This window comes from Marmota flaviventris, chromosome 14 (assembly GCF_047511675.1).
Source record: "Marmota flaviventris isolate mMarFla1 chromosome 14, mMarFla1.hap1, whole genome shotgun sequence".
Classification (NCBI taxonomy): Eukaryota; Metazoa; Chordata; class Mammalia; order Rodentia; family Sciuridae; genus Marmota; species Marmota flaviventris.
In genome coordinates this window covers 89,377,087-89,500,474 of record NC_092511.1, presented here as the reverse complement: position 1 = coordinate 89,500,474, position 123,388 = coordinate 89,377,087, and the positions used below count along the sequence as shown (strand labels likewise).

The 123,388-nt window shown below is 53.9% G+C and overlaps 3 protein-coding genes across 10 annotated transcripts; 2 read left to right on the top strand and 1 right to left on the bottom strand.

Moving 5' to 3' along the window:
- The first annotated feature begins 7,348 nt into the window (after positions 1 to 7,348).
- Kcnip3 (potassium voltage-gated channel interacting protein 3) lies at positions 7,349 to 82,839 on the top strand. Of its 3 annotated transcripts, XM_027919799.2 has the most exons (9): positions 7,349 to 7,451; positions 18,477 to 18,642; positions 73,072 to 73,192; positions 73,561 to 73,630; positions 73,882 to 73,952; positions 78,676 to 78,783; positions 79,433 to 79,537; positions 80,199 to 80,261; positions 80,993 to 82,839. In XM_027919799.2, exons 1-9 carry the CDS (start codon positions 7,349 to 7,351, stop codon positions 81,038 to 81,040), a joined length of 855 nt encoding a protein of 284 aa, XP_027775600.1. In that variant the 3' UTR covers positions 81,041 to 82,839. The 3 variants fall into 3 exon arrangements, with proteins under 3 accessions (XP_027775600.1, XP_071457999.1, XP_027775603.1); XM_071601898.1 differs by lacking the exons at positions 7,349 to 7,451; positions 18,477 to 18,642 and adding an exon at positions 49,328 to 49,913 and having other exon boundaries at positions 73,068 to 73,192; positions 73,861 to 73,952; XM_027919802.2 differs by lacking the exons at positions 7,349 to 7,451; positions 18,477 to 18,642 and adding an exon at positions 49,333 to 49,913 and having other exon boundaries at positions 73,068 to 73,192.
- Positions 82,840 to 91,644: 8,805 nt separating this feature from the next.
- Positions 91,645 to 99,607, top strand: LOC114078736 (fumarylacetoacetate hydrolase domain-containing protein 2). 4 transcript variants are annotated; one of them, XM_027919797.2, is made up of 9 exons: positions 91,645 to 91,805; positions 93,248 to 93,440; positions 94,075 to 94,322; positions 95,272 to 95,488; positions 97,341 to 97,400; positions 97,657 to 97,819; positions 99,007 to 99,115; positions 99,211 to 99,298; positions 99,426 to 99,607. In XM_027919797.2, exons 3-9 carry the CDS (start codon positions 94,081 to 94,083, stop codon positions 99,486 to 99,488), a joined length of 942 nt encoding a protein of 313 aa, XP_027775598.1. In that variant the 5' UTR covers positions 91,645 to 91,805; positions 93,248 to 93,440; positions 94,075 to 94,080; the 3' UTR covers positions 99,489 to 99,607. The 4 variants fall into 4 exon arrangements, with proteins under 4 accessions (XP_027775598.1, XP_071457997.1, XP_027775599.1 ...); XM_071601896.1 differs by lacking the exon at positions 93,248 to 93,440 and having other exon boundaries at positions 99,383 to 99,607; XM_027919798.3 differs by lacking the exons at positions 93,248 to 93,440; positions 99,426 to 99,607 and adding an exon at positions 99,374 to 99,397.
- A 263-nt stretch (positions 99,608 to 99,870) lies between these two features.
- On the bottom strand, positions 99,871 to 109,704 carry LOC114078751 (glycerol-3-phosphate acyltransferase 2, mitochondrial). Of its 3 annotated transcripts, XM_027919816.2 has the most exons (21): positions 109,642 to 109,704; positions 109,394 to 109,507; positions 108,442 to 108,515; positions 107,929 to 108,033; positions 107,588 to 107,716; positions 105,319 to 105,418; positions 104,829 to 104,962; positions 104,423 to 104,522; positions 104,111 to 104,323; positions 103,612 to 103,734; positions 103,379 to 103,461; positions 102,920 to 103,038; positions 102,244 to 102,314; positions 101,921 to 102,179; positions 101,690 to 101,838; positions 101,453 to 101,530; positions 101,024 to 101,155; positions 100,822 to 100,942; positions 100,676 to 100,741; positions 100,373 to 100,428; positions 99,871 to 100,015 (listed from the first exon to the last, which is right to left on the bottom strand). In XM_027919816.2, the coding sequence occupies exons 1-21, from the start codon at positions 109,702 to 109,704 to the stop codon at positions 99,899 to 99,901; spliced, it is 2,406 nt and encodes an 801-aa protein (XP_027775617.2). In that variant the 3' UTR covers positions 99,871 to 99,898. The 3 variants fall into 3 exon arrangements, with proteins under 3 accessions (XP_027775617.2, XP_027775619.2, XP_027775618.2); XM_027919818.2 differs by lacking the exon at positions 104,111 to 104,323; XM_027919817.3 differs by lacking the exon at positions 99,871 to 100,015 and having other exon boundaries at positions 100,326 to 100,428; positions 101,034 to 101,155.
- Positions 109,705 to 123,388: the final 13,684 nt, after the last annotated feature.

Below are 123,388 nucleotides of genomic sequence, written 5' to 3'. Positions count from 1 at the left end.
CTCTGCTCATAACCCCCTTCATTCACCTCCCAAATCATACAGCACCTGCAGGTTCCTCCAGGTGTCTCGCCCTTATCCTCCTTGCTGCAATACATCAGCACCAAGGAGCACCTGTTCTTCACCTATTGGAACCCCTTCCCCAGCCCCTTGGGTGGGACAGAAGCCCTGCCCAGCCCTGCCCTGTCCCCACCCGGGGCCCCCTCTGTTCCTCTCCAAGCTCCTCTTGTCCTCACCTCCCATCAGCCCCAGATTCCCTCCTGCTCCCTTCCCAGCCCTCTCCTTCCTCCTCCAGGGAAGTCCTTCTCTCCCTTCATCCCCTCTTTATCTTGTCCCCACTATTATCTTGCTGGCCCCAGGGACTCCTCTGCTCAACCAAACTAATCAGGTAAACCACCAGACAAAGGCCACCACGGCCCAGGTCTGGGCTTGGGCTCTGCCTGGTGGCCCCTGAGCCCTCCACTGCCCTGGGCCCCTGCCTGGACTTAAGGGACCTCAGTGGGGCGAGCGGCCTCTAAGGCCTGAGCCTGGCCTGCACCGGGTTAGGAGTCCTTGTGTCGGCCCCACCCCTCCCTGCGTCCCCTCCCTGCGTCCCCTCCCTGCGTCCCTCCCTGCGTCCCCTCCCTGCGTCCCCTCCCTGCGTCCCTCCCTGCGTCCCCTCCCTGCGTCCCCTCCCTGCGTCCCCTCCCTGCGTCCCCTCCCTGCGTCGGCTTCTCAGGAGGCAGAGTCTTCCCCAGCAGCTTTCCCAGGAGGGCCCTGGTGGCCGGGATTGGCACTGCCCCTTCTCCCCTGTGTACATGGCTCAGGCCACCCCAGCCGGTCCCCGTCATCACGGCCCTGCTGAACGGAGTTTCACAAGGGAGAGGAGAAGAGAGGTCAGCTCTCCGTTCCCTGGAAGCCTCGGCTTGGGGTCCCAGAAGCCAGGTCTCTCCGGCTGGGTCCCTGAACACAGCTGGGGTTTAACGAGGTGGTGGAGACAAGAGTTCCGAGGCCTCTTCTGACTTCAGGCATCCAGGGACGACCCAGCCACCAGCAAATGGGAGCAGCACCCCTCTGGGAGCCTGCTCAGGAGCAGCCAGACCTGGCCCCCAGCCTGGCTCTGGTGCTGGCTGGCTGGGCACCGTGAACACGCACTGCAGGTCCCTCACCTTGGTGTCTCCTTTCATGGCATAGAGGCACCGTAGCCCCATGGAGGGTTGTGACAATTAAACGTGATTTGTGGAATGCCCTTGGCCGAGGGCTGCTGTCTTCCATCACGACTTAACTGGACCAAAGGCAGAGCCAGGGTCTGGGTGCGCACAAGGGAAAGGGGAGATGGGTCCGTATTCGAAGGCCAAAGCCCATGACAGCGGTGGTCTCCTGAATTTCAGGGAGTGTCTGTGTTTAATTGCATCTTACAAACCAGCAAAAGATTTTCCACTGGGAATCAGGGTGGTGCCTATGTGACATCTCCAACAAGCATCCTCAGATTCAGCACAGTCGCTCTTCTTGGCTTTCCCCAGAGGGTTTTATTTGTTGGTTTTGATGTTTGCTCACAGGCCGGCTTGTGCAGAGGAAGTGGCACCCTGCATATTAAAAATGCAATGGGCGACATTGAAACAAATAAAGTGGAGCTGAGTGCCATGGCACACACCTGTACTCCCAGCAACTCAGGAGGCTGAGGAAGGAGGGTCACAAGTTCAAGGCCAGCCTCAGCAACTTAGTGAGACCCTAAGCAATTTAGCAAGACTCTGTCTCCAAATAAAAATAGAAAAGGTCTGGGGATGTAGCTCAGTGGTAGAGCTCTCCAGTACCATAAAATAATAATAATAATAATGAAGTAGAAATAATGTAAAAGACATGTCCAGTTCTCTATTATAATTGCCTCTTATCATCAATATATTTAAGCATAGTTTTGACTTTTTGTTTTGTTTGTGGTGAGAGGGATTGAGCACAGGGCCTCGTGCTCGCTAGGCAGGCTCTCCACCGCTGAGCTACATCCCCAGCAGCAGAGCTATTTTAAAGTTGAGCAATTCCCTTGTATGGAGACCCATGGGTCTGTTTCTAGTGGCTGTTTTTCCCCTGGGTTTTGTTCGATTTCTCGTATCCCTCTTTGGGTACTTGGTGGATTTTGACTGAGTTGGGTACTCACTGTATCTGAAACCAGTAGGAGGCCTGGGATGAAGTTCTCTTCCTCCGGGAAACCTATGTTTACATCTGCAGGTGTCTGAGGACCTGGCAAACCAGGTCGCTTGAGTCCACTTGTGGGAAAGAGATGATTTTTCCGTCCCTGGGCGTAATTCTTCATTTCCACTTGACTCATTCCTAGCAGGAGGGTCTCTGGGGTCCCAGCCTGGTTTGTCGCCCCAGAAGTTGTTCAAAACTCTGCACCTTTGTGGTATCTTCTCTAGGGAGAAAGTAGCCCCGGTGCTGGGCACGGGTCTCTGGATGTCCTTCTTTCCCAGGTCTTGGCACTATGATCTGTGGCTGTCTGGTTTGCTTCCTGGTGCCCTCAATCACCCTTAAATAGACCTACATAAGTATACATTGTAAATATTAAATGTATACATTATGCATATTAAATAAATCAGTAGGTTAAAAAGCTGCCGGCTGCTGTGCAGGTGCTTCTGTGTGCACGGGTGTGTGTGTGCACATGTATACATGCAGTCATCTGAGCAACTTTTAAAGTTGTCCTCCGCTGGGAATTTGGAACAAATCACCTTTCCACCATTATCAGAAGTCATGGTCCTAAAAGTCGATTTTGATATTCCTCCTGAGAACTGGCCTGTGGCTGCCACACTTCAAATCTAGTATCCAGAAGTCCAGCCCAGCCCCGCTGAATGCTGGGTTTGCACCAGAGCTTGTTCAGAGAGCACCAGTCGTTCAGGGCTGGGCGCGGCACTCAGCAGTTGACAAAGAGGTGGAAATGATGTGGGAAAGTCGCCTCATGACCTGGTTTTAGAATGTTGGGATTCTGCAAGGCAAATTCTACTTCATATGTGAAACAAAGTCCCCGTGGTCACAGTCTCGTCTGTCATTCCAACAGGAGCAGATGTCAGGGGTCCTGAAGGGGGCAGTTGTCATATGTGCTTGAGCAGATGAAGCTCCATGATGTCACTGTCTGGTTCAAGTTCACATAAGTTGGACTCGGGTTCTCTGGAGCTGAGCCTGGGGGTTTCCTGTTGGATGAGCCCCTGTTTCCATTCCCTGCGGGAGCACGGGAAGGAGGCTGTGTCTCCAGGGAGATCTGAATCAGATGTCCTTGATGTCCCTGTGGCGGAAGAGATGACAGATTGGGGGCCCTGGGAGTTCTGCCAGGTGCTCAACCTGGCTGCCCAGCACAAAGCCCTGTGGCAGATTTTGCCAAAGAAACGCCACATGGGCCAGGACATCTGAGGTCCCTAGCAGTGGCTGGGTATGCAGAAGAAGGGCCATGTGATGGGGCTGGGACAATGTGACTTCACCTGTATTCACTGAGCTGAGTATCCATCAGGGAGTGTGCTGCACACTTACCTGAACTAATGACCAGGTAGCCAGCGCTACTCGGCTACTTGGTTGAGAAAACCAGAGCGTGGACACTAAACAGGGGCTGAATACCAAGGGCGCCACCTACCCAAAGGGACCCACGGTGATGGCGGCCTTCTGAATCCTCCACGCCCAGCCTGACAGTCTGTGGCCCTGCTCAGAATGACAGTGTCCCTGTTCCCACGTGCTAGAGCCAAGGCCCTCTGCTTAGAGCCTAGGGCCTGCCTCTCCCTGGGCCCTGCCTCTCCAGGCTGGAATGCCAGGGACTGACCCGGGAGGCTGGTGGCCAGCCTGCTCCCCACACCATGTGCTGCTGGTACCAAGCCCCTTCAGAGGTCCCCAGTCCTCCCTTGACTGTCCTGGAGTGCCATCCTGGAGCACCTTACAGTCCTCCGTCTTACACATGGTGACTGAGTTTCAGAGCCCTGGGTGAGGAGGGAGGTGGGGTATGCCCAGGGAGAAGACCCCCACCCAGCCTTGACCTGCGCCTGAGTGACACACGTGGTAGGGGATATGGGGAGGGTCATGGGCTCCTGCCCACACGGAGGGGGCTGGCAACCAGGGGCTGGGGTTAGAGGAGGGGGACTAGAGGATGTGAACTGGGCCCTAGGGGGACGGTGAGGAGTGCCCTTCAAGCCACAAGGAAGGTGGGCCCAAGAGCCTGAGATCGTGTCACGGGCCCCGTGCAGTTTAACAAATCCAGTGGCTGATGTGTCAAGGCCCTTCCCCTGCGCAGTCCAGCAGGTGAGAGATGAGCTGGTGGCTGGTGGCAGAGCTACGGAAAGGACAGGTGGCCTCCATGAAGGCCCTTTTGACAGTCGGCATGGGGTCTTTTAGCTCAGTCCCAGGAAGCCACCTGGAGAAGGGACAGAACTTAGCCAAGAGAAGGCAAGTGTGCCACTGGGCACCGCGGGTTCCTTGGTCCCCTGAGAATCCAGACAGGGGGGCCAGGCTCTGGAGACCCTTGGATGTGCCCCAAAGAGAAAGAGGTGGAGTCTTCGACCTCGCCAAGCTGAGGTCAGCTGGAGGTGAGCACAGCCCTGCGGGCAGCGCACCTCCCACCACTCCCACCTTGGACAGGAGAGTGGACCGGAGGGGCCAAGCTGTGTGATGTGACGCAAGAGACAGCCATTTGTATTTCCCTACCAAGAAGTGCCCTTGGCCTCAACTGTCCCTAGGGCTCTGGGAGGGCAGTGGGCAGAGGAGGTATCAAGGAGATACCGCTAAGGTGCTTCTGGTAGGTTCCAAAGCCACAGCTGTACCAACTCAAGTCATGTGACACTCCTGAGTTTGCAGCGCCCAGACAGGGGCCTTTGGGGGCCTCAGACATTCTCAGTCTCCTGTGAAGAGGGGCTCCATGTGCATGGTGAGCTCCCCTCCAGCCCCTGGGCCTTGCTGACAGGCAGGGGCTTCCGGGGGAGGAGCAGCCCACTCTGACCCAGCACTTCTCTCTTTCCTCCATCTCCTCGGCCAGAGCCCAGCAGAAGCAAAGGTTGAGGAAAGGACAGGGGCAGGGGGCTCCACAGATCAGGGGTCCTGGGGAGGAGGGACTTGAACTTGGGCCTAAGGCAGAGGGGTTATGGACAGACATTGAGGAAGGGCCAGAAGACCCCAAGACTTGTGGGCGGGGGTAGGGAAGTCCCTCACCTAGACAGGGCTGATGCGGCCACTCTGAGAGTCTTGGGGGGAGTCTGTGGGGCCCAGGTGGGGAGCCCCACTTTGGTCATTTCTCATTCTTATTCCCCAGAGGCCCAGCAGAGAGACCCGGGGGCAGTGCCTGGAGACCTGGAAAGGCCCCCATGGGGGCCAGAGGAGGAAGAGAGTGTGGTGACACAAGGACCCTGGCAAGGGCACCTGCACCCACTTCTGTGTCCCATGGGGGACGCCCACCTCAGGGGGCTGCAGGGCAAGTTCCCAGAGCACTGCCACCTCCACCCCCCCATCCCCCTGCCCCTGCCCCATGGCCCAGCAGGAGAGAGGGGAGTCCCAGCCTGTTCCGTGCAGGTCACAAATCCCCAGGAAGGGCCTCTGAGCAGGGGAAGTTCAGCGACTTGGGGACTGCAGAGGGCCTGGCTCAGGGACAGCTGCTGTGGCCCTGGCTCTGCAGCCTGGGTGTAGGTGAGGAAGTGTCCAGGCGGATGGTGAGAAGTGGAGCCTAGCGGGCGAGGCAGGTCTTGCCCACCGCGCTCCGTGGGGAAAAGGAGTAGCCTTCACGCACTGGCCCCGCCACTGACCAGCCAGGGACTGGCTGACCTTTTAACTTTTCCCGGTCTTCCTGTCATTATCATAGAGTGGGACAAAGACACTTTTCTCCCAAGGCCACCACAAAGACAACATGCTCAGCAGACCCAGCTCCTGGAAGTTGGCTAGGGGGAGCGGCAGGGCTGTCCCTGTCCCTGAGGCAGATGGCTCCCAGGGAGCTTGGTCCCCACCCCAGCTGCCGAGGGGCTCCCCTCTGTCAGGCAGTGCTGCTCTGGGACTGGAAGTCTGGGGTCTGCCCAGCTTATAATCCTCAGGGAGCTTCTGGCAGGCACCTGGACTGTCACCTCCCCTCTGGGGACAGTCCTCCTTGCCTCAGTGGGTCAACAGCTCCAGGCTGTTTTCTTCCCCGGAGCATCTGAACGCTGAAGCTAATGGGCTGGCTCAAAAAGTGGGGTGGGGAGGGCTGTGAGCTCCTGAGCACACTGCCAAGGAGGGGGCGGGCGGCCAGGGCTCTGTTGCCATGGGAACCACAGGCACCGCACAGGCGGGCTCCTCCGGGCACCCAGAGGGGAAAGTTGGCAGAGCATTCAGGCACCCGGCTCCTGGGTGCTTTCCCCAGGGCTGAGAAGAAGCTAGGGAGCCCGCCCCCCAAAACAGCAGTAAGACCCCCTCTCCCAGGGATCCCCGGGGGCCCTCACCTCTCCTCTGCCACCGCCACCCCCCCCCAGAGCATCTGGTAAGGTCCCTTCCCTCTGCTGCCCTGAATGCTCTCCCAACCTCAGAGCCAGGCAGCCAGGACAAAGGTATTTGGGAAATAGGAAAAGTCCACGCTTCGGGAAGTCTCCCACTCTGCAAGGATTACCAGGGTGACAGGGAGGCGATTCAAGGTCCTGAGGGACAGAGGAAAGATATGGAAGGACCCCTGAGTGTCCCCCTGATGATTTTGCCCTGGGCTGTTAATCTGTCCTGGTGGCAAGCCCCCCTACAAAGCCACAGCAGCCAGGGGCAAGCTTCTCCACCTTTGTGACCCAGGGGAGGGACGCAGGACAGGGAGGGGCCGGCCTGGAAAATGCCACCAAGAGGCTCCTAGAGCTCCCCCTGGCAGGACAGGACCCCTGCCCCGGAACAGCTCCCACCAGTTGCTGCTCCTTGACCCGGGGCACCCCCTACACCCTCTGCACCCCCTGTTGCAACCTCCCCTGGTAACAAAGAAGAGGGTGATCAGAGAGAGAGAGAGAGAGAGAGAGAGTGAGTTAGGGACAGACACCTGAGGGGACATGACCTGGGGGACAGGACAAGGGGCCAGGATTTGAAGCCATGTACAGAGAGCGCCTGGGAGGGGACCAGAAAGATGCAAGACGGACTCGTGCACATGTGCGTGAGAGGGAGAGGGAGAGGGAGAGAGGGAGAGAGGGAGAGAGGGAGAGGGAGGGGGAGAGGGAGAGAGGGAGAGAGGGAGAGGGAGGGGGAGAGGGAGAGGGAGGGAGACAGGGAGAGGGAGGGGGAGGGGGAGAGGGAGGGGGAGGGGGAGAGGCGGAGCAGGAGGGCGGAGCGCTGGGAGGCAGGGAGGGAGGGTGGGGTAGGGGTGTGGGCAGGGGGCGGGGGAGAAGCCACTGGTGACAATTACGTCTGGGTCCAAGCAAACATGAGGCAGCTGCCAGCCGGGCCGCGCAGTCCTGGTTGCCTGGGCTGGGGAGCGGGGCGGCCAGCAGCAGTTCCCGCCAGCACCCGGGATGCAGCGGGACAAGGTAGGCGCTGGCCGGCTAGGGCTCGCCTGGGATGTGGAGGGGACGTGGAGGGGATGTGGGGCTTCTGGGGACTGCTCGGACCCGGGATCCTCTTAGAGGTCCCTTCTATGACCCCATCCTCTGCTGTCCCCTTTAAGGTAGATTTGGGGAAAGTGAATGTTGGGGTGTCCAGGAGGGGACGAGGACTCCTGGGGCACACTGTGGGTGGAAGAGGCACTAGGTGACGTTGAGACAAGGGCTGGAGGGCAGCCCCGTGGCTGGTCCTGCCCAGTTAGGTCCCGGGGACAGGGGTCAGGCGGCTGGGAGCTGGCTTCCACTGCCCTGAGGGTCAGGGGAGGCAGGACACAGCAGGGGTGTCTGGTGCTTGGAGGAGGGCCAATGAGTGCATCTCCCGGTTAACTGCTCAGTAGCTAACGAGTGCCCTCTTCTACCGAGGACCCAGAGCAGCTGTCCCCTCTGGTGGGGCTGCTGGGAGGTTGGAGAGGAGGTGAGGGAAACACCTGAGACAGGGGTCAAGAAATAAAGGTAGAGGAGGGCAAGGAGGAAGAATTAACTGTGGGCAAGAAAAGTGAGCCAGCCCGCAGCCCAGAGTTAACCCTCAGAAAATGCCGTCCAGTGCCCTGCAGCTGCTCGCAGGTGTGGAATAGTTTTGCTCTGAAGGAAAGAAGAAGCACCAGAATTAGGTCTGGCTGCTCAGATCACCCCCAAATAACAGTGGTTAGAAAAAGGTTGATTGCAATTTTTCTCATGCAGATGTCGAGAGGGAGGTGATACAGGGCTGACACAGACCGCCCCCCCCCACCCGTCAGCAGGCACCCAGGCACCATCTGTCTCCCTGCCCAACATGGCTGCTGGCGCTCCAGCCAGCACATGCAGGTAGAAGTAAGGATAAAGAAGGAAGGACAAAAGGACCCAAATAAAATCAAGGTCTTGTGAGTAAGAAAGAATAAATACTGGGCTGGCCTCTCTTAATCTCGCCTCCCAAGAGAGGGCTTCCTGCCTTTCTCACCCATGAGGACAAGCAGCCCAGAGAGGGCTGGAGGCTGGCTTCAGATCACACTGTCCCAAAGCCCCGGCCCTGTCTAGTCTGTTTCTCAGGGACACCAGGAGGATCAGCAGAGGTGATGACGTGAAGCTTTTGAGCATGGTGACAATGAATGTTGAAAAGTTGCTTTCTCTCCTGTCACCTCAAGTGTCCCCAGTATCTGCCAGGAGGGCAGAGCAGACACGGAGAAACCTCATGCTTTACCGAGGCTCCCTGTCCACCCATGCTGTGGGTAGCCCAGGTCATGTGACCCGCGGGGTTGGCGTGAATGCTGGCCTGAGTGTGTACGACAGCCTCACCAGCACACGCTCCTGCAGCCCCAGGACAGAGTCCCCACGAGATCATGCGATGCAGTGTCCACAGGCAGGGACTCCTACCATCCAGCGGCACCCAGATGTGCACTCCAGCTCCGCCCACCAGCAGAGGATGGTCCCCCTCCCCTTGCCTCCACTGCTGGAGGTCACCCCTGGAGCTTGGCCACCACTGTCCCTGCTACATGGGCAGAGTGAGTGCCCTGAGTCCTGCAGGGGCATCTGGCCCTTCTCCTGGCCATTGTAGCCCCCTCCCCCGCCCTACACCCGCCCCACAACCAGCTCCTGGGTCCCTGTGGGTCTCACTGTCCTTCTGCCCACAAGAGGCCTTCCTGTGTTGGCCTGGCCAGGGACAGGAGTGGACCCCACACCCCTGGGTGCTGGGCCAGGCAGGGGCACTAGTTCCTGGGGAAGCCACCACTGGAGATTGGGAACTACACCTTCCTCTCCAGGGGCGGCGGGGTCTGCTCTCAGCATAGGCTGGGGATTGGCTCCTCTCGCCAGCCGCTGCCCCCAGCCCTGCCCTGCCCTGCTCCCCACTCTCCCCAGTTGCCCGTTCACGAACCCTGGCTCAGCCTCGGGGGTGGGCACTGCCGCTCCCAGCCCACAGACACTGAGGCCCAGAGGGGGACCATATGTCGCAGCACCAGGTCCCCATGAGCAGGAACTCCACCAGCTCTTAGGAGAAGGCACAGAGCCTGGGCTGGGCTCATCGTGGTGGGCACGGGCGCCGTCCTGGGCTCTGGGGGACTGTGTCCTGGAGGCTCAGCTCAGCCTGGGAACCTCTCCTGCCCGGCTCCAGCCTTTTTGCAGGAACTTGTGCAAAATGGGTCCTAAATTGCTCCCCGGTTCCCAAAGCCACTGAGAGCGCAGGTCAGGAAGTGGCCCTGCTGTCCAGGTGGAGACGGGGAGAAGGCCAGGGTCGGGGGGCAGGAGCCCTGAAGTCCCCCCTCCCTTGAGCTCCTGTTTTACAGATGAGGAGGCAGAGGCCCGTGCTGCTTGCAAGCGCTGTTGTCGCTGGGATTTGAACCCCGCTCTGCCTCACTCTAAGGCTTGGGTCCCGGGGCTCCGGCTCCAGGGGAAGACCTCAGGGGGCCAGGGCATGCCCCTACCCAGGTGACCGGGAAGCCGCCCGCTCCCAGTCCTGGGGCCTGGCTCCTGCCTCCCCTTTCCGGGCTGAGGATCCAGGAGTGTGATGGAAAGGATCCTAGGGGTTTCGACTCCACCTCCCCTTTCTCTCCAAAACCTTCCACGAGAGTGGACAGCTGCCTTTCTGACTCAGGGGCTGAGGCTGGGGCCCTGCTCCCATGGACCACTGCCAGGCTTCTCTGGGTGTTCCAGAAATGGCCTCTTCAAGGGGGAAGGACACCCCTGCCTTCCAAAGCAGAGAAAGAGGGGACCAGAGAGGCTGGGCACAGCCCCTTTCCTGGTGGCCCAGCCCCCGGGCAGGAGGGAGGGCACCTGACTCACTGTGGTGCCCACCCCCGCCCCAGCAGGCTGATGTTCCCTAGAACAGGTGCGTCTGTCAGCTGTGCTCAGCCCACGTCCTGGAGCCCACAGAGCCACGTGTCAGGGAGGAGCCGAGGGGACCCACAGGTGCCAGCTTGGTGGGGGGGACAGAGCTGAGCTGAGATAGGAGGACATCAGAAGGGGCCCTGTCCCTCCCCTCAGTTGGCTCTGTCTCCCCTCTCGGATCTGTGGCCTCAGCTCTCTGCCCAGCTGTCCCCTCTGCCAGAGGGGACGAGGCACTGCTGGCCTCCGCTGGCCTTGTCTCCAGCTCTGCCTGTCACCCCTGCCTCCAGCAATGGGCAGTGGGTGGCCTCCAGAGTAGATCCAAGTCCCTCTGCCACTGACGGCACACTCCACACCCAGCTCTGTTGGACGGGCACTCAGGGCAGCCAGATGCTAGCCAAGACTCTGCCCCCGTTTCTCTGGACTCAGTCCTGCCCCCTACACCCTTTAGCTGTGTGTCCACAGACAAGTTGCTCAGCTTCTCTGTGCCAAGTGCTTTTTATTTTCCTGAGGAGATATCACCCACCTGGATGAATGAGATCATCTGCCAGCTTGCTCAGCTGAGGGCTGCGGAGAGGTGGGGTGTTGACGCCATTGCTTTCTGGTTGCTGGGTACCGCCTGGGAAGGTACCGCCTGGGAAGGCCAGCCAGCCCCACAGGTCAACTCTGGGTCAATGCGATGGCCCCTTCTCAGGGTGAGGGAGCCTGTGCCTTGGAGAAGTTGGCAGCCGTCAGTCTCCGGCCAGGACGGCAGGTCTTGCCTCTTCTGCTCCAGCGCTCTGAGAGGACCGAGGCCAGGGGCGTGCAGCGCGTGGGTGGGTGTGCAAATGTGCCTGTGGCTGTGGGGACCGCGGCCATCTCAGCCCCCTGCTGACAAGACGAGCCACCTGGCCCACATCTGTCTGTGCCCAGGGTGGGTGACGAGCTCGGGCTCCCAAAGCCTCCCCATCTCAAACCTGGGGGCCCGCACGACACAACGCCCACCACTGCTTCCCGCCATCTGTCCCGAATGATGGAAATAGAGCCAACCACAGTGGGCGCCGGGCGAGACGGCAGCGCCGCCACAGCCCCTGAGGACAGGGAGACAGGTGGGCAGGCCCGGGTCCCAGCCTGGGGCAGCACCCCGGGAGGAAATGGGTTGAGACCTTGGACCTCCTTACCCGATGGGCAGGACTAGGATTTTCTGGGTGTAGGATAAGCACTGGAAACCTTAGCTGCACTTCCAAATAGGACGAAGAGCTTTATAGAGAAGCCCAGGCCCCCCTGAATCTAACCACGAAGCCCCCGAAGGGGTGGAAATCTCCCAGCAGATCCCAGCAAGCGCCTGCTGAGGGCAGCAAGTCTGTTACTGGCCATGCACTTGACCTCTCCCCCTTGTCTTGGGCAGTGGCCTGATGCAGGACCAGAGGGTGGAGACGAGTGGTGGTCTCCCTCTGGGGCTCTGTGTTCACGCCTCTCCTAACCACTCACAAACCAGCCAGGGTGTACCAGGGAGGCACTGAGCCGTCGGACTCTTTGTCCAGGCAACCCAGCTGGGTTGTGAGGGTCCCAGGTTCAAGGCCCCCTGAGGTCAGCCCTCCAGTCTGACTGACCACAGACCTCTCCCCTCTGCGCTCAGTGGTCTGACACTATGCCAACTGGCCTGAAGCCCACCCCCAGCCAGGTTAATTAAGTGGAACCCAGTGTAAACACTGTCTTTTCAACAGGTAATCTCTATAAATATTATTAATAAGCTATTTTTGCTTCCGATACACAAATATTTGAAACCCAGTGTGTGTTTACACAGACTATCACATCTCAGTTTGGACTAGGTCCACACCACCTGTTCAATAATCCTATGTGGCTGTGGCCACTGTGTGGGGTAGCTCAGACTTTCAGGGGTCACTGCTAGGCCAGGCTCAGCTGGGATGAGAAACAAGCTTCTTAGCCTGTCTGTCCTCCCCTGTTGTGGTCCATTTTCACTTACTATTACAAAATACGTCAGGCAGGCTGCCTTTTTAAGAAAAGAGGTTCATTTAGCTCACAGTTTTGGAGCTGGAAGTCAGAGAAGCATGGTGCAGGCTCTGACGAGGGTCCCTGAGGCTGCATCACACCATGGTGGGAGTACATGTGTGTCTCTGAGTCTGGGGTCTCTCCCTGTCCTTATAAAGCCACAAAAATTCAATCACATCCCCACATCACTGACCTCATCTAACCTAACCATTTGCCAAAGGCCCCACCTCTAGACACACGCAGTCCTGTTAAGTTTTCACCCTTAATCAATGTCAGGCCCTGGGGACTAAAGTGCTACATGGGTTTGGGGATGAATCATAGTCAAGCCACAACATCCGCCTTTGCTGTTTGTGCCTTACATGCTTCACCATGTGCTAGTTATTTTTTCTTAATTAACTGGCATTTCAAATTCTAATACACTCCCTGGAAGGGGCATTTTTTTTTTTTTCATACCAGGGATTGAACCCAGTGGTACTTAACCACTGAGCCACGTCCCCAGCTTTTTTTAGTATTTTATTTTGAGACGGAACCTTGCTAAATTGCTGACACTGGCCTGGAACTCGCAATCCCCCTGCCCCAGCCTCCCAAGCTGGGTGGGTACCTCTGTGCCCAGCTGAAGGGGCATCTTTCAGTCAGCACTGTAAAGGGAAAGCTGACAGCTGTCATGGAAGTAGGTGACCCGGTAATGCCACAAAAACAAATCAAGTGCGTCCCATTTCCACCTGCGTGGCCTGATGGGCCAGGCCCTCTCTTAGTACAGAGGTGGTGAGGGGGAGCTAGAGGGGTGCTAAGTCACCTCCCATGCCATGCAGGGCATCTCCTTGGAGCCTGTGACCTCGGGGCAACCCCTATCTGGACACTAAACAGGTGGGGGGTGCTCCTGTCAAGTTAGGGAGAGCACATACCTGGGGTCCTGGTGGGCTTGGTAAGAGGGTGTGCAGAGGAACCTTTCCAGGATCTGGGCTTCAGGCGATGACGTGGGTGATTCTGAGGAACCTCACTGTGTTGCTGTGAGCTTTCAATGAGCGACCTCTCCTGACACATGCGTAACCCAGTACCAGCACATAGCAGTGCGTCACCCTGCTCTGGGGAGCCCAGGTCCCTCCCCCACCCCCACAGGCCAGGGGGACTTGGAAGGAAGTTTAAACTCGCCCCGGGCCTACCTGTGAGTCTTGGCTCTGGGGTGATCGGCAGAGAGTTGCCCAGCTACCTGCAGCCTCTACCTTTGAGGAAATTTTTTTTTTTTTTTTTTTTTTTGGTATCAGGAATTGAACCCAGGGGCACTTAACCATTGAGCCACATCCCCAGCTCTTTTTGGTATTTTATTTAGAGACAGGGTCTCACTGAGGTGCTTAGGGCCTTGCTAAGTTGCTGAGGCTGGCCTTGAACTCGTGATCCTCCTGCCTCAGCCTCCCGAGCCCTTGGGATTACAGGTGTGTGCCACCTTGAGGGAATCTTGTAAGCCTTGCTGGGCACTGTCTCTGGGACATGGTCTTCAACACCTATGTCACCAGGGACTCTGTGGATCCCCTGGACCCAGGTCTTCTGGCTTCATCAGTCCCTGTCACCCTGCCCTGGCCATCCTGGGGCCTGTGGACAATGACAACTCTGTCACCAGTTAAAATGAGGCAGAATCAGGCAGGAGCCAATGGAGTGAAGGTCACTCCGGTGGACTCAGGAGAACATCAGGGACCATCACCTTGTCGTTCATGGGTATTTATCAAAGGCCTTATTTCTGTTTGTATTTTTAATACTCTTTTTTTTATGAGAGTATTTGCAATTTGAATTTTTTATTGATCTGATTGTGGTAAGAAATAAACAGAGTCCTGCAACCTCTCTACCCGATTTCCATCTTACAAAGCTAGTACAATATGGCAGCTGGAGTATCCACGGGGATGCAGTCCCCAGATCTTATTCAGATTCCCCCGGTTTTGCATGTATCATTTGTGCAAGTGTGTGTGTGTGCACGCGCGCTGCACAGGTTCCCAAGTCCGAGACACAGTCAAGTCAGAAGGCCTTGGAAGCCACCCTTTCCTCCCACCTGCCTCTCCCCGGTCTCTGGGGTGACCAGCCTTCTAATCAGTTCCCCATTTCTAAAATGTCATTTCAAAATGTCACATAACTAGAATCACACAGCACGTGACCTCCAGGATTGGCCTCCTTCATCCAGCCTGGCAACCTAGAGATTCACCCAGGCTGTTTGCTCTCACACTGAGCCCGTGACATGGACGCACCACTGTGTATTTAACTTTCCCCCACGGAAGGACAACTGGGAGGTTTCCAATTTGAGGCTCTTACACATAAAACTGCTGCAAGTTTTCATGTATAATTTTTTTTTGTTGTTGTTGGAGCATGTATTTTCAGCTCTCTGGGACCAGTGCCCCAGAGTGTGATGGGTGGGTTGGGCGGTCGGTGCATCTTTAGTTTTCTAAGAATCTGTAGAGCCGTTGTTCAGAGTAGCCACAGGGTCCTGCGTGCCACCAGTGAGGAAGGAGTGGTCCAGGGTCCCTGCATCCTCACTGGCCTTCGATGCTGTCACTATTTTTTATCTTGGCCATTGAGAAGAGAAATGGGATGGTTCTCAGGGTGGTTCTGCTCGCAGATCCCAGTGGCTAATGGAGCTGCCCACGTGGTCAGGGGCTCATCGCCATCTCCATGTCCCCTTCCACTGGAGGGCTGTCTGCATGTCTTTTACCCACGTTCTTGCTGGATGGTTTGTTTTTTTTCCTGTGGAGTTTGGGGAGTGAGGGTCTCGTGGGTGCCAGGGTCTGTGCCTCGAGGAGCTGTGGACACGTGGCAGGACCCTCTTTTGGAGGAAGAAAATAAATGCACCTGAAAACAGAAAAAAAATGAGATAAGTTCCAAGAGGACAAGGTTCCCAAGTCCGAGACACAGCAGTGCTGGGACAGGGACCCAGGGGTTCTCCTAGGCAGAAGGGTTGCTCCCAGAACCAGACTCCTGAGCCAGCCCCTGAGCATCCACAGGACAAGTGTCCAGTGCAGGGGCATCAGTGCCCCCTCAGTGGGGGGACAAGCCCAGCGCAGGAGGAGCAGAGGAGGCGGGGTGGGCAGGCCGGTTGGCCTTTCTTGAAACTCCGCAGGAAGCCACGGGGGCGGGGGGGGATGTGACTTATGGGCTCCTCCTGCCCCAGCTCTCCTCCGGTCACCTCTCAGCACTGGGCAAGGAGCAACGGGGTGGCTTCCCAGAGCTCCTGCTCTTCAGAGCCCACAGCCTCCGGGGCCAAGAGGAGGGCTGCTAGGGTGGCTGTTTAACACTCCTGACAGCTCCGCCAGACCCTCTCCCAGACAGACAAGAGTCAAATATTCATGAGGGTGACCTGGTGGTCATTCCCCTCCTCCCCTTCTCCCACAGCCTGACGGGCCTAGTCCCAGGCCTTGGCTCCTCTCTGAGGCTGTGTGGATAGCCGGGCCTCCCCTCTTCAGCCTCCTAGGAACCTACTCCTACCTTACAAGGAGGCCGTCACAGGCCCTGCCTTGGGGCTCACAGGTGGGATCCCGGCCCCCTCAGGCAGCCCAACATCCCAGCCCCACCCAGGCCTCCCAACCCCACCCCTCCTAGACTCCCCATCAGGGCCCCTTACCCCGGGACATGTCAGAACATCTGCTACTTTTGAAAGACTGTTGACTTGGTTGCGGGGGCTTGGGAACTCCAAAACTTCTATGAGCTCTCCGGGGTCCTGGCCCTATGACCAGTCACTCTGGCAAAGCCTGTGGCCAAGGCCACCTGAACTTTGGCATCAGAAGGCCTTGGCATTTCCAGTGTAGTCCTGGGATGTCCCAAATTGTCTCGGGGATGTCATTTCCTGGTCTATATAATTGGGTGGTGTTCCCACCTTGTAGGTGGCAAGGAGATGACTTGAGGCTCAGAACAGATGTGCCCTAAGGGGCTCGGCCGACCCATGGGCCTCCCAACCTCCCCATGTGGATAGAACCACCGTGAGGTAGAAGCCAGGGACACCACAGGCCTCTCCCAGCCTGGCCCCCGCGAGACAGAATCCCTGTGACCGAGCTGCACCTGGCATGGGCAGCCCTTGCCTGCCCTCCCCAGCGCTGTCCTGGAGGGTGGACCCACAGAGCTGACCTGAGGCCCACCTGGGCCTCTCCTTCCCTCGCTCTCACCAACCCGTGCGCAGATCCTTCAGCAAGGAACCTGGGAGCTGAGAGGCAGCAGCTGCCCGCCTCCCTGCCCCCTCCTTGACTGAAGTGAAGCCTTTATTCATTGAGGCCATTTCTCTCCTGAATAAGATCTTTAATAATGGAGAAGGTGCCTCTCCGACCAGCCAGGGCAGGGTCCCTGTGTGTGTGCCTCCCTCGGCACCCCTGGGCCCTCTACCCGCATCTCGCCCCCTTTCTGCCCATCAGCACCATCAGCCCTACCCAGGCTGCAGCTCTGGGCACCATGGAGCCCCTCACAGTGGGGCAGGCATGGAGAAAGGGGGCTGTGGGGTACTGCTGAGGAGGTGTGTTGGGGAGGTGGGGACAGCTGTGGACAGGGGAACTGACAGCTGGGACCTGGCTGAGGGGGCCTGAGAGCCAGCATAAGGGGTTTGGACACTGGCCTGCCAAGGGGTCACTTCACCCAAATCTGACCAGGAGTCACTGTGGGGCCATGAGCCATGAAGCCACTGGAGGGTTGTCCTCTACCTGGAGCCTCAGAATGCAGCAAGCCCCTCAGCAATTCAAGGATCATGGTTGGGCCTCTTCCCGAGTTCAGACGGTTCCTACAGAATGCGAGCAAGACAGAACGGAGGCCAGGGGTTTGCTTCCTGTGTCCAGCAGCCAGGGAGTGGGTCTCCAGCCAGGGCTTTGGCTTTGACCCCGGAGCCAGTGTCTGTCTGCACAGAGATGGCCCTGCATAGCCTCTGGTTCCAGGGCAGCAAGGCCATGAGGTCACTGAGGGTCCTAGGCCTGGTGCCTTTGGGACAGGGGCCAGCGTCACCCAGCCTCACAGAGAGGCCTCACTGGCCTCTGGCTGTCCTGATCTGACTCCTAAGCCTGGCTTCCTGTCCCTCCGTGGAGACTGTGACAGGACTGGCTCCCTGCCTCCCTCCCCCACCCGACTGCACATCTGCCTGTCAGTCACGCTAAGCCACAAAAGGCTTTTCAGAACTGTGCGAATGTAACACCCGTAAAGTCTCCCGGTCCTGGAGGGACAGCAGACACCTAAATGACCCTGGCTCTGAATGGCTGACAACCTGGCCATTCAGAATAGTCCCGTGAGCCCCAAGACTAGCACATGGATAGAATGAGCCCAGGGCTGCTTGGGGGCCGTGACCCAATCACAGGGGCCGAACCTGTTCCTTGGCCACAGGTACCAGACACAAAGGCACAGCAATGCCCAGAGGGACCACTGTGGCTGACTGCAGCTGGCCGGAAGGGGCCACACTGCTGCCCCTCGGGAACTGAAGACCTGGATGGTCTGGAAGCCAGGATTATTGAGGGGCCTCAAATATTGTTACAGGAAAACAAGTCCCACTGCTCTGGGGCTGTCCTTTCTCAGGTCACACCAACTCCAATTCAGGCCCCTCCGTCTCTCAACCACCCACTCTCTCCTCCGGGATCCCTCCCATTAGCCATTTGAGTTGCTTCTTCGTGTCACTGCACAGCTGGGTGGTGGGATCCATCCGTGTGCCCCTCCTGTGGTGACCATCAGCCATTCATTCATCCATCCTCAGCTTGCCATAGGTAAAGAAAGGCAGGTAGAGCAAAGGCTCCGGGGCACAGGGACACCCACTGCTGTCCGTGGGCTTTAGTGAAGAGAGGGAGGGGCTTGGACTGGGACCTCTGAGTGACCACCGGCTCTGGCAATCTGGTCTTTTCTCAGGCGGGGGCTTCAGTCAGCAGATCTAGGCTCACCCTCATCCCCCCCCCCCGGAATCCTCACCACCTCCTTTTGGGGGCCCCATTGTATGCTAAAGCAGGGTGCAGAGAGGAAGAAACCCTTAGAGATGGGGCAGAGAAGACCATGGAAGGGGCAACGGAGGCCCATGGGGCAGCAGAGCTTGGGGCCTCTCCAGCCAGGACTAGCACGCAAGCCCTGGGTGAGGTGAAGGCTGACCTCACCCCGATGTCAGGTGGCCCAGCAATGCCCCAGAGGCCCCTCTAGGATCAGCGGCTCAGGATGCTCTGCCTGTTCCTGCTGCAGGAGGCCATGAAGGCGTCGGATGGCAGTCTCCTGGGGGACCCTGGGCACACACCGTTGAGCAAGAAGGAGAGTGTCAAGTGGCAGCGGCCGCGGCTCACCCGCCAGGCCCTGATGCGGTGCTGCTTGGTCAAGTGGATTCTGTCCAGCGCAGCCCCGCAGGGCTCAGGTAGGGCTGGGGCCGAGGGGCAGGGGATCTTCTTGGAGCTCTGTCCTTTCTGAGGCCTCAGCCTCACCCCCACATCTCATCAGGGCAATGAGCTCCCGGCAGGACTCAGGGAGTGTGGGGACAGAAGGCTGAGGCCATGCTGGGAGTGGGTGGCTGCGAGGACGGAGCAGCTGTGGTCTCAGAAGCCAGGTTCCTCCCGACCCAGCACCCACCTGCCAGGTCTCCTTGGGCATCTCTCTGTCCTCTCCAAGTCCTCTGTAAAAAGAGGGCCTGGAACCCTGACACAAGGCGCATTTGGGCGTGCAGGGCCTGGAGAGGGGAGGCTTGCCCTCAGCCCTCTAGAGTTCTGCCCAGGGTGCCCCAGTGTCCAGAGCTGGCATCCTAGGGGTTCACAGAGGAACTAGCAGAAATGGCCGTCCTGTGCTTGCTGACGGCCATATTTGGTGTTTGGTGAGTGTGACAGAAAGGGAGATGCAGAGGCAGCCCCCACGATCTCACACACATATACACACCTCACTCAACCTGTGCTCGCATGCCCGTGTTCCCCACACACAGGTGGGCACAACCACCTTGCACACATGGGCACACAGCCCTCACACCTGCATGCATGCACAGTTGCCCTTCCCACGCACACACTCCGAACACTCGTGATATCACACATGGGTGAGAGTCTGCCTCTGAGGTACACACTTGTCCTTCAGACCTGCGCCTTGCTCACTGTCTTGGACGTTCTCTAGCTGTGTGATTTCCAGGGAACCTTGGGCTGGAGAATGGGCACAATCAAGGTCCCAGCCTCTCAGGCTTGATGGGGTCACATGTGGAGGAGGCCCCCTAAGGGGCCTAGGATAGGCAGCAAACATAGCGACAAGCAGCCACTCCCAGTGTCCTGAGTGTGCATGAGGGGACAGGGCTGCTACCCGCCAAGTCCCCATACTGCCTGCACCATTCCAGCCCACAGAAGCCCTTGCCCATCTGTGCTGCTGTCACCCTTAGTTGACGTTTGTCCCCCAGCCTTTCCCATGGAAGTGCTGGCGCACTTGAATACACTCTTAGGGCCCTTGTGCACCCCGTATTTATTGTGGGGGAGGATAGGTTTTGCAGGTGGTAGAAACAGGCTGATCACATCTTCACCGAGCTGCGTGTCCTGCAGCAAGATAAAAACACTCCGTTTTCCCTCGGCTAGGGAAGGGAGAGCAGGGGGGCAGGTGCAGCCTCTGTATATCCAGGGGACTCGGGGTCACTTTAACAGGCACGGCTCTGTACCCCTGAAACCCAGAGTCCCTCCTGGCCTCTGGGTCTCCCAGTCTTCCTGGTGGATCCAAGGGGGTGACCAAGCTGAGGCTTCCTTCTCCTCCTGTAGATCCCATGTCACCCACCCTCACCTCTGCGTCTCCCGCTGGCAGGCAGTGGTGGCTCAGGATGGGGCTGAGGCTGGTGTGTCCTTGGCCAAGCAGCAGCCCCTCAGAGTGGCAGAGTGCGGACAATGGGAGAGAAGGTGGGAAATGGAAGAGATGGGAAAGCCACGCCTACGGCCACGCCCAACTCAGGGCTCTTCCTAATGGGCGGGGCCTCTGACCTGAGGCTCTTGACAGGGCACGAGTGGAGGGCAGGGCGTCAACATGGATGGGTCCCCGAGTTTGGTGCGCTTCCCTAGGAGGACACATTTACTGGACCCCCACACCAGGCAGTGAGAAGAGATACGAAAGCGAAAAATGAGATTCTATGTAATTGTTGGAAGCGGGCATTGCAAATCTGTCACCCTCCTTTACATAAAAGTCCATGGGTGCTTGGAGTGGTCACATGGCTCAGCAGGTCACCGGCACTGGGGCCCTGGGAGGTGTGGAACCTGGAGCACCTTGGCGTGCTCTGAGCAGGGTGCCCACCCTGACATGGGTGGTACCCCACAGACTGAGGAACCCAGACCCTGATTAAGCCCGCATTCCTCAGTCCAAACAGATCTTGTGCACCCTTGTGTCCTCAAGGATGACTCCACGGTGTGGCGACACCAGGGGCTTTGTGCACATGTGTGCAGGTGAGGCTCCTCTGCTCCCTATGGGCTCCGGCTACAGAGGACAATGGGTGCCTGTCAGTGCTGTCTGTCCACGTGCTCAGAGAGACCGGGCACACAGTCCTGAGCACTCCGGTGTCTGTGGAAGTCAGGTGGCCCAGACACTTGGCCCTCCTGGCCGGGATTTTCCATTCTGCAGGCACATGGCCAGAGAGATGGGGTCTGGAGTGGCTGAGAGCAGAAGCCCAGGTCCAGTGCGGTGTCCTCAGGGCTCCGGTAGGTTGGGACCTTGGCAAAGAGTGAGAGGGACTGAGGGACCTGGAGAAGAAAGGACAAGGATTGGACCAGCTTCAGCTGTGCCCTGGGCAGTCACTCCTGGGCTGAAGACCCCAGAGTTGCAGCTGGGAGGTGGGCAAAGATGGTGGCCTCTGTGGCAGGTGGGTGGGGCCTCAGCCCAGAAGCCCCAGGGAGCCCTTCTTGATGACCCAGAAGTTGGGACTGACCTGTTGTGTGGACTCTCCAGCAAGGTGCTTCCTCAGGTCCTTCCTGGCAGGACACCTCTTGGAGCGTGGCTGAGGCAGCCAACCCGACAAACCTGCTTCTCAAGTCTGACTCCCCGCTAGGGCTGTAGGCCTTGGGTTTCTTGGATTGTTTAGCCAGAATAATACCCGCTTAACCTGGGTCTTGACTGTGGACAGCCAGATCCAGGCTGTTAAGCAGGGCAGCACTGGCTCCAGGCCTGGACAGGTTTGTAGAAATTCTGGAGGGTCGACGAACAAGGATGTGACTAAGCCCTGCCACTGTGGGAAGCGTCTCCCCCACCCCTTGGGCTATTCCTGAAGCAGCCCTGGAGCACCAGCCCCGTGCTTCTGTGTGACAGTGCAACTGCTGACCAAAGGACGTAGCCCCACCCCTCCCAGAGTGGAGCCCTGCAGTCTCCTCAGCCCCTGAGCCCCTCTGTGTCTGGGACATACTCCTCCTAGGCTCCCATCATAGATCCAGACAAAACCAGGAGACCACCACCAGCATCCCCCTGGAAAGGGGTCGGCAGAAAGATCTGGAAACAAAAAGTCAAACTAACTTGCCTCTAAACTGTGAGAATATATCAATATATACTGCCAGCATTTTACCATGTCTGAAGCACCAAGATTCAACTGATATTATATTTCCAAGTGAAATATCAGATTGGATGCAGATGTTCAAGGGTTTTTCTGGAAACTGGTTCTGTGATTTGGGAAGCTGCCATCTTCACCAAAAGTAGAGGACAGGTGGAGCCAGGGGAGAGGTGATTTGTGAAGAGGATTTCTACACAGAGGGTAGTTGAGCCCACCACCCTCGAAGCTGAGGGGCAAGTTTTGGTTTCTTCTTGTTACTTAACAACATACTCTATAGTGTCTTAAAGTAACAGCTATTTTGTTTCTCTCAATCCTGTGGGTCAGGAATTTGGGCAGGCCCCCTCCTAGATGGTTCTTCTACTTAGCATGGCATCGGTTGTGATAATTTGCCTCTCGCTGGTGGCTGGGAATTGCCTTGTGGTGCGTCAGTGTGGGTCTCTGTCCACGTGGCTGCTTGGGCTTCCTCACAACATGGCAGCATCAGGATAAGCCAGCTTCTTACTTGGTGGCTACTTCCAACAGGGAAGTTAAGGGAAAAGTCAATCAAGATAAGTGCAGGGGCAGCCCAGATTCAAAGGGAAGACAAATAGGTTCCGCCTCTATGTGGAGCTGTGGTATGAAACTTTGGCCATCATTAACCCACCACAGGGGCCTCAGCTAAGAATCCCCAGTGGAGAGATCCAAACCCTCCCTCCTTAGAGATCTGAGCCCTCTGTGGTCCACCTCTGAGGGATTGCTATGAGCCCCACTGTTTTATTTATTTAATTTTTTTGAGACGGGGACTTGTTAGGTTGTCTGGGCTGGCATCAAACTTGAAATCCTGTTGCCTCAATCTCTTGCATAGTGAGCATTACAGGTGTGTGCCACTGTGCCCAGCTGACGCTAACCTTAATCACTGTGTCTGGCAGTGTCCCAGGGTTCCCTGGAGAACTTGCTAGATGTGAGATAGAGTCCTCTGAGTCCCTCGCTGTGTAACCGCAGCGTCTTCATCCCTTGACCATCAGGACCGTCCATCTGGCCAACGCTCTGTTACATCCATTGGTCTAAGTGATACAAGGAGCCCATGATGGCCAGGTGGCTTCTCAGCCTGTGGTTCCGCAGAGCCATGGAATCTCACCTTCAGAAATGGCTTCTTCCTTTGGAATCTGATGTCTCTGATCTAGAGCCCAGAGCACTGGAGACATGGGCCAAATACTGGGCATGGGTTGGGGACAGCATCACCTCATCCCTTGGTTCCTGGGCCATCCTTTGGGCGGGAGAAACTGCAAGTCCAGCATCTAACAGGACAGTCTCAACCTCGCAGCAGTAGACCTTTCCACCTCTGGGCAAGGCCATCCAGGGGTGGGACACGTAAGGACAGTGGGGTTTGAAAGCACTTTGTTGCAGTGAGCCCCTTGGTCAGAAACAATGATGTGTGGGACCCCAGCAGCAGGGCGGCCATACAGGCAGGTCCACGTCTAGATATGTGTGAGCGGCGGGAGGGGAATGGTGGCCCTTTCTGCATGCGTGGGATACACTTGGCTGACCTGCCACCTGGTGGCTGGCTGGGTGCTCAGCAGCCAGGCCAGACAGCGGGAGGGATTCTTGTGCTGAACCAGCGGGAACCTTAGGCAACTACGAGAAGGGCACTTTGTTTCTGAGCAGGCACTCAAGTGGGCAGGGGAGGCCCCCCACTGCACAGAGCAGGTCCTCGAGTCTCCCTGGGTCCCAGGCCCCTGCCCATCCCTGGGCACCTTTCCAAGAGTTCACCAAGGACTCTGATAGTCTCACTCTGGGTTCTTCCCCAGACTTCCTTGTCACCACTGCCCCAATCCTGTCCCCTCCGCCTCCCTGAGCCCTGAACAAATGGTTAACACCTTCCCATGGTCAAGGTAAATCTGTGCCTCGGCCATCTCTCCTTCCAGACAACAGGGGTAAGTAGATGTCCACAAAGTTCTGCCCACCGGGAACATGTCCCATTTTTCCTGTCCCCAAGTGGGCCCTAATATCTGCTTGGACTTGGTGCTAACAGTTCCTCCAGCTCTGTCTGCGAATCAGATGTGAATTTTGTCCTCTTTGAGCAGTCTTAGGGACTTACCAGGTGTGGGTTCAGGGGACGGTGGCCATGTAGCAGACACCATAGGAGTACAAGCCACCTGCTCGCACAACTGGCCTGTGCCTCCAGTCCCCACGCTGCCCGGGCTCTGACCTCGTGTTGCAGCACCTTTACATCATTGTGGAGCGTTACACACCAGATCCTGCAAGCTGGGGGGGAGAGGGCGAGGTGGAGGGCAGCTCAGGACTCAGGCCACCTGGTGTCCCATCAGCCCTTCCACCTTTGGCACAGATTTTTGCCAAAAAAGCAGACTTTGCTCAGAACCTGAGATTCTCCCCACACACACACACACACCTGTGGTGCCACAGGTGTCCTAACCAGCCTCAGGCACACTGTGCCATGGAATCTACTGGTTGACTAAGCCCCAGGGCAGCGCTGCTCGCCCTGGCCAAGCCTGCTGTACAGCCGCCCCTTGAGCCAAGTGACCAGCTCAGAGCAGCGTGCCAACCGTTGGCACACAAGCCAGCCCATGAAGCTCTGCATCTTCTTTGAGCAGCAGAAGCTACAAGGTGAAGCATTCTTCCTTGACACTGGAGAGGATCTTGTGACTTGCCTGCACTTTTATATAGCAGAAGTACCAAGTAGCAATGGCTTTATCTAAGATAGGAGGTGGCGGGCACTCGCTGTTAGTTGAGGATGTGAGTCAACGTCTGTTCTTTTGCCCTCACAGTTGCAAAATAGTTGCTTTGGCTTCCACCATCATGGCCTCATTCCAGGCAAGAGGTAGAAGAAATCTGGAGGAAGGGGAAAACTGGTGATGCTTCCATCAGGAAAGCAACACTTTCGGAAATCTCTGGAAGATTTAGGCTTACATTTCATGGGTCATAACTAAGCCATGCTGTCTGCAAGGAAGGTGGGGGGAATGGTAATTTGGGGGGATGGGCTTATCTCCATCTCCAACAGAATCTATTCCATAGTCGAAGAAGCAGGGAGAATAGATGTGGAGCTGGCGTTCTCGGCCACACGCAGCACAACAGCTCACAGGGTCACACTGAGGGCTGAAGGTGCTCACTGGGGCTCAGAAGGCATGGGGGGTGGGCAGGGTTAGCAGTTCCTGCTCCAGGTACATCTTCCCCTAATCTCATCGGAGGGACCCCTTCCCCCCTCTTCATGCTGCACCAGTAAGGCTGGGGGGGTATCCGTGAGTAAAGGTCAGAGGCCAAGAAAAAGCCAAAGACCAGGGTCCCCTGCCCCAGCTCTGCCTGGAGCCCCGGCACTGAGCCTCCTAGGTGACTGCAGAGAGATGGGGGCCTGGCGGGGCCCTCTGCAGTGAGATCACACCCTTAGTGAGAGTCACACTGGTGGCAGCTCCTCCCTGGGTGCTAGGAGCTCAGGAGCCCTGCCCACCCTCACCAGTCCCCTCCCGTACAACCTCGGGGACAGTGAGCTCCTGGGTTGGGAGGCTGCGGAGCCAGGTGCAAGGTGGAGGGTCCTGAGGCAGGAGTTGGGCTGGTGGAGAGACACATCCAGGGCAGAAGCTGTGGGGCTCTGGCTGCCCAGGGCTTCTGGGCCTCTGGGCTGAAGGGTAGCTTGTCTTTGGAAAGACCAAGAGAGCAGGCAACAGGACAGAGAGATAGGCTGGGGCCAAGAGAAGAGACGCTGGGACTGAGAGGCCAGAAGTGGGTGGGGGAAGAGAAAGTTCTAGAAAAAGAAAGGCACTCAGCATCAGGTTGGGAGAGGCAGGCAGAGGAGGCAGGGGGCGGCGGCCTGCCCGGTGGCCTGTGGTGCAGAGCCTAGGACAGGCCCTGGGCCTGGGGCCCCCAGGCGGGGCATGGCGGGGCATGGCGGGGGACCCCGCCTGAGGCTGCAGGAGTGCCAGCATGGCTGCAAAAAGCACCTGGGCGACATCATCAGCTTCTTCTTCCGCTTCATCTCTGGGAACCTGGCTCGAGGTGAGGGCTGCTCGGTGGGACCAGGGTCGCGAGGTGGAGGGCAGAGAGAGGCAGCCCTGGGGCTGAGGACCCAGCCTGCCTCCTGCACAGCACTGACCAGGGGCAGCGGCCCTGGGGACAGGACTGGAAAGAATCGGTCTCTGAGCTCTGCCTCTCTTGCTGTGAGCTGTGGGCAGTGGAGGCCAAGCCAGGGCTGCCCAGGAGGAAGAGCAGGAGGGGAGGGGACAATCCTCCTCCCGGGGCGTGCACAGACCCTGGGCCCCTAGGCTGGCCCTCCCTCGCACACCCCCACTGTCTTCCTCCATCTGTGGTGATGATAAGGGAGATGAGCTGGTGGGTGACAGATACCCACCTTTCAAAATTCATGAAACCCAACATTCCTGGAGGTGTGGCAGGGGTGCAGGGGGTCCCCTGAGAATCCCTGAGTTCTCTCAGGCTCGGGCCTGGGCTGGAGCTCAGGATGGGGGTGACTCCAAGCAGGCTGCGTCTCATCCCCTCTTCCTCTCTGCCTCCTCCGCCCCCCACCCAGAGCTGAGCAGGACCAAGACCCAGACTTAGCTCTGGGGACAGCAAGTAGGATGGAGGGGAGGGATCCATGCACATGGAGACCCGGAGTCTCCTTGGCAGGATACCTGGGAAGGGGTGGTGACAGGAGCTTCAGACCCAGAAACAGGGTGGCCATCTGCAGCTTGGGGACCCAGCAAGGACTTCCTGGCTCTTTCGTCCTGTCCTGCTACTGGTGGGCTAAAGCAGTCATGTGACTTCCTGGGTATAAATCGAAACCCCTAAAAATCCTGGATGAGTTGGTGTGGGCGTGCAAGGCACACTTCCCAAGAACCAAAGCAACAAGCTGAGTGTGATGCCCACGGACCTGCCTGCCCACCGCGAGCCGAGGGCAGGGCTGGAGTCCCTGACCTTGTCCTCTCCCCAGAGGCAGGGCCTTGGGCCCAGATTATTCCCTGCCTCATCTGGAGCACCCAGCACAGAGCCTCTGTCACGTTAAATGCCTGTCAGACTCACAGATGACATTTTAAGAATAAAAACACCAAATTGAGCACAGAATCAAACCTCTGGAAATCAGTGGAAAATACTGGAAAGCAGAATTTAATCTCTAGGGACAAGAGGAGAGGATTCTGCTGTTGTGACGGTTTGCAGATGGGGGCCAAGTCTGGAGCCACGTGGCAAGCTCAGGGGGCTCTGGTGGGGACCCAGGCCCTTACCTTGAGGTGCTCCTGCCACCCTTGGCCATGCCTGCAGGGGCAGAGCACGCCCCTCTCCAGGAAGGGGGAGGAGGGGATTTGAGGTGGGGCCCCTGGCTGCTTCTTTGTGAAGAGAGACCCCTGGGGAGGCCCAGTTGAGGGCAGAGGGGTGCAGCCAGGGTCACCAGCCCACCGGCCATGACCCCGCTAGCTGCTCCTACAGCTGCCCCTACATGCTCATTGGTGAGTGACCTTGAGGGTCTCTCCAGATCACAGCCCCTCATCTGTCCAGTGGGATATGTAACAGAACCTGTTCTGTAGGAGGCGGGAGGGTCAGTTCCTGCCACAATGCTGTGATAAACAGAGGTCCTCATGACCCGGTAGCTTCACGTGTGTTTCTCAGACCTTCCACCTGCAGGACCTGGTACTCTCTTCCCCACCCCCGCATGTATGTGTGTGGGGGGGTGTTTGTGTTTGTGTGTGTGTGTGTGTCTCTCTCTCAATAATTTCTCTGTCCCTTCCTTAGGGAGAATGAGACAAAGCCTGATTAGGAGCCTAATAGGGTTGTCCCCAAGGTGAACACTGAGCACTGGCTCAGAACCAGGGTAGGGAAGGGCAAGGACTGCAGGTTTGTGTCTCCTGAGGTACAACCTGCCTCCCCAGGACAAGGCGGGGCTGTGGATGGTGAAGGCTTGGGCCTGCTGGTCGACCTCCACCCTCCTATGGGCTCTGCAGGCCACTGGCTCTGGGCCTCTTGCCATGTGGGGAAGAGCTACCTGGGCATAGAAAAAGCCGAGGCCAGCCAGGCCCGGGGAACCCCATAGTGTCCCGAGAACCATTTGGGCAGCTGCTAAAACCACAAACGCCCAATGCTTACCTATAGGACCACCTGGGGGAGACCCTGGTCATTGTCACTTCTGACCCTCAGTCCACTCTGTGGGATGGCTCTTGCCTGCCCTCTGGATGAACTCTATGCAGACCTGCAGACACTGGGTGTTAGCCATGCCCAGGGAGGCCTTTCATGCTGTTCCCACGGCCAGGTGCCCTTGGCCCTGACTCTCAGGTGCTGAGCCATCTCCTGTCTACACCTTCTCTAGGGGGTGGATGGAACCAGGCAGAGAGATGCCCCTGCCCCTCCTTGGGGTCTGCAGGAGCTCTGCAGACCATAGCCCTGGCTCTCTGATGGTCCCAGGCAGCATATTCAGGTCACTGCCCTCCTCCTGGCTGCCTCTGGCCAATGTATCCCCAGCCACCAACACACCTCTTCCATGAGGGGGTCAGAACCCCCTAGTCTTGCACCTTCCAAACTCCAGGGGACACATTCAAATACCCACAGGCCTCTGAGAAGCCCCTTACTTGGATGGGGTGTGGATGGAGGCTCCTTGGGTGGGGGATGGAGGGAAACACCTCAACACACCAGCCTTTTCCAGCATATTCTCTCCCTCTGAGTCACCAACCTCCACTTGCTCTGCCCTTCAGGGAGTGAGGAGGAGCAAGTCACAGAGCAGACTTCCCAGTCCCCAAATGTGACCTGCCTAGCTGGTCACCATCACTTGTGTTGGCCTTGGCTGCTGGGACTTCTGCCCAAATGCTACAGGAAAAGTCCCATCTGACACCCAGACAGGAGACGTGGGGCCCCACGGCCAGCAGAGAGCCCCTGCCATCACAGAGCAAGCCCAGGGCTCCCAGAAACCAGCAACTGTGGGGCAGAGGCAGGGAGGGGCCAGGGATGAGGCTGGGACAGCAGGGACAAAGCTGAGCACATCTGGCTTGAGTTGTCAAAGCAACGTGCCAACGCGTTAAAAATATCGTGCGCCTACAAATAGACTCGAGAGAGTGTCAAGGTTCTGGTGAACCCTAAATGCGGAAAGCAGAAACGTGATGAGGCTGATTCACAAGGGAAATACGGGCAGCTTGACAGAGGGTGGCAATGCAGGGAACAGAGAGAGGATGCTCCCACCGACACTTGGGTCGGGAAACCAAGAAAGATCCAGGACAGCGAAGCCACCGCCTGCAGGTTCTTTGCCAGAGAGAAGAGAAATCCATTGCATCTTATCAGCTTGGCAGGTCTGTGTGTGCCAGCCCCAGCCCATGAACCACTTAGTTCTGTCCCCGGGAGGGTCAGATACCTCAGCCAGTGGACGATGCCCTGGCAGGACCTCAAAGGTTACTCAGTGGTCGCTAGGTTTTATTCCCAAGTTATAAAAACAGAATCTCATGGCTCTGTGCAAAGCAAATTCTCACCTCTCTGAGCCTATTTCTCATCTGTGAAGTGGCCATAAGAGAGGGGCTGTCAGGTGACATATGTCATCAGTCCGACGACATAATAGTGGGCTCTTGAGGGTGTACCAGTGTCAGTTAAGGACAGAGCAGTGCTACCCCTCACAACCTCAGTGTCTGGGATGATGCTGATGGGGTCTTTGTGGCCCTGAGCTGGGGCATCTCCCTTTCTGGGCCTCAGTTTCCTTGTCTGTGAAACGGAGACTAAAAACGGAGACTACAGATGGCGATTTTCAAGATCAGCTGTAAATCCTGTGATTTCTCCCGGCTCCACTTACCCAGGTCTGGGGGATGCCCAGTCCTGCCTCTATGTAACTCTGTTCCCTGCCCCTCCTTTCTGCATCCTGGGATGTCCTGGGCCCTTTCACAGCTCTGAGCATCTCCTAAACCGCTCCCTAGGGCCTCGCTAATGAGGCGGAGTTCATTAAGAGCCAACTGTGAGCAGTTTGGCATGTTTCCTTAGCCAGTGGTTGGGTTCTGTGGACAGAGCAGGCAGCTGTAGTCCAGGCCCCCACTCCAGCCTCTGCCCACCCAGCCTCCTTCATGGCCTGCCTCCACATGGACAGGGTGACCAGGAAGGTTGGGCCTGGCCAGCTGATGAGGTGGGCAGGGGAGTATCCACAAAGCATTGAGGAGCCACCCGCCTGGATATGGGGACTTCCCATCCCCATAACCACCTCCCTGGCACCAGACCCCTCCCCTGTCATGGTGTGCGTATGTGGGGGTCCCTGTGCTCTGAAGGGGAGGGCTTTGGAGGGTCTTTGGGGTGAGGGAAGGGAGGCTGGGAAAGTGTCCACATGTCCAGGATGGGAGGAACACCTAGGACAACTCAAGGGAAAGGGAGAACCACGCTGGGTGGCTAAGGGCTTGGAGCTCCCAGGCCGACTCTCACAGGCTGGGGATCCTGGAGTCCCCACCCTGGGAAGGCCCAACCTGCCCTCCCTGCCTCCCTGCAGGAGTTCTCCTGGTAGTCATTCCCCATCTTCCCTCCAGGGGGCAGCATGTGCCAACGTGGCCATCTCCCTGCACCAATTTAACATTTTATCACAGGCTGTTTTCTGACCACGCCCTTCACACCTTTGGGGCTTTGGGACAAAGAGAGCTAGCATTCTCAGGCTGCCACCTCTCACCCAGGATGCATCATGGCTCTCAATTCCCTGAGTTTAGTCCTTGCTGCCCATGAGATCTCTGCTCTTGTCACTAGTGTTCCATGTGGTTTAGAGTGACAAGAGCCTCATTCCATGTCACCTCCAGAGGCTTCAGGAAGGTGGGTGGGTCCAAGGATGCTGCTTAAGAAGGTTTTTTGCTGTCCTCTGCATCTGTGTGTGGATGAAGGGACAGGTTCAAGGCAGGGCCTCCTGATTGGCACCTGACAGGGTTGTGGGAGGGAAGCCCACAGTGATCTCATTTAGGATGCTTCCCTGGACATAGACCAGGGCTCCCACCTACAGCCCACAGGCTGGGGGGGGGGGGGGGTTCTGGGGTGAAATGGTGGAAAACAGGCCATGAATAGACTTTGCCAGATAGATGAACGAGTTGATGGATGGTGGATAATGGATGGATAGGTGAATGGGTGGATGGATGGATGGATGAATAGGTGGATGGGTGGGTGGGTGGATGGATGGATGGATGGATAGGTGGATGGGTGGGTGGGTGGATGGATGGATAGGTGGATGGGTGGATGGATAGATAGGTTGATGGGTGGATGGATGGATGGAGTCAAGTCTTCATTCTCTTTTGAAATGATGGTGAAGATGGTGAGAAGTTGGGTTTATTTAAAAAATGTATTCAGTGTCCCTCCATTGTAAGTGAAAGATGGTGCTTTGTGGATTTTTCCAATTTGGGGGGAAAGGTGAGAGGGTTTATAAAAGCCTGGGACCACAGCTTGGCAGACCCCTGGTCTGGAGTTTGGATGATGGCTCTAGTCACAGGCTGGCTGAGTGACAGGCAGTGCCTGGGGCAAGCTGTGGGGAAGGTGTCCTGGCTGGGGCCCAAGGAGGACATGCTCCCTGCCTCCCTTCAGGGAAAGATACAGCCATGCTGGTGAGGTCATGCCTCCACCTCTGGGGCTGGCATCTGGTCCCCAGAGGAGGGTGCACTGAGGAATAGAACCTAAGTAGTAACCAAAATGTTAGGAAAAAAGCAGGGAGTGGCAGAGATCATACAGGAGCTGAGTCAGGTCCATGAGTCAGGATCAAGGGAGTGAGCAGGAGGAAGCGGGAAGCAGCCATGATGGTAGGAGTACTGAGCACAGTGCCACCCTACAGGGAGACCGCCACACCACTGTCACCAAACTCAGCTCAGAGCCCATTCCACAGGAAAACCGATGTCCCAGGGATGAGTTTGAGGAGAGAGATATTTTTTTAGTGGAAGAATGGAGAAGTATGGGCTGTGCTCAAAGATCCGTTTCTCATCTTCAGGGGGCTGGGGGTCAGTTCAGGGTAGGAACCGTGAGGGGGCAGCTAACAAAAGGGAGGAATAGTCATGTCTTTCCTTGGAACAGGGAAAGAGCTTCCAGGAACTTGGAGGCCACCTCCTGGAAGGTCTGTGTCCTTGGCCTGGAAGGGAGTGAGAGAGCAGGCATGCTCATCTTGTATCACAGGTTTGGACAGAACACTTCTAGGGTGGTCAACAAAGGAGACAGACAACATGAGAGCAGAGAGCTCAAGCCTTTCACCCAGTCACATTCAGTCATCTCCAGGCCCGAGGGGAGAGTCCGTGTTTTCAGAAAGAGTGGACTTCAGTCCCTGTAAAGTGACCTAGGCAACTGTTAGCCCCATAACCCACACAGCAGAGGTACCACAGGCTAGTGGGAGACTAATAATGTACAGCCCAGCTCTGTGACCTCAAAATAAGTGATTTTTAAGTCAACTAAGAGGAAGGAAAGGTAGAGGATTTATTTAGTTTTTGTCATAGTAACACCACCTCTAAGTTTTAAGAAAGAAAACAAGAAGAGCCCTGTAAGAGGAGGCATTTGCAGAAACTGGGGAGCTCCCTACAGCCTTGGGATCTGACTAAGAGTGTGGCTACTGCCTGTTAAGGTTGCCTGAATCAGGTGGGAGGCTCAGGGGTCCAACGAAGCAATGATCTCCTGCTCCCAACACAGAGGGGTTGCCCCAGAGCAGAGGGAGATGTGCAGTTTGTGAGCACCCCTGTGGCCAGAGCAAAAAGGAGGGAACTAGAGTGAGCAGAGTGTGCTGTGGGTGGGGCAGGTTTGGAACTCATGACCATGCCCTTGGCTAACCCTGCCAAGTGGGTAGCACTGTCACCCCCCACCTTTGTTGGGGGAGAGCTTGGGGATGACAGAGGGAATGATCCATCCTTCCATCCACCCACCCATCCAGCCGTCCACCTATCCATCCATCCCTTCATTCATCCATCCACTCATCATAATCCATCCACCCATCCACTCATTAACTCATCCATCCATCCATGCATCCACCCATCCACCTATCCATCCAGCCATCTACCCATCCATCCACTCATCCATTCATCCATCTACCATCCATTCACCCATTAATTCACTCATCCACCCATCCACCATTAATCCATCCATTCACTCATCCACCCATCCATCTACCCAGGACACATTTAGGAAGCACCTACACAGGGCCTGGCACAGAGCAGGCCTTTGGGCAAGTTGAAAGGGAGGAAGGAGTCAGGAAAGCCTCCCTCTGCCCTCTCCTGCCTGCAGAGCCCTTCTAATCTCCTCACCCCAAACATGGCTGGAAATCTGCTGTGGTCGATGTGTCAGGGCCAAGCCTGAACTGGGCATATCTGGGGGCCTGATGCCAGCCTGTACCGGACAGGGGCTCCATGTCCCCAGCCCCTTCTAAAGGCAAGAGGGCAGAGGCAAAGACCCAGGCACAGTTTACCCCTGAGGCTCCCCATGAGGATCTCAAGTCCATGCCTGTGCGCTCCCCTGGACGGGGAAACACCTGACACAAGGGCAGTCTCCATCCCTCCCCCAGCTCCTCCATGCTTCATCTCAGACCTTCTGAGTTCTCATGGCACAGATGGGGAAACTGAGCCCTGGAAAGAAAACGTGAGCTGCACGTGGCTTCTATAGGCCTGGGAACCCCCAGGACAGAGCTCTTTGCTCAGTCTCAGGATTGGTGTCCCAGCTTGCAAAATACGAGGGGCACAGGCCGGGGGCTCTGTCTCAGCACCTGGGGGAGGGTGACAGGCACTCAGTGGGCGACTGAGCTATTTCCAAGCACTGATTTCACAGGGATGTGGTTGAGGTGGGTCTGTGTGGAGGCGGAAGCCACAGGGCGCTGGCTGAGCTGTGCGCATGCGTTTGCGCACGCATTCATCACCTTCGCGTCCCCTGTGATCTGTGTGTCTGCGTGTTGGACAAGAGACAAAGTGCTGTTCTTGCAGTAGCATCTCAGTCCACACTCAGAGGTCTGTACCCTGACCACGGGGACAGCCTGGCTGCGCGAGCCCTTCCATAGCAGAACTAGGGGGCGGGAGTCTGCTGGGCAGAGCGTGCTCTGACTCCCACCTTGCAGGAATAACAGCCCAGCCCTCAAGCCTGCGCCTGCAATGGAAGGGGCGAGCACCTGTGGAAGGAAGAGGAGGAAGGCAGAGGGTGGCTCCTAGACAGGGCCTGGACTGAGGTCATCCTCTGCCACGTACCAGCTGTGTGACCTAGGGAAAGTCGCTTCTCTGAGCCTCAGTTTCACCATCTTTAAAACAGAGAGTAATGACAGAGGAACTTAATTCTCTGGGGCTGCAAGGATTAAATAAGACCCAGCAATCAGCTTAGGCATACTTGGCTCATAGTAGGTGCCCAGTTAACGTTGCAGTCAGGCTCAGTGGGTGCTTAGGCTGAGTAGCTCACCCCAGTCTTCTCGTGCTTCCGGGACTGGTACTAACAGAGCCCTCTCCTGAGACGCAAATGGAGCCTGTGTTTTAACTAAGCCAAGGATCTGGGGTAAGATCAGAGCTTCAGGTGTGTGCCTCTGCCTTTGTTCCTGCCACGTCAAGGCCAATTTTGCTGCGTATTGGCCCTGGGTGCTGCCCTGGACTCACCTGTGCCAAGGTGGACCTCACCAGCCCATTCTACAGATGAGGCGTTGGGGCCAGGGAGCAGGGGCACACAGGGAGGGGCTGGTGCACCTCCGCCCACTTTGGGAGGGTGTGTTGGGCATAGACTCTGGTGTCAAGTCCGCAGCTGGCGTACACATTCACAATCAAGCCGGGTAAATATTTACAGGCATTATGGCAATTGATCGCTTTCGATCCCGCGCCCGGCTGTGAGCGAGCCCTGCTTACTCATGCTTTCTTAAAAACAGCCTCTTCCCTGGAGCATCTTGAATAATTCAGTTGCTAATTGTCTCCAAACTTCAAACTTGAAAATGCCAACTCAGGGCTTCTCCCACCTCGGTCCTCCTCAAACCCCCACCCATCTCCTGCCACAGACCTGACCTCCTGCCCCTGCCTGTGGCCGCTCTGGGGAGGGGCCTGGGAGCTGGGGTTCCGGTGGCCCTCCCGTCTGACCACAAGCAGGGCCAGGTCCACTGGTGGGGGAGGAGAGCCCGAGTAATTGAGCTGAAGAGCCGATCTAGCCGCTGCTCCCCAGGGTCCCTCGAAGTGCTGCAGATGGGAAGGGAGGGGAGGACATGGGGATTGTGAGGCAACAGAGAAAGCCGATGCTGAAATGGGTGTGTGGACAGGCCTCGGGCCAGAGACCACCGTGGCTGTGGCAGGCACAGGGGTGAAGCCAAATTTGTGTGGGTAGTTCCCCTGCAGCCCATTTCCTGGCTGGCAGTGCTCCCCGGCGCCCTCCGAGGGCCATCTCTGTGTGGGGCGAGGTTCTGCCTGCCATCACCAATAGCACCACTCTGAGCTCTCCTTCCTGTCCTGTGAGACCCTGCAGGGTGCTAGGAAGATTTGCCGGTGTCCCAGTACAGCAGGCATCCGCCAGTGTGAAATCCCACAACCACAGGACCAGGCCTGGCTGAGGCCAACCCTAAGGACAGAGCCAATCCCGGCCAGAGTTGGTGGCTGCTGCTACAGAGGGGCTTTTGCACCAGGGCACTGGGGTGGTGAGGCCCAGTCCTGGGGAGCTTTCTGGACTGGCCTGGTCTCTCCTGTGCTCCATGCCTGAGGCCAGGCCCAGGGCATCCACATGGGCACTCACTCAACAAGTCATGGAAGTCCTTGTTCAGCAGGGGCTGTCCTGGCCTTGGGGACAGCAGGGAACTCAGAGCTCAGAATCCCTCTAGAGTTTAGAGGCTATAAAACGAAACTGATAAATAAAAGATGTATTAAAAGGAGACAGAGTGATAGAAACCATTACTGGACAGGGAGGAAGGGATGGGGGCACCCAGGGCTGGGCCTGGAGGGAATATTGCCATTGAATAAAGATCTGACGGTGAGAGGAGAGCCCAAGGGACAGTGGTCTAGGCAAGAGCCAAAGTCCAGAGTCAGATACAGCAAGAGCTGTGTCCCGAGCACCCAGGAGAACAGAACATTATTTACTGTGGTGGAAAACAAGCCCATCTGTCCTGGGGGACAGTGGGAGTTGGGGTGCATCGAAGTTTAAGACATCCAGGGGAAGTATGGGGGGATGGGGCAAGTGAAAGGCTGGGACTAGAGACAGGACATCGGTGGTTTTTGGCACAAAGATGGGATTTGGTGCCCAAATCCCAGGCAAAAGCAGTCAGGACCAGTGTTCAAAGGCCTCTTTGGTCTGCTTTCCTGCGACCAGACTCTGAGCCTGGTCTTGATTGATGTACACTGAAGGCTTCTATGGTCAGTTCTAGCCAGCAAAGCACCAACTCCCTTCCCCTCGGTGACCTTGGGCCTGTTCTGACCATGGGCAGCTATGAGAGAGAGTTCCGGCCAGTCAAGGCCAGAATACCCACTGCCCAGACCTTGGCTGGGCTGGGCTAATGGATCCCTTTGGACAGTGAGTGGCCCCTTGTCTGAGACACTGAGGCTGTAACGTGTAGTCCTCGTGACTTCCAGTGGCCCAGTATCCAGTGGCATGGAAGAAGCCCTCTGGGCAGAGTGGAGCTGAAGTGCAGGAAGTCGGTGACAGGTGGAGATGTTGAAGGCCACATTCCTGGTCACCTCCCCTTCCCTTCCTGTGGGTGAAGGGCTATAAGTGCCCTTGCCGGAGCAAGGTCAACTGGAGCCCAGTCAGATGGAGAGAGGAGGCGTGCACAGGAGAATTGGGGAGGGGTAGCATGAGGGACTGACTCTCTTAACCCCTAGACCAGATTGCCCGAGCCAGGCTCAGGATGAGTGGGTGACACTCGTGTGGCTCCTGAGACCAGGGCCAGATGCAAACTGCTTGGGGCAACTTGAGGGTGATCCGACCCTTCAAGGATCCAACTGCTTTAAAATGCATCCAAGGCCAACCCAGCTCCTCTGGGTTCTGGATGGAAGTTGTACTGTTTGCTTCCTGATCCCCCCACCCGCCACCTCCCACCACCACCAAGAGTCTCAGGTTGAGCCTGGGATTCAGGTAGACAGTGAATATACGGGCTGGGTTCCTGCTGCAACCAGGGGGTGTGGTTTTGGGGTTCATGGCTCAGGGGCTGTCCCTTTCCATGGGATTCCGGGGACAGGCTTCCACAAGATCCCTGGGTTGATGTGAGCAGCCTCCCTACCCACGGATAAGCCAGCTGTGGGCAACCGTGGGGCAGCGTCCAGGTGGGCATCTGGGCTCAGGGCTCACGCCCAGCACCTGTCACCTGTGAGTATTTAAGGCGCACCTACAAGAGGGGAGTTACCAAGAAGGTGTGTCCTCGGGCCCTTGACCTCAGGCAAAGGAGATGGGTCAAGGCAGCGTGGGCCAGTCCTCCGCTTTCCTAGGAAAGACGAAAAGATAGCTAGGAAGGAATGAGGAAGGGGCCTCCGCCGCCAGAATCAGGAGGACCCTCTCAAAGGCACGGCACCCCTGGGGTCACACTGAAGGGCAGCAGGATCCACAGCACAGAGGTGCTCAGAGACACGTGGGTAGGAAATACCCCGTCCCGCCCTAGTTCTGCCACCAGATCCTCTGCCCGCTGGCTGCCCTGACTGGGGTGGCAGCCATACAGACTCCGCTTTCTGTGCATGATTCCTACGTCTGGCCCCGGAGTCTGCGCCTGTGGTAGGTGTGGGTCTTGAGAGGCTCAAAGGGGGAAGCCGCGTGCATCTCTGCCCTCCACGCACCTGGGGGACAGCTTGTGGTGATCAGAGCCCCTCTTCCTGCTGTGGGGTGGGGTCAGGGTCATGCAGGATCCTCCCCTGTCACCTCGTGCTGCCACCAGGTGTCATTTAGACACGTAAGCAGAATGAGGTGAGGCCCAGGGAAGGAAGAGGCCAGCCAAGGAGTGGAGATCCCTGTGTTCTTGTCCCCATGTGACCCCACTGCCCCCATTGGGCCTCAGTGGTCTCCTCTGTGACCACTCTGTGGGAGCCTCTCCCTCCCACCTGTGGCCATGCTACAGTTCAGGGTGTTAAAAAGGACAGGCATGCCCCTGGGGATCAAGCCCTCCACCTCTGAGCCTGGCCTTGTGGCCCTGCCTCCCCTTGTTCTCACTGTACTGGCCACCTCCAGTCCCCACCCCACCGCTGCTCCTGTTCCATCTGCCTACATCTCCTCACACCTTCCACTCTAGGGTGGAGACGTCCAGGTCCCTCTGGGAAACCTCTGGTGCTCGGTTGAGATGGGAGCTCCTTCTGGCACATCTCGCTAGGCCCAGTTCTAAGTGGCTAATGGCCTACCTCCTCTGGACCAGAGGCCCCTTGAGCTCAGGCGCCCAGGCAGCCGTGAAGGCTGTGTGGCAGGCCTGGTGCAGACAGCAGAGAAGAGCAAGTACCCAGGCCCCTTCTAACTCTGCATCTCTCTGGATTGAGGGAAGAACCCAGAACCACGCCCCTGCTCTGGGTCTAGCTAACCGTCTCCATGATGACTCCACCAGTCCTGCCCACACTGATCTGCCCCGAGGAACAGGTGTGCTAGGCATATGCAAGGGTGGGTGTCCCAAAGCTTCTGGAAAGTAGAGGAGTAGGTCCTCCAGCCTCCTGTGGCTGTGACTGTGACAGGAGCCTGGCTAGGCCTGCCTCCAGGGCACTGTGAGGATCAGTGATGTTTGTATATGGGTGCTAGGGACTCAGTAAGCACTCAACGTACGAGGCTGCCCCTCCTCACGAGGGCCTGGCTGAGACCTTCCAGCTTCCTGGAGGTGAAGGTGGGCTCACATCCAAACCCTGAAAATTCTGCCTTCAGTCCCGAGTTCTGACCCTTGAGTCATTCGTCGGCCTCAGGGGACACGGGGCTTCTGTGATAAACATCTCTCTGATCTGTCAGAAGACACCACAGGAGCTGAGATCTGGCACCAAGCGACCCAGATGGAAATTCCCCGAGACACCCCTGGGCCCTCGGCTCGAGTTCAGATAAAGAAATGCTTTGTCCAAATGTCTGCCCAGATCAGCAGCGGGATGTGACTTGAGAGCACTTTGCATCAGTGTCTTGGAACCTGAGGATTGATGGACCCATGTGACTGGGGCGAGCGCCAGGGGGAACCGGCAGATGCTGGGCAGCCAGCGATGCTCCCAGGTGCCTCAGGCCCCGGCTCCAGCCTAGGTTCAGGGGGTTAAAATGACACCAATGACACCGCACCAGTCAGCAAGTGCCCAGAGCCCCTCCAGCTGCAGGCACCATCACAGAGATGGGTGCGCACAAGTCTCCCAGTGACAATACCCAGGGGCAGGTCTGGGGTTCCAGAATGTTCCCTGGCTTTGGAGAAGAGGAAAATGAGCCTTGAGGAGGATGAGGGGCATAGGGCACCCTGCCTTGTGTCTCCTGACTGATCCTTACCCTGTCCTTTTGCCAACCCAATCGCCCAAGAGACAGAAATGCACCCAAAGAAACTCACAGACCCAAGTGACAGATGTTGTAGAAACTCCAAGGTCTAAAGGGTGGAGCTGGCCCTATCCGCCTGGCAGGTTGGGGCTGCTTATTTCCCCTGGACAGGATCAGGATGGCCATTCCCAAGTGAAACAGGGACCCGGGGGACAGGATGAGGAGCTAGAGAACAAACTGCCCTCAAAGGTCCCGTACCATCACTTGTTCAATATTACTAGACTGCGGGGATTTGGGTATGTCCCACTGGGGACAGAGACCCGGGGGAGAGAAGCCTTCCTGCTGGCCAAGGGGGTGCCAGCAACCAAAGGGAGGTTTCCCTTAAGGCAGCAGTAAGGGGCCCACCACGGTGACACTCAGGGACGTGCCCACGTGGCCACATAGCTGGGTCCTCTCATGCTTCCCAAGTCTTTCCTGACCACAAGAACTGTAGAAACCAGAACCATTTAATTAAGGAGCATAAATTTCCTCTCCTTCAAGAGATCACTGGCCCTGATGGTGGCCTGGGTGCTGGAGATGTCATACTTCCTGTGATGGGCAAGGACTTATTCCCAGAATCGGTTCCCACAGGAGGAATTTCACCTCAGTACTTGTTGAGGAACGTGTCTGTGTCTCCAAGTGTCTTAATTCACTCTTCATTTTGGAAAGACATTTTGCTGGGTATCAAATTCTAGGTTGACCATTCATTTTTTTTTTTTTTTTTTGAGCACTTTGAAAAAGCCCCCCCACTGCAGTCTGGCCTGTGTGGTTTTTGTGGCAAGGTCCACCATCACTGAGATTGTTATTCCCCTGCACATAATGTGTGTCTTTTCCTCTGGATGCTTTTAAGGTTTTTCCTTTAACTCTGGTTTCCATCAATTTGATGATGTTCTGGCCAGCTGTGGTTTCCTTGCATTATCCTGATTAGGGTTTGTTGAGCTTATTGAATCTTTTTGATCTCTTTTGTTCATGTTGGAAATTATTTTAAATTTTATTATTCAAACTATTTTTTATTTTCATATTACTTTATATTATTTTGTGTTCTTCAAATTATTTTTCTAATTATTATTACAATTTCTCCAAATTAGAATTCTGGACTTTTCTCCTCCTCTGTCCTTTTCTTTTGGGATCCCAACTACACATTGTTTTTACTTTGTCCCTATTTTCCTTGTATTCTTTTCTGATTTTTTTCCACATTCACCTTTAGTCCATTCACATTTAATATAATCATTTATGTGGTCAGAATAATGTCTACCACTTGACTATTTTTTTTTTCTATTTGTATCATGTCTTTTTCCTCTTTCTCCTTTACTTGTGTTTGCTCCCTTTCTTGTTTCCTGGCATGCCTTGTAGTGTTTGTTGAGTACAGCTCTGTAACAGATGTCAACTCCTTTGGCAGGTGACCTTGATGTCAGGGTTGGATGCACTGAGAGACTGTGATAGTCAGTTTTCCATTGCTGTAACAAAATACCTGAGATAATCTAATAAGGGGAAAAGTTTGTTTTGGCTTGCAGCTTTGAAGGTTTTAGCCTATGGTCATGGTTACTTGGCCCTGTCACTTTGGACCTGTGGGAACCCACCTGGTGGGAACATGGGGCAGAGGAGACCTTTTCACCTTATACCTGCTGGAAAGGAAGAGGAGGGAACTAGGGTCCAAATGTTCCCCTCAAGAACACACTCAATGACCTCTTAAAGGCCCACCACTCCCAATAAAGCCATGGGGTAGGGTTGGGGGGACCAAGTCTTCAATACACAGGCCTTTGGGAGACATTCAAGATCCAAGCAACATTTGAGACATACTCAGATTCCAGTTTGTCCCTTGAGCTCCAGCATGCTCCGACTTCTCTCACTTCCCATCCAAGCTTTCTTCCACCTCCTGCTCCTATTGACCTTCAGCAACCCCACGCATACACAGAGGAAACCTTCAGCAGACATTGTCCCTGGATCTCACAATGGGTCTCATTCTTAAAATAAAACCTGGATCCCATGTCCTTCAAAGTGGGTCTACTTCCCCAAACATTAATTGACACAAGATCCCAATTCTACTAAAATTTAAACTCGATCTTTCATTCATTTTGCCCATTTCTTTTTCTATTTTTAAAAACACATTGATCAGAGTTACTTTGAAGTCCTTATCTGCTAACTCCCACATCTGGGTCATCTGTGGATTCTTTTTGTAGATCTCATAATTATCTACTTTTTCCGTCTTCTTGTGTCTAGCAATTTTCAATTACATGCTCGAAATTGTTAATGTATTGTAGAGGCTCTGACTCAACTTCTCTTCGAGTAAAAAATTTTGGCAAGCAGTTAAATTCTTGAAAAAAATCACACCAATCCCATTAAAGTTTGCTTTAACTTTGTTAGAGCAGGTCTATTTCAGTTTTTCCTTATTCATAGGCTGTAGCGTGGTTCCCTTCTCTCAAGGGTTATTGTCCCTTGTTAATTGCTCTCCAATGCCTTCAGACAGTGGCTTTGTTCTGTCCAGGTTTTATAGTTGTTGTTTCCAGTAGTAAGATAAGTCTGGGCAGCTGTTCTATCATGGTGGAAACTGTGCTTCTGTAGATTGAAGAGAGTGGGGAGGGAAAGGTGCCGCTACAGTGAAAAATGTAGATTTATTCAGGCTCCTCTTGCTCCTGCTTGGTCTCTGAGTGTGCCATTAGGATGCACAAGGAGCCTTTTCTCTGTAATAACAGCAGAGGGTGCAGCCCTTATCGAGTTCTTCAAATGGACCAAGGCATTTTTCTAAAGTACTTTACACAGTGATCTATTTCTACTTCACACTCACTCTGAGGCATGGAAGCTGCTGTCCTTCCCATTTTATAGTTGCAGAAACTGAGTTGTATCAAGGCTGAGTTGACTGGCCAAAGTAACAGAGCTAGTAAGTAGAAAAACCAAGTTTTGAACTTGGGCAGTCTGACTTACAGGCCTGCACTTGGACCCTCTTCTCGTGCTGTCATTGAAAAATAATCTCAACTGTGTAGGGCTTTGTTACAGACAGAAGGGATGAGAAACATCACTGTATCAGCCGAGGCCAGGAAGCTCAGTCTTCCTCTCAGGTTGCATCCGGGAGGTCCCAGAGTTGTGAGCTTCACCCATCTCTCTTGATGATGTCCCTCCTCTCCAGTCTCTCTGCCTCCATCTTCCCCCAAGCGGTTCTGTCCTGACCACGGGCTTTTCTGCCTTCAGACAGCTTGCACGAGCAATAGTCCAGAGAGGAAGGTAGACAACTTGGCCCAGAGCTGCTGACGACGACTGGGGCCAAAGAAGTGCAGCCTGGCCACAAGGCTTCCAGGAGAAGCCATCTGAAGTGGGGAGAAAAGCAGCAGAACAGACAACTGGAGCCCTCAGATGGGGACTGAGCCTGTAGGGGGAAAGTGCGATTCCTGAGACGGGCCACCTGCCTCTGGCCAGTGGTGCACACGTGGACACATCTCTCAGGCCTGCGTTTCTCCACCTTCAAATCTGTATAAGATGGACTTTAGCCTCACGGAACAGAAAACCTAACAGTGAACCAAATGAGACAGGCTTTCTCAAGTAGTGGCAGTCCAGAGGCAGGTGGCTGTGACGTTTAGCTTGGCCTCTCAAGTCATCAGAGACCTCCTTTCACGGCTCCAGGGACAGCTGTCGTAAGTCCCTCCCAGAAAGGAGAAAGGGCGGAAGCGGAAGAGCTGGCGAAGTCCGCCCACTCCCTCCCACGTGATTTCCCAGAAGCCCCACCCAGAGCCCTCTCTTTCCATCCCATTGGCCAGCTCCATCCACAAAGGAAGCCGGGAAATGTAGTTTTATAGTCGAGCACATCATTGCCCCAGCCTCGTTAGGATTTCGCTAGGGAGCGAGAGAGAAGACACACCTCTTGGCCGCAGGTGTGCACGGTGTGATTTCCATGGGGGGGGACTCTGGACAAGAGGGTGAAATCAGGTCGTTCCTGTCAAGGCCTAACAGGACTGGGCCACCAAGTGACGGCAGTTATTCATGAATTTGAGGAGCTTCTCTAATGACCCATGTAAGCCAGGTCCTTAAGTGAGACTGATGCCCCTGGAGAATTCACAGGACCCACTGGGTAAGGGCGCCATGGGTCCTCGCAGCGCGAACTTCTCTAAGCCCCACCCAGGGAGAGACCCAGGCACACAGCTGCCGCCCCACCCTCTCTCTTCAGAGAGCTCTGCTTCCACCCCCAGTTTCAGGGTCCTCCCTTCAGCCGTGAGAGGCACCAGGCCTGCTTGATCTGACCATCATGCTTGTGTTCATGAAACTAGACCAGGTGGGAAAACGATGACACCCCAAAACCCAGTGTCCCAAGGACAAAGAAGTTAATTTTTCTCTGCTGTAACCTCCTTGAAGGGTGTGCTCAGGCTGGTGGGCAGCTCTGCTCCACACAGTCACTCAGGGCCCAGGTGCCTTCCACATGTGGCTCTGCCACCCCCAAGAGCTGTGTCACCACTGTTGCATATTATGACAGGGCACTTCTGTGTCAGGGCTCCAGATGTGGAAATGAGGAGGCAAGGCCGTGCCCAGTGCCTAACGGCTCTACCTGTTGCCTGTGCTCACATTCTGCTGGGGAAAACTTATTCACACTTCTAGGCCATAGAAGTTTTGGAAATGTGATCCCAAGCTACATGTGTTCAGTAACAACTACGTCACCAGAGAAGAATAGTAAAATGGATTTTTGTGGATGACTGGTGGTCTCTTTTCTCTGTCCACCAGCAGACATCTGTATGTATCCTTTGTGTTCATCCATTTTCCATTTCTATAAAAAAATACCTGAGGCTGAGTACTTTATAAAGAAAAGAGGTTTGTATAACTCATAGTTTTAGAGGCTGAAAGTACAAAGAGCATGGTGCCAGCTCTGTGTCACCTTATGGTGAAAGCCATTATGGAGGGACCCCAATCAAGAGGAAGAGATCACAAAGCAAAACAGGAAGCCAGGGGACAGGAAGGGGGCTGCCGTTTTGCTCTTTTCATAACAAGTCACTCATAAGAACTAACTCAGATCCCACAAGAACTACTTCATCCCTTCTCAGTGCCCCAGTGAACTTCCAGTAGGCTCCACCTCTTAAAGAGCCCACACTGAAGACCATGCCTCCAGCACAAAACTTGTGGGGGACAAACCACGTGCACACCCTAGCATCTTCTTTGTTTTTCAGATACTTCCTCCCCTCCTAAGGGAGGTAGGCTAAGGATGGGGGACATAGCAGGCAGTGGTCCACAGCAAGGAAAACATCACTCTATCAGAACTCTTCCTACCAAACCCAGGAACTGAGTAGACTTGGAGTTACCTGTCATTCCTGAGCTCTCACGGCTTGCCAACCCAAATCCAGGAACCTAACAGTTTTGGATCATGCAAACCACACGGCCCACCCCTGGCCCACCCCATGGCCCACCAATAACTGCATCCCCCTGGAATCAGGAGACATGTGCTGAGGAATCCTGGGGTCCCTGCTGTGGGGTGGGAGGGTCCCCTCTGCTCTGCCCCCGGGAACAGCCCCTATCCACTGTCCTCCATGACCTGGCCTTGCCCTCTGGAGAGCCATTCTTGCCCATCACTTGCTTGGCCACCTGTGCAGTAGGTGGAGGTGCCCTGGTTTTCTGCAAGGGCAACTTGGAAGATCTAAGAGTTATTTTAAGTCTTGATTAGCCACAGGATTTTTAAAGCCAGGCTTCCGGTTTCTGCCACAATAACTCCTCGAAGACGTGCTCAGTCTTTGGTCCATTTGTGTCCAGTTAGTTCTACATCCTGCAACCACTACCCAAGTACTCATCTGGGTATAAAAGTCTTGCTTCCTCTCTCTCTCTCTCTCTCTCTCTCTCTCTCTCGTACCTTTGTTTGACAATGATTGAGAAATCTTAAAAAAAATCTTTTGAAGGGCTGGGGCTGGGGCTGAGCAATAGATCACCTGCCGGGCATGTGTGAGGCATTGAGTTCTATTTTAGAACCATGTATAAATAAATAAAATAAAAATCTATAAACAACTAAAAAAAATTTTTTTTAAAAAATCTTTGAAAAATTATTTTTGCTACCATCTTATTTCTTCTGTTTGGTCCAAAAGGCTTTTTTTCCTAACTCTGTGAAAGAGCTTTCAATATCCACTATTTCCCCCTCCTGCCACATCTATTTTCAAAATCGATATTTCTCACCTCATCTCATCTCTTTCCTTGAGGCATTAAAAGAACAAAGTTTATTTCTTTTCCTCTTTGGATCATGCAAACCACATGGCCCACCCCTGGCCCACCCCATGGCCCAACAATAACTGCACCCCCCTGGAATCAGGAGACATGTGCTGAGGAATCCTGGGGTCCCTGCAGTGGGGTGGGAGAGTTTTCCTCTTAACACTTGAGGGACTGTCCCAGAGCCAATCCATGGAGGGATCTCCTGGTCTGGCTCCCATCCAGTGCCCATCCATGAGCTGATCATGGTGGCAGTACAGGGTGGCATGGAGCAGCCTGGCAGGGGCTCTACAAGAGAAATTAGTTGCGATTACCAAATCCGGGATGGTCTTGGGGAAGGCTGAGCAGCCAGCATTGAGTCAGAGGCCACTGGAGGTCAAACAGGAGGGACAAGATCTGATGTGCATCTTGAGATGAGGGCTTTAGTTGCTGAATGCAGAGATAGGAGGACAGGAGTGAGGTGGACGGGAAATTGGGGATCAATGTTGGGAGTCCATGAGATGGTGTGGCCAGGCTGGTGGGCATGGGAGAATGGTCAAGGGGACACGGTGCCAGAGCTTCATGATAGACTGGGCACAGTGGGGGACAGGTGGATTCCAGGGTATGAGCCGGCGCTAGGGCCTGAGCCACAGAGCTGGAGAGGCTGGGGAAGCTACAGGATTGAGGAAGCCAGCTTGGCTCTTGGTGTGCCTGGGTGCCTGGGGACATCAGGGGGAAGGTCCTAGAGGCATTTCTTGGCGGTGTGAAATTCCACTCTTGGGCATTCTTGTCTGGTTTCTATGAAAAATGAGAAGGATAAACAAATTGGATAATATCTGCTTTGCCCAGTAGAATGTACTAGAACTGGGGGAGGGGCTGTCCCCCACCCCAGGAGAGCTTGGAGGGGATGGGCTTGCTGGGCTGTTTTCAGGGATGGGCCCCTTGAACAGCATGGGTCCAGGCTGTCCCTCAGTCCTTCCTGTGAGAGTCAAAAGACCTCTTGAAGCCCTCAAGCAGTGAGGCCCTCAGGACCAAGAAGGAGCGTGGAGGGACCAATGAATTTCAGTCGGCCCCCTCCTGCCTCAAGGGACAGACACCACTGCTGTAGTGAGACAGAGGCTACACGGGACAACATGGGAGGAGATGTTGCACTCAGATGACCAAAGTGCTGGGAGGAATGGTGGCCCAGGCAGCAGAGGCCGTGGGCGCTCAGAGACAGGGCTGAGCTGGGCTGCTGTAACCTGGGTGGGTTCCTGGAGGCAGCACTGGCCTGGCTACTTCAACGTCCCAGGCAAAAAGACCATGACCTTAGGGGTGGGGTGTAAGCCTATGTTGGGAGTCCCCCAGCACCTTCCAGTGACAACTTCCTGAAGGAGACCAGGATGCAGAGCACTCCTGAGGTTTTCAAGGGAGGGCTCCCAGCCCTGGCCTTCCCTGACCCCCACATTGCCCCTTATCTGTTTCCACCTCCAAGGCAGCTCTTAACCCCATCCCCACCCCGACCCTTCCCTCAAGACAGTGGAACCATCAGCTCTGAGCGTGGGCCCAGGAAGGCACAGAAGCATGCTGGGAAGGGGCGGATGCCTGCCAGGACAGACAGTCCCCCGGGGCGTGGCAGAGGCTGCTGAGGAGGGCTTGGCCTGGCACTTCATGGTGGGTCAAGGAAGCACGGGGCTTGGGACCTGTCTGCGGCACTTTCTCCAGGTTCTGGGGAAGGGGAATGTGGCAGGAGCATCAGTGGGCCTGGGTGAGCCCCAGAGCTGATGGGCCCTGAGCTAGGAGTGAGCAGGGATCAGCCCATCCATTAGGCCTGCAGCCCAGGCTGCTGATACCAAGCGGACGTTCTGCTCTCGGGCCTGCTATCCACTTAGGCGTCGTTAATATTTTACACCACAGAGCAGGGGATCGATGTCTCGTTTATAGCTCAGTGTTTATGGGCCATCATTGAGCTTTTGCTGGGACTGGGAAGATGCTCAGAGCACAAGGGAAACTGAGGCAGGGGAAGTGGATGGGTGCCAGACTTGGAAGAACCCCAAGATGGTTTCCTTTGCATGTTGGGTTCTCTCCCTCACTTGGCACACGCATCACCCTGCACAGCTGAGCACATCCAGCTCTGAGGGTACATTATGAAGGGCCATCAGAGCCCCTGTCCCATGCTAGTTGTCACATTCAATCCTTTACAAGCCCCTGGAGAGGTGAATTCTTGTTCCCATTTTATGGATGAGGAAACTGAGGTTTGGGGACACAAAGTACTATTGGGCTGTCAACCAAGTCATTGACTTAGGGTCCATGGTAACTAGCTGGGACATGGGCTACATTTTGCTCTGCACTCCAGTATGTAAATTAGATTGCAAAAGATCCTTTAATCTTTTTAGACTTTTAAATATGTTAGCAAGTTGAATGCTCAAACAGTCCCGTCTTCTCTGGGGGAGGGGCTGTCCCCCACCCCAGGAGAGCTTGGAGGGGATGGGCTTGCTGGGCTGTTTTCAGGGATGGGTCCCTTGAACAGCATGGGTCCAGGCTGTCCCTCAGTCCTTCCTGTGAGAGTCAAAAGACCTCTTGAAGCCCTCAAGCAGTGAGGCACTCAGGACCAAGAAGGACCAAGGGGTCTCTGCTTAGACCCCTTGCCTTGGTCATTGGAGACTCACTGCATCCAATTAACTGGAAATAAAAGCTGTGCATTAATAGTTCTTTAAAAATATCACCCAACCCGGGCTTTTAAGCCATGTGAAGTAGTGGGTTGGACTGCTGCAGCGCCTCTCTGCGTCATTTTCAATCGGGAAAGACCCGGCTCCAGAATCCTGCAGGACTTGGGCACTTCCGCGTCCCCCTGGGTATTTCACCCTGGGGGTCTCAGTTCTCTCATCTGTACAATAGGGGAAAAAGGAATGCCCTCTAGGGGAGTCCTGAAGGATTACAAGTAAACCCAAAAGCTTGGACCAGATACACTGGTTCCAAGAGAGCCCTCAGCAGCCTCACGAAATAGTTGTCACCCCACAGGGATCACCAGATCAGCACCTGGGACAAAGTACATCTCACTGTTGAGTGAATGGCCGAATAGGTAGCAAAAACTCCGAAATGCAGCTGAGATTGTTCAGGCCGTGGGTCCAAATGGGTTCACACCCATGCGTGGACCGATGTTGAAATTTCTCCTGCGCTAAGAGAGCAAGCAAGAAGGGCTTGGTGTGCTTCCTTGTGCGCCACAGCTGGCGCTTCCCGCTCTCCAAATCCGTCTGGCGAGGACAGCCGCGGCGCGCGGAGCGCGGCGCCCGCTGGAGGGCAGCAGAGTCGAGGGTCCAGTCCTCCAGCCCCGCTGCTTCCCGGCCCCAAGCATCCCGGGCTCCGCCCTGCCACGCCCCGTCCTCTCCGCGTTTCTCCGTCCTTTGCGCGGCTACCCTTCTCCCCCGAGCCCGCGTCAGGAAGGAAGCCTTCCACAAACTAATTAGCACGCCCTTGCGCTGCCGGCGCGTAGCACTCTTCAGACTCCTAGCGCTTCCGCACAGCCGGAAAGGCAGATCGGTCCCTTACAGAGCGAGAGTCTGCGAGTCCGGGACTCGACCAAGGTCACATGGCAAAGCCAGGACTTGAACTCAGTTCCTTAGAATCTAGTGCCAAGCCTGCGCTTCCTTCTAAACCCTTGAGCGCACGCAGGTTTCCAGAACTGAAGAACTTTGGATATCAACTTCTCCGTTTTCAAAGGGTCCAAATCATGGCCAAGTTCAATCTCCGGCCGGGGGCTGAGGGTTGCGGGAAATAACCCCTGGAGAGAGGGCTTCCCGCATCCTCCGCAGGCCACCTGCGTGGGCCGGCGGGGCGGGGCAGGCCGGGCCGGCGGTGGCCAGGCTCAGCACCCCTCCCGGAGGAGCACGGAGCCCCGACTCCTTGCAGAGAGCCTGGCCGCGACTCCCTTCCTCTCGGGCACCCGGCTTCCCCAGTCCCCTGGCCACTCGGCCCCGACCCTGAGCGGGCGGGTGGGTGAAACCGCAGACCGCGTGGCCTCCCGGGGGCTGGCCGGGTGGCGGTGGCTAAGCGCCAGGCTCGGCCCCGGGCTGGACCGTGCGGGGCGGGGCCGCCTCCCTCCGCCCCTTCCCGGGCTGGCGGGGGAGGGGGCGGCCGGGGACGCCTCCCCCAGTGGTCGCCGCGCCTAGGCCAATGAGCGCGCGGGGAGCCGCGATGAAGGCTGGGGCGGCCGGGAGCGCCCGGGACCCCCGCTGCCGCCACCGTGGCCCCGCGCCCTCAGGGCAGGAGAGGGGGCGACAGAGGCGCGGCGCCCGCCCCGGGCATGGAGGCGCCGCTGGCCCGCGCTGGCCTCCGGAGCTGCGCTCCGCGCCGCCGCCGCCGCGCCTCGAAGTTTGCCGGCTGATTGGGAAAGTTGCGCTTGGGTTCGGTCGCCCCGCGGAGTCCAGTCTCCAGGCCGGTGCAGCTCATCGCCGCCGCCGCCCTCCGCGGGGTCCCGGCCCCGCCAGCGCCGCAGCCCCGCCTGCCGGGGGCATGTAAGCCGCCGCCACCCCGAGAGGCCGGGCGGGCTGCACGGGCCCCGGCGCGCGCGGGCGAGGGGTGCGCCCTGGCCCCAGGAAGCCTAGGCGCCATGGGCATCCAGGGCATGGAGCTGTGCGCCATGGCTGTGGTTGTGCTACTGTTCATCGCCGTCCTCAAGCAGTTCGGCATCCTGGAGCCCATGTCCATGGAAGGTAATGCGTGGCCACCTGCCCATCCGCTGCCCTTCGCCAGGGGCCATCGGGCTGTGGGGAGGCAACTGCACCGCTTCTTAGCGGGTCTGGCGAGGAGCGGCCCTGGAGGTCTCGGCCGCCGCCGCCCCCTCCTGGCTCTGGAGGGCTGGGCCTGGGACTAAAGGAGCAGAGAAAGCTCGGGCTCTGAGGAGTCCCAGAAGGGACAGGGCTGCGGCGCTCGGGGTGGATATGAGCTAAGTGCCCAGTGACACCTTGACTGTGCATGCATGGCTGTCCTAGGCCCGCTGGTCCCAGCCGCCCCTGGCCTGGGCCACCCGGCGGCAGGAGGTAGCACAGGGTGGATATGACCGGAAGGACCCTTGTTCCGAGGCGCCTAGCAGAGGGCAAGTGATTTGAGCCCTCTGCGGCAGGAGGGGCCGCCCCTTTCAATCCTCCAGCCGGTATCTAGTTCCCCCTCCTCAAGCGAAGCTCAGGCCCAGGGGATCAGTAACCAAATCTGCAAGTGCCACATTTCTGTCCCAATAAAATATTAACTGAGGAGACAGACCTACTCTGAAACCAGAGGCCGAGGCTTTCCTGGACCCCTGACAGGCCCCTGGGAGCAGCTGCTGCCCAAGCCATGGTTAGGGCCCTGCCCGGCTTTGCAGGGTAGGAGGAGGGGCCCCTCCAGGGCACAGCTGGTTAGGAAGGAGACCCTGACACAGGGGTGGGAACTTCCCCTCCAATCCGTCCCTAGATACAGGTGCAGCTCTGGAGGTGGGAAAGGGGCTGGCTTGCTCCCTCCAGCCTCTGAGGAGGAGGGGCGTCCTGCCTGCCTCAGCACTCTGCTGACCTTGCCAGGCTCCAGCCCTTGCCACTGGAAGCCAGAGGCCCGAGGGGAGGGAGCAGGATCTTCCCCTGACTCGGAGCTGCCCAGCAGTCTCCTGGAGAGCCCCTGGGAAGGGCACGGCCAGGAAGAAGGCCCTGCCTCCATTCTCCTCCAGAGCTGGGCAGGATCTTTGCCTGACCTCCGGTCCCAGGCCCCTGAGAAGCCCTGGAGTTCCATCACACCTCTTTCCTAGGTGAGTTCATGAGACCCAGAGAGAAGGAGCCCTCGGAATGGGTCAGGGAGCTGCTACCCTGAGCTTAAGTGGGGGCTGGGGAGGAAATTGGCCCAAGCGGAGCCTGCGCTGGCTGGAGGCTGACCCTGGCAGCGTCATCTGTGACTGGGTCTTAGTGGGAAATGCTGTACAGGTGCCTGGGATCGGAGCAGGGGCCAGCATTCCCCACTGCTGTGTCTTGCCTCCTGCAGGGCATCTCTGTCCCCTGTCCCCTCCTACCCATTTTCTACCAGGACCAGCTAACCTGGCTTTACCTAGTAACTGGGCCCACTCGCTCTCAGCTCTGGGCAGGGTTGAGGTTTGCCTCTGTGATGGCTGAGGACAGGGGCTGATTTCCAAGGTGCAAGGGCTGTGCAAGACAGCACAGGCTTTCTGCCACCTGCTGAAAACCAGCTTCAAGCTCTGATAAGTTTCTCTTCTGTGGTCTAAGTGCTCACGTGTGCTCCTCGGAGTTCTGGGGTTTTGAAACAATTGGGAGAGTCCAGAGCCTAACAGAGCCAGGCCTGAGCTGGGGTCCTATTATCCTCAAAGACTCGGTGTGATGTCCCTTCACCATGCTGAGCCTCAGTTGCACCATCTGTTAAATGGGCCAGTAATGCTTCCTGCCTGCGGGGACCACAACAGGCGTGAGTCGGCGCGCAGACTTTGTGAACCATTACTCTCAGCCGTAACTAGCAAGGAGTGATTGATTGCTTGTAATAATAGAACGGATTCGTGGTTGAAAACACGCTCTTGCTCAGCCAGCCGCCCTCCTGCTTAGGTCAGAGAGGGGGAGTTGTGAGTTCTAGATGTTCTGTGTTGATGGGGAACAGTGCCAGCCAGGGGCCAGGAAGCACCCAATGGCTGGGCAGTGTCTAAGGGACTGTCAGATGAGCTGCAAGGAGCCTGGGCTGTCCCATCCACCTGGCCGTGAACTGCTCTCAGTGCCACTGGGGGCAGGAAGGGGGCTGGTCCCTCAGGACCACTGCAAGCTTGCGCCTGTGTGGTTCCCTGGGTCCCTTGTCCTCTCTCAGCCTCCGTGGTTCTCGTCTGCAAGAAATCAGAGCCACGAGTCCCTGGGGATGTTCAGAACCGAAGAGCCTGGAGCTAGCAGGACAGCCAGAGGGCCATCGAGGAGATCCCTCCCAAGCTTTGGGACCCGGAGGCTGCCCGGGCAGGGCTGAGGGGCTCGGGATTCTCGGGGTGCCTGACACTCCAAGCTTAACAGTGGAGTCTGGGCCCGGGAGGCCCACGGAGGTCCTGAGGCCAGGGAAGTTGTAGACATGGTGTGGTGTGGTTCGTCTGTCTGTCTTCCTGAGTATTGAAGTAGGATTCTCGGAGGGCTCGTGTTCCCACGGGGTGTGAGTCTCGCCCCTGAGCCATAGACGCCTGCTTGAGACCATGGCAGAGGGTGTGGGGCCCCAGCCACTCTGACGTGCTGGTGACATCCCACTCTCCTGCAGGAACCTAAATTCCCTCAAACCTGAGTTTTCCTCCCAGCCCCGACCCACCTTACGGTACTGGATACTCAGTTTATTTGTCAGTCTGTGGCCAGCCACGTGGGGACAGGGACTCTGTCCTGCTCACTCTACTTCCTGGGTCTGCAACAGAGACTGGTACCGGGCAGCAGCTTGATGCAGCTCCATGGATTCAGGAGGGACTCTTGCCAATAAGGAAGGAGGACTGGAACCTGCTCTGTCCCAGTGCCTCAGCCCCTGCCCATGAACCTGGGGCCAGGTGTGTGAGAGCTGCTGGCCAGAGGGGCACAGGAGGCCTCTGAATGCAGGAGAGGATCTGCTGCAGAGAGCGCAGAGGCTGGGAAGTGGGGGGCACTGGGTGTCCACAGGGTTCCATGTGGCCAGAGCAGGGAGTGGGGACCCGCGGCAAGGGAGATGGCGGAGGCTGCCCGGGACCTGTGGGCCTCGCTTCTTAGTGGGTCAGTCATCATAATCACCTGGTGAGCCTTAAATAAATACTGTGGGGCATTGAGCCCCGAGTCTCCGGCTGGAGCCCAGACACTGGGATTGTATAAGCTTCTTGGGAGACGCACGTGCAGCCACAGGGGCCAGGCCCTCCAGGGTAGCGTTTCTCAAAGTGTGCTCCCCAGTGCAACAGCAGCAGCACCCAGGGGCTTGTTGGGAAGTTGCCCCTAGGCCTCCACCCGAACCTCTGGGGTCCAGGTATGGGACCAGCGGCTGTCTTTTACCCAAGAGTCACTGGGACACACCCAAGGTTGATGACCCCTGCTCTGTCTGGACATGAGCCTCCTTAAGGACACTGGTTCTTATTCTTAGAGAAAACTAGAGCTCTTGGAAGGTCCCAAGCACAGGAGGGAGGTGACCTTGAATTTTAACAGGGCTCCCTGGCCACCCTGTTGCAGGGTAGCAGAGTTTGGGTTGGAAGCCCCAGTGCAAGCCCTGTGCAGCCCTCCAGGAGGGGGTGGTGTGGGGTGGGGAGGTGGAGACAGCTTTTGGCTCCATTGCTGAGGCAGCGCTGGTAGGATTTCCATGGGACTCGAGGAAGAGGGGATTTCCTCCTTCAGTTTATTTTTTGGGGGGGTGAAATACTGGAGATTGAGCCCAGGGCACTTTACCATTGAGCTCCATCCCAGCCTTTTTATTTATTTGTTTATTTATTTATTTATGATACGGGGTCTCACTAAGTTATTTAGGACCTTACGGAATTGTTGAGACTGGCCTTGAACTTGCAGTCCTCCTGCCTCTGCCTCCTGAGTCGTTGGGATTACAGGTGGGCACCACACCTGGTTCCTCCTCTGCTATTGAAGGCCCATGTAATTTTGCTGGGCCCACCTGGACACCCAGGATTCTTCCCTGTTTTAAAGCCAGCTGGTTTGCAACTTTAATTCCATTGGCACCCTTAACACCCCTTCACCCTGTGACCCAACACATCCACAGGTTCCAGGAATCGCGGCACGCAGAGCTGTCCCTCTGCCTACACCGTGTCTATTAAACACAGAACTCCAAGTGGGGCATCAAGGAGGTGGTGAAAGACACTCTCTCTCTTCAGGGGAGCTTCATGGACTAGAAAGAGAAATTCACAAACCAATAGCCTCCGGTGGGGACACGGCACCATGAGACTGGGGCCGGGGGGTCACCACGGGGGTGTGTGAGATGGAAAAGAGACCGTGTCAGGGACTCAACACTGGGGCTTCCAGGGCTAAGGGAGGAATAAAGAGGCCCAAAGGTCATAGGAACGCCATGGAGAGCCATGTTCTGGAAGCCGAGAGGAGGAAGGGAGGCCGGGGGAGGAAGGGGTGTCCTCCAACCCCAGGTCAGGTGCTGCTGATGAGGTGGTTGTTGGCCCCCAAATCAACATCTGAGGCCCCAGGTCATCTGGAGACAGGAGCCACCAGCAGACCTAGTAGAGCCTCCCTGGAATCCTGGAGCCCATCAGCCCTCCGTCCCTTGCCCTCCAAGTCAGATCATCCTGCTCCTAGTTGGCTGGTCAGGGCCTCCCCAGACCCTGACCCTCCACAGGGTCAAGACCACCACAGGGAGGCAAGGCCATAGGGAGAGGGAGAAGAAGAGACGCTTCCCACCTGGAGGGGTGGTGGGGATCAGAGACACAGCCCGTCTGCCTTGGGGACCACCGGCAGACTCACACCCCGAGCTGGCTGGAACTGAGTCCCCATAGGGTCCACCGGACTCACCCACTAGGTGCCCCCACCACAGGGAAGCTTCCGGCCCAAAAGACAGTAGAGTCTAAGTTGAGGAGCAGGCTGAAGGGCTGGGACAGCAGCTTCCCTGGGGCCAGTCATTGCTCCCTGAGCTCCTCTTCCTCCTCTACACGTGAGGCCCCGGCCACTCAGGGACTTTCCCTGATCCCCCCACCACCTGCCCCTTGAGGTTGTGTTAGATGACACCGCCCTCAAATTTTCCACGATCACGTCCCCACCGCCTGTGGCCTCTGAGGGCAGCTGGGACTGTGTCTATATACTGATGGCCTCTGAGCATGCCCAGCGTGGCCTGGCCAGCGGCCAGCATTGAGCGTATGGGTCCGTCCTCTGCTGCCAATAACAATACCACAGACTGGGCAAGTCACACAGGTTTATTTTGGCTCACGGTTATGAAACTGCAAGGTCAAGGGCCCACATCTAGTGATGGCCTTCTTGCTGGCAGAGTCCCAAGGTGGCACAAGATGGCAAGAGACAGGGAGCACATGTGTGTATGTGTCCCTTCCAGTCTCTCCCTCTTCTTTTAAAGCCACCAGGATTCAATCCTGGGACAACATCCTGGTGACCTTAACTAATCCTATTCACCTCCCCAAGGCCCCATTCCGAACACCAGAGTCACATAAAGTCTCCACCTCTCACTGTCTCACAGTGGACATTGATTTCAACACGCAAAGGCTTGGGGTCACATTCGGGCCACCTCCAAACCATGGCATTGAGTAAATGGAAATTGAATGCTGCTCTTGGCACAGACATTCCAGGCACCCACTGTGTGCCCAGAGGGCGAGGCCACCAGGAGGGGAAGTGATTGCTGGGAAGTGACCCCTGGGAAGGTGGCCTCTGAGGGGAGGGTCCCTCCAGCTGGTGTGGAGACAGGGGAGGTGGTCCCTGCAAAGTTCACGTGCCTGAGGCGTGGTCCTGTGTGTTGGCGTGGAGGTGGTGGGACCTTCAGAGGTAGGGGCTAATGGAAGAGGGTTAGGTCACGGGGTCGCCGTCCTCAGCAGGGTTAGTGAATTCTCCCAGGATCCTGGTCAGTTCCCACAGAGTATAAGAGCAAGCCTGGCCCTGAGACCTTCTAGCTTCCTGTCTCACCATGTAATCTCTTCCCTATGGGGCCAGTCTCCTTTCTGCTTCTCGGCCATGTTGTGACACAGCCAGGAGGACCCTCACCAGGACCCTGGTACCATGCCGTTTGGATCCTCCAGAATCACAAACCAAACAAACCTCTTCATAAAATTACCCAGCCTCAAGTATTTTGTTACAGCAACAGAAAACAGCCTAAGTCACCAGTGGTGCTGCTCGGAGCGCCCTGGATGCCCTCTCCATGCAGCATCCACCACCATTTGTAAACTGCAAGGCCCTCAGGACTCCGGCAGCTCCTCAGGCTGAGTTTCCAGGACTGACTTGCTGACGTCAATGAGTGTCTAGTGATTACCTCTCTGTGTCTGACACTTTGGGCCTGTCCGAACTTTGTGCTCATCAGCAGGCCTATTTTAGAGATTAGAAAACCGAGGCTCAATGCTAATGAGGGACTCTCCTGAGGTTGCCCAGCCAGAGAATGGCAGAGCCAGGACCTTCCAGAATGCTGGGGCACCTGCCCTGGATGTTGCTCTGAGGGCCAGGGAACCACTGGGCACATGTGCCAGTCTTTCTAGAACAGTCTAGAACAGCTGTCAGGAGCCCAAAGTGGAGCCAGCTACCTGGGTTCAAATCCAGAGTGGGAGAAGTCTCCCTGGGGAGCCCCTGTGAGGACCCACTGTGGCAATCGTGTGCTGAGCTCGCAGGATGGGGCTGGGCAGAGCGGGTGCACGGAGGCGCAAGCTCTCCTCCTTTCTTGCCCAGACTGTCCCAGCTCAAGTCCACCACAGCCTCGTGTCACAGTCTACAGTTGAAGGCAGGGGGCGCAGGGAGACCCTTGCAGGCCGTCCTCAGGTCAGGGGGCTTCCTTTCTCTCTGTGGGGTCAGGTCCCTGGAGGAGAGGGCTCTGTCTTGAGGTGATTCTAGAAGATGGTGTGAGTCTCGTGCTGCTGGAGGCTGGGGGACATGGCAAGGCCCCCTACTTCCCCATGTCAGACTCTACTGTCCAGCACCTTGACCCCGGTTGTGGATTCAAGGCATTTAGCCACAGATTTTCAAAGGAGGTTGCTACAGTTGGGTCTGGAATGTCCCCCAAAGGCCAGGTGTTAAAGGCCTTGTCATAGCCTGTGGCACTACTGAGAGGCGGAGGAACATTTAGTGGGTGGGGCCTCGTGAGAGGAAGTTAGGTCATTGGGGTGTGTCTTTGAGGGGAAGATTGGGACCCTGCCCTTTCCCTTCCTCTCTTTTCACTTCCTGGCTATCTGAGGTGAGCAGCCTCCTCAGTTGTGTGCTCTGACCATGTTGTCCTGTGCTGCCACAGGCCCGGAGCGACAAGGGCCACGTGTCCATGGACTGAAACCTCTGAAACCATGAACCAAGATTTTAAACGTTTCCTGCTTATATGTTGTTTGTCTCAGGTAGTTTGTCACAATAATGGAAAGCTGACTAACACAGAATTCTTACTTAGAAGTCCAGGGTCGGGCTGGGGATGTGGCTCAAGCGGTAGCGCGCTCTCCTGGCATGCGTGCGACCCGGGTTCGATCCTCAGCACCACATACAAACAAAGATGTTGTGTCCGCTGAAAACTAAAAAATAAATGTTAAAAAATTCTCTCTCTCTCTCTCTCTCTCTCACTCTCTCTTTAAAAAATATATATATATATATAAAAAAGAAGTCCAGGGCCTCTGGACTGGTAAGGGGCAACCTAGTCTGAAAAGGGAGTTTTGTCCCAGTCTCCCCTCATCCCACAGCAGTTCTGGGACTTCTCTGTGGGACCCAGGAGTCACCTGACTAGCAAAATCAAAGTGAGGGCTGAGGCCCACCAGCCCAGGCAGGAGTGGGGAGCCCCCTTCAGTGCATGCTCCTTCTCTTCCCCAAGCCCTGTGAACTGTTGTCACCCAGAGGCCCCAGTGGGGTGGGCCCAAACCCACTCAGCCCTAAGAGGCTGGGCTCCTGGGGTGGCAGTCAGGTCCCCAGAGGACCTACAAAGTCACCCAGCCCTCCTCCACAATGCACGGTCACTGGGACGGGTATGGTGTTAAGTCACCAACTAGGGACCACGTTAAGGCCCTCAGAGGCTCCAAGATTGCAAGGGTTCCGGGGCCTCCCATCAGTAAATCAGACTAAACCTTGCACTGAAAGGTAAAATGGCTGTAAGGAAGTTGGTGGGTCTTGTCTCGGTGATCACATGGACGCTTTCTGAAATACCAGGTTCACCTGCACACACCTGGCCCTGCCCTGGAGCCCCGGGCAGAGCGTGTGCCAGGCTGCACACAGGTGACTGTGAATGTGCTGCTGTGCACCTGGGGGACCGTGCCCAGCAGCTCTGGGGAGGGGTGGTGAGGGGACCACATGAACAGCCGGGCTCCAGAGGGCTGGGGGCAGTGAGTGCAGAGGGTGCTTGGAGTTTGCCTCAGAGGGCGAGGATGGGCGATGGCAGGCGGGGACGGGGGGCTCAGGAGGAGGCTGGGGGAGTCTGCAGTCTGTGCTTTCTCCCTGCCGGGGACAAGCTGCAGAAGGCCCACAGGGCAGCCCAGAGAAGCTTTGCTGAGCTCAGCCATCGGGGGTGGGGGGTGGGCCCAGAACACCCAGGCCCAGCACTATGCCTCTCAGCTCACTAAATCAAAGATGGGGATCCACCTGATGGCAGGTCTCGAATAGAGAGGGCAATGGGGTACAGGACAGGAACTGGACTGGGACTTTTACATCCTGAAAGAAAGCCCAGCTTGCCATCTGTCAGGTTATTATATGACTTTGGGACATTGAACTTTAAAATATCAAGAAAAGGCTGGGACACGCCGGCCCTCCCAGCGACTCAGGAGGCCAGAGCAGGAGGACTGCAAGGTCAAGGCCAGCCTCAGAAACTCAGCAAGACCCCTGTCTCAAAATAAAAAATTAAAAAGGAAAGAACTGGGGATGCAGCTCAGTGGTAAAGGCCGTCTGGGTCCAGTCCAGTACCAAAAGAAAAAAGAAAACCCTTAAGGAGGGAGAGGGACAGGAGGACCACGCTCAGGGAAAGGTCGAGTGGGAGACCGTGGGCACATGTCACCATTGTGTCCCAGCAACCTCTACAGACTGAATGTACAGAGCCTGAGGCCTGATTGACAGTGGTTCCCCCCGACAGCACTCTAAAGTGACACTGAGGAGCCGGGCAGCCGTCCTCCTGCCTTGTCTTCCACCGCTGGGTGCTTCCAACCCAGCCTTGGTGGACGGCACCAGCCATCACCTGTGGCAGGGTGAGGTGTCGCCTGGCCCAGCGGCACTCTCCCCATTCGCTGCAGGTCCCCTTCACTCCGTTCTCTGTGTCGGTTCATTGTGACACCCGTGGCCAAGGAGGCCGTTCTGGAAAGGAGGCCAGACAAACCTTCCCAGCTTTGGGGACTTGGTGGCTCCCATACCACACCCACTTGGCTCACCTTAGACCCTCTTCCCAGACTGCCCTTTGACCCTCCTGCCTGCTGTCAGAGGCCTGAGTCTTGCAGCCCCAGCTCTCTCTCTGGACCCTGCCATGCCCAACGGGGGCAAGCCACAGGGAGGGCTGGGGCCTGGGACATCTGCAGGCTTTGCCCAGAGACTCTACAGTTGAATCCCAAGGCAGTGACCCGCGCACCTGCCAGGGGAGGCTCCACCCACCCAGCGTGGCCCCCGAGTGCCTCCAGGTGCAGGCCCACAGTCTCTGAAGGTTCAAGTTCAGGACGAGGCAGGATCCTGGTCAGGGCCTCTGATGAGGGTGGCGCATCTTGGCAGGAGCATGCTGTGAGCTCCAGCCAGGGAGCAGAGAGCAAGAGGACAGGCAGGGTCCCACAGTCCCTATGGAAGACACTCCTCTAGTGACTAAGGACCTCCTGCTAGGCACCTCCCAATACACCCCTCTGGGGACCAAGCCTTTGGAGGGCAAACCTTACCAAAGACCTCCTGAAGACCCTGTCCCCAGACACAGTCACATTGAGCATGAGGGCTTTAACTGTGACTCTGGGGGCAGGGGACAAAAATCAGAATTCAGTCTACAGAACGAGTGATCAGAGACCGAAGCGGTTGAAGGGAAGGGAGTAGGGACCGAGACGGGGCAGATGAGGTCAAGCAGGGGGGACACTTATTGGCTACATAGAGATTTGTCAGCTTGGGACCGCTGTGGAGCAAAGGGGGCCTGGTGTGTATTCAACGGCTCCTCCAGTGTCCCGGGAAGAATAGGCTGGAGGGATCCAGGCAGAAGAGGTGGCGCTGGAGCCCGGGCCTGGGTGGGGCTGTGGACAGGGGAGAAGGGGTCAGGGGCAGGATGTGGCAGGATGAGCTGGAAGGCCCGGGGGAGCAGGCTGGGGGAGGACCCGAGGTGGACAGGTTCCCTAAGTCACTCCCAGACCCCCGCTACCAAGGAGGGGATTCCTATTATCATTTCTCGGTCACCTCGGAGGTGTGGCCTTGTCAACTCATCTGCATTGTCCTGCTGTTACTGACTTGGAGTGTCTTTCAGGCGTCTGATCATCTTTCCCTTTCCTTCTCAGAGATCCTCTGCTCTGGACATCTGTAAACTCTCTGCGTTTCAAACTCTATGTTTTGTTGAACAGAAACCTCTCATTTTTATGTAACTGGGTTCATCAATTATTTTTTTTCCTTTATGGTCTGAGCTTTTGAAGTTTTTTTAAGAATTTTTTCTATTACTGTAGGTAACAAGAGGCCCTTTGATTTTATTTTAACCCTATAGCTTACCTTTTGCATAGGGATCTTTAAGTCATCTTTCTTTTTCTTTTTTCTTTTTTTTGCATGTGCTCTAAGGAAGAAATCTAGATTTATTTTCTTTTTGGTGCTCTAATGTTCCTAAGACCATCTACTAAACAATCTGAACTTTTATAAAATTCCCCGCAATATTTGAGTCTCAAGACAGTAGAATGAATTGGACATAATTTTCCTACTTCATATAAGAACACACGAACAGTGTAACTTCACGTCATGTGCAACCACAAGAATGGGAAGCTATACTCCATGTGTGTAATATGTCGACATACATTCAGCTGTTTTGTATATCTAAAATTAAAAATTAAAAAAAAATACCTGAATCTCTTTGACTTCCCTAGTCTTTTCATTGGTGTATTCCAACCATACAATTTTTATTATAGTGACTGTGCAATATACATTATTATCTGATAGGGAAAACTCCTTTTTTTTCCCCCAGGGATTGAACTCAGGGGCACTCAATCATTGAGCCACACCCCCAGCTCAATTTTGTATTTTATTTAGAGACAGGGTCTCCCTGAGTTACTTAGTGTCTCGCTTTTCCTGAGGCTGGCTTTGAACTCGAGATCCTTCTGTCTCAGCCTCTGGGATTACAGGCATGCACCACTGTGCCCAGAGGGAAAACTCCTTTATTCTTGCTTTTTAGGTTTTTGTGGGTTTTCTATTTTAAATTTTAATTTTAAAAAATTCTTCCATATACATTTCAGAATTTATTTGCCAAAGTTCTCAAAAAATCCAACTGGACTTTTTTTTTTTTTTTTAAGCAGTGCCAGGGATCACACCCAGAGCCTTGCACATGCAGGGGAGACCATCCAGGTGGTGATGGAGCCTTGGGTCTGGGTGGGCAGTCTGGAGGCGGGAGAAGGGTCAGAGATGAGCACTTTACACCAAGCAACACCCCTGCCCTGGATTTGGGGGTGGGGTGAATTGAATTTGCTTACAAAATACTTTAGGGGAGAAATGACATCTTTATAAAAGTATATGGCCTTATCTAAGGTGGAATGTCTAATTTATTCAGATTATCCTTCTATATAGAGGTCCTTTGATTTTTGGTTAATATTTAGATCCTTTTTGGTTTTGTTGCTGAGTGTTATCTTTTTTAGTTATTTTTTTCTAGGTGGTTATTACTGATGTAGAGAACTACTGATTTTAGTAAATTTCTTTTGCATCAGACAACTCTACTGAACTCTCACATCTGTTGATTCTTTGGGTCATTGTAGGAACCGTATCACTGAAAATCATGTCAGTTTTATTCTTTCCTTCCCAGTTCTTACACCATGCATTCCTTTCTCTAAGTTTCCTCCTGGCATTGGCAGGACATTGATTAGTGGTGATCGTAGCCAATCTTGTCTTGTCCTAGATCTTCAAGAGAATGATCTGAGCTTTTGCCATTAAATGTAATACTTTCTGTACATTTTTTTTGACAATGTGATTTTTAAATATAAACTTCGCAAGTTAGGAAGTTCCCTTTGACCTCTAGATTGCTAGAGTTCTTGCTTGTTTGTTTTATTATAAATAGGTGTGGAGTTTATCCAATGCCTTTTCTGAGTTAGGATTTCCACGCGGTTCCCCCTCACCCTCTTCCAGGGGACACCTTCTTGATTACTGTGTACCTGTGCAGTTGGACTCAGTGAGTCAGCATCTGGATTAGGGTTTGCATCTGTCTTTCAGAGTATGATGGGCATATTGCCCTCAGATGATTTTGAAATCAAAATTACTGTATTGACCAGCAGATTCACAATTGGAGATCACTGATCATCCTTTTAAAAGCCATTGGCTGGGAGTGGAGTTAGTTCAAGGGAGAAAAGTAACAAAAGAAGTGAAGATGGAGAGATAAATATCAGAAAAAGATCAGAAGATGGAGAGATAAAGATCGGAAAGTGAATCAAGGTAGTTTTGTCATCCTCACTTTTTTAATAGAGAAAAGAGCAGGTTTGGGATGTTTGTCTTGGTTTTTGCTTTTTGACTCTCAGGAGAGAGATTTTCTCTTCTTTTGTTCATAGGACATCCTCAACTTTGACTCATTTAAAACATCTTTCTTGTAGATTCTGTGTCGAAGGAACCGCTGAGCTAGAGCCAGTCCAGGGGCTGAGATTGTGGCTCAGTGGTAGAGCACTCCCCTAGCACGGGCGGGACCCGGGTTCGATTCTTAGCACCATATAAAAATAAAGGCATTGTGTTGTGTCCATCTACAAAAAAAGATTCATTCTCTCTCTCTCTTTAAAAAAAAATATAAAACATCTTTCTTGATTCCTTTTTTACCCTTTATTCCTTCATTTCCTTCTCTTCTATAGGCACTTATTCTCATTTTTATTTCATTTTAATTTTATCCAGTGTAGAATTCACCTTTTCTGGTGTTCAGTTCCATGAGTTTTGACAAATGCACAGTTGTGTGGCCAGACCCACAGACAGGATGGAGAATAACCCTCCCACTCCCCCTTTGATGGTCAGCCCCTCTCTTGCCCTCCCCCCAACACCCTGCCAGGTCCCAGCAGCCACTGGTCTTTTGCTTTAATTTTCTATGATTTTATCTTTTCCAGAATGTCATATAAATGGAGCCCTGAACTGTTTGGCCTCATGTGCCTGGAATCTTTCTCTGATTTCTGCATTTGAAATTCGTTCCTGTTCTTGATTGTCTCGGGAGTTTGTCCTTCTCATCCCGGTGTGCCACACTCTGTTGGTGTGCTGGTTGGAGGACATTGGGCCACTTCCAGTTTGGGGCAATTATGAATTAAAATCACCATAGATGAGGGCCTAAACGTGGTTGTGGGAATATCATTGGTTTTATTTCATTTGGATAAGTAACCGGGAGTGGATGGCTGGGTCATATGGTAAGTGTGTGTTTTGGCAAGCTGGTTTCCAGAGGGACGGTGCCATTTTTCACCCCTGTCAGCAGAATGCACTGCAGTCGTTCTGCATCTGTACCACCCTGACACTATCAGTACTTGTTATTTAAACAATTCTAATAGGTGCATAGTAGTAATTCACTGTGGGCTTGATTTGTATTTCTCTAATGGAAAAGGGTGCTAAGCATCTTCATATACTGTCCATATATCCTTCATAGCAAAGCGTTTGATCACGTCTTTTGCCCATTTATTAATTTGGGCTCTTTGTTCTCTGCTGAGTTTTGAGGGTTCTTTAATATAATCTGGATGTCCTTTGTCGTATATGTGATTTGCAAATGTTTTCTCTCAGTCTGTGTTTACCTTTTTATTTAGCAATATATTTATTCTTCTCTTGCCAAATTGTTTTAACTATTCTAGTTCCTTTGTCTATGTAAATTTTAGAATACTCTATATGTACCAGAAAACTTGCTGGGATTTTAATAGGAATTGTGTTAAATCTGTAGGTCATTTGGAAGATAATTTACATCTTTATGATACTGAATCTTCCAATCCATGAACATGGTATGCCTCTTCATTTATTTAGATCTTCTGTGATTTCTTTCATCAGATCTTCAGTTTTACATACATGCACATGTTTTGCTAGATGTATTTTATTGGTGGGGAATGTGATTGTTCGTAGTGTCATTTTTAAAATTTGGTTACTTATTTTTTACATCAGTGGAAGAGTTTTATTCCAATTTACTTTGCATTCAAAGAGAATTATAAGCTGTATTTAGTTCCTTACTTTATTAAAATGAATTAAAATTTTAATAGAAATTATAATACATAATGAATTTGCAGATCAAAGTTGGGCTAATTGCTTGGAGAAAAAAACAATTTTAAATTACAAACTTCTCACCTCCACACCAAGGATAACCTTGTAATTAATTAGTCATCATTCATGCTGTTGTGCAAGATACCACTGAGACTTGAATAAACAGGAAAACTGAAGAGTCCTCCAGTCACAGACCAGGGACCTTCCTATGGCTTCTCATAGTGGTGGACGGCAGCATCATGGAAGAGTCATGATCATTTTCCATCTTTAATTTCTCTTACAAAATTTGTTTCTTAGCCATCCCACATCTGTTCATAAACAGGTTTGTCTCTATCCTAGCTAGCAATAGATTTACAGTTTCTGTCACCTACAGTCATCTCCTCCAGCTCCTCTCCCAGCTGGAAACTAATCTCCATATTCTTAAACGTGCTTCATCTCCTTCCTGACTTAAAATTGCTGTTGGTTTGGGCACATTTCCCTCTGCCTAGTGGCAAAACCCACACCTAGAACCTTCCTGTACTCGTCAAAGTTCAAGTGCCCAGGAGTTTCTAAGAAGCACAGAAAGTCTCCATCACCCTTCCCCCTCCCCTCTTTAGCTTCAAAAACAGATAAAAGAGACATTATCACCACTACAATTCAGAAGACCCCTGGCATGGCTTGAATTTCCCCACCAAATCTCATGTTGAAATTTAATACTCATGGTGAAGTTTTAGGAAGTACCCACTGGTACCATGAAGTGGTGATTGAGTCATCAGGGCTGTGCCCTCATAAATGGATTAATCTATTCATGGATCGGTGCATTAGTAGGTTAATGGGTTATCGAATGAATGGCTTCATTATAAAAGCAGCTCTCTCTAGCTTGCTTCCTCTGTCTCACCTATGCCACCTTAAGACTCTGCAGAGTCCCCACCAAAAAGAAGGGTCTCACTTGATGTGTCCCTTGACCTTGAACCTCCCCGCCTCCACATCCATGAGATGAATAAATCTTTATTCTTTGAAAATTACCCAGTCTGCGGCTCAGGAGGCTGACGCAGGAGGATCGTGAGTTTAAAGCCAGCCTCAGCAACTCAGTGAAGCCCTAAGCAACTCAGTGAGATCCTGTGTCTATATAAAATATAATAAAAGGACTGAGGATGTTGCTCAGTGGTTAAGCACCTTTGGGTTCAATCACTGATGCCAAAAATAAAAATAAACTATAAATTACCCCGTTTGTGGTACTCAGCTATAGCACTACAGTGCCATACAGCTTAGGGACTAAGACAACCCTTTTGCCTAAATTTTTTTTTTCTAATTGTGCATTGCTCACGTGATTGATTTTTGTATGTAGACTTTATTGTGATTTTGTTAAAATCACTTATTAAGGTTTTTTTTTCTTTACTTGGTTTTGTAGATTTCTTGGGATTATCTACATAGGCAATCCTGTCCATGTAGATAGACATCATCTGCAAGTAGGAATGGTTTGGCTTTTTCTTTCTCTTTAGCTTCAAAAACAGATAAAAGAGACAAGAAAGGGGACCTTCAGTTTTATCACCCCTGCAATTCACTATGTTTCCTTCCTCCCTCCCTCATTCCCTCCTTTTATTCTTTTTCTTTATTGCACTGGCTGGACTTTCAGTGTTGTTGAACAGGGGTGGGAAGGACAGATATTCTTGCCTTTCATCTAATCTTAGGGGACAGACATTCAGTGTTTCACTATTAAGTTTGGTGTTAAATATAGTGAAATATAGATTTTTTTTTGTAGATGCCCTTTATCAAATTGAGAAAATTCCCTTCCAGGTCTAATTCACTGAAGTTTTTTTTCCCCACATTATGGATGATCATGTCACATCAATTGATGTCTCCTTTAGACTATTAATATGGTGAATCCTATTGATTTGTTTTCAAATATTAAATCAGCCCCACATTCCTGGAAGACACTACTTGGTATGATGTATTGTTATTTTTATGCACACAAGGATTCAGGTTGCTGATATTTTGTTCAGAATCTTTGCACCTGTGTTCATAAGGAGGATCAACTGGGGCAGTTCATGTTATCTTTTCCATCTTGGGCCAACATGAGTAGTTTGTGCTTTTTTTATTCTTTATTTTTTTAGTTGTAGATGGACACAATATCTTTATTTTATTTATTTTTTTATGTGGTGCTTAGGATCAAACCCAGTGCTTCACACATTCTAGGTGAGCACTCTATCCCTGAGCCACAACCCCAGCCCCTAGTTTGTGCTTTTTGAGGAATTGGTCTATTTTATCAAAATTGTTGAATTTGTGTACAAAGACTTGTTCACAATATTTTATTTGTATCCTTTCAATGTCTTGAAAATCTGCATTTATTTTCCCTGTTTTATTCCTGATACCGGTATTTTGTATCTATTTTTTTTCTTTTTTATTCTTCCCAGAACAGCATCAGTTTTGTCAATGTTTTCATATTTTGGGTTCCTTGATATTCTCTATTTTTTATTTTTAGTTTCATTGATTTCTTTCTTCTATTTTCCTATTTTCATCTTTCTGCTTACCTTCTGTGTATATTTCTCCTCTACTTTTAGTTTCTTAGGTGGAAGTTTATATTCTTTGTTGGAAAATGTTCTCCATTCCTAAAATAGGTATGTAATGTTTTACATTTTCCTCAAAATACTGAGTTAGCTGCACTCACCAAATCCTGGATCTACCCTCCGCATAGATTCAGTTCAAAATATTCCTGTTAGTTTCCCTTTACTTCCTGCAGATGTGGATTTTCATTTCATATCATTTTCCTCTATCTCAACATGCTTCATTGAGCATTTCTTTTAGTGAAGTTCTGCTGACAACAAATTCTCTATGATTCATTTATCTGAAAATGACTTTATTTCACTCTAAGTTGACCGACATTTTTTTCTTTCAGTTATTTAAAAGTTTGTTCCATTGATTTGACCTCCATCATTTCTCATGAGAAGTCAGGTGTCTTTCTCGTTGCTGTTCTAGGTGGTTCCCCTCCTCACCAGCCACTTTTATTTATTATTTGTTTGTTTATTTATTTTTAGTCTCCAGCAAAGTTTATTAACTGAGTGCTCACAATGAATCAATTGCTATTCCATGTTTTCTCTTTTAATCCTCACAGAAACCCAATGAAGTTCTTCCCATAAAAGTCTGGATTTTGTAATTTTTTCAGGAATAAATACTGAATAATATTTTAAGGTATGCAGTACGGTAGAGGACATTTGTGTTCTCTGCAGTATGTTTATGAGACTCCACCAAAAGAAGGTATCTACTGGGACAGGGGAAAGTGGAGAGAACATTTTTGATTTTAGAATCAAAATTCAAGCATGATCATTAGCTACTTTAAAAATTGCCCTTTTTTTGTCCTTAATTTTCATCAGTTTAAGCATGATGTTTCTTTTGATTTGTGTTTCTTGAGTTTCATTGAATTTCTTGGATTGGTAAATTGATATTTTTCAACAAATTCAGGGAAACTTTGGCCACCATTTCTGCAAACGTTTTTTATATCCTAGTTTCTCCTTCCTCTGTTTCTGTTTTTGTGGGTTTTTATTTTTAAGACAGTCCTGTTATTTATCCCATCTGGGCTGTCCTCAACTCATGATCCTCCTGCCTCAGCCTCCCTAATAGATGGGATCACAGGTGTGCACCACCTCACCCAACCTGCTTGCTTCTGATATTTTAAATAAATATGTTAGAATGCTTGATATTATCATTGAGACTCTGCATGATGTTGATATTTTTTTCTCTTTGACTTCAGTTTGGATGATATCTATCTCTTGTAAGCTTACTGACTTTGTCTTCTGTCATGTGCATCCTAAATTAATCAAATGAATTTTTATTTTAGATTTTATTGTTCAGATTTAAAACTTATGTTTCATTCTTTTTAAAATAATTTTCCCACCAAGATCCCCATCTGTTGCTCTTTTCTTTCCTTTAGATCTTTCAACATGGTGGTAATGTTTGTTTTAAAGCTCATTTTAGTAATTCTAATAATAAGTCCAATTATAAAAATCTACTAATTCTGCTCACTCCTTTACCTTTTGATTATGATCACATTTTCCTGCTGCTTCTCATGTCTTTTAATTTTTTATTCTATGTTGGACATTATGAATGTTATGTCCTATGAAATTATGTTGTCTAAATTATATATCTTGATATAAATCTATTGAATTTTGACAGACACTTAAGAAGTTACTGACAGATTTCTTGATTTTTTTTTTTTTTTTTTTTTTTTGGTACTGGGATTGAACCCAGGGACGCTTAACTACTAAGCCACATCCCTTAGCCCCTTTTTGTGTCTTTTTTTGAGACAGGGTCTCGCTAAATTGTTTAGGGCCTCACTAAGTTGCTGAGGCTGGCTTTGAACTTGTGATCCTCCTGCTTCAGCCTCCTGAGACACTGGGATTACAGGTGTGCACCATGTGCCTGGCAGATTGCTTGATTTTTGTAGAATTTATTTTAGGCTTTCTCCCCAGAGGCGGTTCATATTTATTTTGCCCTTAGGTGTAGAGCATGCTCTTCCTCAGGCAGGGTCCTCACTCCTAAAGCACAGCTTTTCTGGAATTTCATCTTGACCCCTGAGGTAGGGCATCGACATTCTGCCTGAGCCAGTTCCCCAACTGGTCCCACCACTGCATGACTTCCCATATGTCCCTGTGCCCCTCATCCCACCTTCCCCGGTCCCAGTAGCCACCTTCTGCTGGCCTGGTGGAGTCTCATCCTGCAGCCCAGCCTTTGGTCAAGACCCCCAGGGGAAGGCCCACCCAGACTCCTGTGGCCGCTCCTCCCCGGGACGCTGCTCTGAACACTCCACCTGCCTTAGTAGCCCAAGCTCCCCTCCCAGCCTTACCAGCTGCGCCTTAGCTCACGTCCCACTCCCTGTGCCACAGTCTGGAAACTGTCTCCAGGCAGACGTCCCAGGGGACTGCGGACCTCGCTTCAGTTCCCTGCTGGCCACGATCGCAGCCCTGTGCCGTCATCCAGCCCCGAAAACACTCTCCTCTCATATTTCTTCCAGTTCTAAAGTCGGTTGCAGTGGGAAGGTAAGTCTGCGCTCACGTCCTGTCACCACCGAAAGCAGAAGTCTCCTCAGTCTTTTCTTGTCAATTTGGGTCTAATTTGCATGCAACAAAATGCACAGAGGCCTGAGTTCAGTCCCCTGAGTTTGGACGAGCGTGCCCCCCCACGTCCCCTGCTGCGCTGCTTTCCATCACAGTGCCATTAGCGCTGCCTGCCCTAGGCCTTTGTATACACGGAGTCACGCCGGTGTAAACGCTTTCACATCTGGTATCTTTCCCCCGGCACAATATTTTTGAGCGGCATCCACATTGTGACATGTATCAATGGTCCCTTCTTTTTTAAATGGAGACTAGTGTTCCATTACGATAAATGTGCCACGTTTCCATGTTAGGGACTGTTGAGAATAAAGCTGGGCTGGGGCTAGGGCTCAGTGGTAGAGCGCTTGCCTAGCATGCATGAGGCATGGGGTTCGAGCCTCAGCACCCCCCAAATAAATAAATAAATAAAAGTAAAGGTCCATCAACAACCAAAAAAAAAAAAAAAGAAAAGAATAGGGCTGGGATTGTGGCTCAGCAGTATCAGCAGTAGAGCACTCGCCTAGCACCGGTGGGACCCGGGTTCGATCCTCAGCACCACACATTAAAAAATAAAGACACTGCGTTGTGTCCATCTACACCTAAAAATAAATATTAAAAAAAAAAAAGGAAGAAAGGAGGCTGAGGCAGAAGGATGGCAAGTTCAAGATCAGCCTGAGCAACTTAGTGAGATCCTGTCTCAAAATGAAAAACAGAAATGGCTAGGGATGTAGATCAGGAGGGTTTAATCCTCAGTACCACCAAAAAGTATAATAAAGACAAAATATAAAAAAGAATAGAGCTATTATCAGTATTCTTGAACAAGTCTTTTTTGTGGAAGAATATTTTCACTTTATCTTTGCTTACCTTGTGTAAGTAGGTCAAGGTTGATGTGTGTTTTAACTTTGTAGGAAACTGCCAAGTAGCTCTCCAGAGGGTTGTGCCATCTCACACTTCCATCAACAGCATGTGAGAGTTCCAGTTGCTTCACATCCTCACGGGTGTTTGGTGTTTTTAGAATTATAGATGACTGGGCATTTTTGTGTTTTGAATTGGATTAATTTACTCCTTTGATTGACAGTGTCAGCAGTTTTCTTGTGCTAATTGGCCTTTATATATCTTCTTTTGTGAAGTTCCTAGTCTTTTGCCTATTTAAAAAATGGGAGGAAGTTCATTATATATTCTGGAAATGAGTCCTTTGTGATCTGGCATCTGTGACCTGCCCACTGCATTTCTCGATGACTTGATTGGTTTCTCTCTGAGTGTGCCTGTTTTCTTTTCTTTTCTTTTTTTTTTTTTTTAAGAGAGAGGGAGAATTTTTTAATATTTATTTCTTAGTTTTCGGTGGACACAACATCTTTATTTTATTTGTATGAGGTGCTGAGGATCGAATCCAGTGCCCCATGCCTGCCAGGCAAGCGCGCTACCACTTAAGCCACATCCCCAGCCCTTTCTTCATTGTTTTCTAACCTTATGGTTACTATGTTCTTTATTCTACTTACTTTGAATTTAATTTGCTCTGGTTTTTCTAGATTTTAAAGCTTAGCTCTGGAAGCTCAAGGTGTAGGGAGAATTGCTGGAGCCCCAAGATTGTACCAATCTTCTTTTCCAGTGAAGGAATTTAAAACTACGCCATTTCCTCTAAGCACAGCTTTAGCTTCACCCAGCGGATTTTGATATACTGTGTTTTTATGATCATTCAACTCAAAGTTCACCTTGCAGTTTTTCTTCTCTGGCTTATGAGTTAGTTAGAAGTATATATTTTTTTTAAATTTCCAAATATTTGAGATAGTCTGAATATCTTGTTTTGAACTTAACTTATTGCCATTGTGGTCAGAGTCTGTTTTATTTCCCTGCATCTGGTGTATCTTGATGACCACAGAATGTGCTCTCAAAAAGAATGTGTATTTTACGTTTGTTCTATAAATATCAATTAGGCCAAATTGGTTGATAATAGCTTCTAAATCTTTCATATATTTACTTGTGCCCTTTACTGAAAAAGGATGTTAAAGTCTGCAGCTATGGTTAGGGTGTAATCTGTTTCTCCTTTTAGTTCTGAGGTTTTTTGCTTCAGGTATTTTAAAGCTCTGTTACTGGGCGACTATATTATATTTCAGATTATTCCATCTTCTGGATGAAATGAATTTTGTATATCAGGAAATGTCCAGCTTTTGATCCTTTTACCCACAGTCTGCATCTTCGTATTAAGGGCATCCCTTTTGTAGATAGCATATAGCAGGATTTTGTTTTTTGATGCAATCTGAAGACTCTGCCTGTTAATGGAAGGACACACCTTAGTTTTGGCATCCACCCACGTGTTGCTCTGTGCTCATGGGATCACCTGCTCTCCCTGGCCTGGGTCCTCTGCATTTTGATCTTGCTCTGATAGACCACTGAGCTGTCTCCAACCTGCCCCCGGAAAAGACTGTTGCTGTGAGCTTCCTATACAGACCCCCGTAGCTGGGGAAGAGCCTCTGGGGTGTGTCTACCCACAGTGGACTTGCTGGCTACACGGTTTGCCTAGGCTCCCTTTGACTAAGGATTGCCAGACTTATCAACATGTTCATCTGATAATGGGGATGATCTGGAAAGGAGGAGGGAAAGACGATGAGGAAGTGGGGAGAATTGCTGGAGCCCTACGGTTGAGTGGGTCGGGAGCCAAGTCCCACAGCCCAGGCAGGAGGGTTTGCCTTCGCAGGGACAGAAGAGGGAGAGCAGAGTCTGGGCCCTGTGCAGGTAGGTGGGCAGGTGTGCTGGCAGGAGCTTGGGGAAATTCCTTCTATGGTTTTTGTTTTCTTGATGAAGTAGGGATCAATCTCAGGGTAAAGATGGGGAGGAGGATGGAGACCTAAAGAGAAGGAAGACAGGAAGTAGTTGCCTTGGAGACTGGACTGTGCATGGACCAGGGAAACGAAGCAGGGTACTTTCATCGCCTAGCCCAGAGCAGCTCTGCTCAGGAGCCCAGCCCAGGGAGGCATCCTGGGCTCTGGTCCAACAGTGTGGGAAGCCCCTGAAGAGCGCCCCCTGCAGGGCACAGCAGGATGGGCTCTGCAGACAAGCCTGACTCACCATTCTGCATGGTGCAGGGGAAGCAGACGCTTTGCCTGGGGGCCGTGCCTCCCTGGCAGTGGGACAGTGACATTCCCATGTGAACCTGCTGTCCAACAAGGCATGGGGGCACAATGCTCTTTTGTTCACAGCTTTATTTTATTGTAAAAGTGACCATACCAAAAGAAATCAGGAAGATGTTTAAAAAAAAAAAACACGAATAGTAAAGACTGCTCAGAATTCCCTCTCCCCACTAAGGTAGTAGCCGTTGTTTGTGTTTTCTTGTGGTTTCTTTTTTTAAGGAAAGGTCTGGTCCCTGCCCCATGGGTCTGGAGTTCTGGCCCCCTCCCCAAATGAGAATAACACCCCTGTGCCAGATGTGGCCAAATAGCAGCATGTGAGCTCGCAGTGGGCCATGAGCAGCACCCCCACTCCTCCGCAAGTCGGGAGGGCCTCAAGGAAGGGTGGTCTAAGAAGAGGGTCTTGAAGGTCGAGGGTTCCTCTTGCCTAGTCTGCTGTCTTTTTCCTCCTGTCTCCCTTGATTGGTGCCTCTCCCACTGTGTGGCTGAGAGCAGGGGCACCCTGAGGGTGAGGCAGGCGGGGAGGCCCTGTCAGTGAGCAGAGAAGCTGTGAGGCACAACCCCCAAGCATGCCATTCTATCACAGTCCCTCCATTTGTTCAGTGCACAGCCTGTGTGACCATAGGTGTCATTCAAGGAGAGTCCCTCAATGCCCTGTTTCAGCTCATGCCCTGGCACCTGCCCACAGCACATGTCTCTCCCTCCTGGGTCTGTGTCCCTTCCAGATAGCAGTGACAGTGAGCTGGAACTGTCCACGGTGCGCCACCAGCCAGAGGGGCTGGACCAGCTGCAGGCACAGACCAAGTTCACCAAGAAGGAGCTGCAGTCACTCTATCGGGGCTTCAAGAACGTGAGTGCTTCCTGTGGAGAGGCCCTAGGAGCCTGGCTGCCCAGCCCCATCCAAGCAGGAGGGACCCTGGCCCAGGGAACCTCCTAGAAACTTCTGCAAAGCATAGGGATACTACAGGGGCATTCCGGAGCTCGGGTGTTGTGGATAGCTGCCTGGGGTGGGCAGGCCCCAGAGTGGACGCTGTGACGGCCACTGTGCTCCTCAGCAGAACATGTGGAGCAGCTTGGCATGAGGGGGCAGCCCCCACCCAGGGCCAGCAGGGCCCCGGCAGCGTGCAGCCCTCCAGGGGAGGGAGAGGCCAGGCGCTGTGGACTTGGCCTGGAGCAGGGATTGTCCAGGATGGCTGAGGGGGTGACTTCCCATTGCAGGAGTGTCCCACGGGCCTGGTGGACGAGGACACCTTCAAACTCATCTACTCGCAGTTCTTCCCTCAGGGAGGTGAGTCCGGGGCGAGGTGGGCGGGGCTGCTCCAAAGCCCCGCCCCCATCCCATGCGCGGGAAGGAGATCCAGCTGCCACCCACACCCTGGTGCCACTGCTTGCCTTCTGGAGGACTGGCACTGCTTCTGTCCCTTTTGAAGAGCCTCCTGCCCCAGGCAAAGCTGGGACCCCCTCCCTGGGGCGGCCAGGGTGCGGGTGGGCCTGCAGACATCCAACGTCCCCACCCAGCCTCACCCTTGCTCTCCCCAGATGCCACCACCTACGCACACTTTCTCTTCAACGCCTTCGATGCCGATGGGAACGGGGCCATCCGCTTCGAGGTAGGTCCCTGCTGGCCCGTGCCACACACAGAGAGGGTCAGGGAGCTGGACCTTGCTGCCCAGGTCCCCTGTTCTGAGTCTTCTCCTCCATTCCAGGAGTTGGCTGCCAGCTCTGCCCAGCTGCTCCTACATGGGCAGTGGCTGTGATGCGTGTGAACGTGCATGTTAAGGGGTCAGGTCTGACCGAGTCCTGGTGCTGGGCATGGGGTGCCATGCTCCTAGTTACTGCACAAGCAGGCCAGAAACACTCGAGAACAGCCTGAGTGGGCGCCAGGCCATCCTCCCAGCTGGAGGCTGAGAGCGAGGCCCAGGGTTCCCCAGTGTGACAAGGGGAAGCCAGGCCCCGCCACCACCACAGACAGTGTCCCCCAGGGGGCCTTGCCTGCTCTGCACCAGGGGCTCCTCCCAGGCCTGGCCACCAGGGCATCATTTGAGAGAGGCCTCAGCTGTGGAGCCTGAGCCCCTAAAAATAGCTGCAGGCGAAACACTGAAACCTCTTCAGAGAGGAGCACCTTGCAGGAGGCAGCCTGATCGATCCCAGCCAGCTCGGCTTCCAGGGCCAGGGCGCCACTGCCAGCAGCAGAGAAGCTCGGGGTAATAATAACCCGTCGATAGCACCACCTGGTTTATTTTTACACTGTGTGCCGACCACACACTGACACACAGGACAGATGGGCTGGGGCAGCCCCACGCCTCGGCCTTGCTCTGTGACCACAGCCCCCCCCACCTCCGCACTTGCAGGGCTCCCGGCCTGTGTGGCACCCGGCCTTGGCGTCTCCTTTATTTTCAGTATCACCCAAATACCACTGCCACAGCACAGGGAAGATCCAGTCAGCGTCAGAGTGATGGGGGTTCCTGGTCTCCTCCTGCCCGTCCCTGGTGGCCAGTTTCCCACGTGGCCTCTCAGAGGCAGCGGGGACCTCTGAAGGAAAAGCAGAGGAAGAGAGAGTCCAGAGCCAGGGCCCAGCCAGGCGTGGCAGGGCGCGGTTTTCTTGTTCAGAATGGAACGGCTTAGCAGGGCCCTGTGCTGGGGAATGCTCAGGAGGGTCATGGCCACCCTCCCCCCAGGGAGGTCTGGGGTCCTTGGAGGCAGTCTTTGTGGGAGGTGGTCTGTCAGAGGCTGAGACGGAGCTGGTGCGGAAGCCATCCTGCTGGGCACTGTAGAAGGCCGTCCTCCTGGTGTCTTTTTGAGAGTTCCATGCACGTCTCTGCGGATGAAATGCATTTCCCTGGCTTCATGTGGAACCCCCCAGGAGCCTCTTGATGTCAGTGCTCACCCCCAGGAAGCCGTGTTCAAAGAAGGAGAGGGCACATGGCCCTTCTCACTTCCAGGCTTCCAGAACCTTCCATGCACCCCTAAAATGGAAAGTCAAGTCAGCTTATCAATACTTACGATGACCCCCATCCTTTCTGCGTGTGCTTGGGGATAAGACACACATTCATTACAATTTACTGGGATAATGAAATAGTGTAACTTCTCTGCCTTCCCCAAAATGAACACCAAAAAAGGAAAGAAACCTCAGAGCCAGCAAACCTCAGATATAGTCCCCTTCCCCGCCTCAGGGTCTGGCACCTGCTCCGGTCCCAGCAGCAGGGAGCCTGGTGTGGGCCTCCCTTCCACCCTCCGCATCATCCGGGCCTTTCTAACTCAGCTGGTTCACCTGGCCAGAGAGGCACAGAGCTTTCTAAACAGTTCTTCTTGGCTGGTGCTTTTCGGTACCCAGGATACAGGCGGGCCACCGAGGGTGGATGTGGCCTTGGCTGAGCTGTGCCTTTGGAAAGTGCTGGCCAGGACCCACCTGGAAGGCATGGGCACCTCTCTGTTCCCACCCCTGCAGTAAACCACGCCATCAGCCAGGCTGGGCATCCCTGGTCATGATGAGTGTCATTGATGAGGGCAGCCAGCCACCCCGATAGTCACCCTTGGCCCCCCACTGCCAGCCAAGCACCTGCCCTGGGCTCTGCCACGCACCCTCCTGTGTCCCCTGGGTCTAGGGGACACCATAGGAGCCCTGCACCTCCCTGGACATGGCCTCAGAGACAGTGGCAGAGCAGGAGCTGTGATATGACAGGATTCCTGGGTGTTGGTGACCAGAACAAGGAGTTATAACTGAAGATGAGAAACTGTGCTGTGTGGCCCTGAACTTTAGAACAGCAATGCACTCTGAGTCAGCTTTTCCGCTGCTGTGACTAAAGGACCCGACCAGCACGACGGTAGAGGAGGAAGAGTTTATTTAAGGGCTCACGGCTTCAGAGGTCTCAGTCCATAGAAGGCTGGCTCCATTCCTCAGGGCTGGTGTGAGGCTGAACTTCATGGCGGGAGAGTGTGGCAGAGGGAAGAGGCTCACGTGGTGATCAGGAAACAGAGAGACTCCACCCACCAGATACAAATATATACCCCGAAGCCACACCCCAATGCCACCTCCTCCAGCCACACCCCACCTGCCTTCAGTTACCACTCAGCTAATCCCTATCGGAATTAATTCACAGATTGGATGAAGACTCTCACAACCCAGTCACTCCTCCTCTGGACCTTCTTGCATTGTGTCACACATGAGCTTTTCGGGGACACCTCACATCCAAACCATAACATGCCCAGACCTGGGCTAGCCACACTCAGGGTCACCTGCGTATTTCCTTTACAAATGAGGCCCACCAGTAGCCTGGCAAAGGACATTGCCACCTCCATCTCCTAGTACTGTCACCCCTAAGGGACACAGGTAGGCACACTTCTTGGTTGCTAGCAGCGGGCCATGGCAGAAGGTGGTGCTGGTGCCCCCGGGGCCCACCTTAGAAGCATGGCTGCTGAGCAGGCCCCACACCGTGGCCTCCCATGGCAGAGCTTGTGGGTCCCAGGAGGGTGTGTGCTGGGAACCGCCTCGTCCTGTTTGAGCCTGTCGTCCGCCGTGGCATGCTGGGCAGCTCCTCCTGACCCTCTGGTTCAGAGGTGAGTCCTGGTCCTCTGTGGGGGGTGGACAGCCAGGGCTTCCCAGGCCATGCACCCCACTGCCTACTCTCCAGCAGGCTACAGCCGGCACTGGGTGCAGGCTCCGCTTCACCCAGTGATGTGAATGCCACACCCAGCAGAGCCTCACAGGGACCCACAGACTTCCTCCTGACCATCTTCTTTCCTGATCTCTTTGACCCGTGTCGCTCTTTCCTTTTGTTACAGAGCTGGGGCCTTTGGAGAAACTGAGGCACTGCAAAGACCCCACTGCAAACCCCAAGTCTTGCAACCAAGTCAGAGAAATTTCAGACATGTCACTCAGAGTGACAGGCATGAGTTTACTAAAGGGATAGGAAAAGCGAAAGGGGACACCCTCAAGGGAGAGAGTGGGTGGGTCCTCTCAGAGTGGAGAGGGACAGTGTGCCTCTCCCAAACTCCAGTTTTATTGGGGATCCCAGAGAAGTTCCAGAAAGTTCTGTCCAGGTCTACCTCTTGGCTTTTGACTGACAGCAGGGTGACATCAGACTTTCAAGTTCCCACGGTCATGGCATCTCTAGGTCACCTTGGCCCATGCTGAGCGGTTCTAATTGGATTCTTAACCATACATTCTTACAGATTTTATGGCCAGGAGGAACTATCCTTATCTCCCAGAGTTTCAGGATCTGGTCACAAAAGTCCCCCCTTCAGGGTAAGGTGGATTCCTCTTGAGGTCAGGCAGAACTGCAAGTAAATTGCTTCTTGGAAAAGAAATCATGTGGGGGTCAGTACAGTGGGGCTACTGTACAGAATTATTCTTGTAACCTCAGCTTCCACCACTCACATCTGCCTGTCCACTAACAAGAGGACCCACCCTCTCCCTTCAGGGGGTCCCTTGCCCTTTTCCCTATCTCATCCATAAACTCATGCCTATCACTCTGAGTGACACGTCTGAAATCCTTCTGACTTGGCCACAAGACTTGGGGTTTGAAGGGGGGTCTCCGTGGTGCTTCGGTTCCTCAGAAGCCCCCCAGCTCTGGACCCTCTGGTTCTCCCAGGGGGGCCCTCGCAGTCCTCCTTTCTGTTTTCCAGCTCTTTCTGGAAGGCCCCACTGGCCCTTCCAACCTCCTTCTGAGTCTGTCATCTTGCTTTCTTATTTTTAATTCCCAAGAGCTCTTTCTTGTTTCCAATTATACCTCTTTTTTTTCCCAATAGCACCCTGTTCTTATTTTAGGGAGGCAAGATTTCTATACTCTGAATCTGGAGGCTTTTGTTAATTTTTTTCTCCTATAATCATCGTTGTTCATCCAAATTCTTTTCCTCTGTTCCCCTTAGTTTTTCCCTCTGGTGGAACAGGCTTTCTCAAACCCAGAAAATCTGAGTCCTCTGATGCGCTGCAGTTAGCCACCTGCACCCCCATTCCCCAGGTAGAACCCCTTTCTTTTGAGCAGCCCCAGAGGGGCAGGGGGCTCAGCCTTCTAACCTTGCAGAAGGTGGGCACAAAGACGTGCCCCCTGTCAACTGCCATAACCAGTTGGTGTTTGCACATGGAAGCTGTGTGAACAACCATGTCTGTCACCTTAGTAATGCTTCCTGGGTCCTGCCCCACAGGCGATGGCAGCACCCAGGCGGGGGACACAGGCCCCGCTGGTATAGGCACATGTGCTCACACATGTCAACCAAGAGGGACGGCGTCCTCCCCACTCTCATGGAGACACCACCCCTGCAGAAGAGCTTCCCAGTGAACAGGAGAAGGAACGGGGTTTGGGTGGTCACTCGTGGCCCTCCTCTCCTCTGCAGGACTTCGTGGTCGGGCTCTCCATCCTGCTGCGAGGGACGGTACATGAGAAGCTCAAGTGGGCCTTCAACCTCTATGACATTAACAAGGATGGCTACATCACCAAGGAGGTACCTGGTGGCGGGCCAGGCCCTCTGCCCTCGTCCCCATCACCACTCCCCACCAGACTGCTCTTTCCACCCTTTCTCCTGGTGGCTCTCCATGGGTGGCCCTCCTGTCCCCCATTCAGTCCTGGACGCCTGGGCATACAGTGCGGCTTCTACCACACTTCTCGATTCAGCCCAATACGCGTTCTTGGTCATCTTTGCTACAGAGAGGGTCAGGGCAGACGTAGGGGACTTGGCCTTGGCCCCTCCCAAGAAAGAGGGTCAGTGTGGTCTCTTAAGGTAGAAGTATAGACAGGACCAGACCTTAAAAATAAATAAATAAAAACTTTTTTTTTTTTAGTTGTAGATAAACGCAATACCTTTTTTTTTTTTTTTTTTTTTTTTTTTTTTGTATCTGAAGTAGTTGATACAGTGTCTAGCTTCCAGAGTGGCAAATGACAATCTCTGTCAAACCTCTCAGAGAGTCAGAAGCTGGTGCTGGGTGACCATGAGGGTGAGCTGGTCTCTCTGTGGCTCTCAGGGTCTCTCTTGGTCCTTCACCGCCCACTAGAGGTGGTAACTGTCCTTTGAAACAGCCCCTTCTCCTGGGGTCCTCAGAGCCGCTGGGTACCCACACCGGCTCATGCCAGCCCTTCTGTGCCCTGCCTCCCAGGAAATGCTGGCCATCATGAAGTCCATCTATGACATGATGGGCCGCCACACCTACCCCATCTTGCGGGAAGATGCGCCTCTGGAGCACGTGGAGAGGTTCTTCCAGGTGGGCGGCGCCTGCCCTGGCACCAGGGGAGGGAGCCCAGCGGAGAGAGCCCAACTTGCCCCAGGGCATCCCGGGGCCACCCTCCTGCCCTCGCTGGGCCTTCCCACTCCCCCAGGGGTGTCCAGCTTGACTCCCTAGTTGGCTAGTGGTCACTGTTCCCTGAAGAACTGCCCCACGGAGCCTCATCTCAGGCAGGCTGGGCTGGGGCTTGTGGGACAGCCGACGTGCCCACCATGCTCTGGCACCTTGTGGGAGCACTTCCAGCAACTCCCGAAGGAACCTGGCAGACGGTGGCCTTGGGGCCCACGTGGCAAAAGGCGCTGCAGGCCCTGGCTCCCACTCACAGGGGCTTCTAGACCCTCGCCATTCTGGGTCCTGTCGCTTCCTCTGCCCTGAGTGCACTGGGGGGTGAGGCCCAGGTGAGCAGGGAGAATGAGGGAGGCAGAAGCCCAGGTGGGTCTTCCGGAAGCAGTGGAGCACGCAGGTGTCAGACGCTGGAAAGGCCAGCCCTGGGGTGGACAACAGACACACCCAGGGCAGGGGTACAGGAACACACTGGGGTGCAGGGGGCTTCCACCCCCCTGCCATGGCTCCCTCAGGCTGGGTCAAGGGCTGTCCCTGGTGGGGGACAGACTCACCTCGGATATGACTTGGGTTTCAGAAAATGGACCGGAACCAGGATGGGGTGGTGACCATTGACGAGTTCCTAGAGAGCTGCCAGAAGGTAGGTGGGCTGGGGACCAGGTGTCCGGGGAAGGATCACCCAAGAAGGTAGGTAGGCTGGGGACGGGGTGCCCGGGGGAGGGTGGACCAGATGTAGGTGGGCTGGGGACCAGATGCCAGGGGGAGGGTGACCCGGGCTCTCACCTCACACATGTCCTGGGCCTGCCCCTGTGGGGGCCCAGGGAGGATGCCATCAGCACCCTGGGGACCCTCCCAATCATTGGCCTGCTCCTGCCAGCCCATCACCCACCTGTGAAGACCCTCCCTCAGCCCTCCCTCCTCGCACCTTGAATCAGAGCGGACAGAGGTAGACCAGCAGGAGGGTGATCAGCCCAGCAACCCTGGGGACAGGGCCACTGGGGAAATGAACCCAGAGCCCCCCCAACACTGCAGCCAGCCTCCCTCAGAGACCCCCCCCCCCGGGGCAGGATGCTAGGCCCCCACCAGCTCACAGCCACTCTGCTCCTCGAGTGGCTGGCCTCTTGGTCACCCAGCCTCTTCAGGATGTGCAGCCAGGGACTTCTCTGTGGGCCTGTCGGGCCTGAGAGCTGCAGACAGGCTGTGCCGGGACAGCAGGGGGCTCCGCTGCCCTGTCTTTGCTCCTCAGCACCCCCACCCACCCATCGAGATAGCATCGGGGGCTTGACTCCACCTGGGTGGGTGGGCTTGGGGACCCCTCTCCCCGGCCCTGTCCACCCAGTGCCTGACCAGGTCACTGCTCTCTCCACGCAGGATGAGAACATCATGAGCTCCATGCAGCTGTTTGAGAACGTCATCTAGGAAGTGTGGGAGAAAACCTGGGTGGCTGCCGCCACTTCACCCCCAGGAAACCTCAATCCTGCCAGGAGCAGCCTCCATGACAAAGTTTTTTGTAATATATTTGCAAAAAGTGAGCAGTGTACTCCACACACACACACACACACACACACACACACACACACACGGTTCATTTGGGCTGGCAGAGGGTGGTGGAGTCAGGAGGGGCTCAGCCCCCACCAGCCAGTGTCCTTAAGAGCCTTGGGCATGGGCAGCCTGGTCTCCAAAGCAAAACCCCTGTGAGCCCCTGAGACCTCCCCCAGCCCGCCTCCTAGGGGCCTAGCCCCAGTATTCCTCTGGCCTCCCCCAGACACTCCTGGCCTCCCAGAAAGCCTCACTGCAGGACCCTGGAGAGCCAGCTGATGGGGAGGGGCTCTAGCTAGGGAAGAGATGGCCGGGGGGGCGGGGCCTGCAGCTTTCTAGAACCACTTCCCTGAGATCCTGAGACCCTGTCATTCCACCCACCTGGAGGAGCTGGGGCTGTGCCAGGCCACCCACTGTGAGGCTAGCTCGGGTGTGAGGGCCCTGGCCTCGCTCTCCTCCATGCCAGGAAGCAGCTGGGGCTCTTGCCGGGGGGTTGCGTCTTGGCGTGTCAGAGGGGGGAACTGTCTGTCCCCTCCACCAGGCAGGAAGAAGCTTCCCTGAACCCATTCCTGTCTGGACGGGAACGCAGTGGGTGCCCATCGTCCCCGCACCAGGCTGTTCTCCCCTCAGTCCTCACGTCCTGGGGGAGTCACGTGGCTCAGGGACTGGCAGCCAGGGAGCGGACGTGCTGGGAGAGGTTGGGCAGGGACTTCCCTCCTCTCCTGCTGCCCCTGCCCCCTGGCCCGGCAGCTTGGCTGCGCGCCCCACTGGAGCTCTGTGGCCACCCTCACGCGGCCCTGTACACAAAGCACAAGCACCCTGCGGCGCAGGCCACCCCAAGGGGAGCCAAGGACACTCTGCTTTTGGAGGCCAGGCGCTCCTGGCACGCTGAGCTCTGGGTCCCAGCAGCCTGGATGAGGGCGGCTCTGGGGAACCAACTCAGGGGTCCCCTGTGTGCCTCAGAGCCATGGGGTCTTGAAGCCCATTCCCAGCACAGCTCACCAACACTCAAAAGCACAATCCCAGGGACTCCGCTGGGCTGGGCTGGGCTCTGCCCTGGGGATGAGGCTTGTCAGCAAGGCAGGGGCCAGCCTGGAGCACTGGGAGTCGGTGGCCGGTTGACAGAACCTTCAGGAAGAGAGAGGCTGCTCCCACCTGCCCAGGCCTCCCTGAGTAAGAGCCCTGTCCTGGGCAGCACGGGCCTCCAGGGACATTCCCACACGATACATTCCATCCAACGGCTGCTGCCCCCTCGGCTCAGGCCTGGCTCCAGGAGTCCCTGGGTGTCCCCAGGAGGCTGGCCCAGGGTGAGCAGGGCCCTCAGAGGAAAGGTGGGCCTCGCCCTCAGAGTTGCACTGACACCCTGTCTCCCGTCTGACTGGGGTCCCCTCCCCTTCAGGAGGGCATCTGCTTCCCTGGCTCAGGGATCCCGGCCCGGCCCTTCTAGCTGGTGTGGCTGTGCTTGTGGGGGCCGAGGCCACAGGAGAGGGTCACCGCCGTGCCCTTGCCCCTTTGGCCTCGTGGCTGCACGTCCGCCAGGAGGGGTCTGTCTCCCACGCTGGGACGCAGGCTGCGGCATGTCTGCATGGCAGAAGCGCCTCCCTTGGGCACGGCCTGGTGGCCCCTGTTCCCAGCACCCACCCACATTCTGTCCTGTCTATTTTAATAAAATAAACCTGAGAAAGGACAGGGACTCTCGCTGGCTCTATCTATCTCGACTCTGAATGTGGGCCGTTTCTGCTGCTCCCAGCCACGGTTCACGCTGTGCTGATGATGAATGTTGGCAGCTGGCTCAATGGGAGGGACACCCCTGAAATCCCCAGTTCCCAGGGTGATGTCGCCAAGGCCCAGTCTGGAAGAGTCAGGTGTCCTCGGTGGGCCTGGGGACCCTCTAGCAGAGCCAGCCCCGGAGCCTATACGCAAAGCCGGTGGAGTAGAGTGACTTCTGGAGGCTTCATCCCCAGGATTCTTTTGTTTCCAGGAAAGTCAGTTGTGGGTGTCCCCGTGGCTGGAGGGTACAGGTCACAGGGCAGATGGGAGCAAAGGAGCCCCTAGACACCTTCCTTTCCTGATGTTTATTTTTGAGAGTAAACTCAAGGGTTCTGCCAGGGAACAGGACAGAAATGAGGGGAGAGAGGGGACTGAGCCAGGCCCCCGCGTCAGATGGATAGCCAAACCAATGTCCCTGCTGTTGTTTGAAGTCACTACCTTTGGGATCAGTTTTGACATATAAGTAGATACTGGACTAACAAATCCAAAAAAACAACTTTACACTCATTTTATGAGATGCACAGAAAGCATGGATACGTTCGCCCCTCCCCCATCCATGGTCACATTGGGAATGGTAAGGAGGTCACCTTACTAACAAAGGGTCCCCAGCATAGCACGCAGCACACAGCCCTGGGTGTACAGGGTTCATCCCTGAGGGCAGACGCTGGTCAGCAGACACAGCTGAGGCCAGGCGCTGGGGTAGGCTGCCTTGACCCAGACCAGTGAGGACAGAATGGGGACTCAGCTCTGGCTGACCCCAAGCCTGTGCTCTTTCTGTACCAAGCAGGTGGGGGTGGGTTCAGAGTGACAGACAGGATGTGGACTTAAGTAGCTGTGACAAACACAGGCTGTCTCTGGTCTCAGGGGCTCAGAGATGGTGGTGGCTGAGTACCCAGCTGGACCAGGTGCCAGGGGCAGGTGTGACAGGTGGGCTTGGCCCCTTGTAAGTGGTCCCACTGGGAAGAGGGACTAGAATGAGGATTGTGGGGCAGTTCTAATGACCCTGCATCAGCTCTGAGTGCACAGGGCCTCCAGCAGCTCACACACGTCCTTGTGACATGGTCATCAAGGGTAGTGACTCTGAGGCCAGTCTGCTAGGACTCAAACCCCAGCTCAGCATGCACTCACTGTGTGGCTGGGCTATCTGCACAATCTCTCTGTGCCTCAGTTTCCTTCTCTGTGAGACAGACATACATAGAACAAGTGCTAAATGAGCACATGTACAGGTACCAAATTCAGCTCCCACAGAGGGGTTGGGCCACCTGGGTCCTGGACACGCTCTGCTCTGGGCGCTGCTTCTGTGCACTTGTCTGCTCTCTGCTTCGGCCTCTCTGGTGCCGTGTGCAGAGTCTTCCTGCTCCACAGATCCTCTTTCTCTCTGGAGGGCAAGCTCCCCTTGACCCCCAGGACCCTGATGACCTGAAGACTGCCCTTCCTGCTGGGCCTGGCTTTCCTCTGGCCAGCCAATGGACTGACTGTCCTTGGGACAGGTGTCAGGGCTGCTCTTATCAGTTCAAGGGCCAGGATCCTGCTGCTCCCCACCCTTGCCCCAACACAGAAGTGTAGGTTAGACATGGGTGGAGGGATGCCCTGGGGTGGCAGAGGTGGGGCTGTAGAGGGACCCCTCCCCAACTCTGAAGAATTAAGTCCCTGATAACACCACCCACAGGGAAAATTCCTCAGCACGTGCCACACCACATCTAGGGCATAGGGCCCTTGCTTCCATTCTAGAATTTTCTGTTATCTTACTAGCCTCAGTTTCCTTATTTGTAAACAGAAAAATCCTCTGATCATAACAACTCTAGCAGAGTTGTTATGATAATTTAACATGTGTCTTAATTAATTCTTAATCTAGCCCCTTAATAAATGGGACTCTCTGCCCCCCCCCCAATGAAGTTTTTGTGTTTTACCCTTCCTAGAGAAGGGTGACTCCCATCAATAAGCCATCAGAAAAAGGACATTTCAGAAGCTTCCTGGTCTTAAAAATAAGTCTGAGAGGGTCTTCAGTTTCCATAGTTCTTCCAAAGCCCCCATGGGACCAGCCAGCTATTGAGGGGCAGTCACACCAATCAGGCCACAGCAGGTAATGCACTGTCCACATGCTCAACCACCTGCTACTGGTCCCTGCATGGCTAGGCAGGCCAGCCACAGAGGGCCCAGGGTAAGGGCAGAGCATCCTGTGGCATGGCCCACTTCCTTCACCCTCACTGTGGCCCATGGGGCCCCTTGCTACCTTGACATCACAGAATGGGAACACTGAGGACCCCTGCCCTTCCCTAATGCTTCCCAGAGAAGTGGCTGGTCTGCAGTGCAGAGGGTCCGGCTTCTCCTCCCTGTGCAGCTGTCCCAAGTGTTGTGTCCCCATCTGACCACCAGGTGGTGGCTGTACCCCACATCTCCACCTCATCCTCAGGTCTGGCGTCTCCCAGGGAGGCTGTATGGAAGGGAAGCTATTTGTCATTTCCTTCACAGTCCCCTATTTCTGCTCATTCTCCACACGTCTCCCCCCTAAAACACTAAGAGAATCGAGGGACACTTAACAAGTGGACCAAGCCAGGTGCTGGGTGAGGGGATGTGGCAACTCTGCCCATGGTTTTATTAAACAGGACGCACATGGCCACTCATACATCTGACTGGGACACACAACTCCTCGTACACAGAACCTGCCAGGCCTTTCTAAGTCCCCAAGAGAGCTTGCAAACCCCACTGAGACCCTGCACAGGCCCTGGTCAGGTCCTGATGGCTTGTCAGGGACCCCAGGGGAAAGAGGTCCCCTGGACTCTGGGTCTCAAGCAGCTGAGGGTGCGTTCTCCTAGGACTGAACTTGAAAACGACCAGCCCCTTCCCAGTTCAGGTCATTTCTCGGCAGTTACAGGTCTCCTGTGTTTCTGACCTTCATCCAGCGGCCTGGGGTGGTCAGGAACAACGTTTGGCCAAGTTCACGGTGGCCAAGGAAGCTCATGAGGCTGCAGAGCTCTTTGCCCACCCTGAGCATCTGGTAACTGCGAGTCTACTTCTTGTGGGATCCTGCCTCCTCCACGCCAGGCACAACACCACACAGTGCCCTCCAAGGGCTAAACCAAGAGAGGCCCCGTCAGTTCCTCAGGCACCTGCTGGACACCAGGCAGGTGCTGTACCTGAGACCACAATGAGCTTGCCACCATCTCTGCTGTGGGGAATTCAAGTCCCATGGGGACAGACATAGAAGGCACAGAGAGAGATCCAAGGCAGTGATCAGTGACACGGGAAGTCACTGTGGACCTAGGATGAAGACCAAGCTTGCCAGGGAATGAAGCAGAAGACCTGGATTCCCGCAGAACTATGAATAAAACCAAAGAGAGCTGGCTCCAAGTCAGGGGCTGCGGGTGCTCCTCAGGGTAGGAAGCAGTGGGGGTGTGCCCAGAGTGCTGGGGAGCCCTCCTTGCTACCTGCCACCCCATGGGGCACACTCCACTGAGACCTCCTGCTGAGGACCTCCTTCGTCCTGAGCAGAGCTCCTTGTTCTCTATCCCCATGGACCTGTTCCATCCCAGATACTCCCCGAAGTCCAATGACAGTCCAAAGCAGGTACCGGGCCCTCCCAGCACCCTCACCCACTGGGCCCAGCTCTTCAGATTAGGGGAGTACCAAAGGCCAGCTGTTCCCAAAGAGGAAACTGCTGGTACACAAGGGTGAGTTTCAATCACTGGGTGTGTCCAAGCCAGCTGCTATAAGGGAATGCAGTCCTGTGAGGGTCAGGGATTGGAAAAGTGAGGGGGACAGTCTGCACAGGGAATGGTGCCTGTGGCCCAGGTCCAGAGCCAGCATGGCCAGAAGTACTGACTGAGTGGGGCCAAGATGAGGAGGTGTGGAGAAGGTCTCTCGCCCCACCTGCTCATCACCACGTGCAGTTAGAGCAGGGAGACGGACTCATGCTCGGCCAGCAAGGGAGGTGGCGGGAGGAGCCCTGCACTGGAGTGGGCTTGAGAGAAGGTCCCTATGGTCCCAGAAAGCAGCCAGGTTCCTCATGAGCAGGTCTCTGAGGACAGGTTCACCCACCCCCTGCCACTGGCTGACCACCAAGCTCCTCAGGGCCGGACCCAGGCTCCCTGCCTCTGCTGGGCACCTGTTTGTTCTGTCTATTCCTCAATAGGAGCCTGGCTTCCTGTCACTCAGGGCCCAGCCATACTGCCTTTGTCCCTATGCTCTGGGGTGTAAACAGAGTCCCCTCTATTCAGCTTGCTCGGCCTGCTGAGTATTGTCCACCTCACTGTCCTGTCTTTATCTGATGCAGCTCGGCCCTCACTCTGACAGGAGGAGGCCGGAGCTACATCTATAAGATCGGCTCATTTTAAAATCAGGGCCTGTGAAGGGAAGGACTGTAGTCGAAATGGCTACAGCTGGATACAGGTTGGGAAGCTCAAAATGGCTATGATTGGATCTTACAATGGGATCCCAATTTTATATTTAAGGCTAAATATTCTGAAAATGGACCACCAGACTTTGTATTTCTCACACTGACGCAGGATCCCTGTGCCTGAGATGGCCCCTCTGCTCCCTTTTCAATAAGAGGACTTTAGGAACTCCTCTCTCACCTAGATCCCTGGGCAACCTGAAGGCAATGAGGAATGTCATCTGATGGGCATGGTCTTTCCCAGGTCATCATGACTGATCAAGGGGTGGGCACACACCCAATCACAGACAATGAGGCCCAGGGAGCCCTTTGCCAGGAATGCCGGGAAAAGCTCCCTCTTAGCCAAGGGTGTGGGAGTCCTGGAGCCGACCTTGCTTTTCCTCACTTCAAGGACCCATGAGACTCGAGTCAGAGCAGGAGTCCTGGTGAGGGTGCCAGGCCCAGGAGGCAGAGGGACGTGGGCCCCGAAACTCAAAATCAAACTGTACCTTAAGTGACTCCCCACCACCCTCTCCTTATCACTTACTGGAACACTGAAAGTGCCCAGACCTCCCTCCCTTAAGCCAGTGGGAACTGGATATTTAGTACTTTTAGCTGGAAAATGACCAATAGCTAGGGTCAAGGTCAGCTGTAGAGAGGTGAACTCCTTCCCATCTGATCCTGCCCTGTCACCCTGCCAGACTGTGAGCACCTTGCAAGCAGGAGCCATGGCGTTCACACCTCATCCCCAGAGCTGGCCTAGGGTAGGGGAGTGGTCAGTAAGTGCTGCTGAAGCTCAGGACAGAGGCCACTACAGTTGGCCAGGAGGCCAGGCAGGGTTCCTTGGTAAGGCTAGGCCGCAGGGCCCCGACAGCACAAAAGGACTGGGCTGGATGCAAAGTTCACGAGTCAGCCCAGCTCTTTTATTCTGGAACAAAGTTTCACACAGGAACAGGGGATGCAGGGACGGGGTGACACCAGTGAACTCACTCTCCTGATAGAAAAAGCCCCCGAACAAAGAAAGGGACTGGGCTTATGTGGGTCATCCTGAGAGGTGATCTAGTGGGCACATCAGTTTTCTTGGGCACTCAGGAATTTGGACTTTTGGGTCGGGGGTCCCTATTCCCCATGTGGAGAGGATTTACTCTGAGGAAGATCAATGTTGCCCAGAGAAGATCACGTTACGTGTGATGAGACCCCTTCCCCCGCCTACAGCCAGCATCTGGAAAGGATTTGTCTTGGGAGAGGAAAGCTTTCCATGCATGGCTTTCTTTCTCATTCCCTTCCCGGTTTTTCATTGTCCCTACCTATTAGCCCCCAGTGTGCCAGGTCATGGGGCCAGTTCCAGGCTGCTCAGGATCAAAGTCTCTTTGAAACATCTCCTCTGGGGGCTCTCTGCCCTGTGGGGCACCCTAGCCTGAGCAGGCTCCCACACACACCCCAGCCCTGCCCCGCCTCCTGCCACTTCCCTCTCCATGCCCCGTCTGGCCCTGTCCCCGCCCGAGAGCACACAAATGAAGCCAGGCAGCAGTTTTCCAGTTTTTTAAAAAATCACCAAATACAGTAAAACATCCAGAAACTAAAAATAAGGCTCCAAAGAACAGGTCATCAGTTCCTAACAGCCAGCTGAGATTACGAAACTTTCCAATTCCTTACTTTGTTGACAAACTTTCCCAGCCCCCAAGTACAAGTTTCTCCTGGGCAGACCAAATGGGGCCCACGAGGAAGAGATGCGGTCTCACACTTGATTCCTCACTCACCTCCTTGCTCCTGAGTAACTGGAAAAAGCAACGTGAAGAAGGCACGCAGGCAGGCAGGAGGCACCTTCGCTCCAGGTCCCTCACCCAGTCTCTGCCCTGGGCCGTTACTTCCTTCATTTGTTCATTTTTTTTTTTTTCTAAAAAAAAAGATTACCAGGAAGGGGTGATAAAATAGCAGAATATCTGCAAACCCTTCCCTTATGGAGCCTAGAGTTTCTTAGAGACAAGATATTGATAAAGTAAATCATACAAAACAGTGTCAATTTATACTCAATGTTTTACTGTATTTGCAATGAAGATGAGACCTCAGAGCAGGGTACATGACACGAGGCTCCCCAAGGGCAGCAGCATTTTCCCAGAGCCTGAAGGATGACAAGGAGCCAGGTGAAGCACGATAGGGGGGGCTGCACTTCGAGGGCTGAAACCAGAGTGCTGGGTGCTGAGTGCTAACACCAAAGGAATGGGAGAGGGCAGCAGAGCAGAGCCGTAGGTGGAAGTAAGACCCAAAGGGTTTGAGTAGCAGGAAGCTACTGATGAGGTGTCATTGTCTGCTTTCTGTTGCTACTACGGAATCCCTGAGACAGGGTGATTTATAAAGAAGTCTGTTTAGGTTCACGGTTCTAGAGGCTGGGAAGTGCCAGACTGGGCAGCCCTACCTCACAAGGGCATCAAGCTGTTTCCTAACATGGCAGAATTCAGAAGGGTAAACAGGCACATGCAGAAGACAGGCAAGCAAGAGGGCCTGGGCTCACTTCATAACATCCCACTCTCATGGTAACTAAGCCAATCCCATGAGAATCCCTCTTAATGACCTCCTCACTCTGTGGCAAATTTCCATATAAAATTCAGAGGGGACCAACCATACTCAAATCATAACATGGGTGTTATGTCAAATTAGTGCTTTGGAAATCTCCCCCAGAAACATGGACATGATTGGAGGTGACCAGCGTGGATGCAGGGGAACCACTGAGGATGTTGTTCTATTCAGCCAATGCTGAACAACAATCATCAATCAGTATTATCTCATCATATTGGAAGTCACCCACATCCACCTAGATGACTCTTGTTCAAGGCTAAATCATGAAGCTGCAATTAGATGATGTCAATTAATAGTTAATAGCTAGTAGCTCTGCAATATGGAAACTCAAGAAAGCACCCATAGGAGGATCATCAGGGGCCAGACCGCTGGGATTTTTGGGATAATCTATACCTGCCCCTGCAGATAACAACTCTCCTTTAAAGAAATAGCTGGGTTGCTATTTGGTTTTGCTAGAGACTGAACATCAAACCATAAAATATCCGGTAATCATCTGACCTGAGCTTCCCAGAATAACCTGAATGTTGTCAGACCCACCTTGTCATAAAGATGGACATGGGCAGCAGCAATTTATCAAGTGGAAATGGGAGATAAGAAAAAGAGCTCTGGTTAGGGGTGGGAGGTACAGTAAAGCTGCAAGAGCAGGTGTCTCAGATTCCTTTAACACCTAAGCCAGTAGTGTTCACTCCTCTCCCTCAACCCACACCTGTGGCTTCCAGGTACGTTTTTAGGGTCAGTACTGAGAAAGAGAAAACTCAAGCATGACTGTCTGCACAATATACTTTATAACACCCAAAAGTTTTCTGTGGCAGTATGATGGCCGCTCTCAAGGACGACTCCGAGGGTCAGTGGTGAATAGTCCTCCCAGATAAACTTTGAGACTATATTTGGCTGTCTACAGAGAGAGGTGGCCCTAGATATGGCTCAACCTCAATTCGCGTGTAGTTGCTAGTGGTCTGGCTGGATGGTCAAAGGCTGGGAAGGCACGGGAAAGTCATCCAGGGCTGCGAGTTCTTCCTCCTAACCATCCCTTAACACTCAAAACCAAATCCCAATGGCTCGCATCCACACCACTCTAAAGCACCTTTCCGGGGAAGATTTCCGGAAGTCTGGACATTGCACCCTGATTAGAAGCTTCCAATGGCGGCCTATGCACTCAGATAAGGTTCAGGCTTTTTCATGGGACAAGTCCAGCCCTTGAGATCCATCTGGTCTTTTATTAACTTTGGAGCCTCTCGCCCGGCCTTATGACACCCCCTCTCCACTGCAATGTTCTCTGCGCTGAAGGCTAAGCCTCGTTCTCCCACCGCCTCGCCCTGCGTCCCGCACAGGGCACATGGGTGGTAATGGCTGGCCTCGGGGTCTGGAAGTCCCCGCTCCGCTCCTCATTCCCACTCGGGCCTCGGGCAAAACACTTCCGGCTTCAGGTTCCCCACGAGTAAAACAGATAACCATCCCTCCCTTTCTCGTATGTCAATCAGAAGACAAAAATATCCGTCCCTCGCCGCGCTAGGACCAGGCCTCCTCCACCGCTTTGCCCATCTATCGGAACGATGGCTGGGCGGCCACGGAGCCAGCCTGGAGGAGGCCTCCGAGGCGGCCGGAAAGCACTGGGTCGCCCTGAGAGTGCGCGTCCCTTAAAAAGTCCGGTCTACGCGCCTCGATGCCCCGAGGTCAGAAGGTACGTTCCGGGGAAGACCGGCGCTCCAACACTGAGCTCGCCCTGCGCGATTCAGCTTCCGGAAAAAAACGGGCGCCTTCTATTGCCCGTCGCTCCGTGACGTCACCGGAGCGCGCCTGCTTTCTGAGGTCCGCTTCAGGTGTAGTGCGGGGCTGGCGAGTTGGCTGGCTCCTTCTGCCTTGGAGCTCCGTCGGGCTCTAACCCCACAGCGCAGGGCGCCGGGCCGGACCGGCAGCCGCGGCCAGGTAGGTTCGGTCTGCAGCAGACCGGGAGGGCGTCTCCCGCGGAGGGCCGGTTAGACCCGGCCGCTTCCGAGCCACGGGCGGCGGGGCCGACCCTGGTGAGCGCCTAGAGCTGGGGATCCAGCAAAGTGAAGGAGCGACTTCGATTCCAGGAGAGCAGACGGTGGGGCTGGGTCCGTCTGCAAACCCGCGTCTCAGGCCGCCTAGCTTGAGCGGTTTCCACCTCCTGTTGCAGCCTCTTTGCTGAAGGACTCTTTGGCAGACTTGGCTTGAGCTCGGGCTCTGGGGCATGCCTGTTACTGCAGAAGCATCGGGGTCACCTTGGCAGGTGACTTTACCTCATTAAGACCGAGTTCATAACCAACTTGAATCTAATGTATGAAATATGATATGTCAAGAGCTTTGTAATGTTTTGAACAACCAATAAAAAAAAAAAGACTCAATGCCCCCTTTTGTACAATCAGGCGTCATGTCCCAGGGGATTGGTGGAGGGGTGAAACAAACCTGCATGTGACTCTCATGTGGGAAGAGCAAAGTCTGGGGACCTGGGGTTATCTAGAAAAGCAGATGATTAGTCCTATCTGTGAGGCAGCAGGCCCCTGGGCACCCATACTCATGACCGATGGCAAATAGGGCTGATAACAGGGCCTCTGGAGGATCTCCTATTGGAGGCATTGCCCTGGGAGGAGTGGAAGGGTTGTCCATAGATTATCTTGCTTGCACAACACTCGATTCCAATGTCATGGATTAAGTACTAGCTCTTTCTCTTAACTGTGTGACACTTGGACATTGGACATATTCTTTAACTTCTCTAAGCCCTAGCTTTGCCGTCTGTAAAATGGAGTTAACAATGCCTACCATACACAGTTGTCAAGAGAATTAAATGAGACATTTTAAGTGGAACTTTTGATACAGTATCTGGTGTTCAGTGGAAGCCATTACTATTATTTTAGTGTGTAGACTTTCTTAGTGGATGCGTTTTGACTGGGACAACCTTTGACAGTGGCATGGTTGGTGCTTGTGTAAGAAAACAGGGCAAGAGACACAAAGCCCCTGATTTTCTAGCTAAACTTGGAGGTCAGCACAGTGGTGACCTAAGTCTAATGAGTCTTTGGCAGGATAGATTGACTTCAGGGGGTGAGGACCAAGAGTTCAGAGCTCGAAGAGCTACCTGCACATTTTTCAGCATCAAGTACTATTTTTAAAGTAAAAGTAAAGACACCATGCAGGAGAGGGACATGGTGGTAAGGGTAGAGACCCTACCTGGATTAAGAACAAAATAAAGAGAATGGGAGGGGCTAGGAATGTAGCTCACTTGCCTACCACGTGGGAAGCCCTGGGTTCAATTTCCCACTGGGGGAAAAAAAAGAATTAGAGGATGGGATTTGTCTTTAAGTGGAGCGTGGAATTCAAACTGGTTCCTGAACCATGTTGATATTTTCTAGATGATCTGAGGGAAGGCACAGTCATCTGTTTCAAGGTTGACAGTCGCCAATGTCTCCCAAGAAGTGAGGTCAAGGCCTTGCTTCTGTCATGTGTTCCTTGAAGTCGCTGAGAGTCTTCTGTATGGCAGGCACAGAGCTCAGCTCCATGAACTCAGCAGGAAAGCCCTGCCTTTAGAGACAACAGAGCACTGCTGTAAGTCAGACGCCCCACTGACAGTAGCAACCCCAGCAGTGGAAACTAAATAATGGCTGTCTGAAGAGGCAGGGTGGGGGCTGCTCTAGAAGTCAGGGGCTTGCACTTGTGAGCACTAAGAAGCATTTCAAGTTGAAGGGCAACAGAATCAAATTAGTATTTAAGGAATCGCATGAGGCCATTGTTGGCAGTGGGGCTGCCGCTGTCAAGATTCCTAGTACCACTCAGTTCAAGGCACTTCCTATAGCAGCTGGACAAAGGTCAAGGCTGTGATCATCTTCATAGTACTAGGCCCAATAGCTGATTCTTGTTTTTTTTCAGTTTTCACCTATCTCCCAGTAAGCGGGATGGCAGGGCTGAGTTCATGGGACCTACATTGTTGCCTCAGTGCCCAAAGCATTGCCAGGCACATCCTAAACTTTCAAAAAATAGTGGTTGAAGGAACACTGGGATCTCTGGGAAAGCCTAGAGCCTGCCATGAAGGAGTCACTCCCCAATAAGTTTTCATTGCATGAAATATAGCAGGTGAAATAATATAAACAGCACTTCCCACGGAGTGTGCCAACAAGGATGGGGCCTGGGGATCCTGATGGTGGTTCTGAAATCCTGTCTCTTGATTTTTTTCCTTCTGTAGGCTCTGATGCTGGTCACTGTTAGGAGGTTACTCACAGCTCTGCTGCAGGCTCGGAAGCAGCCCTTTCAGCCCTCCAGAGACATGAGACTGGTGCAGTTCCAGGCACCCCACTTGGAGGGGCCTCACCTGGGCCTGGAGGCTGGGAATGATGGGGGGGTCATTGACCTCAACGCATTTGACCCCACACTCCCCAAGACGATGTTGCAGTTCCTGGAGCAGGGAGAGGCCACCTTGTCAGTGGCAAGAAGGTAAGACAGCCAGCAGCACCGCCCTAAAGCCACTGCCCCAGTCCCCCCTCTCCACACTCCCCCACCTGGGGAACACCAGCAGGTAGCCTTTCCCTACAGGAGCAAGGGATGGGAAGCATTTTAGACTCCTGGCTCCTTATAGGAAAGGGGACTGCAAAAAGATTTTCTCTGAGATTATTGTTTCCCAAGTTGGGGTTGGGGAGTGGGGCGTTCTGAAGCCAGAAGCTCTGTGAAATCTGGCTCAAGGATTGGTGACCCGAAAATTAAAACCACTTGAAGATGTTTTCACCTACTAAGTTGGCAAAACCAAAAATGCTTGGCAGCATGTGGTGTTGGTGATAACATTTTCCCATACTGTCACTTTCTCCACAGGGTGGAAACAGTGTCTTGCCTTGCCCCTCACTAGGGAGCTGTGTGCATCTCTGAAGTGCAGTGATATGCAGTGGCAGAGGGGACAAATAAAACTATTTGTTGTGAGGGAGGGATCTTTAAAAAAAATTAAAAATTATATATATATATAAATGGTGGTGTGTGTGTGTGTGTGTGTATATTTATTTATTTAAGGGCATACAGTACACTATTTTGGGTATAGAAGGGTGAGAGGAAAGGTCATCAGTGAGTTGTTCTTAAGAACTGCTCAGGACATAGAGGGTGTCTCCAGGGAGGGACATCATGTGACTGGAAGGGGTCACAGAGACCTTGCCACGTATTCCCATTTGTGCCTTTTGGATTCTCCGGCATGGACATGAGTTACCTAATGGGAGAAAGGAAACAAACACTGTATGAATACAGTGCTCGAAGTATTCTCGAAGGACACCTACTCTGATGGTTGATAGAGCTAGGAAATATATTTTAAAAAGCAGCCATCTGCCCTGTTGCCCCCAGTCATGGGGCAGCCCAGGATTGCAAACCTGTTCCCAACCAGCCTCTTCCTGCTTGGTCTCTACAGAGCCCTGACAGCCCCGTTGCCCGTCCTCCCACGGTCAGAGGTGACCTTCCTAGCCCCAGTCACACGGCCAGACAAGGTGGTATGTGTGGGCATGAATTATGTGGACCACTGCAAAGAACAGAACGTGCCTGTGCCCAAGGAACCCATCATCTTCAGCAAGTTTGCCAGCTCCATCGTGGGGCCCTACGATGCGGTGGTCCTCCCACCAGAGAGCCAGGTCAGTGCCTCCCCACCACCTTTGTGTCACTGGGCCAGTCACAAGGGCACATTCAACTTGTGGAAATTCTGTTACTTGATAATGCATTAGGCAGAAACTGCAGGGGATAATACTGGCCTCAGGGGGAAAAATGACATCTTTTCCCGATTGTGAAAGTAATTAAAACTAGAAAACTGTTAAAACATAGATAATATTAAAAATTAAGTCAGCATATTCCCACTGCCCAGGGCTTTTGCTATTAGTGTTTGGCTGTATTACTCCCCAGTGTCCTTTTACTCCTGAATGTGTTTATACTGTACATACATGCATGTTCTTCTTAAGACTCCACCAAGGACATTTTTCATACATACTGTTAAATATTCTCCTTGGCATATTTTAGGTTACCACATCGTTTTCTATTGTACCAGGGCCATAATTTCTTCACTGGTCACCTACTATTGGACTTGTTTCCAACTTTTAGATTTTTTGTTGTTGTGGTGGTGGTTGTTGTTTTGTACTGGGAATTGAACCCAGGGGCACTTGACCACTGAGCCACATCCCCCATCGTTTTTATTTTGAGAGAGGGTCTTGTTAAGTTACCCAGGCTGCCTTGAACTTGCAATTCTCCTGCCTCAGCCTCATGAGTTGCTGGAATTACAGGTATGTGCCACTGTGCCCAACTCATGACACTTTTCCAAGAATCCAGTCAGGTTTTGTCAAGGTACATCCCGCATTCTAGTTCTGTGTTTTCCTCATTAAGCACTTTCTAAAATTCTACAGAGGAATTCTGTACTTCCTGTCAGGAGGCTCACATGAGGTGGTCCTACAGTGTGACCTCTTGGTTTCCTTGACATTCACTAGCTCTCTCCCCTGTGAAATGTGTTTTCCTTGTTGTAGTTCCTAAGTGATCTGTGGGTGGTAGTGTGGGACGAGTGGCTCCTCCTGGAGTCCTGGGGTCCTTACCTGCTTCATTGTAGCACATGGTTCTTGGACACCTTCTGCCTTCACTCGCTGGTGTTCTTCTCTGCAGAGGCAAAGTTGCCTCCATGCCTTTAACATCACCGTGACTTCCTGTTCTTGAGTTCTGTCCAGTTGGTTGTACTCCCTGGCTCAGATGTTCATTTTACAACCTCCTCTGGGCAGAGAGGGCCACTGTGTTGGTTCCCAGGCCCCTCATTTTTCCTTGCTTTCTGGCTGTCATTCCAGGCCCCTCTGTACTTCCTGCACCTGGAATTAACCACGTTCTCAAGGAACTGGTCCTTTTTAGTGGGGACTAGTGTTGGAGAACAGCACCTGGGAGTCCGTGCATACTGATACCAGCTTTGGTTATCACCATGAGAAATAGCAGACAATTCAGAAGGCTAAGTCCCATCTACTTTGTAATTGTATTTTGCTAATTTGGGCCATGTGGAGCATTTGTTCCTATTTTATAATTCTGTATTTCTTTTTGTGAATTGCTCATTGAAGCACTTTTCCCAAGATGCTGACCTTTTTCTTATTAAATTGAGTTAATACATCATAGCATTTAGAACAAGCTAGGGTCACATATTGTCAGCAATTGTTACTTGGTATCCTCTGCTACAGGCATCTAGAGCGACTTTATGCTCAGTCCTCCAGACACTCATTGTTCTTCCTTTACACTGAGGAGTTGTGCCCGTGGCCTTCGGTGCTGCCTCCGCTGCCGGAGCCTCTGTGGGTCCACAAGGCATTTCTTCCCCAGCACTTCTGGCTCTGGTTTGTGGGGACTCTAGATGTGGACTGGCAACCAAGGCCACTGTTAGGGACCTGGGGCCTGAGGCCCAGGGCCCCTGCAGCTAGAGAGAACCATTGTACTGGTTCCCATCCCCCTCACTGCTTCTTTTCCACTCCACAGGAGGTGGACTGGGAGGTGGAGCTGGCCGTGGTCATTGGAAAGAAAGGCAAACATATCAAGGTGAAGTGGAAGAGGGGACTCACAGGCCCGACTGGAGCAGAGGCCCCAGCTTCTGTCCCTGCTAATACTGACCACACTCCCCAAAACAAGGGTGCCTGCTGTCCCTAGTAGTGGGACATGGTCAGCACCTACCTGCTTGCTGACACTGCCTTACCTACCACCTAACTTGGGATGACTGTTTTGAGATTTTTTGTTCTAGGGGTTGGTGTCACCTATGACGTAACCTCCTATCTGGCCAAATCCCCTGCCTCCATAGGCCACAGATGCCATGGCTCACGTGGCTGGCTTCACTGTGGCCCATGATGTGAGTGCTCGGGACTGGCAAATGAGACGCAATGGGAAGCAGTGGCTGCTGGGAAAAACCTTCGATACCTTCTGCCCCTTGGGCCCTGCCTTGGTTACCAAGGACAGTATAGCAGGTGGGTCCCTGGTCTTTGTACTTGGCGTCAGGAGAAAGCAGCACTCTGTGGAGGAGTGCAGGTGCAGCCACATGCGAGCCTACTTCCCTGGCCGCTGCACAGGGCAAGTGCACAGTTTCAGCCGAGGTCCCCATGGGCGTCCTTCTGAGCCCCTGGAGGGAGCACACTGTAGTGCTTGCAGAACTACATTCATAAAGTGAATCACAAAGAATAGCCCTGCAGCAATAGTGGGCCAGGCTTCCCCCAGCTGCCCCTGTCTGGACTAGAAGCAAAGCTGGCCCTTCCACATGGAAAATCACTGTGGTAAAGGCCGTTCAGCTGCGCGTGATGGTGCGCATCTGTAATTCCAGTGACTCAGGAGGCCAAGGCACGAGGATTGCAAGTTTAAGACCAAACTTAGCAACTTAGCAAGGCCCTAAGGATTACTCTGTGAGACCCTGTCTCAAAATAAAATCAAAAAAAGGACTGGGGATGTGGCTCAGTGGTTAGGCAACCTTGGGTTCAGTCCTGGTACCAAAAAAAATCCTGTTCACTTTCACAGTAGAGAAGGAGAGGTAGGAGCACCAACTGGACCTCAGCCAGCCACTGTGTATACAGAGCACCACCAGCCAGGAAGGAAGGATAGGGAGCGCCAGCAGGTGGCATGGCCACGTGCGTGAGCCACTCCCAGGGCAGCAGAGCCTGCCAGCACTAGTGCAGAATCCCTGGTAAAGCTCACTTGTGTTCCAGCTGCTCTGCCTGTGGGGGGCGAGGGGGGATACAGCACACAGAGCCACCAAGAAAAATACAGGTGTGTGCTAATCAGGTGGAATAGGCTGCTGCCAGCCAGCATCAGATGACAGCAACACAGGGCTTTACTGTCCCTGCTCGAGCCATCGCCCTGCTGTTCTGTAGATGCTGAGTCATTTTTATAGCTACAGTTGTCAGCCTCTGCTGTGGACAAATGTCCATTTAAGGCAAAAAAAAGAAAACCCAGCTGCTTTTCTCCCCCACCCCTTCACTCAACCAAGTGCCTCCTGCTTGGTGCCTGGAGTGATGGGGATGCAGGGAGCCATTTCTGCACAGGAAGTCTCAGGGTACAGTCCAAGTTAGGCACACAGAGCCCTTCACCTGGCAGGTTGAAGCTTCTGTACAGTTTCATCTTTTTGGATGTGGGAGCCACTGACCGCACGGTGTTTTCATTTCAGATCCCCACAACTTAAAGATCTGCTGCCGCGTGAACGGGGAGGTGGTCCAGAGCAGCAACACCAGCCAGATGGTGTTCAAGACGGAGGAGCTGATCGCCTGGGTCTCCCAGTAAGTGGGGGGGGGCCTCCCGTCCGCACACTTGGAGTCTTAGTTGAGCCCTCCAATGCTCCTTGTCTCACCTGGCCCTTTTGCTTTTGCCCTAGGTTTGTCACTCTTTACCCAGGGGATGTCATCCTTACCGGGACCCCCCCAGGTGTTGGTGTGTTCAGGAAGCCACCTGTCTTTCTCAAGGTGAGTTAGCTAAAAGGAAGAAAGGGGGCAAGGACTGAGAAGGCTGCACAGGGTTGGCAGACTTGAGGATTGCAGGCTGTGTAGGTACGTGTGCCAGAGCTGAAACCCTGGTGGCCTGCTGTTGCAGAAGGGTGACGAAGTCCAGTGTGAGATTGAAGAACTTGGCAGCATCATCAACAAGGTGGTGTGACAGCTTCCTCACGAGCTCCAGCTAAGGTGGAGCCTCTGCTGTGCCACTTGGCCCAATGCTGCTCCTCTAGGTAGGAGGAAGGAAGGTGGAGCTCTACAATAAATTCAAGTCGAAGCTTAGCTTAGCTTCTGTTGTTTTGTCTTCTTTTCGGGCTTTTATGAGGGCAAGATGGGAATTTTCACAGAACTGGGGAAGGAGGACATAAAAACACACACCCAAAGGATACTCTGGGATTTGGAGAATGAGGACTCGTCCATTCCCCTTGTTTATTACACCAAATGATAGAGAACCCAGGACACTGTCAAACCACAGTTTTTCTTAGTCCAGCCAGGGGTCTGCAGCCTCCTGTCTTCTGTCTCGAGGACACAGCTGGGTTGAGGCATTTTGAGATCGGGCTCTGCCTTATGGCTCTAACTGCAGATGAATTGTCGGATGAATTGCTCCAACTTGTCCTGATTGTCCCGGCTGGCAAATGTAAGGGACAGGTGAAGCTGGGGGCCTGCAGGGCTGGGCGTCTGCTGCAGTACCTAGGCCATGAGATGGGACTGTGAGTACTCCCACACGGGACTGTGCTCACAGAGCCAACAGCCACACCTGGTTCTCAGAAATCTGCAGTGAGACCTCTGGCCCCTCAGGCCTCTGTGTCTGCCTCTGTCTCTCCAACTGCCCTCAGCACCCCACCTGGGAGTAGGGAAAGCCAGTGGTTTAGGATACCAAGATGGATAGGAAAACTGCCTCATCCTTCATCCTGTCTATTCCTAGGTAAATCCCAGTGTCTACGGTGTCATCAGGGCCAGCCCTGTCAGGTGGGGGACACAGCTGGTTTCCTTGAGCAGTTCTATCAGAGGTTGAAAGCAGGAGGATGGTGACACTGGCCCTCTCACCCCCAGGTCTCTGAAGGTCCAGACAGCACTGATGGCGAGGTTTGGGTCCACATACTCTAGAGAGAGGAGAAGTGAAGGCTCAGGGGGAGCCACAGGACACAGCTTTCCTCCTCTTGTTTAAGTTTAAAGAGGGAATAGCCCAGGGATAGGGCTTTGATTGGACTGAGGGGCCCTCCAAACAACAGGAGCTAAGGCCCTCTCTGTAGTCAGTTCTTGGAGTTGGGCTACCACTGCCAGCAGGGGGCAGAAGCCACCAGCAAATCCACCCCACTCGAGGAACCTGCGCTGGCTGCTAGGACTCACCAAAGATTCCCTCTTCCTGGGCCGTGGCCTGAAAGAACTGGAACAACTGCTCTGTATAGCCTGCCTCTGCAGAAGGAAGACCTAGATCCAAGTCCTGCCTGGGCAGAACCCTGCCCTGAGCACGGCAAGCACAGGGGGAGCCTTACCAGTATCTGGCAGTTGTCCCTGGCGGAGGAAGGCGGCAGCCTGTGCAAAGGCCTTGAGCAGTGGACTGAGCAGGCGGCAGAGGAAAAGGAAGAAGTCGGGGCAGCGTGACTGCTGGCTGAGCTGAAGGGGAAGAGCCCAGGGTGAGGGCAGCTACCCGCACCCCCTGCTGCCTCCCTCCTGGAATGGCTTCTCCCAACACACCCTGAAGTACCGGCCCTCTGCCTCCTCAAAGTCATCACTGTCACTGTCAGTAAAGTCCCCACTCGGTTTCCACAGCAGCTTTGCACTCAAACGATGACGCCCCGTGTCACAGGCTGGCCGAGAGCCTGGGGTCTGGAAGCCATGAGAGCCATTAGTCCCTGGCAGGCTGGCCAGGGAGGGAGCCCCAAAGCACGCACAGGCCAGGGCAGAAGGTGTGAAGGGGACCCCAACATTACACACAACCAGTTCTGTCATGACACTCGTGGGCCCAGGGCAGGTGCAGTGGAGTCAGGCTCCCTTGTGCGCTGGGCCATTGGGCAGCCCACTCCCACAGCACACAGCACAGAGGAGTCTGGGGCATCTGGTACTTGGAGAGGCTGGAGCAAGCCAGGCCCCACACAGGGACTCTGCTCCAGCTGCCACACCTACCTCCTCAGCGACCAGGAGCCCACACTGAATGAGCCGGTCCAGCACTTCCTGACAGTAACAGTAGGAAGACTGGCAGGGCTGAGGAGAGATGGACACCTGTGTGACCCCAGGAAAGCCAGGGGCCTAGCCAGAGACAGGGCAAGGCCACAACTACTACTACCACAGAAGGGTGCAGGATAGGGCTGGGCCACCTCCAACAACCCAGGAGGGGCCCAGGACCCCATGGGTGGGTCTGACCTGCAGCAGCAACAGGTCCTGTGGCAACAGGTGCAGCAGCAGCAGGATCTGGCGGTGGAGTTCACTCTGGCTTAGCAGCTCTATGCCCTGAAGTTCCCAGGGCCCCTCGGGTGGCACTCTGCCTGCGAGCAGCCCACGCACAGCACAGGCTGGTGGATGCAGGGGAGAGTGAATGGGCAGGTCCCCTCACCCTGCACTCACACCCTACCCACTCGCACCCTCGGGACTCACCACCCACAGCCTCGCTCAGGAAGGCAGGCAGTAGCTCTGCACTCAGGCGTGCCAGGTGTGTGAGGCCTGGACCAGGCCGTGGCACCACCACCAAGTCCCCACGGTGGATGCGCAACAGGATCACGTGTGCCCGCAGCAGGCTCAGCGTGTGTTGCACCAAGCACCGCAGCTGCCCTGAGAAGCCCACGTCAAAGCCACGCAGCAGCGTCTCCTCTGTCAGCCAGGAGAACTCCCCCAGGAGTTGTGACAGGACCACACCCTATGGGACACAACAGAGCTGAGCAGGAGAGCTGGCCACCAGGCCTCACCACCCTGGCTCCTACCTTCTGGTGCTTGAACAGCAGCAGTGTCGCCATGATGGCTGTGCTCATCACTGCCGAGCTGGCCACGCTGGCTGGGGACAGAGGCAGGTGCTGGTCAAGGGCCTGATCTCCCTGTCATCTGGCAAGTCTTCCCAGCCACACAACACAGCTCCACCCCAGCAGGGGAGCAGGACTGGAGAACTGGCCCTGGTCACACGTATGCAAAGCCAGGCCTAGGGCTCGGGGCCTGCCTGGGTCTGTAAGGCCTGGTGGGGCTGGGGGTAACAAGGGACCTCTGCAAGTATGTGACTCTGTAGGCACTGGTAAGCCCCTTACATGTACCACTCCATTCAGATGTCCTTACCATTTGTAGCTAAAGGCTATAAGGTAAAGGGACACTATGAGTCTAAAGCAGGCAGGTAGGACTTGATGTAGTGGCCACAGCTGGGCATGTGCCTTTGTGCTGCACATGCTTAGTGCAGGTGGCAGCCTGTGTGCACTCAGCTACTGCCCAGCTGCCCTGCACCTTGGGCAAGGGCAGGGTCCATTCTTCTTCACGTGTCCCAAGTATGCCACCAAAGGTTAGTGGGTCAGGTGCAGACATGAATTTGAAACAGGAGTCCCTGATGACTGGTCAACCCAGAGAGAAGGGACTGTGTAGGACCTTCCCCAAAGGCCGGCACCCAGTTCCCCTCACCATGCAGGATATGCCGGCTCAGTCGCCTGACCAGGAGCTGGTCCTCTTCCTTGAAGGCCAGGAGGGGCCCAGTTGTTGGGGTCCACTCCTGTTCCTTCTCTGTGTCTGGGACAACAGTGCTGGACAGACACACAAACCAAAGAATGAAGGGACCAAATCTAAAAACAGGCATGTTTGGGAAGCCCAGAGCATTCACCTAAGGTGTTCGCCCAGCCCTGCCCAGCCCAGCCCAGCCCAGCCCAGCCCAGGCGACGGCTCCTGTAACCCCCACCCTTTCCAGGCCTGTGGGCCATGTGCCTCACTCAGACCATAGGCAAGTATCTGGAATTATCCATGACCCCATGCTGCATGTGAGGCAGGGGTGCTGACATGCCTGTGTGAGTGGGGTGAGAGAGGGTTCCACTTCAAAAACTGGACGGTTGCCTGTGGGGCCCTGAAACCCACACACCCCTGTCCTACCACTGGCCCAGCACGACGGGCTGCAGCAGGTGCTCCAGGGTCTGCCTGCCGCTCCAACAGCTCCTGGCATTGGTGGTGTACTCCTGCCAGGACAAGACTCTCAGGTGACCTGCTCTAGCCACAGGAAACCTGCATAGACCACTGAGGCAGGAGAGGCTCTCCCTCAGTGGCTTTGAGGGCCAGGGTGCCAAAAGCCATAGTAGACTTTCATCCTTGCCCAGTTAGCTACATACCTGCAGGGAGAAGGGCTGGGCAAGGTGCACCCGGACACAGACCCTGTGGAGGCAGCCCCAGGAGCTGCGCAGTCTCTGCAGGACAGCCAGAGCTCCCCTCCACAGCCCCAGGGGGCTGGAGGCCTGTGGGGAGGAGAGGCTGAGCACCTGGCTTGCTGGGGACACTATTCTCAGGCAGGTCTCAGGGCTGCCTACTCTGTCCTGCTCTCCAGAGATGCCCTCTGCTCCCAGCCTGTAACTTTGTCTCAAGTCCAACCTCATGCAAGCATGACCTTGCCCTCTCCACGCTCCCGTTTTCTCATCCATGAAACAACCCTAAGGGGGTTTTTCAAGAATGAAATGAGATAATGATATAACAGCTGTGATACCTGCTACAGAACGATACACCTCACACCCTACTTGGACCCCAGCCCTAAGGGTGACTCAGCCACGGGACACAACATTATGCCTGTCTGGAAATGGTGTCCACTTGGAATCCCAAAGGGCAGGAGGGTCTCACTTGATGCATGTCACAGGATATATCTGGAACCAGGTCGTAGGTAATGGCCACTGGCACCAGCATAGCATCTGGGACAGTACCCACATGGACCGCCTGCACCACTGTTCCTAGCCAGGCCTGGCCTAGGGCTGACAGCCGTGGCCCTGGAGCTCCAGGAGGCTCCTCCAGGAAGATGAGCAGGGGCTGCCCACTGACCAGCAGTTGCTCCATGGCCTGGGAAAGGAGGGAGGGGGAGGCAGGTGTCAGGGCAAGAGCAGAAACAGAGCCCTACTCCCTTGGCCTGGCTTACATATGACCAATGGGGGCACTTACCGCATGGACCACAGCCCTTGCAAGGATCCCTTTGGAACTGTCTAGAGAGAGGTTGGCCTCTGGGGGCAAGAAAAGCCCCCCAAGATTCCTCAGCAGGGCTCTGTGGGGCACAGAAGAGCCGATGATAGAAGGGGCTCCAGAGATGGGACTAAGCTGGAGGCTAGTGAGAGCCTGTCTCACCCAAAGCCAGCCTATGCCCTGTCTGAACGTACTGAGGCAGCCATGGCCCTGAAGCCCATAGCTGACCCTCCATCTGTGACCCACAGGATGGACTGCCATATGGCAGGGAGCAAGGGTCCTGGAAGGGGGCCTTTGGGGAGCTGCTGTCAGCATATGCCCCTCCCCAGATACCCTTCCCCAGCCTGGGACTTCTCCCATATGTGACTGGGGGACACATGGCTCTTACCTGAGAGCAGGAGAGCAGGCACGGGAGTCCCAAGCCACACGGAGCACACCCAGGCCCTGGGAGAGCAGCACAAAAGGCAGCAATATTCCATCCAGGATCGACTTGTGAGTAGAGAGGAAGACCAGCGGAGACCCCTGCTCCAGGGAGAGCCAGAGGGAAATGCCCACCCGCTCCCACCCTGACTTCACAGGAAGCCAAACCCCATCACCTGCAAATTCAAGGAGCCCCAGTGGGAGAGGAATCAGCGGAAGAGCTCCTCCCCTGGTACATTTCCCAAAACTTTTAAGGTAATGCACTGATGTCATGGTTGTTAAGACCATGATGAAAAGACGTTAGGAGCGGGCCCCCTGGGAGCCGGACCGTGAGACTACAAGGGAAGGTCGCTGGAGAGCAGTGGATTTTTCCCACCACATGATGGGGCTGGTCCGGACTTCAGGGCTCTGCCTCGCCCCTGCCCCTGCATCTCACCCCAGTGTGGGCTGGGCCTTACCGCCTGGGCGGCCTTATGGACCATCTTCATCTGGCCCTTGTGGAGCTGGATGTTCAGGAAGAGGCAGTTCAGGACCCGCAGCAGCACCCAGCTGAACAGCCTGGGAAGTGACGCCCAGCCTGAGATGCAGCAGGGGTCGCCTGACACAAGGCTCAACCCACAACACCTCAGAGGGCCGCCTAGAACTCCTCTGAGCCAGGCACTACCACTGTCCTCATTTTACAGAAGAGGAAAGTGAGGCCCAGAGAGGCTGCATTCTGCTTAGTGGTAAAGATGCAAAGGAGTGGGTGCCAGGTGCCACACCCGGCCCTCAGAGGCATCAATACTCTCACAAGTCCTCATAGTGAAACTGGCTCACGTCAGATTCACAGCCATCTGCCTCCATTCACCCAAAGAAGACCAAGACCCAGATTTTCTCCAGGTAGAGCCCAGTCTGTCTCTGAAAACTACAGGAAAGGTGGAATAATGTGGGGGTAGTGATACAAAAGGAAAGGGCATCACCACGAGGGCAAACTGGTGGGAAGCAGTTTGTGCAGAGGCTGCTGGGAAACCAGCTTTAACTGAGGACAGAGGTGTAGCAGCAGGTGGCAGGAAGGTGTGGTGAACAAGCAGAACTCTCTGCCCAATGGCTTCTCTTTCTCTACAAGGCAGGACGCAGGATGTCCACTGGCAGTGGCTGATTTCCTGAGAAGGAACAACCTGGTGGGAACCGTTGAGAGTGCCAAATGCACCTGCAGATGCATACTGATGGAGGAACCAGTCACCAAGTGTTTCCCCAGCACCATCCGACTGCTCAGGGGCAGAGGGAAGGCAGGCAGCAGGGCTGTGCCCAGAGACTCTTTCACAAAGTCATTATTATCATGACAGGGGTGGAATCTAAGCTGGGCCAAGAGGGAGGTGGCCAGAGTAAAGGTGGTCATGTCTAGGAACTGTCACAGTGCAGGGTTTGTCAAAGTCACCAACGGGCCTCTGCTTACTCAGTACTTAAGACAACGAAGTCTGACATACACAACCCTAAGCCCTTTCCCTCAGGGACTCACTCATCCCCTGGCTTTAAACACCAATTGTATGTTAAGCTCTGCACATGTGCGTCCCTAGCCCCAGTCTTTCTTCTGAGCTCTAGACCCATCTATGCAACTGCATCCTCAGTCAGGAGCTGGAACTTTTTAAGTCTAAAATATCCTTCCTGGGCAAACGCCCTTCTCCCCAAGCCTATCCCACTCTGTACGTACCACCAGGTTCTAGGGTACAGGTGGCTCCCCTATGGTTTCTCTCTTTTCCCCCTCCCTGCCCACAGTCCCATCACCCAATCCATCAGTGAGTCCCATTATTAGCACCTTGATCTCCTGATCCACATTTTCCAACCTCTACTGTCCATCACAACTCACCTGGACTAGCTGCTCTCCCAGTGCTCTTCTGGTCTCTACTTGAAACCCACCTCATCACGCTGCCACTCCTTGCTTAATACCTTTGAACTGGTTTTCGCTGCACTTAGAGATCCCACCTGAACTTCCATGGCCCTGAATGATCTGGTTATTTCTGCCTTTCAAAGTCATCTCTAGCTGCTCTCCCCCTTTATTTGCTGGCTTCCAACCACATCAGCTTCTTGAGCAACACAACCCTTTCCTGGTCAGGGGCTTGCTAGTGCTATTCCCTCAGCAAAACTGTCTCCCCCAACTTCACTTCTGTACCCTAAAAGTCAGCTTCCTTTTCCCCTTTTTTGTCCTGCCATACAAGCCTCCTCCTGCTCTGAGCAGTCTCTGTCTCAGCCCCTTCCTTTTTACAGCTGTGTCTCTGTTCACCCCTCCAGTGAACAGAGTGGTGGTGACTGAGCCAGAACAGAAAGCAGAGACCACCAGTGACCTTGACAAACACTGCACTATGACAGTTCCTAGACATGACCACCTTTACTCTGGCCACCTCCCTCTTGGCCCAGCTTAGATTCCACCCCTGTCATGATAATAATGACTTTGTGAAAGAGTCTCTGGGCACAGCCCTGCTGCCTGCCTTCCCTCTGCCCCTGAGCAGTCGGATGGTGCTGGGGAAACACCTGATGACTGGTTCCTCCATCTCACTCCTTCCTTCTTACAGTTGTGTCTCTATTCACCCCTCTAGTCCCAGTGTCCTGCATCTAACAGGCACACAGAACTGCACTGCATGAGGGTGGGGCAGGGAGGCACCTGGTGACAGCAGGCTGCAGCCCACTCAGAAAAATATCGTCCAGCTCTTGCCCCAGCCCAGGGACAAGTGCCCTTCAGTTCAGAGTTACCTGAGTAGGAAGGGGCGGGGTGGAGCCTGGATATGGCCCAGGATGCGCTGAACCTCCTTCTCCACAAGGTCTGGCGTCTGGCCTTCCCCGGCCCCTCCCGGTGCCCTCCCTGAGAGGAGGTTCTGTACCCTGTGGGTGCAGGGCAATGGTGCTAGGGTGAGGCAGGCAGCAGACTGCCTCCCCAGGACTTGGCTGCAGGCTTCACTCTCCCTCCTTGAGAAGAGGCCCAGGCAAAGACAGCACTCTAGAAGCCTGGCCCCAGCCAGCCCTCTCAGCCAGCCCTCTCAGCCGCCCCCTTAGAGATCCAGAAGTGCCAGGCCACCCCCACCCTGCCTCCTCACCCACTGCTTTCCATGATCTTCTGTGAGGCATCCTGGCAGGAGGGGATGTGCTGCTCTAGGGACCACAGGAAATAGCAGAGCCTGCGAACCAGCCAGCCTCGAAACCTGGGCACAGACCCCAGAGCAAGGGAGACAGTGATTCAGAGAAGGCCGCCCACAGGGCCCACAAGGGGCTATGCCTCAGAAAGCCATCACACCAAGCCAGTCCCTTGTTCCCAAGACACTGAGCATGGCTTATCGCAAAGCAGGGAGAACAGACCACCTCTCTGTGCCCTAGTCCCAGCCCTCTCCCCACCAAGAGGAGCACAAGTTCAAAGCCTGACGCCCAGTGGGCGATCCATACATGCTCACAGGAGGAGCTGCGAGCGTGCTCACCTGCCTCTCCCTACTATGGGCATGAGGCGCTGGACAGGGACCATTCTTTTTCCATCACAGGAACAAAATGGCACTTTATAACAAAGCAGGACCCAGCAACCCTCCACCAAAAGAACCCTGGCCACCCCCAGCTCTGACCTGGTGTTCTCCTCCTTCACTAGGATCACGTTGCAGAAGCCCAAATCCATTATGCTTCTGTGGAAGAGGGACTCCTGCCCAAGGGGGCAGGGACAGCATGTACTGGAGGGCCTTTTCATGGGCCAAGGAGTTCCTGCCCAGCCCCTTTAAGTGGCCCTTCAATTCTACCAGGAGAAAGAATTACAGCACAGCATCTTCCAAAAGACATTTGACCCAGATCCAGATGCTGGCTCAGGAAGAAGTGTTCTATGCTCAAAACAGAAGCGCTGTATCCTATATGGAATTGCTGTCCTAGAGAGCAGCGTATCAAAAGTCTGGGAGAGCCGGGTACGCTGCTGCACACCTGTAATGCCTGCAGCTTGGGAGGCTGAAGCAGGAGGATCATGAGTTCAGAGCCAGCCTCAGCAACAGCAAGGCGCTAAGCAACTCAGTGAGATCCTGTCTCTAAATAAAATACAAATAGGGCTGGGGATGTGACTCAGTGGACAAGTGCCCCTGGGTTCAATCCCCAGTGCCCCCACCCCCAAAAATGTCTGGGACAAGTTCTCTCATCAACATCAGAGGGACATGTGCCCTGGATCTTTGTTGGAATTGCAGGCCCCTCAGCACCAGCACATAGCATGGGTGCACAAGAGGGCTTCAACCATGTGCCTGAGCCTGGGGAAGTCTGAGTTAACGGTGTCCCCACAGTACTCATGCAGATGTGGCTAGAAACCAGCCCTCTAGGCACACCCTGTATTCCCTCTGGCCCCTCTGGCCTGGGAACCAACCATAGCCCAACAACACACCCAATACCAGTGCCTTCATTCCCTGAAAGACAAAAGCAGAGGTGTGGGGCAGAGAAGGGCCATGCTTGGAAAGGCATAAAAAAGGCAGCTTCCCAGGACCACAGCTCCCAGAACCAAGCTAACCTGAGCTTCCTAGGGTGGGGCCCAACCTGACCAACACTTACCCAGCTCTTGGGGGTGCAGGTCTGGCAGCAGCGACCCACAAAAGGACGATACTTCCCTAGAAATGGGGTGACAGCCTCCAGCTTCATCCCAAAGCCTGAGGACCACAGGCTGGTCTGGAAAAGGGCGACAGGGAGAGGTGAAAGGACTTAAGATCCTTGGCAGGGGAAGGAAGACACTAGGAATTAGGGACACAGGAGGGGAAGTAGGAGGGCAGAGGGTATCATGAGAATGAGAGGGACCACACTACCTCCTGGCCATTATGGCTGCTCCTCTGCTGGACTGGGGATCTGGATTTCAACATGGTGGTCATGAGGGTCTACAAGATCTGAGAACCAGCCACCTTTCTTCCCGTAGGAACCTGACCTATGGGAAGGTGAGAAGACAGAACCATATGGAATCTGAGCCATAACCCAGGAGCTCCTGAAGTGACTCCAAGGTCCTACCCCAGAACAGAAAGACAACATCCAGGAGAGCAGCAGTGAGGAGGAACCATACTGGAAGCTAGGAGTTCGCTCAGTTCAAAGACCCGTCTGTCCTTTAAACATCTCCCAGTGTCTAGATCAGGTCCCTCTCAGATCAATATGAGAGGCATTGATTATCTTACCATCAACACCTACCCTGCCATCACCTAGAACTGACCAGGCCTGTACTGGAGACGGAGACTGCTACTGTGCAGAGAGAAAGTGCAGGACTGGATTGGCAGGACAGGGCATGGGACTGCCAATAGGAACATAATCATCGCCACAAGGGCACCAGGTCCTGCTTTCCTGCTCTTCCCCTCTCTGCCAGAAGACAGCTCTTTATCTACTCAATCATTACAGGAATGTGACTGGCTACTAGATGACGGACAGCAGTGGACTTTAGAACAAAGAAATGGTGCACAGACCCATTCACAAGGAAAACTCATCCACCTGTCTCATATGGCACAGAAGACATCAAATGGTAGACAACAGACCCCTCATACTAGCAAATGTCTAGGTTGCATAATATAGCAACAAACCCCTCCTGGCCCAAAAACTGGACCCTAAAATTCCCTCTACCCTTGGGACCAGGGTTGTGGCTCAGGGGTAGAGTGCTTGCCTGGTATGCATCAAGCACTGTGTTAAGTCCCTGGCACCACATAAAAAAGATAAAAACAAATAAAATAAAGGCATCGTGTCCATCTACAACTTAAAAAAAAAAATCCCTCTACCCTGATCTCTCACTATGCCCCTAATTATCTATACTCCTCACCCTAAAATACTATGAACATGCCAGTGTGGGAGTGCCCTCCCCTTCCTGCCACCCACAGAATTCTTCCCATGGCTTAAGTTCATGATGCCTTGGAAATACTCTAGGTCTCCCTTTCCTCCTCGAGTTGCCCAGTCCAAACTTGCTGGTCAAAGAGCCATGTCAAGTACTCTTCCAAGGCTCAGGTTTCACTTCTCATCATCTCCAAGTGTCCTGAGGCAAGGGCTGAAACTATGTCTTCAGTGCGGCCACCATCACTCTGCAGGAAGGAGGAGCTCGATGACCGTGCCTTCCTCTCCAGGGATTCCTCAAGCTCTCCCCTTCTCTGCCCAGTTATACAACTCAGAGAAACAAAGCCAAGCGATAGGGTCATGCTTCCCACAGTGCACAGGTTCTGGGGGACCCATCTCAAATGCACTCCATTTCAAAACTGTACTCACAGCCCCATTTACAGACAGCTGGCACAGTGAGACTCCAAGCCAAAGCTGCACTTTGGGAAGTCCTGATTCCTTGCAAGGAGGATATCTACATCCCCCCAGCCTCAGACTACTCCCATTCTCAAAATCTAACCACACTACACCTGTGCTAATCCTAAAAGGGTGGTGTAAAAGACAAGGGCAAGGGGTAACTTCCATCTGCCAATTAAGTCAGCTCACACAATCCAGGGCAATTCTGGGATATATCTCTCTAGGACCCAAGGTCTCAAAATGGGAACTATGGGTTGGGCACAGGAGTCCACCCCCTATAATCTCAGTACTCAAGATGCTGAAGCAAGAAGATCCAAAGTTTGAGGTCAGCCTGAGCCTATCTAGCTAGGCTCTGACACAAAATAAGATTAAGGAAAAAAATTGGGTCTGGCATGGGGGAAAACACCTGTAATTCCAGAGGCTGGGGTAGCTGAGGCAGGAGGATCGCAAGTTCAAAGCCAGCCTCAGCAACTTAACAAGACCCTGTCTCAAAACTTAAATTTTAAAAAGCTGAGGACATGATTCAGTGGTTAAAAGCCTGTGGGTTCAATCCCTAGTACAAAAAAAAAGGAAAAGAAAGAAATTGGAGCCTTCTGCAGCTCCTGCCCTATGCCCCCTCCCCAGGACACCTACAGCAGAGGTTGCAAGCTGCATCCCAAGGGGCAAATGCAGTTCTCTCATATCTATTTTCTCTGGCTACATAATGCTCTAAACCATTATGAATTAGGGCCAACGTTTGAAACAAGAGAGCTTGTTATATAAAAATCAGGGTTTCCAGACGCTGCTGCTGTAAAAATAATGTTCAATTAGACATCTCTGAGCATGTAACCCACTGGGCCTTGGCTGGAAGCAGCCCAGAGGCCACTGTCTCTTCTGCTCAGCAGCCCAAGCCCTCTCGCCCGCCACCACATGTATCATGCGCACATCTGAGAACGCAGACCGGCATCAAAGCAGAGTCCGGGACGTTCGCGCCCTTCCAAGTACCGCGAGAGAGCTGATTTCGCGAGGCAAGGCTCCAACGCGGCCTCTACACCCCGAGCGCCCCTCGGCGCTCAAGGTCTCGCAGACCCACGGCAACGCTCCCTGAGCTGCCCCAAGGACACCCGGTCGTCCTGGGGTGCCACAGGCCGAGGAGGGAGCAAACAGCCCTCCGGCGCCACCCGCTGCCACAATTCCCCTGAGGGGCTCCTCTGCGCCTCAGGCCCACGTGGCCTGCGCTCCACTCAGTCCTCTGCCCCGCTGTTGCCAGGCCCAATTCCCCGCCTAGAGCCAGATCTGAGTGGCCCAGCCCGTAAACAGCCCCCCTACTCTCACCTCACACCCTCCACCAACTCCCGCCAAAGCAGCAATGCGGCGAGGCAGCCAAAGGCGACGACGTGCAGTCTTACAGGCAGTCCTGGGAGCCAATTGGGACGCGCGCCGGGCCTGAAGCCCCGCCTCACCCGTGAATCCCCGCCCCCCACGCGCTGCACTGGGCGCAGCCACGTGCCGACTCTCTGGGCGGGGCCTGCAGACGCTGGCGGCAGTCAGGCCCCTGTGCGGCTGCGGTGCCTGGCCCTTGTTGCCGTCCCAGACAGGCCGCACCGGCCTCTACGGACCCCCAAGATGTATGCGAGACCCGAGGCACCCAAAGATTGGACGAGGACTCAAGGGTGGGCAGAGTCCACCCTTGAGGACAGAAGTTCTCGGGGTGTACCCCCCACCAAGCTGGAGCTCAGGCTCTAGCGAAATCCAAAGCTGGGGACACATAGGAGAGCGCCGGGCACTGTGGGCACACTGTGACCCCGTGGCTCAGGAGGCTGGGCAGGACTGCAAGTTCAAGAGCAGCCCAGGCAACTTACAGAGATCCTGTCTCCAAATACAAAAGGAAAGGGCTGTGAATGGAGCTCCGTGGAGAGCACAAAAAGTACCTGGCGTGCTGGAGGCCCAGGTGGAACCGCAAATCCCACAGAAAATAAAGAGTTGGGAAGTAGCTCCTTGGTTAGGCACCCTGACTTCAACTCCCGGTACCTGCCCTCCCCTCCCCGCCAAAAAACAAGAGAGAGGCCAACAAGTCAGGCCTGCCACATACTCAGGGACCTTCTGCAACCACAGAAGGTTGCTTAGTTAACACCCCGTTCTGTGTCAGCCCTGAGCCCCTTGTGAATGAAGACCTGATGGGCTCACTGATCTTTTGACTGTTCCCAGAAGTCACCTGGAGAGCAGCAAGTGTAGACATGCAATATAGAATAAGGAGGGGAGGACTATGCTTTCTTCCTGCACCTCCGGCCTTCCCCCAGAGCCCACTTGACTTGCAGAAGATTGCACAGTTTCAGAACATTGTGATCCTACAGGAACCAAGACACGTGGGAGTCTGGCCAGGCCCCAGATACAGGAACCAGCACCCATCCCACCACTGCTGAAGGGATTGCCCAGCCTTCCCTCCAGGAAGCCACCTCTCCCCGTTTTTGTGCCATGAATGTGATGGTAGGCCTTTTGCTGTACATCATCTGGAGAAAAGGACCTCACCTGGCATTAGACTGTGCAGAGGGACTCTTTCCCCTTTCTCTGGGGACAACCAGGGGGTGAGGAAAATGAGATGTCATGGTTATTTTTAGGTGTCAACTTGACTGGGTTAAGGATGCCCAGATAGCTGGTATCTATGAGGGTGTTTCTGAAAGAGCCTGGCATTTGAATTAGTGGACTAAGGAAGACCAACCCCTTACCCCATCTGGGCAGGCACTATCCAGTCAGTTGAAGGCCCAGACAGAACAAAAAAGCAGAGAAAAGGTAAATCCATGCTCCCTCTGTTCTGGGGTTGGGACACCCACTTTTTCTTGAACAACATAGGAGACATGCACAAGGGCCCCTTTTGGAAATACCCCTTCTAGCCACCCCCAGGAGCTCTGAGCACAGCCACCCAGTGGTCCTCTGGTTCCCTCTCATGTGTCTACTGCTTGTATCTGCTTGATCTTGCTCTTCTGTAAGGTAACTGTTGGTGATGCTCCATGTTGCTATCCCTTCCATTATTCCAGAATCTTCCATAAAGTCTTTTTAAACATTGCAGGAAACCACAGCTAAGAACACAGGGGTAGAGTTTGGGTGCTGATGGCAGGAGAAATCAATGCTAGATGCTGCCCACAAATGCCCAGTACACAGGCCATCTTCCCCTGGACAGGACGAGCTCCTAGAGGAGACACTGGGATAGGAGGCAGGGTCTGAAGCCCTTCTATAAAACTGGGATCCTATGAAGACCAGGGATGGGGTGGAAAAATTGATGGGTTGGTGGCCTGAAGGAGGAAGCCACCAGGCTCTGAGCTCTAGCTTCCACGCCCACATCTTTATCAACAACTTCCATGGTGGCCTAGAGGTTAGATTTAGCCTGATATCAAATGTCACAAAACAATAAACAAGAGCACAGCAATAAAGGGGGATCCGCCTTCTAGCAGATGTCAATGAACAGAGTTAGGATTCCAAGAGATTTTGAGAAAAGAAGAATATGACCCAAGTGAGGCCCAATCTGAGTCTCTGATACCTGGGGACAGTTTAGTAGAGTGGGCAGAGAACTTCTTGTTGGGGTGATGCTAAGAGCCGAGTATATGATGCATGGCATTTTTGGTCGAAAGGTGACGCCAGCTAGCCATTGAGATGATATGATTATGTTAAGATTTGCATTCATATGGATATTGGACTCCTGCTGTTCACCTAGGCCGGCTACGGGACTCCTGGAGAGTTCCCATTGGTTGGGGAAGTACAGTAGGAGGGAGTTCCGGGGGAGGAGCTCTCTCTGCGGTTCCGGGAGGAGGCCGAGTGGGTGGATGAAAAATCTTCCCGGGCGCATACCCGACATTGGCGGCAGTTTCAAAAAATAAAGTTTGTTCCTGCTTGAGTGGCTCGTGATTTTGTGCCCAGCCAGACTGCCGCAGGGTCTCTGTCTAATGAGACTCTTTACTTTGCAATGATTTCAACTCAAGGAAGCAGAAGTCAAAAGATGATGTAATGACTGTCAGGTTCAGGCATGGTGTTTTCAAGCAGTGGTACTGCTTGTATCTGCTTGATCTTGCTCTTCCTGAAGACACTCTCCAATAAAAAGAGAACTGACAGCAGCCCAAACTCACCCCCACCCTTCTTAGTAGCCTCAGCAGAAAGAAATTTCTATCCCTGAACATCCAAATGAAAGCCCCAGGGAAGACTCTGATTGGTCCTGCTAAGAGGATCTGCCATCGTCTGGACCAATCATGTTTCTAGGGGGTGTGGTATTTGGAGCCATGTTGGTTGTCTTGGCCCAGACCACTGCCACCTCTCCTGAGTTCAGCAAGCTGGTACCATGACTGACCACCCTAGCAGGAGTGGAGTATGGAAGCCTTGGTTCCCTCGGGAAAGGGATGAACACCACGTTTGCTACAGCGTCTGATGCTGACTTTCCAACTCTAGACTGGGGCTGATGACCTGCTTCTTGCTATGTCCCAGGGCCCAGCAGAGAAGATGCCACACTGTGGACTCTTGATAAGTGTTTGTCAAGATGTAACTGCCTTCTGGTTGGACTTCGGTTCTCCATTTCTTTTGTCCAGGAGTGATAATTGGCCTGCTTACTTCACAAATTGAGTGGGGCTCAGTATGGTCACGGAGTGGGCAGGCTTGCTCATGGTCGCACAACAATGTGAATGGACTTACACGACTGAACTATGTAACAATGGCTAAGGCACAAATTTTATGTCATATGTGTTTTACCACAATTTAAATGGCAAGCCACGCATGGTAGCACATGCCTGTAATCCCAGCGACTTGAGAGGCTGAGTCAGAAGGATGGCAAGTTTGAGGCTAGCCTGGGCAACTTAGTGAGACCCTGTCTCAAAATAAAAAATAAAATAAAGGGACTGTGGATGTTGCTCAATGGGAGAGTAGCCCTGGGTTCAATCCCCAGTATCACTGCATAAATACATGTCACAAGGTATGACCTTCCACCTAACCAGTAGGCAGAATCCTGAGATGATCCCCAATTATACAACCTTTATATATTCCCCACCATTTAGTGTGGGCAGGTCCTATAACTTGTTTCTGATCCATAGAGAATGTCAAAGTCGACACTATACTACATAGAAAAGGTGAATGGAATTTGCTGATGTCATTAAAGCCCCTAGTCAGTTGACTTTAAGTTAATCAAAAGAGAGATCATCCCAAGTGGGTCCAACCAATCAGAAGAGCCAGTTTAAAAAAAAAAAAAAAAAAAAAAAAATATATATATATATATATATATATATATATATATATATATATGTATATATATGAAGAGGCAGAGATAGGAGGATCACAAGTTCAAATCCAGTGTGGACAATTTAGCAAGACCCTGTCTCAAAATAAAAATGGTAGAATGCCAGTGGGTTCAGTCCCCAGGACCACACACAGAGACGCATGAAACAAATATAACACACAAAACAATGTCTGTCTTACAAGAACCGGTCAGAAGGAGAGGGGCTCAGCCCTGTAGGCAGAGAAACAGAGCATGCTCCCAAGGTGAGTTTGGGGGGCAGCAGGGGCCCACGGAAGGAGAGGCTGAGTGGGCCTGATGAGAGGTGTGCCTTTGTGTTACTAAGGACTCCCAGACTCTGCTCAGGGCGCATGTGCGTGAATGCCTGCTGGGGATGGAACTGTGGCCTCCTGCATGCCCGGCAAGCGCTGCACCACTGAGCTACACACTCAGCACCCCCCCATACACCTTTTTTCAATACTGGGAATTGAACTTCAGGGCACTTGACCACATCCCCATTCCTTTTTGTTTTTCATTTTGAGACAGGGTCTTGCTAAATTGCTGAGGCTGGCTTGAACTTGCAATCCTCCTGCCTCAGCCTCCCCAGTTGCTAGGATTACAGGCATGCACCATGGCGCCCACCCACCCCAAAATTTTTTTTTAAACAATACTGATTTACTGACTTAAGTGACTGAAAAGTTCAGGGGTAGGTTTCAGGCTGATGCATTCAGGTGCTCAGATGATGTCACCAAGAAGGTCCTTGATAACTTCCCAAATCGGTTTTATTCTATGTGGATTTTGCTCTTGGGTTGATTGCTTTGGGTAGCAAATGCCACTGTGGCACTGAACTAACCAGACTTGGGCTGTCCTACCTCTGGGCTTCTTGGCACAGGAAATGCATCTTATCATTTAAGCCCTTTTGTGTTCAGCTTTCTTGCAGCTGAAAGGATTCTAACCAATCCACCCATTTCTGCTCTGCCCACTTTCTGGCTCCAGGGCCAGGTACAGACCAGCACGGAACAGCAGTCCCACTCTTGGAAAAGGGTCACTACATGGTCTTTCCCCGGGGGATGTCCTGACAGGTTCTGCAGTTTCCAGGCTGTACTTGGGAGCCAGTGGCAGGGGGCACAGTGACACTCAGGCCCCTGAGCCTTTCCTCAAAGAATTGCTTCTTTCTAGATCTTTCTCCTGACAGAGTCCCTTTCCCAGAGAGCAGGGCTCAGGGTGGTGGGGGTTTTGGTGGTTGTGGTTTTTCTCTGGGTGGAGAGAATAAAGCAGAGTGTTTTAAGCACAGATGACTGTGGGTGGGCCCTGGGGTCCTGCGCCATTGCAAAAGAGCCCTTATGGGAAGCAAATCTATATAATCAGTTGCCAGCGAAGCCCTGAGCGGGCCTGTATTCATTCCGCACCCCGCACAGCAGCAGGGGAAATGGTCACACTCCCTCAACAAAAACTCATTCTGGCCCAGCCCCAGGGCCTGCAGATCCACCAGCTCTTAACCACCACCCTCTCTGCCTCTCCAGTCCACAGGTAGCTAGTGGGTGGCTGCTGCATTGTCTCTGGGAGCGCTGGGGGCGATGGCGGGCTGGCACTGCTGTGGGCAGGGGAAGGGCCTTCCTTTGTGCAGCCCCCAGAGCCCCTCCCTAAGCCACCCCTCCCCGCCTCGGGGTTTTGAATTCAGCCCACAGACTTTTCACGGCTGTAGCAGGCAGCGTGGTTGTGTAATAAGCAGCCAGCCATACAAAGCTGAGCTCCAACTGGGTGGGCAAAGACCATGTAGTGCCCCTTTTCCCAGAGTGGTACTGCTGTTCCGTGCTGGTCTGTACCTGGCCCTGGAGCCAGAAAGTGGGCAGAGCAGAAATGGGTGGATTGGTTAGAATCCTTTCAGCTGCAAGAAAGCTGAACACAAAAGGACTTAAATGATAAGATGCATTTCCTATGCCAAGAAGCCCAGAGGTAGGACAGCCCAAGTCTGGTTAGTTCAGTGCCACAGTGACATCGACAGAGATCCAGGTTTCTTCTACCTTTGCATGCTGCCCACCTCAGAAGGCCACCTTAGTTCTCAAGCCAGTTTCCCCTCGTGATCACAATATAGCTGCCATGGTTCCAGGCATCCCATCTAGACACGATAGCACACAGCACAGGAGACTACCTCTTCCCAGACACTTCTTTTAAGAGTGAGAGAATTTTTCCTAGAACCACCACCCAGCTAACAGCTTTTCTGCCGTGTTTCCGTGGGGCCAGAACTGCATCTTAGCCAGCCTCCGGCAGGGGGAACAGGCAAACCATGCCTGACCTGAAGAATGCGGACCACTCCAATAGCACAAGATCCTAACACTGTAGCAGATGGCCCAGGTGTGTCTGCTGCACAGGACACAGAGGCTCTTCCCACGCAGAGGTCAGTAGAAGGGGAATGGAATTCTGGTCCTGCTTTCTCCACCAGTTGTTGATCCGGGACAAGACATGGTCCCCTGCCGGTTGCCTGCCCGTTGTCACCTTGTCAACACAACCCGGACTTGACATGGAGGCAGTCACCAGCCAGGGGAGGGATCATGACAATGGTGTGGCAGCCCTCTGCCCGTTGATGGCTGGTGAGTAGAGAGCCAGTCCTGGGCGCCATGTCTCTCCACAAACCCCAGGACTCAGCCCGGCACTGCTTCCTCCTGCTTTCATAACTCTGGGTAGCTCAGTTCATGCCTCCAGCCTCAGTGTCCCCATTGTCTGGCACATGGGGAAGAAAGAGGACTGCTTCCACAAGGGCCTCTGAGGCTGGCCACTTCTCGGTCACCATAACAAATGACTGAGATCAAAATACTCATGGCTAGGATGAGAAAGAGGAAAAGGAAGAGCCTGCGGTCCCAGAAGCCTCCTCGAGGGCACACACCCCAGTGACCTAGAGACCCCCCCCCCCCCGCAGCCACCTCTTAAAGGTGTCACCACCTCCCAGTAGGGCCAAGCTGGGGACCAGGCTTTACCTCATGAACCTCTGGAGGGCATTAAAGGTCCTCCAAGTGGGACAGGGACCTCAGGCTGACATGGGATTGGGACTGTGGCCCCTATAGGCCTGCTGTGATTTCAGGTGATAGGAAGTCACTTGACTTAGGTCCAAAGGAAGAGCAGAGGCAGACCCCAGGAAGGACTGGTCCCCAGGCTGGGGAGCCCTCGGTCAGGATGGACTGCTCTCCCTGCCCCCTGCTCCTGGCCTCTGGGGTCTCCCCATTCCCGCCAGCACCTCCTTTCCGTTTACATGGGGAGGGGTGCTTTCTCAGCCCCTGCTGTGGGGTCCCATGGATAACAGCCTCCTGGCCTCTCTGAAATTGTTCCAGCTCCCTAGGAGGCAGTCCCTCCTGCTGTCTATCTCCTGGCCAATCAGTTCTGCTGTAGAGCTCTGGCAGAATTAGCCAAGGCAGACACCTAAATAGCTGCTCCAGGGGAGGGAAAGAGCCAGGACAAGGGTCCTCTCTTGGATCCAGGAGAGGGATGGGTGTTCCTTTGAGGACCTTGTGCTTCGGGGACCGGGAGGAAGGACAGACTTTAGGTGTTCTTCTAATGTCCCAATCAGGTACTACTATAATCTCACTCTGAGTCACTGCAAATCTTTATTTTGTAAGTAGCAAAAATTCTAATTCAAATGACTCAGGCACAGTTTGATCCAGAGGTCCAAGATGGCATTATGTCTTTGCAATATTTTCTCTGAACATTCACTTTCACTTCTATTTCTATTTCTCTGCAAGACAGTTTCATTTTCGACTAGCTTTTCCTCTATAGAGGGAAAAAAAAAAACAGCTGTCTCCAGAGTTTTCATCTGGTCTCAACCCCAACCTATAGGAACGCTTTATACCCCAGGGTTTCAGAGAGGCGCTGAGACTTTCTCTGATCGGCCTGGCTGTGGTCGGGTGCATCCGAACGAACCAGCTCCTGTATGTGAGGGCAAGGGGGTGCCTGTGGATCAACTCACGTGGTTCCTTCTCCACACCCCCTCCAGGATGCAGTCACCTTCCTTGGGGTCACAGGGACCTCAAACAGATTGTAGGAGACTATAGAGAAAGGGGGGGATGAAGCAAGTGTCCCCACATCTCATCTCCAAGATCTGGATAGTTTGAACAGGACAAGAAATCAGATGTACGGGGTGCTGACCCACAAGAGGCAGAATGATGGTCCCCACAGTGTGCACGTCCTGGCCCCCAACCCGGGATGTCTGGGCCACATGGTGAGAGGGAATCGTGGGTGCTAAGCAGCTCACTTTAAAGAGATTATCAGCCAGGCTTGGCGGCACTCCTGTAGTGCCAGCAGCTTGGGAGGCTGAGACGGGAGGATCCCTGGAGTCCAGGAGTTCAAGACCACACTGGAAAAATACAGCACGAGCCCATCTCAAATAAGTAAGTGAACAAACGAAGGGATGGCCCTGGATTATCCAGGTGGTCCTAAGGCAATCTCCAGAGGGCTTTTGGTGTGGAAAACAGGGGTGGAAGGGGAGTGTCAGAGTGTGCCCTGGGAATTCAACCCACCAGCTGCTGCTGGCTTTGGACTTGCAAGGGAGCCAGAAGCCAAGAATTAGGGGCAGTTCAGAGAAGCTGGGACAATCAACACACTCCTCCAGAAGGAACAGTCCTGATCTTAACCTAGTGACACCCAGAAGTGTAAAATAATAAATGTGGGTCACTTTAAGCCAGTGAGTTGGTGGTGATTTGTTACAGCAGCGATAGGAAACATACATTGCACGAGGGCGGGAGAGAGCTGTGCATTGACGGCAACGCAGGCTGTGTGTGTAATCTTCAATTATTGATATACACGTTTTAAAAGTCCCAATATAGGTAAAATTCAGTCATATAGTTAACCCAGTATGCTCAAAACACTTTCATTTCAACATATAGTCACAATAAAAGCACAAATGACCTATTTGACCTGATTTGCCCCGAGCCTTCTGAATCGAGTGTTTTATGCTCCCAGCCGATCTGTTTCCTGATCCCATTTGAAGTGCCCCAGAATCACATGTGGCCAGGGGTTAGTGCTCTGCAGGGCACAGGCCTCATAGCTACCTCTGATTGCAAGAGTGGCCACAGATGGCCGCGGCCAGAGCATTTGTGACAGAGACAGTGAAAACCACCAACCCCTGCTGGTGTGTGCGAATGAGTTCTTTCCTAATCAGCGATCGATGGACCGAAGGCCACTGTGTCTGTACTTCTCAAAGCCCCAAGCTGTGGGCTCCGCCATGGGGGGCAAGAGGCGCCCAGCCCAGAGGACTGAAGGCCACCAGCCTCGTGGGGAGGGGATATCCGGTGGAGTTGAGGGCGGAGGAGTCCCCATGGAGCATGCACAGGCCAAGAAGAGAATTTTAAAAGGTGTTCCTGGAATATTCCACCTCTAAGGACTCGGTGAGCTCAGAGAGGAGGCCAGTTACAAAGAGAGGGGGCGTGAGAGGGCTTCGTCTTTGGAAAGGAAACAGAAGGCGGTCAGCGGCCCAGGCTTTGGACACAGAGCACAGAAACTCCAGGAGGAATGAGATCAGCTGAAAGAACTGGGTTTGATCTTGCAGGCTGAACAGGAGCAGCAGGGGACAGGCCAGCAGAGGAGTGGAGGACAGCGGCTGCTTCCAGGGCAGTGTCCCTGAGGCCGCGCTTATAGAGGACAGCCAGGCCAGCTCAGGGAACTGGCTGACGGTTCGTGACTCAGTGGTGGGTGAGGGGCAGCCAGGAGAGCAAGCAGAGCAGGGGCTGTGTGTGCTCCCATGTCCCCACCAACAGGTGGAGAGGGTGGAGATTTAATCCAGCTATGGCATTTGGAGGTGGGACCCCTTGGGAGGGAAGATTAAGTGAGGCCACCCGGGTGGGTCCCTGGTCTAGTGGTCCTGTAGCTTTATAGGAGGAGAGACCTGAGCTAGATGTGCTATTTCCCTGTGTGATGTCCTGTGCCACACTGGGACTTTGAAGAGTCCCCACCAATGAGAAGGCCTTCACCCGAAATGCCACCTGATCTTGAACTTCACAGCCTTCAGAACCATAAGTAGGATAAACCTTTATTCTTTATAAATGACCCAGCCTGTGGTATTCAGTTATAGCAACAGAGAAAGGACTAAGACAGGCTGCTATAGAACGTGGTAGGGGAAGTTTGTGCATCACAATATTCTGACTGGAAACCTGGAAGTTTCCAAGTGAGGTCTTCCAGAGCCCAGCAAGACCAGGAGAAACACACAGGCCCCTCCAGGTAAGATGGGGAGCAGCCTCAGCCTCTCCCCACATGCTGACAAAAGAGCACTGGAAAAGCCAGAGAGAGAAGGAGCTGGACAACCTTCCTGGAAGGGCCAAGTCCAGGCCCCAGCATTCCCCAGGCCTTGCCCCTCCCCCGTAGGCTGAACCCTGAAGCCCTTTGCTCAGCCATATAAGAGTTCCACCCACTCACAGTGGCCAATTGCAGGTGCCTGGCCTTTGACCTTGGCCCAGGACAACAACATTTCTTTTCTTTGGAGGCACGTGGGCTCCAGAAGCTGACACTACCATTCAGCCACCTTTCACCATCTTACCTAACCTTATAATAACCATTCAAAAACGGACCATATTTACCCACTTCACAGGAAGGGATGAGGAAACAGAGGTTCAGGGAGAAGGGCCCCTGTGTAGCAAGACAGGCTTGGCGATGCTGCTGTAACAAACAGCTCTGAAATCTCAATAGTTTGCTTCTCCCACCTGGCCCATGTCTCCCGCCCCTGCAATCTGCTGGTACTGGGGCTTCAGGCCAGTTAACCAGTCTGGGCCAGTGGTCTTCCAAGATGGCAGATGGCAGCCTGGGAACGCAACTGGAAGTCCCATGAGCCCTACCCAGTTAGGAAGTGGGGGCAAGATTTTAGCTCTGGAGCCTAACATCACAGTTCTTGCTCGGACTTCTGCAGTATACAGCTTCTTCTCCCCAAAACAACTGCAAAAACACCTTGCAAGCTGCATGGGTGAGACGCACACCGTGGGTGTCAACACCCTGACCCCTGTTACTTCTCCACCCAGGCCCAGGCAAAGAGGGCTCTTCTAAGCAGGGACAGTCAGGTCACATAGCCCCAACCCTTGGCTTGCATGCTGGGT

What these genes read in the sequence shown, in the direction of transcription:
- Kcnip3 (XM_027919799.2), top strand. Translation starts at nt 7,349, where the DNA reads ATGAGGCAGCTGCCAGCCGGGCCGCGCAGTCCTGGTTGCCTGGGCTGG. An exon ending in ACGGGGCCATCCGCTTCGAG is followed by an intron (nt 73,953 to 78,675) that starts GTAGGTCCCTGC and finishes TCTCCTCTGCAG; the next exon opens with GACTTCGTGGTCGGGCTCTC. An exon ending in ACGTGGAGAGGTTCTTCCAG is followed by an intron (nt 79,538 to 80,198) that starts GTGGGCGGCGCC and finishes CTTGGGTTTCAG; the next exon opens with AAAATGGACCGGAACCAGGA.
- LOC114078736 (XM_027919797.2), top strand. Translation starts at nt 94,081, where the DNA reads ATGCTGGTCACTGTTAGGAGGTTACTCACAGCTCTGCTGCAGGCTCGG. An exon ending in AGAAAGGCAAACATATCAAG is followed by an intron (nt 97,401 to 97,656) that starts GTGAAGTGGAAG and finishes CTGCCTCCATAG; the next exon opens with GCCACAGATGCCATGGCTCA. An exon ending in TACCAAGGACAGTATAGCAG is followed by an intron (nt 97,820 to 99,006) that starts GTGGGTCCCTGG and finishes TTTTCATTTCAG; the next exon opens with ATCCCCACAACTTAAAGATC.
- LOC114078751 (XM_027919816.2), bottom strand. Translation starts at nt 109,704, where the DNA reads ATGACCACCATGTTGAAATCCAGATCCCCAGTCCAGCAGAGGAGCAGC. An exon ending in CCCCGCCCCTTCCTACTCAG is followed by an intron (nt 105,419 to 107,587) that starts GTAACTCTGAAC and finishes GTCACTTCCCAG; the next exon opens with GCTGTTCAGCTGGGTGCTGC. An exon ending in GGCTCCTGGTCGCTGAGGAG is followed by an intron (nt 101,156 to 101,452) that starts GTAGGTGTGGCA and finishes CATGGCTTCCAG; the next exon opens with ACCCCAGGCTCTCGGCCAGC.